Source organism: Bubalus kerabau, chromosome 7, assembly GCF_029407905.1.
Source record: "Bubalus kerabau isolate K-KA32 ecotype Philippines breed swamp buffalo chromosome 7, PCC_UOA_SB_1v2, whole genome shotgun sequence".
Taxonomy (NCBI): domain Eukaryota; kingdom Metazoa; phylum Chordata; class Mammalia; order Artiodactyla; family Bovidae; genus Bubalus; species Bubalus kerabau.
In genome coordinates, this window is record NC_073630.1 from 66,459,210 (window position 1) to 66,603,388 (window position 144,179).

General features: G+C 37.7%; 1 pseudogene; it reads left to right on the plus strand.

Annotated features, from left to right (window-relative positions):
- The first annotated feature begins 41,056 nt into the window (after positions 1 to 41,056).
- On the plus strand, positions 41,057 to 109,982 carry LOC129657071 (heterogeneous nuclear ribonucleoprotein U-like protein 1; annotated as a pseudogene).
- Positions 109,983 to 144,179: the final 34,197 nt, after the last annotated feature.

The window sequence follows — 144,179 nt, forward strand, 5'->3', positions numbered from 1 at the left end:
CTCCTTCCTCATGACCTTTGTCATGGGCGGAGTGCCTCACGCTGGCTCCCGGCAGTGATAGAATTCCAGTTGAGCTATTACAGATCCTCACTCAATATGCAATATGCCGGCTCCCGGCAATAAAGGAATAGGAGCAGAAAAATTAAAATAACATTTGGCATATACTGCTGCTGCTGCTAAGTCGCTTCAGTAATGTTTGACTCTGTACAACCCCATAGATATCAGCCCACCAGGCTCCCCCATCCCTGGGATTCTCCAGGCAAGAACACTGGAGTGGGTTGCCATTTCCTTCTCCAATGCATGAAAGTGAAAAGTGAAAGTGAAGTTGCTCAGTCATGTCTGACTCTTAGCAACCCCACGGACTGCAGCCTACCAGGCTCCTCCATCCATGGGGCTTTCCAGACAAGAGTACTGGAGTGGGTTGCCATTGCCTTATTCATTTGGCATATACACATATACACAAATGCTTTCATTCATACCTACACATAGAAAGACACAGAGAAGAAAGAAATAGCTAGAACTACTAATCCTCCTTGCTGCAAATGATCATGTTGTTGTAGCTTGTATTAATAAATTCCATTTTCTACTACCAATTTCATATTTCCTTTGGTCTCAGAAAGCACCTCAGCTGACTGTGGTCTCTTGACTAGCATGGTAACACCAAACTTTGTTCCTTTAGGATCTGTACCATTAACAATCCTGCCTATTTGAACTGTAGTTTTCCCTTATTTGTCATCACAGTATAGAGTGGTACAAAGAGGTGCCTCCACAAGACTTGTGTGCTTTATATACTCCTCCCTACTTGCTCTGAGTAGGAGCAGCCATTTTTCATTTAATAGTTTGGGATGATGTAGAGAAAGGAGATAGTGATTGATAAAGGGGATAAAAAAAATTAACAAGGAGTCTTATAGTGACCAGTGATGACTAAGTACCATGAACTGAGTCACAGGATTAACTCTACTTAAAAAAAAAAATATATATATATATATATATATATATATATTTTATATATATATATATTTTATATATACATATATATATTTGAAGCTTAAAAAGCTTATAGGATAGAGTTTAACATAAAATAAGTGCTCAGTAAAGGTAAATTTTCTAAAGTAGAGTCTGCATCAAGGAAGGGACTGTATAAGATATTAAACAAGGCAACTGCATAAAACTGTAAAGTGAGAAGCTGACTTGATTTTATATGCTCCCTGATGGTTGCACTGCTATATTTCTTGGCTTAATCAGAATTGGCTCAGGAATTGGGTCAGTGCAAGGCTCTGAGGGGGTTATATCAATGAAGCAAATGTAGAATGCTGAAACAGAAGGACCAGAGATAGTAGAACACACTCAGACTGACAGTGATCTTATTTCTTGGTTTGAGAATTTGGTTCTCACAGATCCTCCTGAAAAATTAAAATGAAAAATCTTTTAGCATAAGTTATAGTTATATTCTTCTGATAGCCTAGCATAAGCTAAACAACTAATTTGCAATTCATTTTATAGTGCCATAGTGTTCTTACCTTGAGGCCCCAGCTATTCAATTTTGCTTATTTTAATAATGAATAAAGCCCCACAGTATTTACTTCATCCTTCTCTGGCTTTTGCAAAACTTATAATAGATCTTTGTCTTTTTCATGAATTATAGCTGCTCTGGTGCCATTAGCTTTGTTAGTTTTGAACACCTGGAACATTGGAGTTGTCTTTTGTTGCATGGTATCTTCGGCACATATGATTATGCATTAACCCCAAATTTTATATCTTCCAAATGCTTTACAACCTAGGTTTTATTAGTTTCTGCTGAAAAACAAACCTGTAAATCATGTTAAGAATACTATTTTTTTTTCCCTTGTTTGTAGAGGGAATAAAGCAACATGGAGGAAAAAAAAAGCAAAAACAGTTTGCAATCATGACAGGAATGTCAGGGCCAGAAATTTGTATTTCACTGAAACAGGGTTGCACCAGTGTTCCATCGACATTCTACCACAAATTTGAGCTATTTTTAGAAGAATGGAAACTTGAACAAGAACCCACTGAAAATAACCAACTCAATATTATAGAAAAATTATCATTCTAGATAATTCAGTCATTTTATGTACTCATTTTTTTTGAAGAAACTCATAGTCTTACTCTATAATACATATAAATCGTTTTCCAGCTCTTCAATTTTCTTTATATTTGTACATATAGTTTCTGATTGGGGAAAATTTATACACTCTGAGCTGCTATTTTTTTTTTTTCCCAGCAAATATACCTGACAAAGGCTACAACTATTTTTAGGTTAGTGTTTCTTTCAAACTCATGCTAATTTATTTCAGCTTGATCTCAACTTCTCTACATTTCTATTGTACAGTTCTACCAAATACAAGTCTAATATTTTCCTTTAATGTATTTTTCTATTCTGTAGCTCTCTTGGGTGTACAGCATAGCATCATATCTTTAAGTAGGGTCTTTATTGAACTATGAACTACAAACCAGGTGGAAAAGCACAGATTTATAAAACTCCAAAACCGAGTATAACGTATTAATTTTTGCTGAACCATCAACTGAACTGTTGTTATTTTCCTATAAAATTTAGAATATCAGTTTTAAGTAGAACTATTAAGTAGAACGACTATTTTGTCGTTCTATTGAAGTAGAGGATCAATTTCTTTTTCTGGTTTTTGAAATATTTTTCTCACCAGTTTTTATTCATTCCTGTTCCTGTGCTCAACACCCTAATGCAGACCTAATCTCCACACTTAATTACTGTTAGGTGTTTTCTAGCTATTACCCTGAAGTTCTATAAGCAAAACAGTGTTCAAATAAATGTGCTCACAGTACAGTCATGTCAGCCTCCAGTGAGGTCGTTCCCTTGAGCCAGCATTTTTAAGGCCGTTGTAAAAAACTATCAAATCTGAGTTCCTCAAGTATACATTCATTCTTACCAGCATCTAATTCCACTCTGTCAAATTTGCCTGTGCTAAATGATCTATAATTTAGTTATTTATCTTTTCCAATGAGTCAACTGAAGCTCAGAGAGAAGTTAAATATCTTGAAAATATTACTCATTTAGAGAATGGGGGAATCATGCATAGTGTTTGTTTTACATTTATGCTTTTTCTGTTACTTGCTTCACATGTTACTATCTGTTTTCATCAGTATGCTTTCAATTATAATGAAAACCTATAATTAAACTAAATTAAAAAAAATAAAGAAATGTAATTTTTGTACGGAACGCATAGTCTCTAAGCTGTACCTGTAAGAGACTCAGGATGTCCAGGCTCTCATTTCTTATTCTCTGTTACACAGCTTCCATTCTTCATTGTTGCCTCCATTCTTAGAAGGATACTCTACTTGGGGACCTATAATGGCTTCCGGGTTTATTTTACACACATATATATGAATGACTATGTTTAAAAAGATTATTATGGACCAAAAGAGTTCAGATGAACTCATATTAGATGCTTCTAATATAGCAATGCAGACAATACTGACTTAGGGTGAGTCACAATGGGTTTCCCTGGTCGTTCAGAAGGTAAAGAATCTGCCTTCAATGCAGGAGACATGGGTTTGATCCCTTGGTTGGGAAGATCCCCTTGGAGAAGGGAATGGCAGCTCACTACAGTATTCTTGCCTAGAGACTTCCATGGACAGAGGAGCCTGGTAGGCTATAAGCCCTTGGGTTTGCAAAGAGTCGGACACGATGGAGTGACTAACTCCGCTAGTGGAATCAAATTATGAAATGTATGAACTGATCAAGTGTGGATACTTGGATGAAAATTGAAATGTTTTATCTGTAGAAGAGGAAATTGGGTGCCGGACAAGTAAATCCAACAAATGGCTACTCTCTGACAGTACTTAAAATTTACCTTTCCAGGACAATCCTCATAAGTTGCAAAAGTCCTTTATTATTATTCCCATTTCCATGCATAAACCTCTCTACTAGAAAATCCTCATCTTTTCCTAAAACCTGCTAAATCAACTTATGTCTCCTGGCCTAAATTTAAAACATTTATAAAAATACCCTTAATCACCCCAGTCATACTGACTTTGTGCCCACTGAACTGTTATAGGATTTATAGTTTTCATAGGTATTTAAAATATAGTCTTTTAACAAATATTTCACATTTATAATTCCTGTGATCTTTATCTAGACCATAAGAGCCTACTGAATATAGTTCCATTTTCACATCATTAGTTTAGGCAAGTTACTTAACTTTCTGAGTCTTAATTTTCTCATGTCTAAAATATGCATAATAATAATATTTACCCTTTAGTGGTGGTGTCAAGAGGTATAATTTATATACTACAGATAAAATCCTGAGAACTATTCCAGGCATGAATTAAATACACATAATACATTGACTGGAGAAGGCAATGGTACCCCACTCCAGTACTCTTGCCTGGAAACTCCCATGGACGGAGGAGCCTGGTGGGCTGCCATCTATGGGGTCTCATAGAGTCGGACACGACTGAAGCGACTTAGCAGCAATACATTGACTATTTTATTTTTTAGTTTCTTATAACCATTATGATGTCTAAGAAGTGCTAGTTACATGCATAGTAGATGCTCTATGAATATATCTTGGGTTTCCTTAAGCTAAACTGCTGCTGCTGCTGCTGCTGCTAAGTCGCTTCAGTCGTGTCTGACTCTGTGCGACCCCAGAGACGGCAGCCCATCAGGCTCCCCCATCCCTGGGATTCTCTAGGCAAGAACACTGGAGTGGGTTGCCATTTCCTTCTCCAATGCAGGAAAGTGAAAAGTGAAAGTGAAGTCGCTCAGTGGTGTCCGACTCTTCGTGACCCCATGGGCTGCAGCCCACCAGGCTCCTCCATCCATGGGAGTTTCCAGGCAAGAGTACTGGAGTGGGGCGCCATTGCCTTCTCCGTAAGCTAAACTACTTCTCAATATAGTAAAATTATTAGGTAGTTCAATTCTTAAATATAGTTCTTCTTTCTCAATACAGTGTTGGATACTCTGGATCTTCTTCAGATACATTTTAGAATCAGTTTTGTCAAGACCACAAAGTAACTTTCTGGGATTTCAACTGTGATTCCTTCAAATCTTCAAATCTATCAATATAGTTGGACAGAATTGACATCTTGACAATATAATCCTATCCATGAACATACACTGTCCCTCCATTCATTTACTTTTATTTCATTCATCAGAGGTTTTTTCTTTCTTTCTTCATTTAGATCTTGTAAAGGTTTTGTTAGATTTTTATCTATGTATATTGGTTTTGGGTGTTGTATAATTGGTGTTGTGGTTTCAATTTAAAATTTTACCTATTGGCTATTGGTATATAAAAAAGTTATTGGCTTTTGTATATTGATTTTGTATGATACCACTTTAATGACAGAAAGTGAAGAGGAACTAAAGAGTCTCTTGATGAAGGTGAAAGAGGAGAGTGAAAAAGCTGGCTTAAAATTCAACATTCAAAAAACAAAGATCATGGCATCTGGCCCCATCACTTCATGGCAAGCAGACAGGGAAAAAGTGGAAACTGACAGATTTGCACTTCACGGCAAATAAATGGGGGAAAAGTGGAAATAGTGACAGATGGGGAAAAAGTAGAAACAGTAATTAATTTATTTTCTTGGGCTTCAAAATCACTGTGGATGGTGACTGCAGCCACAAAAGTAAAAGACACTTGCTCCTTGGAAGAGAGGTTATGACAAGCCTAGACAGCATATTAAAAAGCAGAGACATCACTATGCCAACAAAGGCCCGTCAAGTTAAAGCTATGGTTTTTCCGGTAGTCATGTATGAATGTGCAAGTTGGACCATAAAGAAGGCTAAAGAATTGATGCTTTTGAACTACTGTCCCGGAAAAAACTCTTGAGAGTCCCTTGGATGGCATGGAGATCAAGCCAGTCAATCCTCAAGGAAATCAACCCTGAATACTCTTTGGAAGAACTGATGCTGAAGTTGAAGCTCCAATACTTTGGCCACCTGATACCAAGAGCTGATTCATTGGAAAAGACCCTGATGTTGGAAAGATTTAGGGCTAGAGGAGAAAGGAGCAACAGAGGATGAGATGGTTGGCTGACATCACTGACTCAATGGACATGTGTAAACTCTGGGAGATAGTGAAGAACAGGGAAGCCTGATGTGCTGCCATTCATGGGGTCACAAAGAGTTGGACATGACTTAGTGACTGAACAACAACAAAAATCTTGCGAATTTGCTATATGATTTGCTAGTTTCAGGAGTTTATTTGTCAGTTCTTTGGGATTTTCTACATAGATAATCATATCATCTACAAACAAAGACATTTTTAATTCTTCCTTTCTAATCTCTATACTGTGTCTTGCCTTTTTTTTTTAATTTTATTTTATTTTTAAATTTTACATAATTGTATTAGTTTTGCCAAATATCAAAATGAATCCGCCAGTATGGAAGTAGTACTTCCAGTATGAAATGAAAAGGGGTGGTGAGAGGTAATTATTCTCTTCTAAAATTTAGTTGCAATGAATGTAAAAGTTGGGGTTTCCATGGTGGCTCAGTGGTAAAGAATTTGCCTGCCAATGCAGGAGATATAGGTTTGCACCATGGGTCAGAAGATCCCTTAGTGAAGGAAATGGCAATCCACTTCAGTATTTTTGCCTAGGAAATCCCATGAACAGAGGAACCTGGTGGGCTACAGTCCATGGTGTTGAAGAGAGTTGGGCATGACTTAGCGACTAAACAACAACAAATGTAAAGTTATATTCGATCAGGCAGGTCAAATTCTTTGTAGCTTAGGCAACCTAACAAAATAACTTCAATATTTAGAAAGCATAAACAATTAGAATTGTTTCTAAATTTCTGTTTAAACATGACAGTGTGAAAACATTACATGTTTTCTATCCTTTAAAATTTGCTAATAATACCAGAATTCACTTCTAAAATGTTTTTAAAGTAGATATATTACTAGAGGCCGAAGACAAAACATGTCATGAGAATCTCTGAAAAAATCATAGAGAAATTTAATAAGTGTATAGAAGAATCTTCATCCTAAATAATGACATAAACTTTATAACAATAGCAAATATATATGTCTTATAGGTACTAATAAATAAGCTACTAAAATATTCTGCAAGAGAATGTAAAGGTATACACTCCCACTAACTTTTTAGTGAAAATATAAATTTGTGTAGATTTTTGGAGTGCAAAAGCAGTGTCTACCATGATTCTTTTGAAATGTACATAGCTTTTGCCCTTGTAAATTTCCTCTTCTGGATTTCTGCCTTATCAAAATTTCAATGTGAAAAATATGTAAGTTGAAAATATAGTTAACAGCAGAGTATGTGATAGTAAAAAATAGTTTGTCTAAAAGGAAATAGTTAATAGATTATAATTGAGATGGAATTTTAGGCAGCTATGAAAAGATCACGGCATAAAAAGATCAGCAAAATATGCAATGTCTACTTTAGGCATGATACCAGAGGATGATCTTTCTTATTATTTAAATAGAGAAAAACATAGTAACCCATTTTTTTTTAATATGGAAAAACCATCCAACACAAGTAAATTTTTTTTTGTACTTTTAAATGTAAAACAGCAACTCTCATTTAAATTAGCAAAAACTTACACAGCACTTTAGCTATTACTATAACTTTTGAGGGTCAGAAATTCATTTTATTGTTAATTTGATCTTTTCATACTTTCAGAGACAGGCATGGTAATTGCCAACCAGGGGCAATTTCAGTCAACTGTAAATATAGGCATGTCAACATTAGATACTAAAAACAGGAAGGAGATCAAGATCTTTCTGTTTTCCCTGTAAGTAGATTTCACTCTATGTCTTAACACATTTTGTCCATAAAAAGCTCTAATATATCTTGGCTTACAAGCACAATGCATTAAAAATGTTGCCAACTTTTTTTTCAATAACTTAACAGTTTCCCACTGTCACTTAAAATGACTCCTTATAAACTTTCAGACCAGCAAAAGCAGAGAGATTCTTGCTTAGGAAAAAAGCAACCTAGACAAATACACATTTTTTAAGTTATCTAAAATATTTTAAGCTAGAAAATAGGAGGAGATAACTGTTAACAGTGACTATTAAAAAAATAAAAATAACTGTATAGAAAGTATAGTAGGTGAAAATGTTTTTTGTCACGCACATCTCGGTTGCTAGCTTTGAAAAAAATCAGAATATGTTTTAGGTTTTGGCTTCAAGCTTCAATTAGGTAAAACAGAACATCTTCCAATATATCGTTTACAGGTGCTATGAACTAACTCAAAAACTTGTGTATAAACAAAAACTAAATCTTGACCATGGAAGAGAGTATTATTCTTTGTTTTGTTCAGTTTTATTGATATATTGAGGGCTTCCTTGGTAGCTCAGATGGTTAAGTGTCTGCCTGCAGTGCGGGAGACCCAGGTTTGATCCCTGGGTTGGGAAGATCCCCTGGAGAAGGAAATGGCAACCTACTCCAGTACTCTTGCCTGGAAAATCCCATGGATGGAGTAACCTGGTAGGCTACAGTCCATGGGGTCGGAAAAAGTCAGACACGACTGAGCAACTCAATTAGGTAAAGCAGAACATCTTCCAATATATCATTTACAGGTGCTATGAACTAACTCAAAAGCTTATGTATAAACAAAGACTAAATCTTGATTATGGGAGAGAGTATTATTCTTTATTTTTTTCAGTTTTATTGATATATTATTTACATATAATATTATATATGTTTAAAGTACACAACATAGTGATTTGATATACAGTTGCGTCTTGAACAACATGGATTTAAACTGCATGGATCCACTTATATGCAAATTTTTTTCAATAAATTTGGTTACCTGTATTTTCATTTTGCAGATCTTTAAATGAATTAACTGGGAGGGGAACAGTTTATGTTTGACTTGAGATCACGCTATGTGAAATTAAAATGACTAGGGTTTGAGTCCCAATTCTAACCAAACTGCTTCAGCTTCCTGCTCTTGGGTGAGTCATTAATTAATTCTTTTGTTTTTGAGGCGGAGCAGTCAGCAGATTTTTGACTTCATGGTGGGTTGGTGCCCCGACTCCCCTCATTATTTGTATATGTATTGTGAACTGATTACCACAAATAAGTTTAGTTAACATCCATGATTTCACATAGTCACATTATTTTCTTGTGATGAAAACTTTTAAGATCTTCCCTTCAGTTCAGTTCAGCTCAGTTCAGTCTCTCGGTCATGTCTGAATCTTTGTGACCCCATGAATTGCAGCACACCAGGCCTCCATGTCCATCACCAACTCCCAGAGTTTACTCAAACTCGTGTCCATCGAGATCTTCCCTTAGCAACTTTCATACACAAATACATATTGTTAACTCGTGCGCCAGTGTTTTCCGGCCCTCTGTCAGACTGGGGAGGTGGGCACTCTGCTCCTTTCCCTCAGGGAACCCTGCAGGCCCCCAGGAGTGTTCTTGATCATTGCTTACAGTGAACTTACTGTGTGTGGAAAACTTCCTCGGTACCAAGCCTTGTGTTGAGAACTTTAGAGGCTTTGTCTCTCTTGAGCCCTTTCATGGCCCAGTGAGGTTGATGCCATTAAGCCCTGTTTAGTAGAGAAGGAAATGGAAACCCATTCCAGTATTCTGGCCTGGAGAATCCCATGGTCAGAGGAGCCTGGCCGGGCTAAAGTCCATGGGGTTGCAGGAGTTGGACATGACTTAGCCACTAAACCGCCACCACCAACATAGTCACCGTGTGCATATGATGTCTGCAGAATTTACTTACAGCTGAAAATTGTACCTTTTGACCACCTTCATTCATTTTCCCCATCCTCCATCTCCAGTCTCTGATAACCACTGACTTATTCCCTCTTTGTTTTTTTAATTCCACATATAACTACAATATAATTTTCCTTTCTCTGTTTATTTCACTTAGCATAATGCTCTTAAGCCTCATTCACGTTGTCACAAATGGCAAGATTTCCTTCTCTATTATCATTGTATAATAGCCCTTTGTATATAATACAACATTTTCTTTATCCATTCATCCATCATGGACACTTAAATTGTTTCTATGTCTTGGTCTTGGCTACTGTGAATAATACTGCAATCAACACAGAGGAGGAGGTTGGGCAGATATCTCTTTGAGACTGTGATTTAATTTCCTTAGGATGGATATGCAGAAATGAAATTATTGGTTTTATGCCACAATTGATTTAAATATTTCATATGTACCCTTCTAATTTATTATTTAAAAAATAATACTTTATCATGACCACTAAAATGATGCTGTGAAAGTGCTGCATTCAATATGCCAGCAAATTTGGAAAACTCAGCAGTGGCCACAGGACTGGAAAAGGTCAAATTTCATTCCAATCCCAAAGAAAGGCAATGCCAAAGAATGCTCAAACTACCACACAATTGCACTCATCTCACACGCTAGTAAAGTAATGCTCAAAATTCTCCAAGCCAGGCTTCAGCAATATGTGAACCGTGAACTTCCTGATGTTCAAGCTGGTTTTAGAAAAGGCAGAGGAACCAGAGATCAAATTGCCAACATCCACTGGATCATGGAAAAAGCAAGAGAGTTCCAGAAAAACATCTATTTCTGCTTTATTGACTATGCCAAAGCCTTTGACTGTGTGGATCACAATAAACTGTGGAAAATTCTGCAAGAGATGGGAATACCAGACCACCTGACCTGCCTCTTGAGAAATCTGTATGCAGGTCAGGAAGCAACAGTTAGAACTGGACATGGAACAACAGACTGGTTCCAAATAGGAAAAGGAGTACGTCAAGGCTGTATATTGTCACCCTGCTTATTGAACTTATATACAGAGTACATCATGAGAAATGCTGGGCTGGAAGAAACACAAGCTGGAATCAAGATTGCTGGGAGAAATATCAATAACCTCAGATATGCAGATGACACCACCCTTATGGCAGAAAGTGAAGAGGAACTAAAAAGCCTCTTGATGAAAGTGAAAGTGGAGAGTGAAAAAGTTGTCTTAAAGCTCAACATTCAGAAAATGAAGATCATGGCATCCGGTCCCATCAATTCATGGGAAATAGATGGGGAAACAGTGGAAACAGTGTCAGACTTTATTTTTTGGGGCTCCAAAATCACTGTAGATGGTGATTGCAGCCATGAAATTAAAAGACGCTTACTCCATGGAAGGAAAGTTATGACCAACCTAGATAGCATATTGAAAAGCAGAGACATTACTTTGCCAACAAAGGTCTGTCTAGTCAAGGCTGTGGTTTTTCCTGTGGTCATGTATGGAAGTGAGAGTTGGACTGTGAAGAAGACTGAGTGCCGAAAAATTGATGCTTTTGAACTGTGGTGTTGGAGAAGACTCTTGAGAGTCCCTTGGACTACAAGGAGATCCAACCAGTCCATTCTGAAGGAGATCAGCCCTGGGATTTCTTTGGAAGGACTGATCTAAAGCTGGAACTCCAGTACTTTGGCCACCTCATGTGAAGAGTTGACTCATTGGAAAAGTCTCTGATGCTGGGAGGGATTGGGGGCAGGAGGAGAAGGGGACGACAGAGGATGAGATGGCTGGATGGCATCACTGACTCGATGGACGTGAGTCTGGGTGAATTCTGGGAGTTGGTGATGGACAGGGAGGCCTGGTGTGCTGCAATTCATGGGGTCGCAAAGAGTCAGACACGGCTGAGCGACTGAACTGAGCTGAGCAGCTATATATGGTGTATAAATTGCACATCATTTCATATATTTTAAGAATATTTATTTAAAATTAATATGCTTTGAAGGATAATTTTAACTTCTCCATCAGAATTTTTTCATAGAAAGCAATTCTAATTATTTGTTGATTGTTATCATTTGTGCAAGATTTGCTGAATGAGGTAAACTTTCGCTAAATTATATGTTAAAGGCCAAGACAGCTAATTTATAGTCAAGAAGACGAGGTTGTCATTAACCAAACTTTTCTTTTTCATCCTTCTATTTCTTCCTGGCCTGAACACTATCCTAATCTGTAGCTGTGCATCTGGTGACTTTGTCCATTTATTTCCAGGTTTATTGCTAGTGTATTAACAATTGAATTTGTATTCTTAGATGCCAACTGTTGTCTTTTTCTCATTGTGTATCAAAACACAGTAAAATTTTTAAATTTTGTATATCTCTCTGTACTTATTCCCTGATTCAGACACCTTTAAAAGTTAGCTCAGTTTATTATCTATCTAATATATTCTTACAATATTTTATGTAAGTTTATGTCATTTAGTCTTTTAAGAATAACTTTGATTTTTACAACCATTTCTTCAGAATTTATGACATTCTTCTTTGCTAATATTTTTTTTAGTCACTTCAATTTTATAAATTTTTTTGGCAAGAAGAAGATATAAATAAAAAAGATATTAAATCAACTTTAGTATCAACTAAAACAAGATACTAAAATGACTTAAGTACATTCCTGTTCAAATATTTTTCTAATACTTTAAGTACAAATTTGTTATTTATTTAGTGTTTATTTTTTATTACAGGATAATTTCTTTACAGTGTTGCAGTAGACATAGTGGGGAAAGGAGAGTGAGGGACAAATTGAGAAAGTAGCATTGACATACATAAGTCAGTCAGTCAGTCAGGCAGTTCAGTCGCTCTGTCATGTACAATTCTTTGCAAACCTATAGACTGCAGCATGTCAGGCCTCCCTGTCCATCACCAACTCCCAGAGCTTGCTCAAACTCATGTTCATTGAGTCAGGGATGCGATCCAACCATCTCATCCTCTGTTGTCCCCTTCTCCTCCCACCTTCAGTCTTTCCTAGCATCAGGGTCTTTTCCAGTGAGTCAGTTCTTTGCATCAGGTGGTCAAAGTATTGGAGTTTTAGCTTCAGCATCAGTCCTTCCAATGAACATTCAGGACTGATTTCCTTTAGGGTTGACTGGTTTGATCTCCTTGCAGTCCAAGGGACTCTCAATAGTCTTCTCCAACATCACAGTTCAAACGCATCAATTCTTCAGCACTCAGCTTTCCTTATGGTCCAACTCTCACATCCATATATGACTACTAGAAAAACCATAGCTTTGACTGAATGGACCTTTGTTGGCAAAGTAATGTCTCTGCTTTTTAATATGCTGTCTAGGTTAGTCATAGCTTTTCTTCTAAGGAGCAAGCGTCTTTTAATTTCATAGCTGCTGTCACAATCTGCAGTGATTTTGGAGCCCCCCAAAATAAAGTCTGTCACTATTTCCACCATTTCCCAATCTATTTGCCAAGAAGTGATGCGACCGGATGCCATGATCTTAGTGTTCTGAATGTTGAGTTGTAGCAAGCATTTTCACTCTCCTTTTTCATTTTCATCAAGAGGTTCTTCAGTTCCTCTTCACTTTCTACCATAAGGGTGGTGTCATCTGCATATCTGAGGTTATTGATATTTCTCCTGGCTGTTTTGATTTCAGCTTGTGCTTCATCTAGCCCAGCATTTCGCATGATGTACTCTGCATATAAGTTAAATAAGCAGGGTGACAATGTGTACTCTTGACATATTCCTTTCCCAATTTGGAACCAGTCCATTGTTCCATGTCTGGTTCTAACTGTTGCTTTTTGACCTGCATACAGATTCCTCAGGAGGCAGGTAAGGTGGTCTGGTATTCCTATCTTTTTAAGAATACACTGTATTAAACTGCTTCAGTTGTGTCTAACTCTTTGCAACTCCATAGATTGTAGCCCTCCAGGCTCCTCTGTCCATGGGATTCTCCAAACAAGAATACATGGAGTAGGTTTCCATGCTCTCCTCCCATATATACACTATCATGTGTGAAATAGATAACTTATGGAAAGCTACTGTAAATTTTTAAGTAATTTTTGTTGTTTGATACTTTTGAAGCATTCAAGGATTCAGGCATATTTCATTTTTTAAATAAAAAAACAATATACATATTACTAATATGCTAAGTGCCTGCTTGATAAGTCACTTTAGTAGTGTCTGACTCATTGTGACCCACAGACTGTAGCCCACCAGGCTCCTCTGTCCATAGGGATTCTCCAGGTAAGAATAGTGGAGTGGGTTGCCTTGCCTTTCTCCAGGGGATCTTCTTGACCCAGGGATCTAACCTGCATCTCCTGCTGCTCCTGCACTGCAGCTGAAATCTTAACTACTGAGCCACTGGGGAAGTCCAAATATGCTAAGTATAGTTCTATAAAAATTCTCACTATGAAACTGTAAAGGAACTTTGAAAAGACTTGTTATGCAAAATAGATAGAGATAAGGATGTAGGTTTAAAATTAGCTTTAAAGATTATTATTTTATTTCTTTTAGTTTTCCCTTAGCCTGTTAATATTTTCATGTTTGCAGATCAGACTGAAATTGAAGAAAGTGGAGAAAACCACTAGATCATTCAGGTATGACCTAAATCAAATCCCTTATGACTATACAGTGAAAGTGAGAAATAGATTTAAGGGACTAGATCTGATACACAGAGTGCCTGATGAACTATGGATGGAGGTTCATGACATTGTACAGGAGACAGGGATCAAGACCATCTCCATGGAAAAGAAATGCGAAAAAGCAATATGGCTGTCTGAGGAGGCCTTACAAATAGCTGTGAAAAGACAGGAAGCTAAAAGAAAGGAGAAAAGGAAAGATACCCATTTGAATGCAGAATTCCAAAGAATAGCAAGGAGAGACAAGAAAGCCTTCCTTAGTGATCATTGAAAAAAAAAATAGAGGAAAACAGTAGAATGGGAAAGACGAGAGATCTCTTCAAGAAAATTAGAGATACCAAGGGAACATTTCATGCAAAGATGGGCTCAATAAAGGACAGAAATGGTAAGGACCTAACAGAAGCAGAAGATATTAAGAAGAGGTGGCAAGAATACACAGAAGAACTGTACAAAAAAGATCTTCACGACCCAGATAATCACGATGGTGTGATCACTCACCTAGAGCCAGACATCCTGGAATGTGAAGTCAAGTGGGCCTTAGGAAGCACCACTACGAACAAAGCTAGTGGAGGTGATGGAATTCCAGCTGAGCTATTTCAAATCCTGAAAAATGATGCTGTGAAAGTGCTGCACTCAATATGTGAGCAAATTTGGAAAACTCAGCAGTGGCCACAGGACTGGAAAAGGTCAGTTTTCATTCCAGTCCCAAAGAAAGCCAATGCCAAAGAATGCTCAAACTACCGCACAATTGTACTCATCTCACACGCTCGTAAAGTAATGCTCAAAATTCTCCAAGCCAGGCTTCAGCAATATATGAACCATGAGCTTCCAGATGTTCAAGCTGGATTTACAAAAGGCAGAGGAACCAGAGGTCAAATTGCCAACATCTGCTGGACCATCAAAAATGCAAGAGAGTTCCAGAAAAACATCTATTTCTGCTTTATTGACGATGCCAAAGCCTTTGACTGTGTGGATCACAATAAACTGTGGAAAATTCTGAAAGACATGGGAATGCCAGACCACCTGACCTGCCTCTTAAGAAACCTGTATGCAGGTCAGGAAGCAACAGTTAGGACTGGACATGGAACAACAGACTGGTTCCAAATAGGAAAAGGAGTCCATTGAGGCTGTATATTGTCACCCTGCTTATTTAACTTATATGCAGAGTACATCATGAGAAATGCTCGTCTGGTGGACGCACAAGCTGGAATCAAGATTGCTGGGAGAAATATCAATAACCTCAGATATGCAGAGGACACCACCCTTATGGCAGAAAATGAAGAAGAACTAAAGAGTCTCTTGATGAAATTGAAAGAGGAGAGTGAAAAAATTGGCTTAAAGCTCAACATTCAGAAAACAAAGATCATGGCATCCAGTCCCATCACTTCATGTCAGATAGATGGGGAAATAGTGGAAACAATGGCTGACTTTATTTTTTTGGGCTCCAAAATCACTGCAGATGGTGACTGCAGCAATGAAATTAAAAGACGCTTACTCCTTGGAAGGAAAGTTATGACCAACCTAGACAGCATATTAAAAAGCAGAGATATTACTTTGCCAACAAAGGTCTGTCTAGTCAAGGTTATAGTTTTTCCAGTGGTCATGTAAGAATGTGAGAGTTGGACTATAAAGAAAGCTGAGTGCTGAAGAATTGATGCTTTTGAACTGTGGTGTTGGAGAAGACTCTTGAGAGTCCCTTGGACTGCAAGGAGATCCAACCAGTCCATCCTAAAGGAGATCAGTCCTGGGTGTTCATTGGGAGGCCTGATGCTGAAGGTGAAACTCCAATACTTTGGCCACCTCATGCGAAGAGCTGACTCATTGGAAAAGACCCTGATGCTGGGAAAGATTGAGGGCAGGAGGAGAAGGGGATGACAGAGGATGAAATGGTTGGATGGCATCATTGAATCAATAGACATGGGTTTGGGTGGACTCCAGGCGTTGGTGATGGACAGGGAGGCATGACATTCTGCAGTTCATGGGGTCGCAAAGAGTCAGACATGACTGAGCGACTGAACTGAACTGAACTGAGATATATTTACAGTGAAATATCATGGAGTGTCTTAGAAATAGTCCAGTCACTTCACTTTCATAGTAGAAAAGTTGATATCATCAATAATAATTAAAGATATAATATCTATGATGGTAACAGCAATATGACATAGATAATCTAGCTTATTTAATAGTCTCCATTATTTAAAAAATAGCATCTATAGAACCATACAAGGTCTTCCATGAACTTGACTTTTTACCTTCTCTGCCCACTCAAGACAGAAGTGTGGATCTGGAAACTTGAGGAAAAGAGATAGGAAGATACTGAAAGAGTCAATATGATAGTTTATAAAGCTCAAACTACAGTTATAGTGATGCAAACATATAGTTGGATTCAAGGGTCCCTATTGAGAAAGAATTGAGAAACTTTGATTTTCAGTTGAAAGTAAGGAGAATGATTGTAAAAAGGTTCATAGAGCAAAGAGAAAGTGTATATTTCTCTCTTGAGATGAAGATCTACTTTAGTATTGAGATCCTATAGCAAATGAGAAAGATGGTAGATGTCGTTGGAGTTGCATTTGTGATAAGGTTTATGGTCAAGCCAAGCTTACACACTGTCAGGGCTTTCTGTGCAGGAATGAGAAAATTAATTGCCGCAGAAGGAAAAAACAAACAAACAAGCAGTAAACCAGACAGTATTTTAAACATTTAGCAAATATTTCTCATTAAATGAAATGCAACTTGAAAAGTAGAATCTAGAACTCAGAGACATTTCAGAAATTTCAAAATATTTCGGTGTAGGAGAACTTTGTGATAAATCCAAGTTGTTATATAATCATACCATTGGATCTTAAGTATCTCTGAAACATTGAGTAGCACACTTATGCAAAAGTCAAACAATATCAAGTTTTCCCAGTTCAACAGTACATAAAACATGAAAACAAATAGTAATAAAATTTTTCAATATTTAGTCTTCAGGCTCTATATTTTTCATACTTTCACACATAACAGTGTAAAATAAATAACAAAAGCCAAAAAAAATTAATAGAAATATCATAAATTTGATTATAAGAAAATCTTATATTAATATGTGTTAGTTTTGGCTGCAGAAACTTGCTTAAATCTACTCAAATGCTTTGTTAGCATACATTGCTATTTCACAAAAATGATTATATACATCAGTTCTCTTGAAATTGTTTAAACTGCATCATGATTTATGCACTCATTTCCTCCTCCTTAACAAGTATTAATTACATCTGAAAAGAGGAGGTAGGAATGGAAATGAGCAAGAGACAAAGACAAGCAAGAAAGTCAGGCGAAGGGTGGTACAAAAGGAAAATAACTTTATTTCTTACCCTTTTACTCTGTTCCAGTTTCTGTGTTAGGGCTGATTCTTTCATTATTGTATCTATTATGTTCAGCTCCACAATTTGGCCACCTGATGTGAAGAGCCAACTCACTGGAAAAGACCCTGATGCTGGGAAATATAGAAAGCAAAAGGAGAAGGGGACGGCAGGGGATGAGATGGTTAGATAGCATCACAGACTCAATGTACATGAATCTGAGCAAACTCCAGAAGATAATGGAGGACAGAGGAGTCTGGCATGCTACAGTGCATGGGATTTCAAAGAGTTGGACATTACTTAGCAACTAAACAAAAACAACAAATCTTCAACTCGACTTGCTGCTGCGGCTATGTCGCTTCAGTCGTGTCCATCTCTGTGCGACCCCATAGATGGCAGCCCACTAGGCTCCTCTCTCTCTGGGATTCTCCAGGCAAGAATATTGGAGTGGGTTGCCATTTCCTTCTCCAATGCATGAAAGTGAAAAGTGAGGGTGAAGTTGCTCAGTCGTGCCCAACTTTTATCGACCCCATGGACTGCAGCCCACCAGGCTCCTCCGTCCATGGGATTTTCCAGGCAAGAGTACTGGAGTGGATTTCCACTGCCTTCTCTTAAGGTGGCATAAATAATTTCAATTAATAAGTAAAACCTTCAGGTCCAGAGAGGTTCAGGTTCTTTCCTCAAGTCTCACAAAAGCATTTGACACAGCACATAGTTTTCATAGAAGAAAAAAATTTTCAGAAATTGGGATTAGTTAAAAAGAAGTATCTGTATCAGTCAGGGTTCTTAGAACTAAGCAAATGAAACTGTCTCTGGCTTATCCACACTGCAAAGAAATAGATTGAAAGATTTGTTAAAGATGTGAAGACATGAGACTTATAAGTTAGTAGGAGCTAAGGAAACTAGGTAGAAGTGAGGCCCATAGAATTGCTTCAAAGAATGAGTTTGGTGAAAATAACTCAATCACTGTTCCAAACCGCAGATACCAGAGTTTGCACCAACATCATGACCCATGTTGGACACCTTACTTTGCCTCTGGCTTTGCTGTCAGCATTGTCCCTAGAAGCTGGATGTGGTTGCTCTCATTTGGCCACCTTCAGGACTAGGCGCTTGTCTGATCATTTCTCAGCTGTTCTGTTCAATTTGAATATTGTATTCAATATAAAAAAAATAACATATAGATGCCAGGGTGGATAAAGGAGGACTGGTTGGAATATTAAGCTTAAAAAGATGGATGAATGCTGTTTTAAATATTTAAAAGATATACATATGGGTGACTTTCATGATCTCAGAGGATGGGGTAAAGACTAATGAGTAAAAATTGTGAGAAAACAAGATTTCTTTTTAATACAGAAGTCCAAACTTGGAATGGACATGATGCTGCTAGTAGGAGTAATTATGCATGAATAAGATGTTCACTCCCTAGGGATATCATAGAACAAATTATTGTTTGAATATGAGGATAGAGTACATAACTGGTAAGATTAGAACAATTCTAATTTTCAGTTGCCACAGTTCTTTGATCTTTACTTTTGAATTCCATGCAAAATATTTTATATAGTTTACATTGCCAATTGGTCCTCAAGTAGAGAGAAATTTTCCATTTGTACAAAAGAACAAAACTTGCTTCCAGCCTCTTGAGCATGATTATGTGTAATTCCATACTATAACCTATTTCTTAGTGCTTTTCTTAGCAATTTTATGGTGTGGGATACAAATCACTTGGTGTGACTATTGGATTATTTGAGATATGGCTATTAAAATATGTACCCTAAGTGTGCTTTTGGAATTGAGTATTTAGATTTTTATTTAAATAGTTTATTAGATATTATAGAACATGTCATGTACATTTTTCCTGATTATTTAACATTTTATTTTGAAGTAACCTCAAAAGTATAGAGAAATTGCAAAATATTAATAGTACAAAGAATTCTTGTTTACCCTTTGCTCAATTTCCCCCCAAATTAATGTAATTATATTTGCTTAATCATCCTTTTCATTTTGTGTAGGAATTTGTGTGTCTGTGTTGTCGAAAAATTGCACTGATGAACTTAAAAGGGAAAGACTTTATTTAAGACCTCTGGAGAAGGAAATGGCAACCTGCTCAGACATGACAGCATGCACTCATGCACAGATATTAAAGGTGGCCTGTGGCCTGGAGGGTAAAGAATCCACCTGCCATACAGGACACTCAGGAGAGGTGGGTTTGATCCCTGGATCAGGAAGATACCCTGGAGCAGGAAGTGGCAACAGGATCCAGTATTCTTACCTGGGAATGCCCATGAAGAAAGGAGTCTGGTGGGCTACCGTCCAAGTAGTCACAAAGAGTCAGACATGACTGAGCACGTACACATGCATTATTAAAATTGTGAAGTTAATCACACATGTTTTTCACAATAACCCCAGATAGGACCTGTTTCACAATAAACCCAGACAGTTACTGTTAGGCTATTAAAAATACAAGAACCATATACATTGACACATGGCCCCAATATTGGGGACTGGAGATATTCTACAGATTCTATCAACTTTAGTAAAGAAAGATTACTTAAGATTTACTGCACAGTTTTTTAGTTTAGTTTTTTTTTTTTTTTAACAAGTCTTGGGAAGCTGAACAGTAATTGATTTTTTAGGCCTGTTTGTAATAAATATGAATATTTCTGCTTTAGTAATCTTAAGAAGATATGTTTTCCATCAGTATCTCTACAATATTGGAATTCCCTACTACTTCTGGCTATGTCAAAAAACTGAGTAGGTTGAAGTTAAATACCTGTGGTGAAACCCATATGTTTCATTATGCTTTTGCCAAGTTGACGTAGGAACAACAAAAGCGAAGGAGTGTCTTTTATTATTAATGATTCTCTAGGCCCTTAGCCACATTCTGTGAGCCATAAAAATAAATAAATGAAATATTCATTAAAGCATTTAAACTATCAATATTGTATAAACAAAAATAAAAGAAATGACATAGTATAAATAGATTCTCTGAGTTATCATGTTAAAATTTTCCAAGAAAAACTAATAGTTATGAAATCCTTCAATCACTTAGAAGATGTATTATTTTCTTTAAGTGCCCATACATATTCAGTTTGGCTAGATACAAGCAATGAATAGATGTCAGGATGAGCATTTTTATATACTGAAAGTATAAGTAAGGCAGACAAGGGAATTGTTATCTATTTTGCTATTTCTAATAAATTTGCATTTATAAACTTCTAAATGCAGACTAAAATTTTTAATTTAGATTTTGACAGCATCCTATTAGCATTTGGATACACAAGATACCCAAGTTGTTAAGACTCTCGATTCAAAGTCTTCATCCGGAGTCAGCACACTTTTTCTCTAAAGGATCGGATAGTAAATATTTTAAGCTTTATAGACCGGGTATGGTCACCATCGCATATCCTTTTTTGAATTATTTTATAACCTTATAAAAATATAGAAATGATTTTCAGCTCATGGGCTATGCTAAAGCACACCAATGGTAATATTTGACCTATGGATTTGACCTGTCTGCTACTGATTCTTGGTACAGGAATCTATCCTATCTTACCAGCTGCAGAAGATTTATAATAGATATAATTTCTTTACATGGGATAGTAGAGATTTTTAAATTTTTGCTTAAGTAATTTATTTTCTTAATGTAACCAAATACATTCAGTAGCAAATATCTAATATGCATTCCATTGCTAACCCCATTGCCAATTGACTACCAAACTAATGATTCTGTTACTGTATAAGGTCTGAATAAAATGGAAGGCTGAATTCAAAGGTTACTGAGGTTACTGTAAGTCAATATCTAACTGAAAATGGAAATAGTTGTGAAAGGATTTTCTAATTATTGCATATGTGCTTGCTGTACATGTGTGCATGTGTGTGTGTCTGTGTGTGTGTGTGGTTATATTATGGAACTGCTATTATAATTGCTAGTTAACTCCCAGTAATAATTGTTGATATAGCCAATCTTGGTTGCAAAGGGAATGTGCCTTACCTGAGATAGGTAAACATATTCTGGTTTATATTACTCACCACTGTATAATTAATGTTTGGTGGAGTGTCTGCTGCTGCAGATACTAACTCAGGGTTGAACAAATGGATAAAAATGAAATAAATGGGTAGAAAGAAATTTGATAATAAAACTATTGATAGCAGTGAAGCTTTAGTGGTGGAGAGAAAATCAGGCCTGAGGTACCACACAGAAAATCAAGACAAGATTCAGACTTGAGAAGATGGACTACTTTTGGAATGGAGATGCATGATAGGGGTTGAATCAGGGTAGGAAAAGTCCTAGTGCAATTCAAACATGAGAACAGAGAATTATGATGAATCCCTGATCTACTGGCTTATAAACCCTTGTTTCTACTGACTGAGCAGAATTGACTTCAGAATCTATCTTAAATTGAACCTACAAGTGAGAACGTCTCTAAATAAGAGGGAAGATAAGGTATAATATCTGAATGTGGATTAGAGATATTCATAAATATTCAACTTTTTCTCAGCCTTAAAAAATCAGACATTTTTTTAAAATTTTGACCCTACACCGACCACCATATTAGCAATTAGGTAATATGTTATCTATGACCTGATCGAACTTCTAGAATACCAAGTTACAGTCACGCATTGATTACATTCAGTAGAAGCCAAAGTTGGAGATTTTTGCTCTGTCTGATTAGTCTCTTTGCTAACTTTACTTCATATAAAAAGAAACAGTTTTGGAAGAGTGACTGGTACTAATCAAGAGGAAATTAAAACCTTGAGGGAAAATAGATTCAAGATTAGTTTCCAGATTAGCTTCTAAATTTTTCTCTTTTAGCCAGTGGGCTTATATGAATTTAACAAAAAATGAAAGAGAAATTAAATAAAATCTTCTTTCACAAAATCCAGAAATACAGATGTTTGTATGAATGTGTCTATATGACTATTTCTGCATACATGCACAACAAAGATGCTGGAGACATTATTGCCACCAAATAGTGACAGTAGCTGTCTCTGGTGGAGACATGCTTGGTGATCTTAGTCTTTTCCTTTTTATTAAAAATTTACCATTTAAAGTTCTTACATAGAACAGTCTTTTGGACTCTGTGGGAGAGGGCAAGGGTGGGATGATTTGGGAGAATGGCATTGAAACATGTATAATATCATATGTGAAACAAATCGCCAGTCCAGGTTCGATGCATGATACAGGATGCTTGGGGCTGGTGCACTGGGATGACCCAGAGGGATGGTATGGGGAGGGAGGTGGGAAGGGGGCTCAGGATGGGGAACACGTGTACACCCATGGTGGATTCATGTTGATGTATGGCAAAACCAATACAATATTGTAAAGTAATTAGCCTCCAATCAAAATAAATAAATTTATATTAAAAATAAAGTTCTTACAGAGTACATCATTTTATTAATATTTTAAATGAAAAAAATTAAGAATAAATAGAAATTCTAAAGACATTTAGACATTAGACATAAATGTCTAAAGACATTTCTAAATTCTAAAACATTTAAGCTTATAGTTTCTTCAACTTTGATATGAAGTTGGTTCATAATTTCATGAAAAATATATAATTTAGAAAACAAGATGGCAAGTTTTGTCTTTTTTAAATGCAGTAACATTTCTTTCTGTCTTAAAAAACAGAAAAGAAATGAAGTAGGAAATCCGAGTTCTGCACAGTATGGATATTGTGCAGAAATATGCGATACTGTTCTTTTTACAAGGCAGGGGAGAGGACTGTCCAAGATGGCAGAATAAGAAGACTGTGAGCTCACCTCCTCCAATGGGTTCCAGGCTCAGATGGTAAAACATCTGTTTACAATGTGGGAGACCCGAGTTGAATCCCTGGGTTGGGAAGATCCGCTGGAGAAGGAAATGGCAATCCACTCCAGTATTATTGCCTGGAAAATCCCATGGACAGAGGAACCTGGTAGGCTACAGTCCATGGGGTCACAAAGAGTCAGACATGACTGAGCGACTTCACTTACTTACTTAAGACAGACTAAAATAATGATTAAAAGCCTGTGTTTTGAATTCTGGGAGATGCAGCTTCTCATCTCTACTATACCATTTCTTATGTGGTTTCGAGGCAACTTATGTAACTTTTCTCCTTCTTTTCTCAATCATAAAATACATATAATAAAAACTACATTGTAGAAATTCCATGAAGATACCTGTGAAAGTATATTGAGTGTATAATTAGCAATCAATAAATAATAGCTTAAAATATTATTCAAAGAGAGAAAGGTCTTAGAAATATGTCTGAGAACTGATGTGAAACTAAGATACTCCATCTTGAAATTCTGTTCTAACATTAGAGCAAATTACTTTCACATTAGAAAATTAAGTGTTTAGGCTGCTGATACTTAGAATGATAGCCATGATGCAAGTGCTCATTATAAACTCAAGTGAATTATACTGCTAAAATATTTGTATAATCTTTTTTGCTCTTATTTCTGTTTCTGTATTGTTTCACTTCTGAACTGGTAGGGAGCAAATTCACATATGTTGTTCCCGCTGCGGTTGCTTCTGGCTCTACACACTGGTGTTAACTTACGAGACTCTGAACTATGGAGCCAAAAACTTGTCCAATGTTTCTCACAGTGGGATTGCATGACCAGCTTTTACTTTGTGGTATATGAATCTGGATATTAACTAGATTTAACTTAATGCTTTGTTAATGTGTGGATGAATTCCAGTTCAATGTGATATATATATTCATCAAATATTTATTGAGCAACTACTAATTATTTCTGAAGCTATAAGTCAGTGAACCAGACAAAGATGTACATTTTATAAATCATTTAATTGTGGGAGAGGTTGTCTTAACATGTATAATATCATGTATGAAACAAGTCGCCAGTCCAGGTTCGATGCATGATACTGGATGATTGGGGCTGGTGCACTGGGACGACCCAGAGGGATGGTATGGGGAGGGAGGAGGGAGGAGGGTTCAGGATGGGGAGCACGGGTATACCTGTGGCGGATTCATTTCAATGTTTGGCAAAACTAATACAATATTGTAAAGTTTAAAAATAAAATAAAATTTAAAAAAAAACACAAAACAAATAACTCATATATACATGTGTGCATCTGTAAGAGTGTGAGAAATACTATGGAAAAACAGTGTAAGAGCAATTGTGCAAGTTGAAATGTACATGTATTTCAAGTCCTTGCACAGATATCACCTCAGTGACATTTCCCTAACAGCATTATATAAAATTGTAATCTTTTCCAAAATCCAACTGCAATTCCCCTAAACTTGATGTACATTCTCCATAACAATTATTATTTTCATTTATATTGTTATTATTATTAATCTTTCTTTTCCCCCCATTTGAATGTAAAGTCCATAAATGCAGAGATTTGTCCTCATTTTGTTCTTTGTTTTATTCTCATTTTAGGCAAACCACTAGTAATAGACTCCATGATAGGGCAGAAAATCTTGAAATTTGATCAAGGAGCAGATGATGAAGGAACAGGTTAAGGAATTTCACATCTATTGTATGGAGAAAAATGGGCTCTGAGCACATGGCCTGGTGTGCTTTGTGCTTTAGAAGAATCATTTCACTCCATGAAAGTAGGAGGGATAAATGAAGGGAGGTGGGATGGGAGGCTCTGGGAAAGAATGATTGTCTCCTCTAGGCTGTGGCAAGGAAACTATAGATGATGTGATGGAAATAAGAGATGGATAGGACTTAACTGGAAATTGAGAAAGAAAAAAGGAGATTTGGAAAGACTTCCTAGCTTTGAGTTTGAATGACTAAATGGATAATCGTGTCTCTTAATGAACAGTGAGAGAAGAAAATAGAAGGAGGAACACATACAATAATATATATTCAGTTGAGACATTCTGAGTTTGAGGTAATACAGGGGATACTTAGGTAGAAAAAACAAACATTCTTAAATTTAGGACTGGGATTACAGCTTTGAGATTCATGAGCATACTAATAGGAGTTAAAGTAAAAAGTGTTGCTGAAAAAAAATTATGATGTTCCATATGGTAGGGGAGAAGCAAATAAAAAAGTGGGACTTTTTTTCAAAACTGTGTGTGTGTGTGTGTGTGTGTTTTAAGGCAGGATGATATCCCATTAACAGAACAATGCACAGGACAAGTAAAAGAACAACTACCTCTGAAGTAGACCAGGATGATACAGGGATGCTTCCTTCTATTCCTGCTAGAGCAGCTGTAGTATAGGGAACTTCCTTTTCCTCATCTCCACCTAACCAAGGTGCGTGTCTTAATAATTGTTCTAAATAAGCTAAGCTTCCTTCTTTCATTCCCTTTCATGTTTATTGTACTAATGGATGGTGCTGCATTCTGCTACATATCAACTAAGGGCCTGAACTAAAGGCACTTCTTGGTCAACCCCAGGGCATGCTACCTTTCACCGTGTATCAAATAACATGAAATTCTGTCTCTTAAGGGCCTGGGATCACTGCTGCGCTTTTCCAAAGACTCCTAATCTGATGCCTTCTAGGTAGAAATTACTCCACACCAGGCTGTAAATAAAGCATTTGAATTATTTCTCTTATATTGTAAATTCCTTGGGACTAAAACATGTATGACAAGAGAGTTTTCCATTGCTTCTCTACTTTCTTTTGTGTTTATCTGGAAAGCCCAACTGTGCAATCCATCCTCTTAGTTTGTATACCTGAGCTACTGAGCACATCTTGAGGAAATTACATAAATATGATCCTAAGGGTCATCAGTTCATATATATATTGTTAGAAATTTTTACTGGAAACTTGTTACTGATGGGCAGTTAGTCCATTCCATTCTGTGACTTTAATATCTCTTTGTCTTCTCCTGAACAAAAATTCTAAAACTTTATATTATACCATCATTAATAATTCTCCCAGTTATAGCACTAGCCATCTAAGTGGATCCCTGTTTTCAATTTTACCCATTAAAGTTCTACATGCTGCTTTCAGAGCAACTTCTTTAAAATGATAACCATACCATGATAGCTTGCTATGAAATATACATATTAATATTTGTATTCTTCAGCATTAAAGCCTATTTTTAATATATTATTGAAATTTTACAGAAGATTATTTATAACCTGGCTTCTGATCTCCAATTTGGCCTGATACTATCTGCTATCTTGTTTTCTCTTCTCAACCACACTATAATCTTTGCTTGCATTCAAGTTTTTCATGATTTTGTTTGTTTGAACATATTTCTTCACATATTTGGAAAAATCTTTTCTTCTTTATGCCTTTGAGAAATTGTATCTCTTCTTCTTAATGTAACTCACATCTTATTCCTTCATGAAGAGTCCCAAATCTTAATGATAAGTATAAACATACTCATGATATTGTATTTTGTGAATGATTTTTTTTGTTATATTTATAAGCATTTTATTATGACAGATTTATTCTTTAATCTTCATCTGTTATTGAACTGTGAGCTCTGACTGTGGGACCTGCATTTTCTTTCTCTTTTTCTGAGTTCCTTTAGTAAAGAAGGAAACATATTAAAAGTTCGATAGTTGCTTATTCAACTGAATTACATAAAAACCTAATGTTAGGTACTAAAGAACTATCATATCATTATATTTAGATATAACCTTTTCATTCTTTATAATTTCACCCTTCAGAAAACTGAGAATAAATCATCTTCTTCATCTCATTATAATTGTATACTAAAAACTTGGAAAAATAAGAAGTCTGCCTTCTTAGTACTTTCAATAATTTTGAAATTGATACATTTCTAGTTTTCATATTCTTGCCAATTAAATTTTTATGAATTTTTCTCAATTCTTTTCCTCATTTTGCATCTCCTGAAAATTTTAGCTGGTTAAATGGGGATATAGTATAATAACAACGTAGCTGGATATGTATTTCAGTTTTAGTTTATAAACTTAAAATAATCAATTTTGCTATCTGTTTAGAATACAAATAATCATTAGTATTGTGAAAAATTTCTTATGCTATTTGTTTTTAAAATTATATTCAGTAACCTTTATTTTACCTTGCTATTAGCATGCTAGCTTATTGTATAAATCTTCTAGTATGTTACTTTTTTGTTCACCAGTCTGTCTCTTTAAAGAAATTGTTAGATGATTTTTGCTTCTTTTTATCTTAGTCATGCATTATCCTTTATTATCATATTTTCTATTTGACCTTATAATTTTAATTTATTATGGAGTGAGAGAAAGAAAGGAGTAGAAAAAAAAATCAAAGAAATAATGACTGAAACCTTCCCAAGTTTGATCAAAAAAAAAATTTTATGCATTCTAGTTGTTTAGTAAGCTACAAATAGTACAAAAGCAAAGAAATCTATACACAGATATATCATGGTGAAAATGTTGAAATTAAAAAGAGAATATCTTAAAACTAACAAGGGAAAAATGACATAATGTACAAAGCAACCCCAATAAATTTGCAGTTAAATTATCTTCAATTGAAATCTAGTGAACTTACATAGTAATTAAAAAACAAATCACCAGAAACCAAAATACACTGGTAAAGATAATTATGCAATTATAGAAACCATTACAAATACACATGACATCTTTCTATTTTTAATTTAAAAAACAATTGCATGTATATCTATGTCTATATTTATATACCTATAAATTGTGTTGTTGGAATTATTAAAGAAATAAAGGCAATATATTTGACAAAAATATCATCACTGAGATAGGTGGAAACGAAAACGAGCTCAGTGCATACCTATTCTCCTTTCTTCTCTCTCTTTCTTTAAGAGACAAAAAATTATCTAAGTTAATAATTATAACAATGCATTGTTTGGTGAATAACATGTATAACTGTAGTAGCACACAAAGGACAAGGAAAGAGAGCTATTTAGGAACTACTTGCTATATAGGAGCACAATTTCTGTATTGTATTGAAGTTAATAGAAATCGGAAATAGATTCTGATGAGTTGAGATATATACAGTAAACTCTTGAACAATTACTAAGGAAATAACTAAAATAATATAGAGTGAAAAAGCATTAAGAGTTAAAACATAACACTATAAAATATTCAGTAAGTGCAAGTGGGAAGATTTGGGAGAATGGCATTGAAACATGTAAAATATCATGTATGAAACGAGTCGCCAGTCCAGGTTCGATGCACGATACTGGATGCTTGGGGCTAGTGCACTGGGACGACCCAGAGGGATGGAATGGGGAGGGAGGAGGGAGGAGGGTTCAGGGTGGGGAACACATGTATACCTGTGGCGGATTCATTTTGCTATTTGGCAAAACTAATACAATTATGTAAAGTTTTAAAAATAAAATAAAATTAAAAAAAAAAGAAATATAGGAACAAAAGTCACATGAGATATATAGCAAACAAAAAATAAAACAGAAGATGCAAATACAACTACTTGAATAACATTAAGTGAGAGTGAATTAAACAATGTGATCAAAATGCAAAGTTTGTGAAACTGGATAAAAAAATCTAGCTACATACAACTTAAAGATTATGCACTTTAGAATCAAACATCGAAATAAATTAAAAATAAGAGGCTGCGAAACAGCAATCATAAGAAAACTGATGTGGTTTTACCAATCTCAGGTAAACAGACTTTAAAACAACAATAAAAATAGTAATATACAGGCACATTTCGCAGTAATAAGTCTCAATCTATCAGGAAAAGATAAAAGTTATAAACACATATGGACATAACAATAGGTGCCCAAAATATACAAAGCTAAAACTGAGAAAATTGAAGGGGAAATAGATAATTTAACAATAGTAGATAGATATTTTAATTTTATATCTGCCAATTACCAACATGATATATGGCAGAAAACAACAAAATTCTATAAAGCAATTATACTTTAATTTAAAAAAACATAAATTAAAAAAAAATCTCTAAAATTGGTTGAACAACTCTGTGAATATAAACATTGAATTCAACAGCAAGAACATAAAAACAGCCTTTTGAAAATGACATCTGTTGACATTTTGTTCCAAATAATTATTTGTTGTGAGGGTTGTCTTCTACAATGTAGAAGGTTAGCAAAATCCTTGACCCCTACCCACTAGATGCCCGTTACAACCCTTTGCAGTCATCACAAAACAAAAACTGTTCCCAGATAGTGTTAAAAGTCCATTGGGAGGCAGAATCACCCTAGTTAAATTAAGAACCACAGATATTATTGTATGAGAAAAAGGAAAAGTCTTAAAGAATATACATTAAAAATTTAATCATGTTTCCTCTGGAGTGGTAAAGAGATATGCAGGGTGAGAGATGACTTCCACATTTTCTCAATATACTTTTGTGCTGCTTGAATAACCTAAAAATTATAATGGGCTCATGTATTATGTGTTTAAGAGAATCAAAATCAATTTCTTGCCTTGCAAAATGTATAAAACAGAACAGGCCAATTCTGACTAACATAAAATGCAGCTGTTGTAGACCATTCAAAAGATGATTATGGCTTATGGAGATGGAAATGGTGACAAGTAATTTGAATTTTAATATATTTTTAATATATTGCCTGCAAGATTTACTGGCAGATTGGATGTGAAGCCTGAAGGAAACAGATAAAGCATTTTGTTTTGCCTAAGCAACTGGCTGAATGACAGTGCTATTAATGAGTGTTGGGAATAAAGAAATTGGGGGCTTTTGTGGAGAAAAGTAGAACCAATAGTTTCATTTTGACAATTAATATTGAGATTCATATTAGACTTCCACATACTGATTTGAGTAGACAGTCCATAGTTCAGAGTCAAGCAGAATAACAATTCTCCTAACAGTCTGTGACAAACAATGAGTAGACTCTCCTTAGTGGAAAATTAATAAATACATTTTAAATAGCTTATTATTCATGTGTTTAATTGCTTTATGAAAAAAATCATACCTGAATTTAGAAACAAACAGAAACAATGAATTTATCATGCATTTTCCAATTCCCATACCAAAGAAGCACTCACTTAAAAATAAGCCAAAAAGTATATGCACTACAAAATAATTAAAAAAAGTTTAAAAATAAAAATTTCCACTAAATCAGAAACAGAAAAAATAATACAGTGCACTAGAAAATATCAATATAAACATTAATTTTAGTCTCTGGTGGACAAAATTAGCTTGTTGCAATAATGAATTTAGAAGAAAACACTGTAATTCTAAAACTATCAATATGAGTATAAGATTTTATTATTTTCACATCCCTAAACCAAAAACAAACTGATTAAATTCAAAAGAAGAATAAAAGAAGGTCTCTTTTCTCGAAAATGAGAATCACAGTAATCCAGAGAAAAGAACATCTCATTATTTCTGCAATATTTATATTCAGTTCAGTTCAGTCACTCACTCGTGTCTGAACATTTGCAACCCCATGAACCACAGCATGCCAGGCCTCCCTGTCCATAACCAACTCCCAGGGTTTACCCAAACTCATGTCCATTGAGTCAGTGATGCCATCCAACCATCTCATCCTCTGTCATCTCCTTCTACTCCTGCCTTCAATCTTTCCCAGAATCAGGGTCTTTTCAAATGAGTCAACTCTTTGCATCAGGTGGCCAAAGTATTGGAATCTCAGCTTCAACATGAGTCTTTCCAATGAACACCCAGGACTGATCTTTAGGATGGATTGGTTGGATCTCCTTACAGTTCAAGGGACTCCCAGAGTCCTCTCCAACACCACAGTTTAAAAGCACCAAATCTTCTGCACTCAGCTTTCTTTATAGTCCAACTCTCACACCCTTACATGACCACTGGAAAAATGATAGCCTTGACTAGATGGATCTTTGTTGGCAAAGTAATGTGTCTGCTTTTTAATATGCTGTCTAGATTGGTCATAACTTTCCTTCCAAGGAGTAAACATCTTTTAATTTCATGGCTGCGATCACCATCTGCAGTGATTTTGGAGCCCCCAAAAATAGTTAGCCACTGTTTCCACTGTTTCCCCATCTATTTCCCAGTAAGTGATGGGACCAGATGCCATGATCTTCGTTTTCTGAATGTTGAGCTTTAAGCCAACTTTTTCACTCTCCTCTTTCACTTTCATCAAGAGGCTTTTTAGTTCTTCATTTTCTGTCATAAGGGTGGTGTCATCTGCATATCTGAGATTATTGATATTTTTCCCAGCAATCTTGATTCCAGCTTGTACTTCATCTAGCCCAGTGTTTCTCATGATGTACTCTGCATAGAAGTTAAATAAGCACGGTGACAATATACAACCTTGACGTACTCCTTTTCCTATTTGGAACCAGTCTGTTGTTCCATGTCCAGTTCTAACTGTTGCTTCCTGACCTGCATACAGATTTCTCAAGAGGCAGGTCAGGTGGTCTGGTATTCCCATCTCTTTCAGAATTTTCCACAGTTTATTGTGATCCACACAGTCAAAGGCTTTGGTATAGTCAAGAAAGCAGAAATAGATGTTTTTCTGGAACTCTCTTGCTTTTTCCATGATCCAGTGGATGTTGGCAATTTGATCTCTGGTTCCTCTGCCTTTTCTCAAACAAGTTTGAACATCTTGAAGTTCATGGTTCATGATTTGCTGAAGCCTTGCTTGGGGAATTTTGAGCATTACTTTACTAGCATGTAAGATGAGTCCAATTGTGTGGTAGTTTGAGCATTCTTTGGCATTGCCTTTCTTTGGGATTGGAATGAAAATGGACCTTTTCCTTTCCTGTGGCCACTGCTGAGTTTTCCATATTTGCTGGCATATTGAGTGCAGCACTTTCATAGCATCATCTTTCAGGATTTGAAATAGCTCAACTGGAATTCCATCACCTCCACTAGCTTTGTTCATAATGATGCTTTCTAACGCCCACTTGACTTCACATTCCAGTATGTCTGGCTCCAGGTGAGTGATCACACCATCGTGATTATCTGGGTCTTGAAGATCTTTTTTGTACAGTACAGATCTTTGTACAGTACAGATTTTGTACAGATCTTTTTTGTACAGCAATATTTATGCCACCTTGCATTGAATCCTTACAGTGGGATGTGAAAGTGAAAGTGAAATTTGCTCAGATGTGTCCGACTCTTTTTGATGCCATGGACTATACATGTGGACTATACATGGACATACAGGAATTATTCAGGCCAGAATACTAGAGTGGGTAGACTTTCCCTCTCCAGGGGATCTTCCCAACCCAGGTCTCTTGCATTGCAGGCAGATTCTTTACCAGCTGAGCCACAAGGGAAGCCCAGGAACACTAGAGTGGGTAGCCTATCCCTTCTACAGTGGATCTTCCCGACCCAGGAATTGAACTGGGGTCTCCTGCATTGCAGGTGGAGTCTTTACCAACTGAATTAGGAGGGAAACCCTAGGAACAGTTAATCTTTATAGCAACTCTATGAGTTAGGTATGCCATATTTTTAGATGAAGAAACTGAGACTTAAAAACAGTGAATAATTAGCCCAAGGTCACATATAAATGGTGATCATGCTTCAGGGTTTGACAGTTTGACTCTAGAGCCTTCATTTTCATCAATCATGGGAGGAGAGTCACAATTAAAAAAAAAAAAAAAAGAAGAAGAAAAGAAAAGTAAAAAGTCTTATTGTCTTCATGGCTGGTGATTCAAACCAAAGGTGAAGGTATGAAGAAGCAACAAAGGCCTGTGTGGTTGCTTCCACACTCATTGATGCCCACTGCTTTTTCCCAAACAAGAGTCATGGAACATAGAGACATAGAATCTGCAAATCCTTGCTGTTCTCTGCTGCTGCTGCTGCTGCTGCTAAGTTACTTCAGTTGTGTCTGACTCTGTGCGACCCCATCGACGGCAGCCCACCAGGCTCCCCTGTCCCTGGGATTCTCCAGGCAAGAACACTGGAGTTCTTGGGTTGCCATTTCCTTCTCCAATGCAAGAAGTGAAAACTGAAAGTGAAGTCGCTCAGTCGTGTCCGACTCTTAGTGACCCCCTGGACCGCAGCCCACCAGGCTCCTCCATCCTTGGGATTTTCCAGGCAAGAGTACTGGAGTGGGGTGCCATTGCCTTCTCCATTGCTGTTCTCTAGTGAACATCAAATACTGGTCCCAAGTTTAAATTCAAACTCAGAAATACAATCAGTATATTTTATTTTCCAACATATTTACATATTATCCTTGCTCTCTTTTGATAGCACAAGCATCCTAGTTTTCAATACTACCTTTAAAATATTTCTATCTGACCAACAAGTTGTGAAGACCTCAATGTTCAGCTCATTTTTAAAAGAAAACTACCCTCAGAATGCAAAATCTGCCTCCCCTAACTGAAGGGATTTCAATTACATTGTGGATAAGACGTTGTAAGCAGACCAGTAAAGCAGTGTTTTATTTCCGAAGTAAGTGGACTGAACAGGTGGAAGGGGAAGGAGAGCTTTCCTAAAGGCACGGGGTCTGTGTGTCACCAGCTGTTGCTGGGAGATAATGTGCAACAGCAAGTGATGGACAGGAGGAAACCCTACTGCCTGACTTTTCTGCTTCAGACTCTTAGGTGTAAAGAGTCTCTTCTTGGCTTCTTTTAATTGAAGCTTGGCATTCGCAATGCCCACTTAAAATCGCAGTGTCTTATTTGATTACAACATCAGACAGGACTCAAAAATCTCCTATTTTATTTCACAGTGGGATTCAGCTAAAGTTGAATTCATGGAGAAAGCCATGGGGGGAATGAAGATTGGGGGGTGGGGCAAGGCCATGGGTAAAAGGTTAAAAGAAAATATATTCTTAATCATGCTATATAGCCTGTAAATGTTTTTGCTATTTCACATTTAAATTACATTTTATTTTATTATTATTTTTGCCTTGATTTTAAAATACTGAAATGTAGTTGATTTAGAATATTATATTTATTTCAGGTGTACAACATAGTGATTAAAAATTTTTATAGATTATACTCCATTTCACGATACTGGATGCTTGGGGCTAGTGCACTGGGACGACCCAGAGGGATGGTATGGGGAGGGAGGAGGGAGGAGGGTTCAGGGTGGGGAACACATGTATGCCTGTGGCAGATTCATTTTGATATTTGGCAAAACTAATACAATTATGTAAAGTTTAAAACTAAAATAAAATTAAAAAAAATAAATAAAATAAAGTTATTACAAAATGATAGCTATGTTTCTTTGTGTTTGCTTGTGTTATACCTGCACTCTATTCTTGTTGCTGCTTTATTTATATAGTGGTTTGTGTTTCTTAATCCCATACTCCTATCTTGCCTTTTCCCAACCCCCTCTTCCCACTGGTAACCACTAGTTTGTTCTCAATATCCATGAATCTGTTTTTGTTTTGCTGTATATATTTGTTTGTTTTATATTTTAGATTATATGTATAAGTGATAACATAGTCTTTCTTTGACTTATTTCACTAAGCATAATACTCTCTAGATCCATCCATGCTATTGCAAATGGCAGAATTCAATCACTGAAATTGGAAGAGAAGTAAAACCCTCACTATTTGCAGATGGCATGAATATACATTTAAAAACTAAATATACATAATATACATCAATATACCTAAAATAAACATGAGTTTATACATAATAAATATGTATAAAACATGTGTATGTGTTTATGTGTAAAAGTACACATAAACATGAGTCCTGCCCATTTATCTTGAGGTAGTAGAGGTAAAACTTGGTTTCCCAACTTACATTGAAATAAAGGCTCAAGATAGATATATTTAAAGTGGCTCTGGTAGCTCAGATGGTAAAGAATCTGCCCACAATGTGGGAGACCCAGGTTCAATCCCTGAGTTGGAAAGATTCCCTGGAGAAGGAAATGGCAACCCTCTCCAGTATTCTTTCCTGGAGAATCCCATGGACAGAGTAGCCTAGCAGGCTACAGTTCATGGGGTCGCAAAAAGTTGAACACGACTGAGTGACTAACACACATGCATAGACATATTTAATTATTAAGCAAGGATACTACTGTGTAACTGGAGCATTTTGAGATACCATGTCAACTAACATGTTTCTCCTAATAATAGTACAATAAAATGAAAATCCAAGTGGTATATATTTTATGCTAAACACTTCTCCTTGGCTCAACAATACTTTCAGATTTATTAATAAGTATTCTGGAAGTTGTCTGTTGATTTCCAGCACCATCTTCTAAGCTCTTTATTGCACTGCAGGCCATTTTAATGAGATATAGAAGACAGGATAGGGGAGTCGGTCATTCTCCTCTGGCAAAGGTAGGTAGATATTTGGGAAGATATTTTAAGGACTAGTTTTTCAGCAGTTTCATATCATGTGCTTTGGTGCTAGTAGCAGACGAGTTCATTGGTGATAGATTCCTTTGATTTTGACCTTTCCTAATTTCTCTTCAATCAATAGTCATCCTTTTGTAAATTTTATAAGCATGTGATTTCCTATATTAAATCCCTGGTTTGTTAAGATACCAGCAGTCATTTCTGCTTCCTTGATGATTATTAAGTCAGTTCAGTTCAGTCACTCAGTCATGTCCAACTCTGCAACCCCATGAATTGCCACACGCCAGGCTTCCCTGTCCATCACCAACTCCCAGAGCTTACCCAAACTCATGTCCATTGAGTCAGTGATGCCATCCAGCCATCTCATCCTCTGTCGTCCCCTTCTCCTCCTGCCTTCAATTGTTCCCAGCATCAGGGTTTTTTCCAATGAGTCCATTCTTAGCATCAGGTGACAAAAATATTGGAGTTTCAACTTCAGCATCAGTCCTACCAGTGAATATTCAGGACTGATTTCCTTTATTAAGTCAGTCAGTGATTATTAGGAACATTCTAAATCTTGTGTTTATAAATTACACATCTGACTTCTCAGCATTTTATTGAACCAAACTTCTATTTATATTTGAGTTTTTGTGACCCATGACACTTTCAGTGAAATCTCATTTGTTAATTTTAACTTATGTAAATATTCTATTGAAATTCTGTCCAAATTATAGAGTTTTAAATTTAAATTCAAAACTTTATGATTAACATATATCAAACTTGAATTTAATTCAATAATAAATTTATTCAAATATCGGTGATTTTATTCTAAGTATGGAAGAACAAACAGAACATTTGAAAAATATTGAAGAATGGTGTTTAAATGATATTCTTAATTGCTAAGAATATTTTTTAAATAATATATATATTGAATATTTCTTGTGTGTTTTTTTATTACATTATCTTCTTAGAGGAAAGAGGAAAAAATAAAGTACAAAAAGTACAGATGTATTTTCAAGTGGTAAATACAAAACTGAGGTGCCTTGCTTCATTATCATTTTATTTGGATCACTTATTTATCCAAAAAATATTTTTAAGGACATTTTTCATGTATGTAAATTTTCAAATAATTTCTAATACTGTCTTTTCTCCTCTGGACTGTTTTTCAATAGGGTTCTGACTTTTCTGAAATATTTATTCTTCACTCTTTAGACCCAGATATAAAAATGACCCTCTAAGTTACTGTGGAGTAGGACCTGAATTTGTTAAAATCCTAGGATCCCATTAAGATCCTTTAACTTCTCACTTTATTAGATCTGCAATGGTCCATTATACTGTGCATCACTACTTTCTTTTAATGGGTGATTGGCTCAACAGATTTTCCATCAATTAATTCCAGTAGATCCATTTAAAATACAGAGACTTTTTTCTCTTCTTTCCCATTTGTTTTAGCTTGCCAGGTCTGCCATAGCAATGAAACACAGACTGGTGGTTTAAACAACAGAAATTCATTTTCTGACAGTTTCAGAGGCTAGAAGTCGAAATCAAGGGTTTGCTGGAGTTGTTTTTTGAAGTCTTTCCCTTGGCTTGGATGGATGGTATCTTCATATGCTGCCTCTGTATATTCTTGTCTGTGTCCTAATCTCTTCTTCTTACAAAGATACCATATTGATTAAGGGCCTACCCTAACAACTGAGGGAGGAGGGTTCAGGATGGGGAACACATGTATACCTGTGGTGGATTCATTTTGATATTTGGCAAAACTAATACAATTATGTAAAGTTTAAAAATAAAATAAAATTTTAAAAAAATAAAAAAATAAAGGCTCTGTCTCCAAACTGTCACATTCTGAAGAACAAGGGGTGAGGGCTCCAACATAATTCATGTCATAGCACTTGTTTACTTACTGCCCACAAAATCAGAGAGAGAAAGGTCAATGAATAACTTCATAATCCTTCTAAAGCTTGAAAATAATAAACGTGGTGGAATAATACCCTCTACCAAACCATAACTAACAATATAAAATCCCCTCTCATCTCTATTTACATAAAAAATTTATAATTGATAGGGAAAAAAGGTTTGCCTTACCTAACATATATAAACTTTATCATGCAAAATAAAAATAATAAGAAAAATTCTAGAAAATGTAAAAAGCTTAGCACAATATTTCAAACACACTTGAAGATGTAAAAAATCTTTAATGTACAAATGTGATTCCCTAATGTTGTACTATGAATGAAAGTGAAAGTCGCTCAGTCCTGTCTGACTCTGCAACTCCATGGATTATAGAGTCCATGAAATTCTCCAGGACAGAATATTGGAGTGGGTAGCCTTTCCCTTCTCCAGGGGATCTTCCCATCCCAGGGATCGAACCCAGGTCTCCCACAGTGCAGGTGGATTCTTTATTACCTGAGCCACAAGGGAAGCTCTGTACTATGAATAATCAATTATATTTTACTGTGTATAGGGAGGAAAGGAATGTTGGAAATGACTCTTAACACTACAGTTTATCGTAAGATAAGACAGCTTATTTTAAAATTTTAATCTTACAGCTTCAGGTTTTGAAAACTATAATTTAGAAAGTGGATCAGATCAGATCAGTTCAGGTCAGTTGCTCAGTCATTTCCAACTCCCTGTGACCCCATGAATCGCAGCACGCCAGGCCTCCCTGTCCATCACCAACTCCCGGAGTTCACTCAGACTCACGTCCATCGAGTCAGTGATGCCATCCAGCCATCTCATCCTTTGTCGTCCCCTTCTCCTCTTGCCCCCAATCCCTCCCAGCATCAGAGTCTCTTCAATGAGTCAACTCTTCACATGAGGTGGCCAAAGTATGGGAGTTTCAGCTTTAGCATCATTCCTTCCAAAGAAATCCCAGGGCTGATCTCCTTCAGAATGGACTGGTTGGATCTCCTTGCAGTCCAAGGGACTCTCAAGAGTCTTCTCCAACACCACAGTTCAAAAGCATCAATTCTTCAGAACTCAACCTTCTTCACAGTCCAACTCTCAAGGCAAAATGATAGGATACTGAAAGAGGAACTCCCCAGGTCAGTAGGTGCCCAATATGCTACTGGAGATCAGTGGAGAAATAACTCCAGAAAGAATGAAGGGATGGAGCCAAAGCAAAAATAATACCCAGCTGTGGATGTGACTGGTGATAGAAGCAAGGTCCAATGCTGTAAAGAGCAATATTGCATAGGAACCTGGAATGTCAGGTCCATGAATCAAGGCAAATTGGAAGTGGTCAAACAAGAGATGGCAAGAGTGAATGTTGACATTCTAGGAATCAGCGAACTGAAATGGACTAGAATGGGTGAATTTAACTCAGATGACCATTATATCTACTACTGCAGGCAGGAATCCCTCAGAAGAAATGGAGTAGCCATCATGGTCAACAAAAGAGTCCGAAATGCAGTACTTGGATGCAATCTCAAAAACGAGAGAATGATCTCTGTTCATTTCCAAGGCAAACCATTCAATATCACAGTAATCCAAGTCTATGGCCCAACCAGTAACGCTGAAGAAGCTGAAGTTGAATGGTTCTATGAAGACCTACAAGACCTTTTAGAACTAACACCCAAAAAAGATGTCCTTTTCATCATAAGGGACTGGAATGCAAAAGTAGGAAGTCAAGAAACACCTGGAGTAACAGGCAAATTTGGCCTTGGAATACGGAATGAAGCAGGGCAAAGTCTAATAGAGTTTTGCCAAGAAAATGCACTGCTCATAACAAACACCCTCTTCCAGCAACACAAGAGAAGACTCTATACATGGACATCACCAGATGGTCAACACTGAAATCAGATTGATTATATTCTTTGCAGCCAAAGATGGAGAAGCTCTATGCAGTCAGCAAAAACAAGACCAGGAGCTGACTTTGGCTCAGATCATGAACTCCTTATTGTCAAATTCAGACTTAAATTGAAGAAAGTAGGGAAAACCACTAGACCATTCAGGTATGACCTAAATCCAATCCCTTATGATTATACAGTGAAAGTGAGAAATAGATTTAAGGGCCTAGATCTGATAGATAGAGTGCCTGATGAACTATGGAATGAGGTTTGTGACACTGTACAGGAGACAGGGATCAAGACCATCCCCATGGAAAAGAAATGCAAAAAAGCAAAATGGCTGTCTGGGGAGGACTTACAAATAGCTGTGAAAAGAAAAGAAGTGAAAAGCAAAGGAGAAAAGGAAATATATAAACATCTGAATGCAGAGTTCCAAAGAATAGCAAGAAGAGGTAAGAAAGCCTTCCTCAGCGATCAATGCAAAGAAATAGAGGAAAACAACAGAATGGGAAGGACTAGAGATCTCTTCAAGAAAATTAGAGATACCAAAGGTACATTTCATGCAAAGATGGGCTCGATAAAGGAGAGAAATGGTATGGACCTAACAGAAGCAGAAGATATTAAGAAGAGATGGCAAGAATACACAGAAGAACTGTACAAAAAGATCTTCATGACCCAGATGATCACGATGGTGTGATCACTGACCTAGAGCCAGACATCCTGGAATGTGAAGTCAAGTGGGCCTTAGAAAGCATCACTATGAACAAAGCTAGTGGAGGTGATAGAATTCCAGTTGAGCTATTCCAAATCCTGAAAGATGATGCTGTGAAAGTGCTGCACTCAATATGCCAGCAAATTTGGAAAACTCAGCAGTGGCCACAGGACTGGAAAAGGTCAGTTTTCATTCCAATCCCAAAGAAAGTGGATATGTAGTTACTAAGTGTAGCAGCTTGACCTTTTTTCTAGAAAGGTACTTCTCAATTTCAAAGAACATACAATTCTGAAAATGATTCAATATAATAAAGCTCTTTCAGAGTTTAATGGTTATTAGAGAACTTTGACATTGCTGGAAAAGCAAATGAGGGCTTAAGCAATGATGTCCTTTAATATCAAGTGGGTGTAAATAATTTTTTTTAAGTGTGGAAGAAATTGACAGACAAGATGGCATACTTCTCTTAATTAATTCTCACTAGCAACTTTGTGAAATCATACACTTACCAAAGTCAAATTTTAACTCTAAAATGTTTTTAAAATTTCTTATTTTGTTATTATTACCCATCTACATTTTACTTTTCTCTTTGTTCTCTTGTACTTCTTAACTCACATCCTGAAAGGATAAGAGAAAATGAACTGGCAAAGTCTGTCAGAATATTATCTTAGTTTTTTGATATAAAGTCATTGTCAGTTATTGTCATTGTCATGGTGAGGAGTCATTGTGTAGTGCGGAGAGCCCAGTCTGGTGTTCTATAATGACCTGGAAGGATGGGATGGAGAGAGGAGGAAGGCTCTACAGGGATATATGTATATTTATGACTGATTTGTATTGTTGGCCACGAACCAGGGAGACCCGGGCACAACAACAAGGAGGTCGAGACCGAAGGGGGCTAGGAGCTGGAGGGGACCTCGTAGCCACCGCCACCCAGGCAGCCGCTGCACCCGGAGCCCGGCGGCTACTCGGGGCCTGCCGGACATTATGTCATGGACAATATTACCATGCAGAACCAATTCTATGAGACGCAGGTCATCAAGCAAGAGAACGAGTCAGGCTACAAGAGGAAACTACTGGAAATGGACCAACAGCAGCAGGCCTATTGCCCAGAAGTGAAGACAGAGATGAAGCAAGAAGCACCCACCAGCTTCCTCCCACCCAAAGCATCTCAACACAAACCAGACACACAGCAAATCCAGAGTCGCAAGAGGCCTTATGAAGAAAACCGGGGACGGGGGTACTTTGAGCACCAAGAGGATATGAGGGGGCGATCTCCTCAGCCTCCGGCTGAAGAGGATGAAGATGCCTTTGATGACACCCTTGTGGCCATTGACACATATAACTGCGACCTCCACTTCAAGGTGGCCCGAGATGGGAGTAGTGGCTACTGGCTCATGATTGAAGGCTTTGCACACCTGTGGTCAGGAGCCCGTGCCGGCTACGGGGTCAGAAGGGGGCGTGTGTGCTTTGAGATGACGATCAATAAATAAATCTCTGTGAAGCACCTTCCGTCTACAGAGCCCGACCCACACGTGGTCCGCATTGGTTGGTCCCTGGACTCTAGCAGCACTCAGCTAGGCGAAGAGCCTTTCTCCTATGGCTACGGAGGCTCTGGGAAAAAGTCAACCAATAGCCGCTTTGAAAACTATGGAGACAAGTTTGCAGAGAATGGTGTAATTGGCTGCTTTGCGAGGATAAAGCGTCTGCATGCAATGCACGAGACCCGGGTTCGATCCCTGAGTTGGGAAGATCCCTTGGAGAAGGAAATGGCAACCCACTCCAGTATTCGTGCCTGGAGAATCCCATGGACAGAGGAGCCTGGCGGGCTACAGTCCACAGGGTTGCAGAGTCGGACACGACTGAGCAACTTCACACACATGGAAGAAACCAATACAACATTGTAAAATTTTAAAAATAAATGAAGAAATAAAGAAGAAATAAAAGCTGTATTCTATTCCATAAATTCCATCACATCATGGCATATACATGGGGAAAAAGTTGAAACAGTGACAAATTTTATTTTCTTGGGCTCCAAAATTACTGTGGACAGTGATGCCGTCATGAAATTAAAAGACGCTTGCTTCTTGGAAGGAAAGCTATGGCAAATCTAGACAGCATTAAAGAAAAAACAGAGACATCACTTTGCTGAAAAGGTCTGTATAATCAAAGCTATGGTTTTTCCAGTAGTGATGTATGGATGTGAGAGCCGGACCATAAAAAAACTGAGTGTTAAAGAACTGATGCTTTCGAACTGTGGTGCTGGAGAAGATTCTTGAGAGTCCCTTGGTCAGCAAGGAAATCAAACCAGTTAATCCGAAATGAAATCAACCCTGAATATTCATCCGACGGACTGATGTTGAAGCTGAAACGCCAATATTCTGGCCACCTGATGTGATGAGCTGACTCACTGGAAAAGACTCTGATGCTGGGAAAGATCAAGGGCAGACGAAGGGAGTGACAGGGGATGAAATTGTTGGATGGAATCACTGACTCAATGGACATGAGTTTGAACAAACTCCAGAAGATAGTGAAGGGCAGGGAAGCCTGGCATGCTGCAGTCCATGGGGTTGCAAAGAGTCGGACACAGCTTAGCAACTGAACCAACAAATGACAGCAATTCCATAAATATTTACAGAGCCAATTACTCCTTTTTAAAGATAATGATATATCTGGAAAGACATTATATACTGATACATTCACCAGGATACCTTCAGTTCCTGATATTTACTATGCAGCTTAACAGTATTCAGTGGGTAGATAATAAAATGCATTTATATTATGTGTGGCAAACATATATATGAAAACTTATTAATTTTCAGGGTGGAATTTAGTATGTATTACTTGTTTTAGTTCCAGTTCATCATGATCATATTCTATTCTCTTAGAAAAAAATATTGATACATGCCACATAGCTTCGGTAAAATAGGGTTTTACAAGGGCAAGAAGGTAGAACTTTTCTTTCATATTGTTTCCTCTTCTTGATTTATTATAATGAAGTATTTTCAGAAAAACTTTCCATAAAATTATTCAGTAGAATTTTATAAATTTATGATAATGAAGCATAATTCCCATTAAGCTAAATTATTATGTCAATAATATTACTTCAATATTCTGTAAATACAGGTTTGAATGACACTGGGAGCAAGAAAATTCATGCCTGATGTTGAGGTATAAGGTAAAAATGAGATGAGGTTAAAATTATTGTTAATTATATTATCATTATTTTGCCTAACTTCTTTATTAACAGCTATTCATTTTAAAGCACAGAGTGGGAATAGCTCATATCGATAAATAAAAAGGGCATGCTGACTTTTCTAACATTTTTACATGACAAATAGCACATGAAAAGGAGATGTTCCTTAGAAATGTGTTATATATCTTATTATTATATTTACATGATGTTACTAAGAGTTATTACTTCTTAAGAAGTAAATATGATTATTTTTGTCTACATATTTGATCATTTTAATAAAGAAAATATTGCTGTAATGAAAGCAAGGAAGTTAAGAATTATGTAACAAAACACTTTGTGAATTTGCAAGAATTCTTTTTACATGAAATCTTTAGGTAAAAGATTTCAAAGAATGGGTAAAAGTAATTTATGTACCTTGATGCCTTTGCAGATAATGCCAGTAGCTTTAAACTGTTTGAAAAAAATTGTTACATTGCTGGATACATATTATAATGTCCATTCAGTTCAGTTCAGTTCAGTCTCTCAGTCCTGACTCTGCGACCCCATGAATTGCAGCATGCCAGGCCTCCTTGTCCATCACCAACTCCCAGAGTTCACCCAAACTCATGTCCATTGAGTCAGTGATGCCATCCAGCCATCTCATCCTCTGTCGTCCCCTTCTCCTCCTGCCCCCAATCCCTCCCAGCATCAGAGTCTTTTCCAATGAGTCAACTCTTCGCATGAGGTGGCCAAAGTACTGGAGTTTCAGCTTCAGCATCAGTCCTTCCAATGAACACCCAGGACTGAACTCCTTTAGGATGGACTGGTTGGATCTCCTTGCAGTCCAAGGGACTCTCAAGAGTCTTCTCCAACACCACAGTTCAAAAGCATCAATTCTTTGACACTCAGCTTTCTTCACAGTCCAACTCTCACATCCATACATGACCACTGGAAAAACCATAGCCTTGACTAGACAGACCTTTGTTGGCAAAGTAATGTCTCTGCCTTTCAATATGCTATCTAGGTTGGTCATAATTTTCCTTCCAAGAAGTAAGTGTCTTTTAATTTCATGGCTGCAATCACCATCTGCACTGATTTTGGAGTCTCAAAAAATAAAGTCTGACACTCTTTCCACTGTTTCCCCATCTATTTCCCATGAAGTGATGGGACGGGATGCCATGATCTTCGTTTTCTGAATGTTGAGCTTTAAGCCAACTTTTTAACTCTCCTCTTTCACTTTTATCAAGAGGCTTTTGAGTTCCTCTTCACTTTCTGCCATAAGGGTGGTATCATCTGCATATCTGAGGTTATTGATATTTCTCCCGGCAATCTTGATTCCAGCTTGTGCTTCTTCCAGCCCAGCGTTGCTCATGATGTACCTAGCAGTCAGAATATTAAGTATGAGATAATTAAGTGGTACAGCAAATGGTGAAAAAGCAAGTGTTGTGCAGAATAACTACTACTCTTAAATTGTTATAACTGAAAACTCTTAAATTTACAGAGTAAATTTAAGGCAATATGCTCCATTCCATTTCCTAAATATTTATTGAACCATATGTAACCTCTCTTTTGTGAGTTCATAAATAAGTATAGTCAGAAAAATAAACTCTTCTTCTCAGTGTAGGAGAAGGCAATGGCATCCCACTCCAGTACTCTTGCCTGGAAACTCCCATGGACGGAGGAGTCTGGTAGGCTGCAGTCCATGGGGTCGTGAAGAGTCAGACACGACTGAGCGACTTCACTTTCACTTTCACTTTCATACATTGTAGAAGGAAATGGCAACCCACTCCGGTGTTCTTGCCTAGAGAATCTCAGGGACAGGCGAGCCTGGTGGGCTGCCATCTGTGGGGTCGCACAGAGTTGGACACGACTGAAGCGACTTAGCAGCAGCAGCAGCTCAGTGTTAAAGTGGTCAAGAACGACCATGTAGAGAATGCAGTGAAACAGAATCCAATTGAATTTCTAGTTGACCTACAAGGAAGTATGCTTTCTAAGTATATGCCTCTTTACAGAAAGCCCCACAGCCTCTTCAACTGACTGTTATTAGTGTATACTATCTGTAGCTTTCCTTATTTTATATCTAGCACTCCAAACTGGATTTAAAATCTGCCAAGGAAGTTGTACATCGTCTGTTTATCTGGTGTACCATACACTGAGGAAATGTTCTCTATATATCTGTTGATTTTGTATGGAATAGGAACCTGTATTCTACTCTCTGAATTGATTATTGTCCTATGATAAAGAAACAAGTATACCATCTTTGAAAAAAGAATGATAAATTATAAGTAAATGCTAAGTGAACTGTTTTTTCAAGGTTCAATTATATTCTCTATGCCTTATTTAATTCTGTAAGTCTATTATGTAATTTGGCTAAGAACTAACTATCCAAGGTTGTCTATATTTTACTCCCACTGTATTGTTTGATTCAGAAGTTGATTTTCTTAAATTATCAGATACTCAATACATGCTCCATCTCGTGCAAATGATGACTAGATTTTTTTGGCAAGCTTGTAGTTTTAAAAATGAATCCAGCCATTGACTGGTATGCTTTAATTGCTGTAATTTAAATAATTAATTCTATATTTAGAAAATGAGTTCAAGGTGATGTGTGATTAACCATGTTTAATGAAGTCATTACCTGATTAAAAAGCATTTCATGCCCATGACTGATTATATCCAAATGCTAGTCAATTTGATTTAAATTGTCTATATATATTTGAATTTGTTACAGTTTTTTGTTGTACCTACTATGATGAAAACTTGCACTGATATTCTATTATGGGTTATTGCTTACGCTTTATATTTATCTTTACTAGAAGTACAGTATACGAAATAGTGTTCAACTCCACTAGAAACATCTTCAGGGAATGTTTTTGACTTAGGAAATGGTTTCATTTTGGAAGGTTTAACTTTTAAAAATAAAAGGGATTAGTTCAATTAAGAACATGACTCTTTAGTGATCAAGCAGATGGTTGAATATCTGAAGCACTTTCTTATACATCAACTCTAGCTCAAATCTTCAGATATATAATGTATCAAACTTCAGTGTGCCTTGAGAAAGTACAGGATTTTAAAGAAAAGAAGTTTTTGAAGTGTTTTTAATAATAAAACTCAAGAGTAAGAGAATATTTTTTCCAGAAGACAAGTACCAGCTACTTTTCTTCTACACTGAACACAGAACAAGAGAAAACATAATTAAACTAAGAAATGAGTTATTTTAGGTCTTAGGGTTGCTTTGAAATTATAAACTCATTCTGCTATATGCTACAATGCATTACTGAGGTTAGAGTATGATACTTTTTGGGTAGAGAATTTTTAGAGGCTTCCTGATGTCTCATGTGGTTTAGTGATATTACCTGAGTTACTACTTGAAGTAGTCAATAACTTTTTAAGGTTGCTTCTTCAATAGGCAATCTTATAGTGCTACAGTATGAAATTTTCATATTTTTTAGTGCAAAAGCATACTTCAAAGTAGAACAGGCCATTGTTTATACTCAGCCCTGATGACTGTGATATTTGACATCTACAAAAAATAAATATCTACATATGCACACATACATATATATATAAATCAGTTATCTTCACCTGTACTTTAAAAAAATATTCTGAAAATTTTAACATCTGAGGATAACAGGTTTTTCAATGGTTCCTATTAAATTGCTGTCATTGGTTGACAAACAAAACCATAAGCACATATCCTAGAAAAATATGCTTTAGATTTGTTGTATAATGCATACATTTTGAAAATGTACAGGCTGATCAGGGTTTCTCAACCTTGGCACTGTTGATACTTCAGGCTGAATAATTCTTTGTTGTGGGAAGTTGTACTGTGCATTCTAGGATGTTTAGAAAAATCTTTGGCCTTTACCCTCTAGATTCCAGTAGAATCCTCCCCAACCAAAATCAGGACAAAAATCACTCCATATATTGTCAAATCATCTTTGGAAGGAAGAGAGTGGTGGTTGAAAAATTGCCTTAGTTGAAAACCACTGAGCTAGATAATAGCTAATATATATCAGCATTGGTTTTTGTTAATATTTATAAGCATAAATGTATTATCCATGATTATTATATTATAATATAAAGGAATAAAACTAACATAGTCTCTGGCATACAGGATCACCTGAGATATACTTTTATAAAAGTGAATAAATAAATGAATGAATTAGCATTAAAAACAGTAAATACATAGAAGAAAAATAGAAGTTACAGTGAACCACTGATTTGTCTCAATTTGTTAGAGCAGTGTTAAAAAACTTATATACCCTGTGTGTGTTCAGTCATGTCTGACTCTTTGTGACCTCATGGACTGTAGCCAGTCAGACTCCTTTGTCCTTGGAATTTTCCAGGCAAGAATACTGGAGTGGGTTGCTATTTCCTACTCCAGGGTATCTTCCCAACCCAGGGATTGACCTTGCATCTTTTGTGTCTCCTTCATTGGCAGGCAGATTTTTACCACTGTGCCACCTGGGAAGTCCACACTTTATTTAACTTGTAGGTTCATAGGGGATGGCAGAGAATGAGATGGTTAGATAGCATCACTGACTCAATGGACATGAATTTGAACAAAATCCAGAAGATGGTGGAGGACAGAGGTGCCTGACATCCTACAGTCCATGGAATTGCAAAAAGTCGGACACAGTTTAGCAACTGAACAACGACAACATCTATAGATGGTGTTTATTACTTCCTTCTTCTGAGCACTGTTTTTATGTTTCCTGTCCTTACCAGACAGGGATTTCAGCTTAGAGATGTGATAAAACTTCATTCCCAAGTGATCTGAGCCCTTGGTAAAGCTTTTTCTATAGTGCCGTAGTGGCTTTTATTCAATTTTAACACTTGTTATGATCATAGACTATGACAATAAAAGAGAATCCTAGAATCCTCTTTTTATCATTCATATTCTTCTTTGTTCCTCTTTATTTTCCACCTTTATCATACATTTCCCAACATTCAGGGTAACTGTGTTGGGCATCCATCATACTGTCTTCCATATCACAATCTTAAATGAAACACCCCCACCAGACCAAGTTTGATACTAATCCTCTCATTGTATTTCTTACAGCCTCCTTGCTATGTGGCCAGACTTTCTCATCTGCCAACACACTGATGCAGAGGTTCGCCATAAGCCACTTTTAGGAGAAACAGAGGATTAGACATACAACTCAAAATTCTGCCTTTTGAAAGAAATGTCTGAATCGATTACTCAGTCTTCTAGTGTAACTTCTTTGTAGATGTTTTAAATCAGAGTATACCATCTTATTAAATTTTTCATTTTATTTCTGTCATACATAATACTCAGGTTTCTTTCTTCTCAGTCATATGATACTAGAGAACTCTCCAGAAGTGTATATTATGTGAGAAAGCTTAGATGTTAGTATGGCCAGAGAGGGCATGCCAGGAGTGAATGCAGTTTGTTTACTAAATGTGTGTGGTCTCAGAACCAGCTTATGTCTGGTCTCAGATACTTCTTTTTTTTAAATTATGAATTATTGCTAGGCAAGTTCAGTATTCGGGCTAGATAGATATCATCATGTATATTATGGCCAGCTTACTTTGTATAGTTACTTGGTGTCCCTGGTCCAGAGATCTGCCTCTGTCTATGCTTAATTTATAGCCAAGAGCCATTTCTCAAAAGAAAATAGTTGCTTATGAAACATTACTTTGCTCCAAGAGCCCAGTGTCCTCTGATGTCATTCCTATGGTCTCTTACAATGCAAGATCAGTTATAGATTCTTGGATCATGATTTTATGAGTTGAATCATAATGATGTAAAAAGATAAAGCTGCTTTTACTGCAGTCTAAATGTGGAAATTCTTCCCTTTTTCCAAGCCCTAATATAAACTGGAGGTATATCACATGATCACCAAAGTTTAGAAAAACCAAGAGTATGGGGGTTTTTGTTCTTTATTAGTGATGAGTATGGAGAAGGCAATGGCAACCCAGTCCAGTACTCTTGCCTGGAAAATCCCATGGATGGAGGAGCCTGATGGGCTGCCATCTCTGGGGTCGCACAGAGTCGGACACTACTAAAGCGACTTAGCAGCAGCAGCAGCAGTGTTGAGTATGCAGTTTGCTGGGTATTCTGACAAGTTCCAGACCCCTGGGCCCCCTGAGGCTAAACTGAATAATAGTCTCCTTTATATTCATAAGACTTACCTACCACCTTTTGATATGCAGATATCTCAGGTAACAGGCTATTTTCTTTACTCTCAATTCTGTTAGGATGATGTCAATAGTTTAAAGGTATGAGTAGCAGTCATTGTTTCTCTGGACTAACTGTAGCACAGATCAAGACGATGTAACCTTGGTACTGAAGGATGAAGTCTAGTTTTCTTTCATTAAAAAAAGATGAAACAAAGACTTTTTCTCAGAAGCCAAAGAAGAGAATTCATTCCCAGCAGCTGAACTATAAGAAATAATAAAGTATATCAAATAGAAGAAATATACCTGAAAGGAACTTGTATAGGCACACAAAACAAAGATGACAGACTATAAACATGCTTAAAATGAAGGTAAATGTCAAAGACTTCAAAATGATTTTTAATCAATTTGAAAAATAATTGTCTAAAGCAAAAATAATAGCAAGTCATTATGAGTATATATACTATATAATGATAAAACTCAGGACAGCAATGGCACAGGAGAGAGGAAGAAGCAATAATTTGGTAAGTGCAGCATATTCAGAGACTTCAATATAAAACTACATTTTTTTTCTTCTTGTTCATGTACTTTCAGAATTTTTTTCCTGATGGAATGCACAAATTATATCTTTTTATAACAAATCTGTGAAATTGTTTTACTGTAAATACCTCTTTCTGGATTTACTTTGTTGTGCTGGCATCTGGCTTAAATTTTTATTCTAGGGAGTTTTCACAGTAACTCTTTCAGGTGAGGAAGCCTCTGCCTGCCCTGAAAAGTGAGGATAGGTTGCTTTGGCAACCAAAGGAGACTCAATGATTTTTGTGCTTCTTGTACTTGGAGTCTCCAAATCTTCCTTTAAATATCTATTCTAGTTCTCAAAATTCTCTTGCCTGACAGGGTACTAAATTTTGCATAAAAAGCTTGGTAACTCTGAAATCAATTAAAAGTGTAAATCCATAGAATAAAAAATGTACATGAATCCTTGAGGCTGTAACTGGTAGTTTTTTTTTAGCACAATTTAAGGAGCCTTGGTTTTCCACTAACATTCTATTCCACTTATTCATTATTTCCTAAGAACAACTTCTAAGTTTAGTGGCATGCTGCTGCTGCTAAGTCACTTCAGTCGTGTCCGACTCGGTGTGACCCCATAGACGGCAGCCCACCAGGCTCCCCCCGTCCCTGGGATTCTCCAGGCAAGAACACTGGAGTGGGTTGCCATTTCCTTCTCCAATGCATGAAAGTTTAGTGACATAACTATTCATTATTTCTCAATGTTCGACTCTTTGCGACCCCAGGGACCCCTTCAGGCTCCTCCATCCATGGGATTTTCTAGGCAAGAATATTTGAATGGGTTGCCATTTCCTCTTGCAAGGGATCTTCCTGACCCAAGGATCAAGCCGATGTCTCTTGTGTCTCCTGCATTGAACAGGTAGAGTCTTTACCAGCTGCACCACCTGGGAAGCCCCATGATTTAGGGAGGGCTCAACAGGGATGTTGTATTAGTTGCCTTTCATTGCTGTAACAAGTTACCAAACCTACTTATCTTAAAGCAATGAAAATTTTCTTACAGTTTAATTTCCCTGAGCTAAAGTGCCAACTCAGCATGGCTGATTTCTTCGGGAGATTTTGCTGGGAGAATTTGTCTGCCTTTTTAAACTTTCAGTAGCCCCCTGCTTTCATTGATTGGCTCATGACCCATTTCTCTTATCACTCCAGCCTCCTGTTTCCACTGTGACATCTCTTAATACTATGTCTTTAACCTTTTTTTCTCCCTCTTTAAGATCCTTGGATTGCATTTTGGGTCCAGCAGATAATTCAGGATAATCTTTTACTCCCAAGGGCTTCCCTGATAACTCAGTTGGTAAAAAATCTGCCTGCAATGCAGGAGACCATGGTTGGATTCCTGGGTCACGAAGATCCACTGGCGAAAGGATAGGTAACTCAGTACAGTATTCTTGGGCTTTCCTTGTGGCTCAGCTGGTAAAGAATCCACCTGCAATGAGGGAGACCTGGGTTAGATCCCTGGGTTGGGAGGATCCCCTGGAGAAGAGAAAGGCTACCCACTCCAGTATTCTAGCTTGGAGAATTCCATGAACTGTACAGTCTATGGGGTCTCAAAGAGTTGGACATGACAAAGTGATTTTCACTTTCACTCCCAAGAAATGATTTGATTTAATCATACTTATAAAGTCTTTTTTGCCACGTAAAGTGTTGTTCATAGGTTCCAGGGATTAGATTGTAGATATCTTTAGAGCATTGCTATTCAGCCTACCACTGATGATATGTCTCTTTCTTGCATGGTGTTGGCTGGAGCTATAACTAGAGCTGAAGGATCCAAGATGGCTTCACTCATGTTTTTGGAGCCTCAACTGGAGTGGTTAGCATTGCTGTGGATTGGCTGAGCCTCTCTGTCTCTGTGAATTCTGTCTTCATTCAAAGGTCTGACTCATCCTATTTTTCCATAGAGCTGAATCTCAAAAGAGGAAGCTACTGTGCCCTTCTAAACCCAAACCTTATAGTGCACACTTATATATATATCACTTTCAGTTCATTCTGTTGGTCAAAGCTAGTTACAAAATCAGCCTAGAATAAAGGAGAAAAAAATAAAAGAAATGGCCTCACCTCTTCATGAGTGAAGTGGCATGAGCATACAAACATGAGAGGAATCATTGGTATCCATCATTGCAATCTACCACATTTTTAACTAAGAAATTAGGAATTTGATCATAATATTTTTTTCATTTAATTTACTTTAATTTTTCAGTCCCATTACAAGAAGTCATCACACTATAGACTTGAATTCATGATACCTGTTGTTCTGTCTTAAAAAATCTATGTCCCATTAGACTCAAAGCCTTCCTTGGCTTGGGTCAATGGCTACTTGATTCTCAGGGATTACAGGGTCTTTAATTAGCTAAATTATCATTGTATACCATGTGGTATCAAGTTCCTATCCTGGAATACTAATGGAGTTTTCATGGTCTTCAGACCCATCTAGGCTCAAATGAATCATGTATTTCTTCCATTTCCCTAAGGATTTGTTCTCTGTCATATATTTCTGGGCCAAATTTCAATATTAGTTAAAGTTCTTTTGTCATAAACAACAGAAGTTGATTCACATAAGCAGAGAAGCAATTTATTAGAATCATGACAAGCATTTTGAAGATTTAGAAGGAAGCCTGGAAACAAAGAAACTTAGTTACAGAAAGCAAAATCAATGATTCCTTCAGGACTTCAGCTGGTGATGTTGATACCCCTGGCATCACAGCCACTGCATTCCTGCCACTGTCATTGATGGACTCTAGATTCTGCTACCATTTTCCACGAAAAACCTTTAGCTGTACCTATATTTTTGCATCTCTCCCTTCAGATATAAGAAAGAATATGATGAAGCCCAGGTTATGTTCTAAGATGCTGGTTTCCAAAAAGAGACAATGTCTCATCTTCTGTATATGTAGTGGAAAGTGTGGGTTGCCTTGTTCTAAGAATCATACTTTGTGTGTTAACCCACGTATAAGATTGAGCTTCCATCGCTGGATATTTAAAGAACTAAATCTTGGCAATGCTTATTATAAAATTAAATTAAAAAAAATCCAACATCAGGTAATTCCCAGCAGTCCAGTGGTTAGGACTCCATGCTTCCACTGCAGGGGCATGGTTTCGATCCTGGTCAGGAAATTGAGATTCCCACATGCTACATGGGAAAGCCAAAAACAAACAAACAAACAAACATAAAAGTTCATTTGCTTTTTACTGCCTCACTCGAATAGGGAAACAACTGTTTTGACTTGTTATAATTATCACCATCTTTCTCTTCTAAATTATTCATCATCCTCTAACTTTGAAGCACACACACCCACACACCCACACACATGCATACACTTTACTCAAGGGTTCCTCAGTATATGGGTTTTAAAATTTATTTCTTCTTGGTGCAATTCTGTCTCTTTATTATGAGTCCCAACTACCAACTACTTACTCTCTTATAAAAATTCAAATCATGAATCAAAATGCAGAGGGTGGAAAGGAATCTCCCTTATTATTCTATATGATATTGCAAAAACATCACAACATTATAAACCTGTTTCTCTATTTAATTGTAAGCTGCCAGTCCACCATAAATAACCTTAGAGTTCTAAAGGTAGGTTTCTTGGGAAATATCAGTGATTTATATATTTCTGTAAATCAAAGAAAAAAGATGTTACTAAGTATAAGCCACAATCAAATGAATATCATCAGATCAGATCAGGTCAGTCGCTCAGTCGTGTCCGACTCTTTTCGACCCCATGAATCACAGCATGCCAAGGCCTCCCCATCTATCACCAACTCCCGGAGTTCACTGAGACTCACGTCCATCGAGTCAGTGATGCCATCCAGCCATCTCATCCTCTGTCGTCCCCTTCTCCTCCTGCCCCCAATCCCTCCCAGCATCAGAGTCTTTTCCAATGAGTCAACTCTTAGCATGAGGTGGCCAAAGTACTTCATATTTGATGCATTATTATAAACATTTTTAATTTATGAGACATTTCATGATTGACTCTTGATAAAAACCTGTTATTAGAAATTGGTAGGATATTTGTTTTTTCCAAATTTCCTTTAGATGTCCCTTAAGTGTTGTTCCAAAGAAGTCTATTTTATGAATTCTTGGAATAGGTTGAAAGTAAAATTCTATTAATATCTAAATGATTTTAGAATATAAAACTAAGTAATGCACACTACAAATCTTTAAATAAATACAATTTGCTTCAGAAAAGAGCAGTGTAAATAATATGTAGTTCTAAACATGGAAAATAGTCATCAGAGTCTTTTAAGATAAAATTACAGGAGCATATGAAACATGTATTTCAAGAACCTCAGAATTTATCCAAAGCTGCAGAAGTATTTTTAGCAGATTTTCTAAAATGTATTAAATTACATTTGCATATGGATACAATTTAAACATATACTTCAGTCAATCTCTTTATCCTTAGTGAATTACAAAATAACAGGAAATGCTAAAAGATGTTTTACCTTTCTCTAAAGCAGATTTTGATTATAGAAGTGTACTTTATTGAACCGATTTTTGTTTATAGCACACAATTCTGTAAAATGTGTGCATATATTTTTTAATTTAGATACATGTTCAGCTGGCCTAATGCTTATATTTTAAAAGACATTATAGAAAATTTCAATTTACAATCTATTGATTTAAAAATCATGATTATCATAAATTCTTAGATTTAAAAGGGACTTTGAACTCTTTCAGTACCTACTAAGTCAATGAGTCATTGGAAAGCTCAAAGATTGTGTTTTTAACTCATGCTTTGCTGCTAAGTCACTTCAGTCGTGTCCGACTCTGTGCGACCCCATAGACGGCAGCCCACCAGGCTCCCCCGTCCCTGGGATTCTTCAGGCAAGAACACTGGAGTGGGTTGCCATTTCCTTCTCTAATGCATGAAAGTGAAAGTGAAGTCGCTCAGTCGTGTCCGACTCTTCACGACCCCGTGGACTGCAGCCTACCAGGCTCCTCTGTCCATGGGATTTTCCAGGCAAGAGTACTGGAGTGGGCTGCCATTGCCTTCATGCTTTGGTAAGTATTTAATTGGAATGGCGTCTAATTCTCTTGTGTTTCAAGCTACTCACTTTAGTTCTCTCAAATATAATTATTATAAGGTATAATTAAAGTCATATCTTTTTCATTTTCTGGAGGCTGCTTGCATTTCTTGGCTAGCAGTCCCTTCCTTATATCATTTCAGTTTCTTGGTTCAGCATCACATCTCCTCCACTTTAATCCTCCTGCCTCCCTTTTACAATAACCTTTGTGATTACTCTGGATTTACCCAGATAATATAGGATACACTTCCATCCCCAAATCCTTAACATTTGCACATTTCTTTTTACAATATAATGTAACACTCACAGGTTAAGGAGATTAGAATGTAGACATTTTTCCAAGGGGATGGGGGGAGAGTGGCGTTATTCAGTCTACCACAGGTGCCTAATATGAACCTGCAAGAGGCAGGAAGCTGATGATACAGTATTAGAGAAACACTTGAATATATGTTATGAGTCTTACATTCTAGACAATAAATAATATTGGGTACTGCAAGGAGATCCAACCAGTCCATCCTAAAGGAGATCAGTCCTTGGTGTTCATTGGAAGGACTGATGCTAAAGCTGAAACTCCAGTACTTTGGCCACCTCATGCAAAGAGTTGACTTGTTGGAACTGACCCTGATGCTGGGAGGGATTGGGGGCAGGAGGAGGAGGGGACGACAGAGGATGAGATGGCTGGATGGCATCACCAACTTGAGACACATGAGTTTGAGTGAACTCTGGGAGTTGGTGATGGACAGGGAGGCCTGGCGTGCTGTGATTCATGGGGTCGCAAAGAGTTGGACACAACTGAGCAACTGAATTGAACTGAACTGAACTGAACTGAAAGTCACAACATAACGACTAAATTTAGAACTCTGAAGTCTTGTTTGATGTAGGAAGTTTCTAAAATGGCTCTAAAAGATCCCCGCCTCCTGGTATTCAAGCCTTTGTGTAATCCCCTCCAATTGTATGTGAGTCAGACCTGGAGACTTACTTGCTAAAAACAAAGGGTATGGCAACAGCGATAGAATAGTATTTTCTGATAATGTAACAAAAGGACTGTGCCTTCCAACTTCTTGCCATTTTCACTTCCTCACTAGTTAGTGGTAAGGAATGCAAGCTGACGTGTTGTGCACTTCCCCACGAGGAGGCTGGTGTGTCAAGAAACTGAGGGAAACTACTGGCCAACAGTTAGGGAGGAACAAAGACCTTAGTCCAACAGCATAGGAAGAATTAAACCTTGTCAATAACCATGTGAGTGAGTTTTTAAGGCTTCTCCCTCAGTTTCAGCTTTGCCAGCAACCCAAAACAAGAGCCACCCAGCTAAGTTGCACCCAGATACCCAAGTCACAGAAATTGTGAGATAGTAAAATTTCAGTGTTTTAAGTCACCAAGTCCTGGGTCATTTGTTACATAACAGTTGTTGCTGTTTAGTAACTAAGTCATAGGTCTGACTCTTTTGTGACTTGCCAGGCTCCTCTGTCCATGGGATTTCCCAGGCAAGAATGCTAGACTGGGTTGCTATTTCCTTCTCCAAGGATCTTCCCTACATAACAGTAGATATGCAATTTTTATTTAAACTTGAATTTGAATGTTGTTGAGAATGGCAGGTACTCTATATCACACATAGTTTATACCCATCCTAGTACCTGACAATAAAACACATATAACAAAAACATATTAAATAACAATTATCCAATTTCTTTTAGTATATTTTATTTTTTGTTTCAATTTTTACTTGTTTAAATTATTGAAATATAGTGGATTTAAAATGTGTTGGTTTCACATATCGGAGAAGGCAATGGCATCCCACTCCAGTACTCTTGCCTGGAAAATCCCATGGATGGAGGAGCCTGGTAGGCTGCAGTCCATGGGGTCCCTAAGAGTCGGCCACGACTGAGCGACTTCACTTTCACTTTTCACTTTCATGCATTGGAGAAGGAAATGGCAACCCCCTCCAATGTTCTTGCCTGGAGAATCCCAGGGACGGGAAGCCTGGTGGGATGCCATCTATGGGGTCGCACAGAGTTGGACACGACTGAAGCGACTTAGCAGTAGCAGCAGTTTCACATATACATCAAAGTGATTCAATTATACATATAAGTATATATATATATATATTTTTACATTCTTTACTATAGGTTATTACAAGATACTTAGTTCCCTGTGCTATAGCATAGATTACTTAAAAGTATTTTAACAGCATTTAATTAAATTATTTAAATACAGTGTCACAGTAAATATAATGAAGTAAAAGAAAAATGTCCTGTGATAGCAAATAACTGGGAAACCTCAATTAAGTACAAACATCAGAGAAAATCTCTCTGTGGATACCCTTGTTAAGGACCTGCAAAAACAGAAAGAACAATGCCAGTAAAGAGCAGAAAGAGTGTTCCAGGTAAAATAAATAATCGTGTGTAAAAGCATATAAATGGTCTCAGATATTAAAACAAAGTCAAAATAAAGAAAAGCAAAAATGTTTTCCATTTGGTTCTGGATATCAGTGGGTAATAATGAACAAGTCATAGAAAATGAAAGTGAAGAAGGAACATTAAATATATGGCTTGGAATATCATGATAGAAAATAAATTTTAAATTCAAAGCAATGGAACTTTCCATAGAATAATCACAGATAAATATTGGCTTCAAAATGATGGAATGGATGACCAATTTTCTGTATCAACTTGAATGAGTCACTGGGTACCCAGATATTTGGGCTAAACATTATTCTCAGTGTGTCTGTGAGGATATGTGTGGATGAGATTAATGTTTGAATCAATAGACTGAGTAAAGGTGATTGGCCCTCCCCAATGTGGATGGAGACCACATTCAATTCACTGATGACCTGAGCAGAAAAAACAGGCTGAGGAAGGGAGAACTTGCTTTGTCTGTCTACCTTTGAGCTAGAACATTGTTCTCCTACCTTCAGACTTGGACTTGAACTGGAACATATGCCATCAGCTCTTTCATTTCTCAGGCCTTCAGACTTAGATTGGAACCACACCGCTAGTTCTCCTGAGTCCCCAGCTTTCTTAGTGCTGAACTTCAGACTTCTCATTCTCCACAATCTCGGAGGCGAAGTCTTTGTAATCTCTTTATATATATCCTATTGATTTTGTTTCTCTGGAGAACCTACCACAGTGGATGTTGTCGAACTTATCTAAAGATTATGTGGGAGGAAATAAGTCCTAAAGCAGGGGGCATAGAATTCAGAGGCCAGATTTGACTATACTATACTGGATTTGAAACATCCAGTTGTAGATTCAAGGAGAGATTTTGTTAACAGATATCACATTTTATAAAAATTTTATTGATTATCTAATAAATAATCATCTTGTACCAAAGATATGCAAGCTCACACAGGTCTTAGAAATGTAGATCAGAAAGCCAACAGAATACAGATGGTGTATCAGTTAGATATGTTATCTCAGTAAATAACAAAATGCCTAACAGATAGTGACTTAAATATTGGGAATTAATTTACTCATATAGCAGGAATTCTGAAGGTAAAGTCTTATTATGGCAAAGTAAAGGTAAAGGCATTAGTTCATGGCAAGGTAAAGGTAAAAAACAATGTTGGGAATGTGTGTGTGTATGTGTATGTTTAATATCCCCCTTGTGATTGCGAGTTCAGTGTGGCAACTCTAACCATCATGTCAAACATGTTCAAACATAGGAAAACAGGGAGCAGCGTGGGTGAAGTCCTTTTGGCACACACCACCCTTTTATGAGAGATCCAAAATCATTCCCAAAGCCCCTCAAAAAATTCCTTTTCTTTTCATTGGTGTAAAATTAACCATAACTTCACCTCTAGACAAAGTGCTGGATCTACTTTCTTACAGAACTAGGGACTTTTTTTTAAAGTCTTTATTGCATTTGTTATAATATTGCTTCTATGTTTTTTGGCAACAAGGCATATGGGATCTTGGATTAAACATCCCCTGCACTGTGACAAACCTCAGTGCCTCCAGAAAAGTCCCCTAGAGCTAGGATCTTGGTACATAAAAAGAAAAAAGAAAAGTTCTATTTCTAAAAATCAAGAGGGAAATGACTTCAGGGTAGGCATCTAATAGAACTCCAAATGTATTCAGAAACTGTTTTAAGGCCAGGAAGTTGAAATAGTTTGATTTTAATAAAATGAAGGCAGCTATTTTCATATTAACAATTGGTTTATGAATGAACATGTGACCCAATTCTGTTCAATAAAACATAAGAAGCATTTCTGAAGTCTTCTACTGTATTAATGTTATTTTTCCTGTTATACAGAGACATCAGGGAAAAAAATTTTCCAGGCTTCTTTCTTGCTTTCAGCTCAGGATGCTATTGTATAAGAATAGAGTATTTCAAAATGTGGCAGCTACTTTGCAACCATGAGATAAAGATCGAAACACTATCAGTTACAAGGTAGCTTCTTGACTTGATTAATTCACTCAACTAATCCTCTATTATTTAAACTAATACAACTTGGGGACTCTGTTATTTGTAGCTGAAAGGACCATATATAATAAAGATTTTACTTAAATCCATAGAAATTAAGGTATTTAATGCAAAGGGAGACACTGCTAAGAAAGAGAGAAAAAGACTCATTACTGAGGGTTGGAGACGTTTAGGAGTGAATAGATGAAAAAACGTGCTAAGGAGACAGAGAAGTGGTAAAAGAAAAACCAAAGGAGTAGTGTGTTCTGAAAACAGGATATTTCACAAAGGAAGATATTGTGACTTTCGTGGAATGCTACTGAAAGTCTAAACATATTGAAAACAGTACTTTCAAAATAATTTTTTTCAATATGAAGGTCTTTGTAAACTTTGAAGAAGTTATCTTTGATTACTGGGAGAAAGAAGCTTTATTAGGGCACTTAAAGCTTGAGGAAGTGTGACTGTAATGTTTAGAAGAAAATCCATCAGAATGCTTGGCCATAAAGTGATACTGATGAAAGGGAGCTTCCCAGGTGGCACAAGTGGTAAAGAACCCGCCTCCCAATGCAGGAGACATAAGAAACATGGGTTCAATCCTTGAGTCAGGTAGATCCCTTGGAGAAAGTCATGGCAACCCACTCCAGTATTCTTGTCTGGAAAATCTCATGCACAGAGGATCCTGGAGGGCTACAGTCCATAGGGTCACAAAGTGTCAAACTTGACTTGAGCAACTTAGCACACAATATTGAGGAAAGAAGTAAATGAAGTGCCTTTAGTCATTATCTAGCGGAATGTACTGAAGGAAAATTGCATAGTGATGAGGTTATAAGCACCAGGAGAAACTGATGATACTGGAGAAAGTAGAAAACACAGGAAAAGTACTCTTAAGGAGATAGTCTATGGAGTGCAGAAGAATAAATTAGCCTCTGAGGGAGGAAGAGTCGTTTTATTCATTGAAACAAGGAGAAGATGTGATGAGGAGGCAACAAAATTTCTTAGTTTGTGACAAGGTGAGGCACCAATTAACAACTGGTCCATTATTCTCAGAGAAGGATCATATGTCTTCCACCAATTCAGATGTTAGTCTAATTGGAAAACACCCTTGCAAACATACCCAATGATAATGATAATGATTAACCAAATATTCTGGGCACCTCATGGTCCATTTAAGTTGACACATAAAATTAAGGATCACAGTCATCATGGAAGAGGGATGAAAGACTGTTGAGAAGGTGTGAGGAATCATACTTGGCTTCAGTTCAGTTCAGTTGCTCAGTTGTATCCGACTGTTTGCGACCCCATGAATCGCATCACGCCAGGCCTCCTTGTCCATCACCAACTCCCGGAGTTCACCCAAACTCATGTGCATCGAGTCCCTGATGCCATCTAGCCATCTCATCCTCTGTCGTCCCCTTCTCCTCCTGCCCCCAATCCCTCCCAGCATCAGGGTCTTTTCCAATGAGTCAACCCTTTGCATGAGGTGGCCAAAGTCTTGGAGTTTCAGCTTCAGCATCAGTCCTTCCAATGAACACCCAGGACTGATCTCCTTTAGGATGGACTGGTTGGATCTCCTTACAGTCCAAGGGACTCTCAAGCGTCTTCTCCAACACCACAGTTCAAAATCATCAATTCTTCTGTGCTCAGCTTTCTTCACAGTCCACTCTCACATCCATACATGAGACAGAATTTTGTTGGCAAAGTAATATCTCTGCTTTTTAATATGCTATCTAGGTTGGTCATAACTTTCCTTCCAAGGAGTAAGCGTCTTTTAATTTCATGGCTGCAGTCACCATCTGCAGTGATTTTGGAGCCCAGGAAAATAAAGTCTGACACTGTTTCCACTGTTTTCCCATCTATTTTCCGTGAAGTGATGGGACCAGATGCCATGATCTTCGTTTTCTGAATGTTGAGCTTTAAGCCAACTTTTTCACTCTCCTCTTTAAAAGGCTCTTTAGTTCTTCTCACTTTCTGCCATAAGGGTGGTGTCATCTGCCTATCTGAGGTTATTGATATTTCTCCCGGCAATCTTGATTCCAGCTTGTGCTTCCTCCAGCCCAGCATTTCTCATGATGTACTCTGCATAGAAGTTAAATAAGTAGGGTGACAATATACAGCCTTGATGTACTCTTTTTCCTATTTGGAACCAGTCTGTCATTCTATGTCCAGTTCTTACTGTTGCTTCCTGAACTGCATATAGGTTTCTCAAGAGGCAGGTCAGGTGGTCTGGTATTCTCTTTCAGTATTTTCCACAGTTGTTGGTGATCCACATAGTCAAAGGCTTTGGCATAGTCAATAAAGCAGAAATAGATGTTTTTCTGGAACTCTCTTGCTTTTTCCATGATCTAGCGGATGTTGGCAACTTGATCTCTGGTTCCTCTGCCTTTTCTAAAACCAGCGTATACATCTGGAAGTTCATGGTTCATGTATTGCTGAAGCCTGGCTTGGAGAATTTTGAGCATTACTTTACTAGCGTGTGAGATGAGCACAATTGTGCGGTAGTATGAGCTTTCTTTGGCATTGCCTTTCTTTGGGATTGGAATGAAAACTGACCTTTTCCAGTCCTGTGGCCACTGCTGAGTTTTCCAAATGTGCTGACATATTGAGTGCAGCACTTTCACAGCATCATCTTTCAGGATTTGAAATAGCTCAACTGGAATTCCATCACCTCCACTAGCTTTGTTTGTAGTGATGCTTTCTAAGGCTCACTTGACTTCACATTCCAGGATGTCTGGTCTAGGTGAGTGATCACACCATGATGATTATCTGGGTTGTGAAGATCTTTTTTGTACAGTTCTTCTGTGTATTCTTGCCACCTCTTCTTATTATCTTCTGTTTCTGTTATGTCCATACTATTTCTGTCCTTTATTGATCCCCTCTTTGCATGAAATGTTCCCTGGCTTAGGCTCAGCTAAAAAGTCAGAACATTTTCTTGTGAACAAATGTCAGACCAGCAATTCCTAATCTTACACTGTACAATTAATTCTTTGAATTCAAGGCAACATTTACTATCTATTCTCATTACATTATCTGCTGGGAGCCGGCATATTGCATATTGAGTGAGGATCTGGAATAGCTCAACTGGAATTCTATCACTGCTGAGAGCCAGCGTGAGGCACTCCACCCATGACAAAGGTCATGAGGAAGGAGGCTCGGCATACGCAAAGGCGGGATCGAGCCTCAGGAGTCCCCCTGGAAATTCTCGAGCATCTACCCCCAAAACCAGAGTCTGCCTACTTTCTGCTTTGTGCTTTCACCTACACCTCTGACTTTACGGGGGGCTGTCTCCCACTACCTCTCTCTGAAAAAAGAGTTAGCTTACAGCTCCAGTTAATAATTCTTGGATGTGACAGTGTTTAACCTACAAACTCCTTTGGAAATCCTCTAGCCTGCCTGAATGGGTTTTTCCGGCCACATGTGATTGTTCAGAGCCTCCCAACTGTGAGAGGCAGGAGATGTTCTAAACTGCCTAAACACAGATTCCTTTGAGTAGTTAAAAGATTGATTAGAAATTGTTTTGGTGAAGGGTTTTTCACTTGTTGGGCCAATGTTTGCTGCTAAGTCTCCATACTCCTTACCTACTGTGTCCTTGGCAGTGTATTGATTGATATAATGGGTGTATAGAAATGTAAAATGCAGCTTTGTTCAATGCTTTTTGGAAGGCTGGCGCCTGACTTTGGAATAATCACCTTTAGAGAAAGATAAGTTTCTTAAAATGTTAACAGGCCTCCGGGCCAGAAGATGATGTCTATCACCTGAACTTTTGCATATGATAAGTTTACAGGAAAAAAGCCTGGCTTGCTGCATGACTCTACCCCTTCCCCCATTATCCTCTATGCATAACTTAAGGTATAAAAACTACTTTGGAAAATAAAGTGCGGGCCTTGTTCACTGAAACTTGGTCTCCCCATGTCACTCTCTCTCCCAAATTCCAGCTGAGTGTCCATCTGGAGCGCGGATGTCCTCTGCGACCATTTATTTGCCTGGGCTTCTAAGACCCACTCGAGAAGGTGTCTAAGGTGGGGCACCTTCCGCTATTCGAGAGGGCGCCTGCGGCCTCCGTGGTCAGAGCTAACCTGGTGTCACGGGTTATATTGATTTTCCGCGTAAACCAAGCCACTCAGCTTCTTTTCTCCACTGAATTTTCCTACTGAGCTATCCTTATTTCAGCCGCTTTTCTCCACTGAATTTCCTCACTGAGCTATCCTCATTCTATTACTCTTTGAATCTTTGATGAATAAATAAATATAAATAGGTCGCCGACGCCGTCCCCGCTTCGAATACCCTGGATCAGCCGGGGCTGGACCCCGGCAATTATCTCAGTTTTACACAAGAATACCTTTCTTCAAATTATGTTAATTGTGTTTTTAAAGTGCTTATATTCTCCCTTCTGACACCTCTGATCTGTAATTCTGGTGAACCTGTCTTTTCCATGGGCTTGGCATTCAACATGGGTCAGCACTGGGCCCATAGCAGAGGTCAGAGGTATTATATGAAACATCACTGATCCTTAGCAGTAGCAATAATTGGCAGATATTTTAAGAATTGTTTTGAATAATTCTCATTGTAGATCTCAAAATTAAATCAGGTTCATGATTTCAGGACAATCTAAATTTTCATAAATTTTTCCCAAGACTAATTGTAAAGGTGGAAATTCCCTCACGTTTTCATTAAATATAATTTAAATGTATATTATATTTATAGCAATGTAAATATTATGTATATTATTTATAGCAATGTAAATCTGGTTTCTATTTTTAAATGACAATCTGGTCACATTCAGTGTTTGTTCAGTTTGTTCTATTTCATAGCAGTGAAGTATGCTTTAGTCTATTTTCAGGGGAAAATACAAACATATTTTAAAATCAATTCATATTTCCTGGTGCCTGTCTAAGAACTGACCAGGAAACCAAGAATGTGAACTCTGGAGTGAATCTATTTGGGTTTTCATTCTGGCTCTAGTATTTGTTAACTATATGATCTTTGAAAAACATGTTGTGTCCTCTCTATATGAAAGGGTTGTGTCTTAGTTCAGCCTGGTTTAATAAAGTATAATAGAATGGACACCTTACAAACAGCAGACATTTTCTTCTCACAGTTCCAAAGGTTGGGAGTTAGAGTGCAATCATGGTGCCAGGTGGTCGGGCTCTGGCAGGAACACTCATCTCAGTTGCAGATTGCTGTCTTCTTGTGACCCTGATGCTGGGAGGGATTGGGGGCAGGAGGAGAAGGGGACGACAGAGGATGAGATGGTTGGATGGCATCACTGACTCAATGGACATGAGTTTGAGTAAACTCTGGGAGTTGGTGATGGACAGGGAGGTCTGGCATGCTGCAGTCCGTGGGGTCACAAAGAGTCGGACACAACTGAGTGACTGAACTGAACTGAACTGGACTGTGTCCTATAATGGTGGAAAGAGAGTGAGGTGGCTCTGTGGCCTCTTCTTATGAGGGTGCGTGCGTGCTCAGTCGCTTCAGTCGTGTCCAACTCTTTGCGACCCTATGGACCATCGCCCACCAGACTGCTCTGTCCAGGGGATCCTCCAGGCAAGAAAACTAAAGTGGATAGTCATGCCCTCTTCCAGGGGATCTTCCTGATCCAGGGATTGAACCTGCATTTCTTATGTCTCCTGCATTGGCAGGGGGGGTTCTTTACCACTAGCACCACCTGGGAAGCCCCTCTTACAAAAGTATTGATCCCATATGAGGGCTTCACTTTCATGACCTAATACTGTCCAAAGGCCCCATCTCCCAGTACCATCACTAGGATTAGAATTCAGCATATTTATTTTGAGGGGACATAAACATTAATTCCCTAACAGAGAAACATTACTCTGAATTTAGATAACAAAAACACCTATCACAAAGTGTTGTTAATAATTGATTAATTTTATTTAAGGATTATTCCCTACAAAATCTTGTCCTCAACATTTTAGGTATATCATCTCATGTTATCATCATAGCAACCCATGAAACAATACATTAGTATCCACATTTCATAGATGAGAAAAGTCTAAATAACTTTCCCGTGGTCACACAATTTATAAGTTGTATAATTGGGATTGAATCCAAAACAAAATTCATAAAGTTTAGACAATTTCATTATACCCAGAAATCCAGTAGCCAACCAATCCATTTATCTGTGATCTTTGTGAACTGAAACAGGTTTTGAATAGCTACTAATAAAAACAGTAATCAAACAACCAAATATAAACAAGTATGCTGAAAGGTTTATTTTATAATTAATATCATATTACATTTAGTATATGACATTATAATATTATAAGATACATATAAATAATTAAATTGCCAGTTTATGAATCTTGAGGTTCATTTTGATCCTCATATGTTTTAATCAATACAGGAAAATGTTATTGAACAGATCTGAACCTTGTATATCTATGACATAATTTTATGTGTCTGCAATCATCTCTCTCTGACCTTGCTTTTATGTCACTTGGTCACATTTTAAGCAAGCCCATGGCTTTCTAGTCAGTTTCAGTCCAATAAACTGATTATTATAAAATAATCAATAATCACACATATGGGTCTGCAAGCTATCCCAGTCCTATTTCCTCTCATCACATCAGAATCTCTCTTCAAAACCTGCTCAAATTGACAAGAAAGGAAAGTCAGGAAATAGATTTCCAAACAGAAGATAAGATTCCTTCATTCATTTATTGAACAAATACTGATCACCAGTGCCATTAGCATGGGGCTTCCCCAGATATCATTAGTAGAGAATCTGCCTACAACAAAGGAAACTGAACAGGCTCAGGTTTGATCCCTAGGTCGAGAAGATCCCTGGAGTAGGAAATGACAACCCACTCTAGTATTCTTGCCTGGAGAATCCCATGGACAGAGGAGCCTGGTGGCTATGGTCCATGGGGTCGCAACAAGTCAGACACAACTGAAGCAACTTAGCACAGCATGATTAGCATATAGTACTGGGGATTCAACACTCAAGAAAACTAATTGACTCCTATCCCACCTTATTAGATCTTGTATTCTAATAGAAGGAGAGAGTGTCAGTTGCTGATAAATGCTTAGGAGAGAAACTACAGCTAGGTAAAAGGATAGAAGTTAGTGGAAGTTATTTTTTACAGCTTGTCAGAAAAAATCTCCATTAATAAATGACAACTGAGAGGAAGTTAGTGAAGTAAAGGAGCATTGGTCCAGGCAGAGACCAGTGATTTTATTGCCAGAAAGGCCCAGCAATAAAAGATGTTTGGTGTACTGGGGAATATGACCATCAAAGAGAAGGAAGGTATGGGATGAAGTTCAAAAGATAGTCAAGGATCAACTCATATGGCTCTTTACAGGTTATGGTAGTGTGAAATGTGAAAGTCTCTGTCATGTCCGAGTCTTTGCGACCCCATGGACTATATAATCCATGGAATTCTCCAGGCCAGAATACTGGAGTGGGTAGCCTTTCCCTCTCCAGGGGATCTTCTCAACCCAGCGATTGAACCCAGGTCTCTTACACTGCAGGCAGATTCTTTACCAACTGAGCCACAAGGGAAGCCCAAGAATATTGGAGTGGGTAGCCTCTCTCTTCTCCAGCGGATCTTCCCAACCCAGGAATCAAACCGGGGTCTCCTGCATTGCAGGCAGATTCTTTACCAACTGAGCTATCAGGGAAGCCCACAGGTTATGGTAGGGGCTTTGTAATCTGTCTATCTTATGAGAATCCTTTGGAAGGTTTCAAGAAAGAAGGAATATGATATAACGGGTTTTCAAAAGAATTATCAGTTGAAATGTAAATTATTATGTCAATTGGAGTCAAGACTGGAAGGATGAGAATAAATAAGAGACTTATTGCAGTAGTCTAGATAAGAAAAATAGCTTGACTTTTATGCATCCTGTTGGAGATGTAAGAAGCTATCAGGTGTAATATGTGCTGGTGGAATTATGTAAATGTGGGAGAAAGAGAGGAGTTAAGAATTATTGTGAGGATTATTTTGCTTGTTTTGTGGCTTAAGCAACAAGGTCAGTGGTAGTGCTATTTTCTGAGATAAATAGAAGATAGATGGAATAGCAATAGTTTTGTTTAAGATATTTAAGCTTGAGATGTGTTTTAGTTATCCTGGTGGAGTTATAAAGATTCACACCATCCTAATGAATATAAATGACATTTAAAAATAAAAAAGACACTATATTAAAATATAGCAGGAAAGTTATCTTACTGCTAAAACTTGTTTGATTTTTTTAAAAAACAAGTATGAAGTCATTTAACAGAAAGGATGTGGGCAATAATTTAAGAGCAGATTTGCAATTATGCTAGTGTATTAAATGCAGTCACCCTTATAGTCATGTGCAATTGACCAATATAATGTTCCGCTTGCTAGGTCATTCAATTTAAAAGGGTTATAGCAGCTAATCTTTTTTAGCAATCAAAAGCATCAAATAAACATTAAGGAAAGAGGTAGATTTTATCTTGAGAAAGCAAGTGGGGATATTTTCTCAACTTGAGAACACTGTCTACCTTCTGTATAGATACCTTAAAATGTGGAATTTAAACTTAGTATTAATGATAACTCTGTCTAGTCTATCATCTATCTATCTATTTGTCTGTCCTTCTATCCATTACCTATCTCTCTTTATCTCTCTCTGTATTGTTATTCTATTTCAAGCAGTCCGGGAAAAAGTAGTTTCTTTTCTCAAGTTCAAAGCAAATCCCTCAAGTTGTATTTTTGAAAAAAAGATTTCTTGCTTTTACTCTTTTACTCATAAAATAGGTCACTATTCATCAGTTCTTACCTTATCATATTTTTGATTCTTCTTGCTCTGTCCCTCCTCACTGCTTTTTCACATGCAATAAAAAATGTCTTTGCAAACTTAAAAATAAAATTCCTTTGTCTGTGCAACATTTTTTTCATTATTCCATTGCAAACTTGTTGCTAAGAGCATGCTTGCTGCCTTTATTACAAAATGGGAGACCTCACATTCCATTCACTTCTTTCCCTTCTGCCTGCCATCAAGCTTCTGCCTCTATTATTTTACTGAAATTACTCTCCAAAAGGTTATTTGCAAGCCAGTTAAATTCTAATAGAATATCTTTGTTTTTCATATTACTTGACTATTTAACATCTAACATTTTTTTAAAAATTGAAGTATAGTTGATCCACAACATTTAACATTTTTTGATCAATGTTCTTGGTTTTTCTTATTCTTTGGATTCTAGGATCTCAATTTCTAGCTTAAAATTCTAGTTCTCTTTTTTATGTTTTAAACATTTTTATTCAGTTTGGCATTTTTCTTCTTGTGATGCCCTTTAAAGATTAATATTGGCCAAGATTCCATTTGTGATTTTCCTCTGCTCATCCATTTTACCTTTCTGTTTATTTACCTGTTCCTATAGCTTTCTTTTTTATTTTTACAAAAATGATCATCCATCTCTATTAGGATGACTTCTGGTATTGATTATCATATTTCGTCTGATGCAACAGACCAAAAGTTCCTTGAGTGAAAGATCATTCAACAATGCATCCTCATAACACTATCTACTACATAATGGTGCTCAATAAATATTTATCACACTGATCCATATTTACTGCACAAATTCGTCCTCTAAATTCTGGACCTGTATATACAAGAGTATTCAGTTCAGGTCAATTGCTCAGTCTTGTCTGACTCTTTGTGATCCCATGGACTGCAGCATGCCAGGCTTCCCTGTCCTTCACTATCTCCCGGAGCTTGCTCAAACTCATGTCCATTGAGTCAGTGATGCCATCCAGCCATCTCGTTCTCTGTTGTCCTCTTCTCCTCCTGCCTTCTATCTTTCCCGGCATCAAGGTCTTTTCTAATGAGTTGGATCTTCACATCAAATAGCCAAAGTATTGGAGCTTCAGCTTCAGTATCAGTCTTTCCAATGAATATTCAGGACTGATTTCCTTTGGGACTGACTGGTTTGATCTTTTTGCAGTCCAAGGGACTCTCAAGGGTCTTCTCCAACACCACAGTTTAAAAGCATAAATTATTCAGTGCTCAGCCTTCTTTATGGTCTAACTCTCACATCCATACATGACTACTGGAAAAACCACAGCTTTGACTAGACAGAACTTTGTTGGCAAAGTAATGTCTCTGCTTTTTAATGTGCTGTCTAGATTGGTCATAGCTTTTCTTCCAAGGAGTAAGTGTCTTTTAATTTCATGGCTGCAATCACCAGCTGCAGTGATTTTGGAGCCCACGGAAATAAAGTCTGTCACTGTTTCCATTGTTTCCCCATCTATTAGCCATGAAGTGATGGGACTGGATGTCATGATCTTAATGTTTTGAATGTTGAGTTTTAAGCCAGCTTTTTCACTCTCCTCTTTAACTTTCATCAAGAGGCTCTTTAATTCCTCTTCACTTTCTGCCATAAGGATAGTGTCATCTGCATATCTGAAGTTATTGATATTTCTCCTGGCAATCGTGATTCCAGCTTGTGCTTCATCCAGCCTGGCACTTCGCATGATGTACACTGCATATAAGTTAAATAAGCAGGGTGATAATATACAACCTTGATATACTCCTTTTCCAATTGGGATCTGTAAATAGATGGCCTCAAAATACCTCCCACACAATATAAACAAAAAGATAACTTTATCTTTCCCTAAATATTTGTTATTATTCACCCAAATTCTACTTCAGAATATAGTTTATGTAGCCACCTGTCTCTTGAATCCTCAGGCAATCAGTCACCAAGTCCTATAAATTTTACTTCCCTGACATCTCATGTCTAACTCCTCCTCTCTGCTTTAATGACAATTTTTGTAGATTATACACTCAATACCTCTCACTAGGACTGTGGGTGCAACTTGTCTCTCCATCAATAGGTTCCCCTCTTCCAATATGTCCTCTTCGCTGCAGACAAAAGCTCTATCTGAAATAGGAACATAACAAATTCCTCTCTTGAACTAAAAAAATTGCTGACATCTGTTGCTCAGGACAAAATCCAAGCTCTTTGGTAGAATAGATAGAATCTTCCAGGATCTGTCAACTCCTTAGAGCTAACTTCTTTAGCTTTTACAATCTTTCACTGTTCTGTTGCTCCTATAACATTGGCTTAAGCCAAAGCAAATGAATTTCCTAGATCAACATATATATATATGTGTGTATATATATATATATATATATATATATATATATACATATATATATATATATACATTTTAAACTCAAGGTATATACTCTAGCTGTTTTGTTCTTCCTCTTTCTATCAGTATTGTCAATGTAGGTAATTCCCTCTTCTTTCAAGACACAACTAAAGTGCCATCTTCTTCGGTAAGAATTTCTGAGGCCTTGTTTCATGGATAGAACTAAATGCTTTTACCTTCCTATGTCAGTTTTATTTTCTTCTGTTGCATATGCAGTTGCTTATCACCTGATCATTGATTCCTTGAGAGTGCTCTTACTTCATTAGCAACTTTCACAGTGTCCAGCACAAAGACAGAGTCTTAATATAGATCATGAGTTAGAGAAATTTCCAAATGGAACTTGGCTTTTAATATTCATCTAAGCTTTTTCTGTCCACACAAACAACTCAGAGGGGAAAAAACTTTATGATCACACATATATCATATATAGAATTGTTTTCTTAGTTTAAACATAGACTCAAGTTGCAGTTTAATTGAAGAAGGCATTGTTTTCTCATTTATTTTATATTTAATCATTTAGAAGGCAATGGCAACCCACTCCAGCACTCTTGCCTGGAAAATCCCATGGATGGAGGAGCCTGGTAGGCTGCAGTCCATGGTGTCGCAAAGAGTCGGACATGACTGAACGACTTCACTTTCACTTTTCACTTTCATGCATTGGAGAATGAAATGGCAGCCCACTCCAGTGTTCTTGCCTGGAGAATCCCAGGGACGGGGGAGCCTGGTGGGTTGCCATCTATGCAGTCGCACAGAGTCGGACACAACTGAAGCGACTTAGCAGTAGCAGTAGGATATTTTAGAGATTACGCCTGCCTTTTCAAAGTTTATGTCCTAGCAATGCCTTTGTGATATGTTGGAAAAGAGAGATTCATTTTGTGAAAGAGGAAGAATCAAGAATGTTTTGAGACTAAAGGTTTATCTCATATACAGAAATAAGAAAAGGTAGACTGATTTTGAGGAAAAAAATGTTACTGTAAGGGCAGCATCCAGAGTGATTTGTGAAGGAAAAATTAAAGCATTCATACACACACCGGACACACACACACACATAACACCTCACCCAGTTCATAATCCACTGAAAATTTGGTCAAATAGAAACTAAGAATATAAATTAAAATTACATTTTTTGAGAAACTCTAGGGAACACTTTTATAAGAAGTCAGATTAATTTTGTTATTCCTCTGGTGAGCCAAAATAAAATGAGATTATTTTTGAAGATTACTCTTAGTAGATACTGCTATTTCATTTTGTTCTTGGGGTTCTTGAGGCAAGAATACTGGAGTGGTTTGTGAAAGCTTACCAATAAATGCTATTTTAATTCAGATAATTAAAATTAGACACTATTAAAGAATTTTTTATTAGGACAGTTTTTGCAATTATCATCAGGGGATTGCCTAGAGATTCGTAGGGCTCAAAAAGTCACAGATGTTGGTGCAGATAATTTCAAAACATAATCTGCCTGTCATAAATATGCTTGTACTACAACTTATAAAGTTAGGATTGGTGGCAAAGGTAATTATCTCCTTTTTTCTGCAATATAGCTCAGTGTTTATATTAGGGTATAGTTTTAGAATCCTTTTAGATAAATGAATAGGTAGGAAAATAGATAACTACTATGAAATGATCATTTGTTAATATTAAATAACATATCTACCTAGTTAAAGTAATGTGTAATAGGATTATAAGCCGCTAGAAATTAAGTATTATTAAAATTATAAACATCAACTAACCATTGGTACTTCAGCAGAAACAGTATATCTTATGGGAAAATTAATTTCCATTTCAAGTTAGAAAATACTGTTTCACTTTGTGTCTAATGCTTGGTTTTCTATCCTTCAGAGTATATTAATACAATTCAAAGACCAAAGTAATTTTATAAAATTCAGAATATTTATGGGTTTCTTAGGGACATAAAATAGAAGAGTTTTTTTGTTTGTTTGTTTATTTTTCTGAACACATAAGCTTTCAGATAGAAATCTTTAATTCAGAGGAATTTTTTTATTAGCATATTTGTGTTAGGTTTCTGATACTTCTAATTTTTCAAATTATTATTTTTTTCATTTCCAAAGGGACTATTAATCTCTCAATGCCTGTTTAACTCTATTACTGAAATCAGTGAAGAAAAAGTCATTCTCAAGAACTACACATTTTCGTCGTCATACTTGAGTGCAACTCTCTCTCAGAGCTGATTTAACCATACTCATGCTGGCTCACTTGCCTTGCTCTGTCAGATCTCTTTCTTTGTCTCCAGAATTCAAGTGTGCATTTTCCCCATCACTGATAAGTCTAAAGATGACCCTGAGGGAGATGTTTCCTCAAATTTGCAAATTTGTGGAGCCATTTCTCTACTGTCATTTTCTTCCTCCGAATGATCAATTCTTTCTGTTACTTTTCCCTAAATGGTCCATAAATTTCTGTTTCTCACTAAATTAACCCAATTTAGCATAAGTGGGCTTCACAGTTGGCACAGAGGTAAACAACCCTCCAAGCAATGCAGGTGACACCAGAGACATGGGTTCGATCCCTGAGTCAGAAAGACCCCCTGGAGGTGAAAACAGCAACACACTCCAGTACTCTTGTCTGGGAAATCCCGTGGACAGAGGGGCCTGGTGGGCTACAGTCCACAGGGTTGCAAAGAGTCAGACACGACTGAGCACTGCATTGCACTGTGAACTCTCACATCTGATGTAGTTCTTTCTGAGAAGGGTGAGCCAGCAAGTGTTATCACTGAGCAATCAACAGTTTTCTTTGCAGCTTTTATTGTGACACTAAGAGTCTCTCTCCTCTCTCTGAGTGACTATCACACATTCTTAAGTTCTTGGTTACTCACTGAAGTTTCTAGAGCCTTAGTATTCCTGTTCCAGACTTTTGTACTGGCCAGGCATTCAACATTCACATTCCCCATGTGATTATTTTTATGCTGTTTCTTCTTGTCCCCTACTAAATTAAACCAACAGCAACAATATTCTGAATATAAACCTCTAATGTACATATTTAGGTCTCAGTTATCCAAGTAAAAGTTTATTTGAAGAAATATAAATAGGTATAATTTACAATTCTTAGCTAATTCTTAGCTCTTTGATTTTAAATTTCAGTTTTTATCATTAATTAGATTTTAATTTCAGCAAGAGATGTGCAATAAAAATTATCTTAATAATTAAATTCATCTGAATGATATGTATTCCATTTCAGGCTCCAGAAATGGTACATTTCTTTTTTATTTTGGATACACTTCAAAACACCACTGTGTTAGCATCTATCACTTAATGTGGACTCAGTATTATAAATACAGGCTTGAATCCACCATATAAAAATATAGAAAAAGAAATCCATAGGCAAGAGACTAATGCTCATAAATAAGTCGGGGAGTAAGAACAGGAGGTGTCACCTGTTAGTGGCTGCAGCAGTCCTGAATGGGAGACAGCCCTGTGATTCTGTGGTGCATTGTCCCACCAGTGTGGAGAGAGAGAGGAATCAGATTTTAAACCAGAGCCTAGATAACCCTCTTTCTCTCTTTTGAGACAGGTCATTCCATTGATTTTGAGATTGCCCCCAGGTACTGCATTTTGGACTCTTTTGTTGACTATGAGGGATGCTCTATTTCTTCTATGGGATTCTTCCCCACTGTAGTAGATAAAATGGCCATTTGAATTAAATTCGCCCATGCCCATCCATTTTAGTTCACTGATTCCTAAGATCTCAATATTTAATCTTGCCATCTCCTGCTTGACCATGTTCAATTTACCTTGATTCATGGATCTAACATTCCAGATTCCTATGCAATATTGCTCTTTACAGCATCAGACTTTACTTTCACCACCAGACACATCCACAACTGAGCATCATTTTGGCTTTTGCCTAGCCAATTCATTCTTCCTGGAGCTATTAGTAATTGCCCACCATTCATCCCCGGTAGCATATTGGACACCTTCCAACCTGGGGGGCTCATCTTCCGGCATCATACCTTTTTGCCTTTTCATACTGTTCATGGGGTTTTCATGGCAAGAATACTGGAGTGTGTTGCTATTTCTTCCTCCAGTGAACCGTGTTTTATCAGAACGCTTCACTATGACACATCTGTCTTGTATGGCCCTACTCTGCAAGGTGCTAGAAAGTAATTTTAGGTCTGTGTACTAGACAGGATGTTAGAGGTACTGATGCAATATGTGGGAAGTCCTTGTTATGTGTTTTCATTGGTATGTCTATTGTAGGCCATTTAAAAAGCTATATGTTAAAAAAAAAATAGAGGTTAAAATAACAAAACCTTTGTGACTCCATGGGCTGTAGCCTATCAGGCGCCTTTGTCCATGGATTTTCCAGGCAAGAGTGCTGGAGTGGATTGCCATTTCCTTCTCCAGGGGATCTTCCTGAGCCAGGAATCAAACCCTGGTCTCCCACATTGCAGGCAGACGCTTTACCATCTGAGCCACAGGGAAGCCAAAATATCAAAACATTTTATTAAGATCCCTTCATCAGGTCAAAGGGTCTAAGCAAAACTAATATTAAGTTATAGAAAAGACCTATTAAAATATAAATTAAAAAAAAAAGATTGTAAGATAGACTGAGTTCACTTCTTGTCTCCACCACTTAAATTAACCACTTAAACTCTCCATGCCTAACTTTCCTCATCTGTTTAATGTAGTTATTCTTGCATAGGTTTGAAAATTAAATGAATTGATATATTAAAATAACCTTCTTTTTCATGTATCCTGCATTTACTCTTATGATTTAACACAAATGTTTTAGTCACTTAAGACGATTCCAAACTTGCAGATGCACCACAAAGAAAATCCACTTAAATATCACTGATTGCAATGAAAACTGGGCTCAGGGCTTGTTGGGAAAAGAGAAGCTGAAAAGAAGAGATGGTACGGCTTGGAGTGTGTGACTGTGGTAAAAGAGAAGGGTTTGATGGAGGAAAATACAGTGAAGTATTTAGACATGAAGCTGAGTGAAAACCCTTTTTATGACTTCATGTCATGCTGATATTCATGTTATGAGCTTCAGGCACTTTGCCAATAGGACCCAACCTCTAAATCATTCTATTACAATGGCTATAGTCACACAGCTTCTTCTGCTGAACCTACAAGTTTATGACAGCTTATCTCTGCCCTTTACAGCACATTGTTAATGGGGTCAATTCTTCATGCCAGTGAATACTTTTAGGTCTTTTTAAAAGGATGTCAATCTACCCAAGTTTTATGCCCATGGAAGTCTACAAAATTTATAACACTCTTTTCCTCTCACAAACTACAACTTCATAGCAACTCTACAAAGAAATTAAATGAGAGAGGACTGAATTATAAAAAAAATAAGTGGCTAAGGTACAGTCTTTGTAAAAATCACTGCCAGTGTTTATGTTACCAAACTGCTTGACATAACAAAATCTTTCCAGCATTACTTCAAAGAAATAATATTAGTTTTTAAAACTATTTTTTTGTTGAATTTAGTCCCATTGCCTAAAAAATGCTACATAATGTTGCTACGACAAATACATACAAGAAATACAAAATGACATAGAAAAGATGCCCATCATTTTTTGTCTTCTACTTGTTGATGATTTCAGAAATTGTAATTTTGTTAAATGAGGGCAAAGTTAATTAAGTTCTCAATACATACTTATTTAATAAATGACTAATGAGCAAATGCAAGGATAGATGGAATGAGTATCTGGAAGAACCATAGAGAATTCAAAACAATGGTTAATTTTGGTGGGAAGGTTCAGTTCACTTCAGTTCAGTCGCGCATTCATGTTTGACTCTTTGCAACCCCATGGACTTCAGCATGCCAGGCCTCTCTGTTCATCACCACCTCCTGGAGTTTACCCAAACTCATGTCCATTGAGTCGGTGATGCTATCCACCATCTCATCCTCTGTTGTCCCCTTCTCCTCCTGCTCTCAATCTTTCCCAGCATCAGGGTCTTTACAAATGAATCAGTTCTTCACATCAGGTGGCCAAAGTATTGGCGTTTCAGCTTCAACATCAGTCCTTCCAATGAATATTCAGGACTGATCTCATTTAGGATGGACTGGATGGATCTCCTTGCAGTCCAAGGGACTCTCAAGAGTCTTCTCCAACACCACAGTTCAAAAACATCAATTCTTCAGTGCTCAGCTTTCTTCACAGTCCAACTCTCACATCCATACATGACCACTGGAAAAACCATAGCCTTGACTAGACGGACCTTTGTTGGCAAAGTAATGTCTCTGCTTTTCAATATGCTATCTAGGTTGGTCATAACTTTCCTTCCAAGGAGTAAGAGCCTTTTAATTTCATGGCTGCAACCACCATCTGCAGTGATTTTGGAGCCCCCCAAAATAAAGTCTGACACTGTTTCCACTGTTTCCCCATCTATTTCCCATTAAGAGATGGGACCAGATGCCATAATCTTCCTTTTCTGAATGTTGAGCTTTAAGCCAACTTTTTCATTCACCTCTTTCCCTTTCATCGAGAGGCTCTTTAGTTTTTCTTCACTTTCTTCCGTAAGGTAGTGTCATCTGCATATCTAAGGTTACTGATATTTCTCCTGGCAATCTTGATTCCAGCTTGTGCTTCCTCCAGCCCAGTGTTTCTTATGATGTACTCTGCATATAAGTTTAATAAGCAGGGTGACAATATACAGCCTTGATGTACTCCTTTTCCTATTTGGAACCAGTCTGTTGTTCCATTTTCAGTTCTAACTGTTGATTCCTGACCTGCATACAGGTTTCTCAAGAGGCAGGTCAGGTGGTCTGGTATTCCCATCTCTTTCAGAATTTTCCACAGTTTGTTGTGATCCACACAGTCAAAGGTTTTGGCATAGTCAATAAAGCAGAAATAGATGTTTTTCTGGACCTCTCTTGCTTTTTCGATGATCCGGCGGATGTTGGCAATTTGATCTCTGGTTCTTCTGCCCTTTCTAAAACCAGCTTGAACATCGGGAAGTTCACAGTTCACGTATTGCTGAAGCCGGGCTTGGAGAATTTTGAGCATTACTTTACTAGAGTGTGAGATTAGGGCAATTGTGTGGTAGTTTGCGCATTCTTTGGCATTGCCTTTCTTTGGAATTGGAAGAAAACTGACCTTTCCAGTCTGTTGGGTAGATTAAAAATAGAGTGAAAGGAAACTTCACTGTTCCTCTATAAAATTTTGTGCAAGTGCCTATAGACATCTTTATTTTCAGTTAGCCAGCATTACCATTTATAACTGCTTTCTGTTTCAATTTTGTAAGTTCTATGCAAATAAAAATTTATATTTCTGCTATTGTATATTAAAAATTGTATATATTAAACTAAATTGTTGAACCTTGAACCCATTTGCAAAGTTAAATAAACTGTCCACTATTCACCTGTCTTTCATTGATTCTGATTTTAGCATATTATTTCCCTAAGACATCTCTTAGAGAAAATAAAAGATTAAAAAAAAAAACTAACCTGAAAAATTTCCAGTTATAATCTCTTGGAAGCAAGGTATAAAACAAGACAATATGGCTACTTCTAATGATAGTAATAGCTAACATTTATAGAGAACCTGCTATGTACCTATATAATCCTAAATGCTTTAAGTATGAAAGTGAAAGTCACTCAGTCGTGTCTGACTCTTTGTGACCCCAAGGACTATAAGTCGATGGACTATAAGTCCATGGAATTGTCCAGGCAAGAATACTGGAATGGGTAGCTTTTCCCTTCTCCAGGGCATCTTCCCAACCCAGGGACTGAACCCAAGTCTCCCTCATTGCAGAAATATTCTTTACCAGCTGAGCCACAAGGGAAGCCCAACAATACTGGAGTGGGTAGCCTATCCCTTCTCCAGCGGATCTTCCCAATGCAGGAATCGAACTGAGAGGTCTCCTGCATTACAGGCAGATTCTTTACCAACTAAGCTATGAGAGAAGCCTGCTTTAAGTATAGTGGTTTATTTAACCACTATAACAATCTACTTAGTTAAGTATTGATATTAATGTCATTTTTCAGATAAGGGAACCAAAGCACCAAGAGGTTAAATAACTTACCTGAGGAAACCTAGATAATTAGTAGCAGAGCCAGAATTCAAACCTTCTCTTGAGCCCTAAAATCCTTTCTTTCAGCCACCACATTTTGCCTCAAGAAAATATTCCCTCATTCAGTGAGCCTACCATACGCACCTAGTAGATGTTCTGCTGGGGCAGTGCTCAAGTGACATTTTTAAGTGTCTTCCTAGTGAGTTGATCAAGGACTGGATCCAGCTGTTCTATCTATGCTTCCATTATCTCTCACAAACCTGACATAAAATAAGGCATCGACTCAAGCTTGTAGGATATATAAACTGATTGATGTTCCTTCCGTGTAGGATAGCCTTCCCTTAAATTTCACAGCACTCATTATATTCAGGTATCTGCTAACATGTTGCCTCCTCATAAGTTTCTGAAGTTTTACCTTCATAAAACTTGCTGTGGTTTCTTGGCCACTCAGTCATGTCTGACTTCACAACCCCGTGAACTACAGCACATCAGGCATCCCTGTTCCTTCTCCATCTCCTGGAGTTTGCTCAAACTCGTGTCCATTGAATCGGTGATGCCATCAAACCCTCTCATCAACTGTTTCCCCCTTCCCTTCCTGCCTTCTATCTTTCCCAGCATCAGTGTCTTTTCCAATTAATCATTTCTTTGCATCAGATGGCCAAAGAATTGGAGCTTCAGCTTCAGCATCAGTCCTTTCAATAAATATTCAGGGTTGATTTCCTGTAGGATTGACTGGTTTGATCTTGTTGTCCAAGGGACTCTCAAGTTTTATTCAACAGAAAACTTTAGAACTATTTTGATTCTCTTATATACTTTTTCCTACAGTATTTTTCAGTGATGTTCATTTTTTATTTTTTTAATTTGTTAGCTATCTGTCTCATCATCTATACTGTAAACTTATGACATATTTGGTTTTGTTCACTCCTGTAGCCCAGTAGCTGGAAAAGCATCTAGTGCATAGTAAGTGTTCAATGCATATTTATTTAATGAATGAGTAATAGATGAGTGCAAGGATGGATTGAATGAATATCTGGAAGAGTCATTTGGAAACTCATAACAATGGCTAATTCTAAAAGGGCAGGTAAGTTTTTACCTTGCTACTTTGTCTGCAAACATTTCTCCTATTTCACTACCTTCTATCCCCTGGTAACCATCATCTTACTCTCTGTTTTTAAAGTGTAGGAACCTGGAATGTCAGGTCCATGAATCAAGGCAAATTGGAAGTGGTCAAACAAGAGATGGCAAGAGTGAATGTTGACATTCTAGGAATCAGCGAACTCAAATGGACTGGAATGGGTGAATTTAACTCAGATGACAATTATATCTACTACTGTGGACAGGAATCCCTCAGAAGAAATGGAGTGGCCATCATGGTCAACAAGAGAGTCCAAAATGCAGTACTTGGATGCAATCTCAAAAACGACAGAATGATCTCTGTTCGTTTCCAAGGCAAACCATTCAATATCACAGTTATCCAAGTCTATGCCCCAACCAGTAACGCTGAAGAAGCTGAACTCGAATGGTTCTATGAAGACCTGCAAGACCTTTTAGAACTAACACCCAAAAAAGATGGCCTTTTCATCATAAGGGACTGGAATGCAAAAGTAGGAAGTCAAGAAACACCTGGAATGACAGGCAAATTTGGCCTTGGAATACGGAATGAAGCAGGGCAAAGACTAATAGAGTTTTGCCAAGAAAATGCACTGCTCATAACAAACACCCTCTTCCAACAACACAAGAGAAGACTCTATACATGGACATCACCAGATGGTCAACACCAAAATCAGATTGATTATATTCTTTGCAGCCAAAGATGGAGAAGCTCTATACAGTCAGCAAAAACAAGACTAGGAGCTGACTGTGGCTCAGACCATGAATTCCTTATTGCCAAATTCAGACTTAAATTGAAGAAAGTAGGGAAAACCACTAGACCATTCAGGTATGACCTAAATCAAATCACTTATGATTATACAGTGGAAGTGAGAAACAGATTTAAGGGCCTATATCTGATAGATAGAATGCCTGATGAACTATGGAATAAGGTTTGTGACATTGTACAGGAGACAGGGATCAAGACCATCCCCATGGAAAAGAAATGCAAAAAAAAAAAAAAAAAAAAAAACAAAACCCAAAATGGCTGTCTGGGGAGGCCTTACAAATAGCTGTGAAAAGAAGAGAAGCAAAAAGCAAAGGAGAAAAGGAAAGATATAAACATCTGAATGCAGAGTTCCAAAGAATAGCAAAAAGAGATAAGAAAGCCTTCCTCAGCGATCAATGCAAAGAAATAGAGGAAAACAACAGAATGGGAAAGACTAGGGATCTCTTCAAGAAAATCAGAGATACCAAAGGAACATTTCATGCAAAGATGGGCTCGATAAAGGAAAGAAATGGTAAGGACCTAACAGAAGCAGAAGATATTAAGAAGAGATGGCAAGAATACACAGAAGATCTGTACAAAAAAGATCTTCATGACCCAGATAATCACGATGATGTGATCACTGACCTAGAGCCAGACATCCTGGAATGTGAAGTCAAGTGGGCCTTAGAAAGCATCACTATGAACAAAGCTAGTGGAGGTGATGGAATTCCAGTTGAGCTATTTCAAATCCTGAAAGATGATGCCGTGAAAGTGCTGCACTCAATATGCCAGCAAATTTGGAAAACTCAGCAGTGGCCACGGGACTGGAAAAGGTCAGTTTTCACTCCAATCCCAAAGAAAGGCAAAGCCAAAGAATGCTCAAACTACCACACAATTGCACTCATCTCACACGCTAGTAAAGTAATGCTCAAAATTCTCCAAGCCAGGCTTCAGCAATATGTGAACCGTGAACTTCCTGATGTTCAAGCTGGTTTTAGAAAAGGCAAAGGAACCAGAGGCCAAATTTCCCACATCCGCTGGATCATGGAAAAAGCAAGAGAGGTCCAGAAAAACATCTATTTCTGCTTTATTGACTATGCCAAAGCCTTTGACTGTGTGGATCACAATCAACTGTGGAAAATTCTGAAAGAGATGTGAATACCAGACCATCTGATCTGCCTCTTGAGAAACCTCTATGCAGGTCAGGAAGCAACAGTTCGAACTGGACATGGAACAACAGACTGGTTCCAAATAGGAAAAGGAGTCCATTGAGGCTGTATATTGTCACCCTGCTTATTTAACTTATATGTAGAGTACATCATGAGAAACACTGGACTGGAAGAAACACAAGCTGGAATCAAGATTGCCAGGAGAAATATCAGTAACCTCAGATATGCAGATGACACCACCCTTATGGCAGAAATTGAAGAGGAACTAAAAAGCCTCTTGATGAAAGTGAAAGTGGAGAGTGAAAAAGTGGGCTTAAAGCTCAACATTCAGAAAACGAAGATCATGGCATCCCGTCCCATCACTTCATGGGAAATAGATGGGGAAACAGCGGAAACAGTGTCAGACTTTATTTTTCTGGGCTCCAAAATCACTGCAGATGGTGACTGCAGCCATGAAATTAAAAGACGCTTACTCCTTGGAAGGAAAGATATGACCAACCTAGATAGCATATTCAAAAGCAGAGACATCACTTTGCCAACAAAGGTTTGTCTAGTCAAGGCTTTGGTTTTTCCTATGGTCATGTATGGATGTGAGAGTTGGACTGTGAAGAAGGCTGAGCGCTGAAGAATTGATGCTTTTGAACTGTGGTGTTGGAGAAGACTCTTGAGAGTCCCTTGGACTGCAAGGAGAGCCAACTAGTCCATTCTGAAGGATATAAGCCCTGGGATTTCTTTGGAAGGAATGATGCTAAAGCTGAAATTCCAGTACTTTGGCCACCTCATGCGAAGAGTTGACTCACTGGAAAAGACTCTGATGCTGGGAGGGATTGTGGTCAGGAGGAGAAGGGGACGACAGAGGATGAGATGGCTGGATGTCATCACTGACTCGATGGACGTGAGTCTGGGTGAACTCCGGGAGTTGGTGATGGACAGGGAGGCCTGGCGTACTGCAATTCATGGGGTCGCAAAGAGTCGGACATGACCTAGCGACTGATCTGATCTGATCTGATTTTAGATTTAATGTGTAAATGATGTCATATAGCATTTGTCTTTTTCTCTCAGATTTATTGCACTTAGCTTAATGTCCTCATGGTCTATCCATGTTGTCACAACTGGCAGAATGTTCTTTAATTTAGTAGTAAAGTAATAACAAGATTGCCGGGAGAAATATCAATAACCTCAGATATGGAGATTACACCACGCTTATGGCAGAAAGTGAAGAGGAACTTAAAAGCCTCTTGATGAAAGTGAAAGAGGAATGTGAAAAACTTGGCTTAAAGCTCAACATTCAGGAAACTAAGATCATGGCATCTGGTCCTTTCACTTCATGGGGAAATATATGGGAAACAGTAGAAAGAGTGTCAGACTTTATTTTTTGGGGCTCCAAAATCACTGCAGATGGTGATTGCAGCCATGAAATTAAAAGATGCTTGCTCCTTGGAAGGAAAGTTATGACCAACCTAGATAGCATATTAAAAAGCAAAGACAGAATACAAATACTAACACAATTTTGTAAAGTTTAAAAATAAAATAAAATTAAAAAAAAATAAAAAGCAAAGACATTGCTTTGCCAACAAAGGTCCATCTAGTCAAGGCTATGGTTTTTCCAGTAGTCATGTATGGATGTGAGAGTTGGACTGTGAAAAAAGCTGAGCACCGAAGAATTGATGCTTTTGAACTGTGGTGTTGGAGAAGACTCTTGAGAGTCCCTTGGACTGCAAGGAGATGCTACCACTCCATCCTAAAGGAGATCAGTCCTGGGTGTTCATTGGAAGGACTGATGCTGAGGCTGAAACTCTAATACTTTGGCCACCTGATGCGAAGAACTGACTCATTTGAAAATAAGACCCTGATGCTGAGAACGATTGAGGACAGGAGGAGAAGGGTACAACAGAGGATTAAATGGTTGGATGGCATCACCGGCTCAATGGACTTTAGTTTAAGTAAACTCCAGGAGTTGGTGATGGACAGGGAGGCCTGGTGTGTTACAGTCCATGGGATTGCAAAGAGTTGGACACAACTGAGTGATTGAACTGAACTGAATTCTAATTAGGTCATCTTAAGGAACTTCAAAAATCAAATATGTGTCAGATCATTAAAATCATCATTAAAGATTTTAAGCTTTGGTTGTTGTTCAGTTGCTCAGTGCTGTCTGACTCTTTGAGACCCCATGGAGTACAACATGCCAGGCCTCCCTGTTCTTCACTATCTCCTGGACTTTGCTCAAACTCATGTCCCTCAACTAAGAGATGCCATCCAACCATCTCATCCTCTGTCATTCCGTTCTCCTCCTGCCTTCTATCATTCCCTGCATTAGGGTCTTTTCCAATGAGTCACCTCTTCACATCAGGTGGCCAAAGTATTGGAGCTTCAGCATCAATCCTTTCAATGAATAGTTAGGTTTGATTTCCTTTAGGATTGACTGGCTTTTCTCCTTGCTGTCTAAGGGACTCTCAAGAGTCTTCTCCAGCACCAAAAATCGAAAGCATCAGTTCTTTGGTGCTCAGCCTTCTTTATGGTCAAACTCTCACATCCATACATGACTACTGGAAAAAAAAAATGGCTTTGACTTGAAAGACCTTTTTTGGCAAAGTGATGCCTCTGCTTTTTTAATACACTCTCTAGGTTTTTCATAGCTTTTCTTCTAGGGAACAAGCGTCTTTTAATTTTTTGGGTGCAGTCACCATCTCCAGTGATTTTGGAGCCTAAGAAAATAAAGTCTGTCACTGTTTTCATTGTTTCCCCATCTATTTGCCCGAGGTGATGGGACTGGATGCTATGATATTAGTTTTTTGAATATTGAGTTTTAAGCCAGCTTTTTCACTCTCTTATTTCACCTTCCTCAAGAGGCTATTTAGTTCCTCTTTACTTTCTGCCATTAGGGTGGTGTCATCTGCATGTCTGAGGTTACTGATATTTTTGGCAATTTTGATACCAGCTTGAGCTTCATCCATCCCAGCATTTCACATGATGTACACAGCATAGAAGTTAAATAAGCAGGAAGACAACATGTAGCCTTGACATACTCTTTTCCCAGTGTTGAACAAGTCCATTGTTCTACGACCGAATCTAACTTTTACTTCTTGATCTGCGTGCACCTTTCTCAGGAGGCAGATAACGTAGTCCGGTATTCCCATCTCTTTCAGAACTTTTCATAGTTTGTTATGATTCACAAAGTCAAAGGCTCAAGCATAGTCAATGAAGCAGAAGTAGATGGTTTTCTTGAATTCCTTTGCCTTCTCTATGATCTAACAGATGTTGGCAATTTGACCTCTAGTTGGCTTTCCTTTACTGAATCCAGCTTGTACACCTGAAATTTCTCGGTTTACATACTTGTGAAGCCTAACTTGAAGGGTTTTGAGCATTACCTTACTATCATGTGAAATTAGTGCAACTATGTGGTAGTTTGAGCATTCTTTGGCCTGGCCTTTCTTTGGTATTGGAATAAAAACTGACCTTTTGAGTCCTGTGGCTGCTGATAAGCTTCCCAAATTTGCTGGCATATGGAGTGTAGCACTTTAACAGCATCATCTTGTAGGAGTTGAAATGACTCAGCTGGAATTCCACCACCTCCACTAGCTTTGTTCGTTGTAATGCTCCCTAAGGTCCACTTGACTTCGCATTCCAGGATCTCTGGCTCTAGGTGAGTGATCACACAATCGTGGTTGTCTGAAACATTAAGAACTTTTTTGTACTGTTCTTCTGTGTATTCTTGCCATCTCATCTTAATATCTTCTGCTTCTATTAGGTCCATACATTTTCTGTCCTTTATTGTGCCTATATCTTTGCATGAAATATTCCCTCGGTATCTCTAATTTTCCTGAAGAGAACTCTGGTCTTTCCTAGCCTATTGTTTTCTTCCATTTCTTTGCATTGATCAATTAGGAAGGCTTTCTTATTTCTCATTGCTATTCTTTAGAACTCTGCATTCAGAAGGGTATCTTTCCTTATCTCCTTTGCTTTTTCTCTGTATGCCTTATTCTGTTTTATATTTTGAAGATTTTCAAAAAGCAGTTTATGATATAATGTTCATTAAGATAACTTAAAACACCAATTTCCAACCAAAATATATGTATATGTGTACATAGTTATTTACTCTATGCTATTGCACTTAGAACTAATGCGACCTAGGAGCTATTATTTTAATCATAAATTTCAACTAAAATCCTTCATATCCCTTATAAAGTCAAAGTTTCATTCCTATGCTTTAATTTTCTTCACTGATTGTTTTCTTACTTCAATGACAAATCCATCCTCCAGTTGCCTCAGGCTGTGCTATTCATTCAGTTTTACTTTCACATAAAAAAGCTGGCATTATACATCTACACAGATTTAATAATGTCAGTGTATTAATACCAACGAGCTTTATTTGCATAAGCTAACTTCATCACCAGGACTGAAATGCCTTCTTTCATTCACTCATGTATCCACTCAATCATTCTTTATCTTTTTCATACACACATTTGTTCATTCATCCATTCATTCAACACATACTTAGTGAGCTTTCTCTGAGTAGGTGACTTATTAGTAGACATTAAAATAATAATAAAGAAGAGGATCATTAAAACATCCTGGGATAATTGCATTCCAGATAGAAGGTTTTGCAGGTGTGCAAGCATTGATTGAGGCATTGAGGAGATGCATTTGAGGAAGAGTAAGAAGTTCAGCTCGCCAGAGTGAAGCATGCAAATGGGGACATGATAGGTGATGGAGACTGACAGAGACCTAGAACCACATTGCCTAGGTTCTTACAGGCCTTGGAGTAGGGTATGGATACAGTACAGAGTTAAATGGAAGACTATTAAGACATTTTTCTCAGAAGAGAATTATGATCTGACCTATATTTTTAAAGGATAATTCTGAGGCTGTGTGGAGAATAAAGAATGCAGGAATAATAGTGAGAACAGGTAGAGACCAGATTAACCATATCAAGACATTTAAGTTCAGGAGGTCAAGGCATCACAGAAAACAGGAAGAAAGGAAATGGTTTTAACACAGAATCAAATTCAAGTGCAAATCATTTTTATTTTTATTTTTTGCTAAGCAAAAGAGGATATGAATTTGAAAATACTAATAATACAGGCAACAATAAAATAAGCTAATGGTGGAGCTTTCTAGGTGGCTCAGTTGTAAAGAATCTACCTGCCAATGCAGGAGCTGTGGATTTCATCCCTGAGTTGGGAAGATCCCCTGGAAAAGGAAATAGCAATCTACACCAATATTTTTGCTTGGGGAAATCCGATGGACAAAGGAGCCTGGTGGGCTACAGTCCATGGGGCTGCAAAATTCAGATATGACTGAGCGACTAAGCAACAACAAATACCTAATAGTAACAGCAACAACATGTATTTCTACAGAGTTAGTCAAATTCAAAGTTAAGGGCACCACCTTTTATGCTAAATCTACCTAAAACTTTAGACAGCAGTCACAAGTTAGAGGTCCCATGGACCATCTTCACTTCTGATCAGCTGACTACAAAGTTAGGAGTTCCCAAAATCACCTTTAATTTCCATAATTCTCAGAACAAGTCACAGAACTCTGGAAAACACTAATCTTATAATTCCACTTAATTGTAGCCAAAGGATACAAATCAAAACCAAAAAAAGGAAGAGATCCTTGGGGGAAAACTGAAACTAGAAGATTTACAAACTTAAAAGTTTCCATGTCCTGGGGGCTGTGTTACCCATCTGGCATTAAAGTTGGCAACACACAAATAGAGTGTTTCCAACCCTGGAAGCTCACTCAAGCTTCATTTTTCAGAGATTTTATTGAGGCTTCATTACATAGACTCATGATCTTCATAGTTGAATTTAATCTCCAGTCCCCTTCCAACCCCAGATGTCAGGCTGATATCATATGCCTCAGCATCTCATCTTCATAATCACGTGGTTGATCTCTCTGAGTGATCGGCCCTTAGTGTAAGATTCTCAGATGTGTTTGGTCTCATCTTGTGTCATGTAGTTAGCATAAACTATCAGATGTGGTTTGATAGGCCCGTTATGAACAACAAGTATACATCTATAATTAGAGAAAGTCCAAGGGTGTAGAGGATACTTACCAGAGGAACAAAGGCCAGATCTCTATTTGAGTAATATCAATTCTCCTCTGTCCGTGGGATTCTCCAGATAAGAATACTGGAGTGGGTTGCCATTCCCTTCTTCAGGGGATCTTCCTAACCCAGAGATTGAACCCAGTTTTCCCACATTGCAGGCAGATTCTTCACCATCTGAGCCACTAGGGAAGCCCTAAAAATAATACAGGCAACAAAGAAATCAAGAGTGATAGAAAATTATTAAAAAGTGCTTATAACATACTAAGAAGATTTTAAGCAATAAGCTGTTTATTTCTCATAATAATCCATGAGGCTATTATCTTCACATTAAAGATGAAGAGACTAAGGCACAGATCAATTAACTTGCCTAAAATAAAAGATCAAGAAAGATACGGACACGAGTGTGGAACCCTGGGAAATGGTCTCAGAATCTGTGCTTTTCACAACAGTACTGTGCTGCAGGCTCAATGGGTATGAATTTGAGCAATCTCCAGGAGAGAGCGAAGGACAGAGGAGCCTGGTGTGCTGCTGTTTACGGGGTCATAAAGAGTCAGACATGACTGAGTGACTGAGCGCGCGCACGCACGCGCGCGCTCACACACACACACACACACATAGAGAATGAGGGCTCACAGTGCTAACCTTCTAAGATCCTGCACTTCTGAGCCCTAAGTATCAATCACACAATCATTAAGAATACTTAAAATACTGAATGTGTTGAGGACACTCAGATTTAAAAACTATTCATCTATCTCTATGTTTGTGACTTGTCACTCTTGGGCATGTATGGTTACTTCAAGAAACATTTGAAAAAGAAAAAAAATAAGATTAGAATGTGATAAGTATAATAGAATATTTTCCAGTTTCATTGCTGCAAGAAGAGAATGGTAATACCTCATATTATTAGCATCGTTTACTTCACAAAACACTTTGCACTTGGAGACTCTCAATAGTTTGGTGAAGAAGATCATGGCAAGTTGTGGCCCAGTTTTAAAGAAACAGAGGCCCAAGGAAGAGAAACCTACATGTAGGGCACCAAGTGATGGAGCCAAGATAAAAACAAAATGCTTTATCATTGCTAGTTCACTGCATCTTTTCTGAAAGATCCTACTAATTAACTAGCAGTGTTTTGAATACATGTTATTTTCCACAATGTAAAAACACAGCTAGCTAATCAACCAAAAAATCAGTGCCAATATTCTAATCTACTATCTTTTTCTGCTTTAAGGAAATGAATAGATTGTTTTTCATCTTTTCTCACAAGGTGCCGCAAATTAAACCTCAGAGACTAAGAATAGACATGTTTCTTATTCTTAAGCTCCTAGGGGTGTTTGGACCAAGTCTTAATAACTGGGTCAGCAGTTCCAAAAATTTGCTGCTTTTCAAAGTAACATGCAGAGTTTTAAAAAAAAAACCAATGCCCTGGTGGCATTCTATGCCAATTAAATCAAAATATCTGGGATGAGAGGAACCGGTATTTTTTTTAAAGATTCACAATGATGCCAAATTTGGGAACTACTGATCTGTCTCAAGGAAGTGGTTAGTCAAATTTGGAGACCAGATCACACTCTTGCCCCTCAGTATCTTTCAAGTTTTCTTGACAATAAAAATTGCCTGGAACTTTATTGAATAACTCTCCTACTCCTCTGTTGGAGATTCTGATTTAGGGTCTGGTGGAATGCTTAAGAATGTGTATTTTTAGCAAGTACCTTGCAGTGATTCTTAAAGGCTCAGTGAAGTTTGGGAAGCATTAAGATGTGATAAATCATAGAGAATTTATTGGAAACCAATGCCCTTTCTAATCAGAAATCCCAAGTCATTTTGAAAATTCTTCTACCAGGAAGGAGACTGATATGAAAAGAAAATCTTGACATCACCTGATTTTCAAACTAGGAATGTATTAGTTCTAAAAGAATACACAAATTAATAGTATCTAATCCCTTTGCTCTTACACGGATAAAGAATACTCTTTATCATGAAAATACTAATGACTTCAAAATTATGAAAAGGAAACAAAGAAGTCAAAATACTACTGTTAATTTGCACATTCTGTATTTTTGTATATTTAAAATAAGTCATTGCTCTTATTTTTCAACATTTCAATATAAAATTCTTGGGGAGATTTGACTCTAATTCACTATGTAGAAAAGTGATTGGGAAATGACATACAATATTATGTAACATTCCTTGTATAATAGTCATATGACTTCCCAGATCTTTTATGAAGAGTGTTGTGATGTGATGGATGATATGAAGAACATTTTGAAGGACTATTAGAAAGCTGGAGAATAAACGGTACATTTAGGACAGTAATTCTCCAAACCTAATTCTAGTATCAGCACCATCATTATCACTTGGGAGCTTGTTATAAATATAAGTTCTCGGATTTCACCCTAACTCACTGAATCAGAAATTCTGGAGCCCAGCAATCTGTGTTTTAACAAGTTATCCAGATGATTATAATGGAGTGATAAAATTGAGAACCAGCTATTTAGAATAAATCTTTGTGATTTTAGACCATAATGGATATTGAGTATAATTTTCTAAGAGGTAAAATCATGGAAATATATATATATATATATATATATATATAAATGCAAAATGAAATTGTCTCAAAGCTTTTATTAAAAACATTATTTAATAAAGGAAATAATAAGAGGTAAAAACTCACCTAAAGAACATTTGTGAAACTAGCTATTATATAAGCTAGGTAGCATAAAATTGCTGGGTTACATAAAAAATTAATGTCTAACAGAAATAAACTGAATTCTGCCAAGAGAATGCATTGGTCATAGCGAATAACCATTTTCAACAACAGAAGAAACAACTTTACAGATGGACATCACCAAGTGGCCAATACCAAAATCAAATTGATCACATGCTTTGCAGCCAAAGATGGAGAAGCCATATACAGTCAGCAAAAGCAAGACCTGGTGCTGACTATGGCTCAGATCATCAGCTTCGTGTAGCAAACTTCAGGCTTAAACTAAAGAAAGTGGGAAAAACCACTAGTTTAGCAAGGTATAACTTAAATCAAATCCCCTATGAATATGCAGTGGAGGTAACAAATAGATTCAGGGGATTAGATCTGGTAGACAAAGTGCCTGAACAACTATGGGTTCAGTTCAGTTCAGTTCAGTCACTCAGTCGTGTCCGACTCTTTGCAACCCCATGAATCACAGCACACCAGGCCTCCCTGTCCATCACCAACTCCCGGAGTTCACTCAGACTCACGTCCATCGAGTCAGCGATGCCTTCCAGCCATCTCATCCTCTGTCGTCCCCTTCTCCTCCTGCCCACAATCCCTCCCAGCATCAGAGTCTTTTCCAATGAGTCAACTCTTCACATGAGGTGGCCAAAGTACTGGAGTTTCAGCTTTAGCATCATTCCTTCCAAAGAAATCCCAGGGCTGATCTCCTTCAGAATGGACTGGTTGGATCTCCTTGCAGTCCAAGGGACTCTCAAGAGTCTTCTCCAACACCACAGTTCAAAAAGGGGTAGAGGTCCATAATATTGTACAGGAGGCAACGAACAAAACCATCGCATAAATGGTAGAGACCTAGAGAGTTAAATGGGTGAAATAAATATTATATAGAAGTCAGTAGAAGAAAGCTTCTTAGATTAAGTCACTTTTTTTAGAGAAGGCTCAATTGGGTAAAAATGGGAGCGTTAGGAAAACATGGCAGGGGAGAGTTAGGTCCTAAGCCATGATTCATCTCTCAGAGTTAAACATGCATTTAAGTGTCTGTATTTCCCAACTCGTATCCCCAGGATAGAAAACTGAAAATGTAGGAATATGGGACCTTGTCAGAAATGAGTAGTGTGTACGGTGTCTTCAGGATTGTATTTCCTCAGCAACTTGAGACATAGAATATATTTCCAAATAATAATTTAGGATTCAATAATTTGAGATCTGTTTTCATCACAACTAACACAAAGTATTTGGATATTTAATTTTTCACCAGCCAGCATTATATCAAACTTTTCAACCTATATTTTTCTCTTTTGAACTTTTGAACATAATTGATCATGTTGGGTTTTAATTCCAACTAATCTGCCATTTCAGTTTTTTTCCCTCAATAATTCACATTTGGAGCTTTGAGAACACTATATTTCCTTTTCCACAAAAGAAAGATACTATCTTGTATTCTACTTATTTTCACTGAATTTGAGGTGGCAGATACTTATAGTAGATGTTTTTGTATAAAACTTTTAAAATATCAGTGTGATTATAAACAAGAAATAGCTAAAATGGCTTTCAACTAAAAAAAAAAGAAACTACTAATTCAAATGCTTTTGTTTTTCTTTCAAAAGAGCTTTTATAAGAATCACAAGATTCATGTTGGAAGAAATATGGAGCTTAGCTACATCAGAAATTAGATATATATCAATAAGGATATCTATTTTCACAAATGTGGTATTAAAAAAAAAGTTTTTGGCACAGAAAGCTTGCTGTCTTCATGAAAAATGATATTTCTACAATCTGCATTTTAGGGGCCAATCTCACCTATAAATTGCTGCTTTATCTATAATAAGTAAACTTACATATTCTTCTATTGCCTTCATGAATATTATAACTTCTGAAGTATTCATCTCATTATACTTAGATTTCTGATTCAGTATCCATTTCTAATTAAGATTAGTAGGAAATATTAGATATATTGAATACCTATAGTTATAGAAAATGTTTTATACAAAGTGACTATGAATATAACATTTCTTTGGACACAAGAAAGTAAAATCTGTCAATGTTTCTGCTTTTTTCCCCATCTATTTGCCATGAAGTGATGGGACCGGATGCCATGATCTTCAGTTTTTGAACATTAAGTTTTAAGCCAGTTTTTTCACTCTCTTCTTTCATCATCATCAAGAGGCTCTTGAGTTTCTCTTCACTTAATGCCATTAGAGTGGTTTCATCTGCATGCCTGAGGTTGTTGATATTTCTCTGGGAAATCTTGATCCAGTTTATGATTTACCCAGCCCAGCATTTCGCATGGTGAACTCTGCATATAAGTTAAATAAGCAGGGTGACAATATACAGTCCTGATGTACTCCTTCTCCAATTTTGAATCAGTCGGTTGTTCCATGTCTGCTTCTAACTGCTGCTTCTTGACCTGCATACAGATTTCTCAGGAGTTAGGTAAAGTGGTCTGATATTCCCATTTCTTTAAGAATTTTCCATAATTTGTTGTGATCCACAGAGTCAAAGCTTTAGTGTAGTCGATGAAGCAGTGGTAGATGTTTTTCTGGAGTTCCCTTGCTTTTTCTATGATGCAATGTGTATGCTAAGTCACTTCAGTCATGTCCAACTCTGTGCGACCCTATGGACTAGAGCCTTCCAGGATCCTCTGTTCACCGGCTTCTCCAGGCAAGAATACTGGACTGAGATGCCATGACCTCCTCCATGGTATCTTCCCAACCCCAGGATCAAATTCACGTCTCGTATGTCTCCCGCATTAGCAGGCTAGTTGTATGATTCAGTGGATATTGGCAATTTGATCTCTGGTTCCTCTGCCTTTTCTAAATCCAGCTTGTACATCTGGAAGTTCTTGTTTCACTTATTGCTGAAGCCTACCTTGAAGAATTTTGAGCCTAACCTTGCTAGCAAGGGACATGAGCACAATTGTGTGGTAGTTTGAACATTCTTTGGCTTTTCCTTTCTTTGGGATTGGAATGAAACCTGATCTTTTCCATTCCTGTGGCCACTTTTGAGTTTTCCAAATTTGTTGGCATATTGAGTGTAGCACTTTAACAGCATCATTTTTTATTTGAAATAGCTCAGCTGAATTATCCACTAACTTTGTTCATAGTAATTTTTCTTAAGGAACACTTGATTTCTCATCCAGGATGTCTGACTCTATATGAATGACCACACCACCGTGGTTATCCAGGTCATCATTTTTTGTATAGTTCTGTGTGTTCTTGCCACCTCTTCTTAATCTCTTCTGCTTCTGTTAGGTCCTTGCTATTTCAGGCCTCTACTGTCCCCATCTTTGCATGAAGTATCCCTTGGTACCTTCAATTTTCTTGAAGAGATCTCTAGTCTTTCCCATTCTATTGTTTTCCTCAGTTTCTTTGTGTTGTTCACGTTAGAAGGCTTTCTTATCTTTCCTTGCTAGTCTCTGGAACACTGCATTCAGACTGGTATACCTTTCCCGTTCTCCTTTGCCTTTCCCTTCTTTTCTCAGCTATTTTGCTTTCTTGTATTTCTTTTTCTTTGGGATGGTTTTGATTATCACCTCCTGTATGATGCTAGGAACCTCTGTCCATATATTCCTCGGCTCCAAAATCTGCAAACAGTGACTGCAGCCATGAAATTAAAAAATGCTTCCTCCTTGGAAGAAAAGCTACGAAAAACCTAGACAGTGTATTAGAAAACAGACATCACTTTGCCAACAAAGGTCCCTATAGTCAAACCTATGGTTTTTCCAGTTGTCATGTATGGAAGTTAGAGTTGGACAATAAGGAAGGCTGAGCACCAAAGGATTGATGCCTCTATTTTTTAAATTTTTATTTGTTTATTTTAATTGGAGGCTAATTCCAGCAGTGGCCACAGGACTGGAAAAGGTGAGTTTTCATTCCAATCCCAAAGAAAGGCAATGCCAAAGAATGCTCAAACTACCACACAATTGCACTCCTCTCATGTGCTACTAAAGCGATGCTTAAAAATTCTCCAAGCCAGGCTTCAGCAATATGTGAACTGTGAACTTCCAGGTGTTCAAGCTGGTTTTAGAAAAGGCAGAGGAACCAGAGATCAAATTGCCAACATCCACTGGATCAAGGAAAAAGCAAGAGAGTTCCAGAAAAACATCTATTTCTGCTTTATTGACTATGCCAAAGCCTTTGACTGTGTGGATCACAATAAACTGTGTAAAATTCTGAAAGAGATGGGAATACCAGACCACCTGACCTGCCTCTTGAGAAATCTGTATGCAGGTCAGGAAGCAACAGTTAGAACTGGACATGGAACAACAGACTAGTTTCAAATAGGAAAAGGAGTATGTCAAGGCTGTATGTTGTCACCCTGCTTATTTAACTTATATTCTGCAAGTACATCATGAGAAGCACAAGCTGGAATCAAGATTGCCAGGAAAAATATCAATAATCTCAGATATGCAGATGACACCACCCTTATGGCAGAAAGTGAAAAGGAACTAAAGAGCCTCTTGATTAAAGTGAAAGAGGTGAGTGAAAAAGTTGTCTTAAAGCTCAACATTCAGAAAACTAAGATCATGGCATCTGGTCCCATCATTTCATGGCAAATAGGTGGGGAAACAGTGGAAACAGTGGCTGACTTTATTTTTCTGGGCTCCAAACTCACTGCAGATAGTGATTGCAGCCATGAAATTAAAAGACGCTTGCACCTTGGAAGAAAAGTTATGACCAAGCTAGACAGCATTTTCAAAAGCAGAGACATTATTTTGTCAACAAAGGTCCATCTAGTCAAGGCTATGGTTTTTCCAGTGGTCATGTATGGATGTGAGAGTTGGACTGTGAAGAAAGCTGAACACTGAAGAATTGATGCTTTTGAACTGTGGTGTTGAAGAAGACTGTTGAGAGTCCCTTGGACTGCAAGGAGATGCAACCAGTCCATCCTAAAGGAGATCAGCCCTGGGTGTTCATTGGAAGGACTGATGTTGAAGCTAAACTCCAATACTTTGGCCACCTGATGCAAAGAGCTGACTCATTTGAAAAGACCCTGATGCTGGGAGGGATTGAGGGCAGGAGGAGAAGGGGACGACAGAGGATGAGATGGTTGGGTGGTATCACCGACTCAATGGACATGGGTTTGGGTGGACTCCAGAAGTTGGTGATGAACAGGGAGGCCTGGTGTGCTGCGGTTCATGGGGTCACAGAGTCAGACATGACTGAGTGACTGAATTGAACTGAATTACTTTACAATATTGTGGTGGTTTTTGCCATACATTCACATGAGTCAGCCATGGGTGTACATGTTTTCCCCATCCTGATCCTACCTCTCACCTCCCTCCCCATCCCATCCCTCAGGGTCATCCCAGTGCACCAGCCCTGAGCACGCTGCCTCATGCATTGAACCTGGACTGGCGATCTATTTCACATATGAAAATATACATGTTTCAGTGCTATTCTCTCAAATCATCCCACTCTTACCTTCTCCCATAGAGTCTAAAAGTCTGTTCTTTACATCTGTGTCTCTATTGCTGTCTCGCATACAGGGTCGTTGCTACCATCGTTCTACATTCCATATATATGCATTGATACACTGTATTGGTTTTTTTTATTTCTGACTTCACTCCGTATAACAGGCTCCAGTTTCATCCACCTCATTAGAACTGACTCAAATGCATTCTTTTTAATAGCTGAGTAATATTCCATTGTGTATATGTACCACAGCTTTCTTATCCATTCATCTGCCAATGGACATCTAGGTTGCTTCCATGTCCTGGCTACTGTAAACAGTGCTATGATGAACACTGGGGTACACGTGTCTCTTTCAATTCTGGTTTCCTCAGTGTGTATGCCCAGCAGTGGGATTTCTGGGTCCTCTGGCAGTTTTATTTCCAATTTTTTAAGGAATCTCCACACTGTTCTCCATAGTGGCTGTACTAGTTTGCATTCCCACCAACAGTGTAAGAGGGTTCCCTTTTCTCCACACCCTCTCCAGCATTTATTGTTTATAGACTTTTTGATAGCAGCCATTCTGACTGGCATGAGATGGTACCTCACTGTGGTTTTGATTTGCATTTCTCTGATAATGAGTGATGTTGAGCATCTTTTCATGTGTTTGTTAGCCATCTGTATGTCTCCTTTGGAGAAATGTCTGCTTAGTTCTTTGGCCCATTTTTTGATTTGGTTGCTTATTTTTCTGGAATTGAGCTGCAGGAGTTGCTTGTATATTTTTGAGATTAATTCTTTGTCAGTTGCCTCATTTACTATTATTTTCTCCCATTCTGAAGGCTGTCTTTTCACCTTGCTTATAGTTTCCTTCATTGTACAAAAGCTTTTAAGTTTAATTAGGTCCCATTTGTTTATTTTTGCTTTTATTTCCATTTCTTTGGGAGGTGGATCATAGAGAATCCTGCTATGATTTATGTCAGAGAGTGTTTTGCCTATGTTTTCCTCTAGTAGATTTGTAGTTTCTGGTCTTACATTTAGATCTTTAATCCATTTTGAGTTTATTTTTGTGTATGGTGTTAGAAAGTGTTCTACTTTCATTCTTGATGCTTTTAAATTGTAATGCTGGAGAAGATTCTAGAGAGTCCCTTGGACATCAAGGAAAACAAGGAGATCAAATCAGTCAGTCCTCAGTTCAGTTCAGTTCAGTTGCTCAGTTGTGTCCAACTCTTTGCGACCCCACGAATTGCAGCATGCCAGGCCTCCCTGTCCGTCACCAACTCCCGGAGTTCACTCAGACTCACGTCCATCGAGTTGGTGATGCCATCCAGCCATCTCATCCTCTGTCGTCTCCTTCTCCTCCTGCCCCCAATCCCTCGCAGCATCAGGGTCTTTTCCAATGAGTCAGCTCTTGGCATGAGGTGGCCCAAGTACTGGAGTTTCAGCTTTAACATCATTCCTTCCAAAGAAATCCCAGGGCTGATCTCCTTCAGAATGGACTGGTTGGATCTCCTTGCAGTCCAAGGGACTCTCAAGAGTCTTCTCCAACGCCACAGTTCAAAAGCATCAATTCTTCAGCGCTCAGCCTTCTTCACAGTCCAACTCTCACATCCATACATGACCACTGGAAAAACCATAGCCTTGACTAGATGGACCTTTGTTGGCAAAGTAATGTCTCTGCTTTTCAATATGCTATTTAGGTTGGTCATAACTTTTCTTCCAAGGAGTAAGTGTCTTTTAATTTCATGGCTGCAGTCGCCATCTCCAGTGATTTTGGAGCCCAGAAAAATAAAGTCTGACACTGTTTCCACTGTTTCCCTATCTATTTCCCATGAATTGATGGGACCAGATGCCATGATCTTCATTTTCTGAATGTTGAGCTTTAAGCCAACTTTTTCACTCTCCTGTTTCACTTTCACCAAGAGGCTTTTTAGGCTTTTTAGTTTCTCTTCACTTTCTGCCATAAGGGTGATGTCATCTGCCTATCTGAGGTATGTACTCTGTATATGTATATATGTACTCTGCATATAAGTTAAATAAGCAAGGTGACAATATACAGCCTTGATGTCCTCCTTTTCCTTTTGGAACCAGTCTGTTGTTCCATGTCCAGTTCTAACTGTTGCTTCCTCACCTGCATATAGGTTTCTCAAGAGGCAGGTCAGGTGGTCTGGTAGTCCCATCTCTTTCAGAATTTCCCACAGTTTATTGTGATCCACACAGTCAAAGGCTTTGGCATAGTCAATAAAGCAGAAATAGATGTTTTTCTGGAACTCTCTTGCTTTTTCCTTGATCCAGCGGATGTTGGCAGTTTGATCTCTGGTTCCTCTGCCTTTTCTAAAACCAGCTTGAACACCTGGAAGTTCACAGTTCACATATTGCTGAAGCCTGGCTTGGAGAATTTTGAGCATGAATTTACTAGCGTGTGAGATGAGTGCAACTGTATGGTAGTTTGAGCATTCTTTGGCATTGTCTTTCTTTGGGATTGGAATGAAAACTGACAATTTCCAGTCCTGTGGCTACCTGAGTTTTCCAAATTTGCTGGCATATTGAGTGCAGCACTTTCACAGCATCATCTTTCAAGATTTGAAATAGCAGTCAATCCTAAAGGAAATCAAACCTGAATATTCATTGGAAGGACTGTGCTGAAGCTAAGCTCCAATACTTTGGCCACCTGATGCAAAGAGCTGACTCATTGGAAAAGACCCTGATGATGGGAAAGATTGATGACAAAAGGAGAAGGAGGTAGCAGAACATAGATAGCATCATCAACTCAATGGACATAGATTTGAGCAAACTCCAGGGGATAGTGAAGGACCGAGAAGCCTGGCATGCTGCAGTTCATGAGGTGCAAGGAGTCAGACATGACTTAGTGTCTGAAGAGCAGTGACAAATAGATATAACATATATTGGAGGCGAATAGAAATTCTTTTGAGTGAGGAGCTTAAAAGGATGGCTTTAAAAGAAACTGAGAAATCAGAGTACATCACTCATTATCAGAGAAATGCAAATCAAAACCACTATGAGGTACCATTTCACGCCAGTCAGAATGGCTGCGATCCAAAAGTCTACAAGCAATAAATGCTGGAGAGGGTGTGGAGAAAAGGGAACCCTCTTACACTGTTGGTGGGAATGCAAACTAGTACAGCCACTATGGAGAACAGTGTGGAGATTCCTTAAAAAACTGGAAATAGAACTGCCTTATGATCCAGCAATCCCACTGCTGGGCATACACACTGAGGAAACCAGAATTGAAAGAGACACGTGTACCCCAATGTTCATCGCAACACTGTTTACAATAGCCAGGACATGGAAGCAACCTAGATGCCCATCAGCAGATGAATGGCTAAGAAAGCTGTGGTACATACACACAATGGAGTATTACTCAGCCATTAAAAAGAATACATTTGAATCAGTTCTAATGAGGTGGATGAAACTGGAACCTATTATACAGAGTGAAGTAAGCCAGAAAGAAAAACACTGATACAGTATACTAACGCATATATATGGAATTTAGAAAGATGGTAACAATAACCCTGTGTACGAGACAGCAAAAGAGACACTGATGTATAGATCAGTCTTATGGACTCTGTGGGAGAGGGAGAGGGTGGGGAGATTTGGGAGAATGGCATTGAAACATGTGTAATATCATGTATGAAACGAGTTGCCAGTCCAGGTTCGATGCACGATACTGGATGCTTGGGGCTGGTGCACTGGGACGACCCAGAGGGAGGGTATGGGGAGGGAGGAGGGAGGAGGGTTCAGGATGGGGAACACAGGTATACCTGTGGCAGATTCATTTCGATATTTGGCAAAACTAATACAATATTGTAAAGTTTAAAAATAAAATAAAATTAAAAAATTACTGAGGCAATTAACAAATATCTGGCTGACGACAATAAAGGAGGGTGGCAAAGAAAAGAGGGGAGCAATTAAGGGTAGAGGAAAAGAAAATGAATAAAATGCCCTGTTCAATATTCCTTCCCATAATCCCTAAATAGGTATTGTACTTTACTTCCAAAATATTCCATAGCTATTCAAGATATTCTATACATGACTTCACTTTCAACCAGAGCTTGAGAATTTGAGATGGAATTCATAAAAATGGAATGAGAACCTATATTTCGTGACATTCCCAATAGAGTCTCCCACCACATCACTATGCAATAGAAGCATCTGTACAACTATCAATAGCACATGGGTTAAGAAGATAGAACTAGCTGTCAGCTGGATCAAGGACCAGTAGAAAGGATTTCTAGCATACCTTGAGCTTTCACACATTTTGCAAGCCTTGAGCTCTTGTCCTGGAATCCTATTATATGCAGATATTTTCTACAGATGATATTATTTCCTATGTGGACTCTAAGAGGGCTAAGTTTTCCACCACACCCTGGAGCAGTAGGAGGCATGCCTGATATATGGGGCAGTCTGATTTCCAATCCACTGTGGCAAAGCTGTGCAGAAGAACCTAATTATTTGGGAAAGATGGTTATTACAGAGTTAATATTAAGTGCTAATATTCATGATTTTAAAAAGTTAATACCTTAGGTGTTTCAGTTAGTAAGGTTATAGTCTTTAAAAAAATTACCATGTATAAATGATTTAATTTTAACAATATTTTGAGTCATACACTAAGAGTTTCCTCTGCCATGGGGACTGAGAAGCTAAGTAAATTTGTTCTGAAGTCCCCAAGCTAGGAAGAGGCAGAGTCTAGATCTTAACCAAGGGAGTCTGGATAGAATTTATACTCTTACAACAATACTCCACTGCTTGTCACTGGATGTTTTATAAACAATGTTGAACAGTGAACACAATTAAGGTCTTCAAACACCAGGAATTGTAGCAAGAAAATTTCAAATAGAATATGCTGTAATAGTACAAAATTATGTCCGTTCAGAATAAAAGTGATGTATAAATGAGACCAAACACCTCATCAGTAGCAAAGAGACCTCTGTAATCATTAATGTCAGGAAATGGTAGCAATGAACTCTCCAGATTAAAAATATATATTTATAACATTCATGCTGTTATAAATTTATGGAGATGAAGGATGTAGAGCATAGGATTCAAAAATAATAATAATATGCAATCATTTGTATTATAAATTCTCTGTGGCCAATTGATTCTCACAAAATGTTTTATTGATTTTGCTCAATTCATAGGCAAACCTCTATCTGCAGTTCAATTATGATTTGAGAAATAAAATTGCATTTCAATCCAGTAACCCCTTTTGATAATTTTTATTTTCTTTAATTATGATATTCTATAAGGTAAGGTCTTGAATTAAATCCTGTACCAGAAAATTGGTGAAATTAAAATAAGATCTGTAGATTACTCAATACACTAAATACCCTACATACGAATGAGTTCCATTCCAAGGGCACATTTTCAAGTTCAATTTGTTCAGGTTCAACAAAGTTAGTCTATATACCCAACTAACACAACTAGCTCTGTAATACTGTACTGTAATAGGTCTATAATGCTTTTCACACAAATAATACATAAAAAACAACACAAAACTTTAAAAAAAATTTAATCTTACAATATAGTACCTTGAAAAGCACAGTAGTACTGCACAACAGCTGGCATACAGGGGCTATCACTGAGTGAACAGGGAAAAAGAGTTACTGATTGGAGGAGCGAGAGGAGGTGGGAAATGATAGAGCTGAAGGATTGTCAGCAATAGGAGCAGGGGAAGGGGATGCACCTGTTGAAAAACTGGTTTCACCCATGCCTGACCTTGATGGAACACACATTCCTATCTTTGAAAGTTCACAAATTGAAGGTTGGCATGTAAGGGACTTGCTATAGTCTTATATCAATGTTCATTTTCTGGTATTGATAATTATACTGTGATTATGTCGATTGTTATCATTAAGAGAAGCTGAGTGAAGAGCAAATCAAAACTATAATTCCTTGTAACTTGTCTTTAAGTCTAAAATTACTTTAAAGTGAAAAGTTAATGAACGTATATCTCAGGAATAAATATGTAAATATGATATGTAATCTACTGCTAAGCTATTCCTGACCTCCCTACAAGTTATATTCATTGAAACTACTTTCATTCTTAAGGCTATTTACCAAATTCACTTATTTTTCAATGTGAACAATCACATGGTACTTTTAAAATATTGCAATATTTTTTCTGAAATTTTTGTGTTTTTACAATGGAATAGCTAGACAAACAACAAACTTTTAAATAAAATATGTATTATTAATATTTTTCCATCACTTAGGTAAAAAATCCACAAGAAAAACAATCAAACCCTAATTGGTAGCTTTGATTGGTTTCCACTAGGCAACTATTCTTCCACAATGGCCAATTTTAAGCTGCTGTTGCTGCTGCTGCTGCTGCTAAGTCGCTTCAGTCATGTCCGACTCTGCGCGACCCCATAGACGGTAGCCCATCAGGCTCCCCCGTCCCTGGGATTCTCCAGGCAAGAACACTGAAGTGGGTTGCCATTTCCTTCTCCAATGCATCAAAGTGAAAAGTGAAAGTGAAGTCGCTCAGTCCTGTCCGACTCTTAGCGACCCCATGTACTGCAGCCTACCGGGCTCCTGCGCCCTAAGCTGCTAACGTTATATCACTGAACTCAGTTGGAAAGAGATAGGCAGTTGCCAGTCAGGTTCGATGCACGATACTGGATGCTTGGGGCTGGTGCACTGGGACGACCCAGAGGGATGGAATGGGGAGGGAGGAGGGAGGAGGGTTCAGGATGGGGAACACATGTATACCTGTGGCGGATTCATATTGATATTTGGCAAAACTAATACAGTTATGTAAAGTTTAAAAATAAAATAAAATTTAAAAAAATATTAAAAAAAAAAAAAAAAAAAAAAAGAAAGAGATAGGCAGTAGTTCCCTATTACCGGGTAATCTCACACAGACAAAATAGATGTAAATCATCTCAAGAGTATAAACAATAGTAAAATATAGTGAAATAATTAGGAAATGAGTGTTGGACAATTATTGCCTTTGTTTTCAATATCATTTATTTAATTGTAAGTTCATAAAATTCATTTCTTAATCATGACAGTATTTAAAAACTGGCTCACAATTTCTATAAATTTAACAATTGCATCTTGAAAGTCATCTTGAAAGTTGAATTGGCCATGGCACCTCACTATCGAGGATAGCAAGGCTTGGAATATCCAAAGGATAAGGAAAAAAGATAAGATGAAAATAAGAAACATCAATCAAATATGAGGAAGGGGAGAAACCAAGGTTAAATATTACAGTTATACTTAAGCTAGTTTCAGTTGCCCCTAGAAGAGTGTGGTGAGGATGACTGAAGTTCAGAGACTGGATCTTCAGTATTTGAATGGCTAACTCATCCCCAGGCATTCTGTTCTGAATTATTTTACTACCAGGGCAATGTTTTGGATCCCTGTGTTGCTAAGAACCAAAAGCACAGTTCTCATGCATTTGACCTGCGTTAGAATGTTGAAAATTTGTCACAGATGTGCTGTCCTAAGGGGCCAGCAGTAGTGGAAATTATGTAACAGAATGGTTAACATGATACAGGGGAGGAGAGAATTGTCACTGGGTTGATAAGCTCAATTTCTGGCAGTGGAACCAAATCTTTTAGCATAAAACAAAAATAGATGGCATATGGTTTATGTTTAACAAAATTAACATATTTTCCCACCTCTAAATGAGCATTATTAGGGCAAGTATTTGACTTTATTGTTCCCAGAGCCTAAAAAGTAAAAAGATACTGAAATAAATGCGTGCAAAGATAGGAAAACTCCACCTAGGCGGCTCCACCTGGATTTTCTCACCATCTGTGACATTTCTCAGTGAAGGCCTTCATCCTTTTATAATATCACATGGTGACCTTTACACATCTGCATGGTTGGCTTCTCTCTTGTAAAGCAGTAAAGCGGAAAAGGCTGTAGGCCTGAGTTAGACCTGATTTTGATTTCTAATTCTGTCACTTACCCATATGACATTAAACATGGCATTTCACCACTTTAAGCCTCATACTCTTCATCTTCCATTTGGAGGATAAATATGATTCTGATGTCTGTAGTTTCAAAATTATATATATGGATAGATAGGTACATATAGATATCTTAGTAAGTTGCCTAGTAGACAACAACTGAATAAATGACAACAGCCAACAGAATGTGTCATTTTGTGTGTGTGCATGTTGGTATTGGTATGTATGGTGTTGTTGATATTTTGCTTTTTTTGTGTGTGGCTACTGTTTTAATGATAAAGTTCCTGTAATTAAGGAGTGGGTTGCCATTTCCTTCTCCAAGAGATCTTCCCAACCCAGGGTCACCTGAATTTCAGGCAGATTCTTTACGGAATTGCCAGATTTTAAATAGGAGAGTTTTATTGGAGGAATCAATACATTCTTGTTTGACAGTTAGCATCAGTGTTTGCAGTTGACCAGTGATGGATCTCTCCTTAACCTTGAAGCTTAATCTAAGGTGCTCTTCTCTTCTTATTCTACATCCTGTCTCTGTCTCTCAGTGTGTTATCATTCACTCCCATGACTTTAGTAACCATCTGTTGACCCTGAAAACCCAAGTATATCTTATAATCTATCAATCTAACCCACATAGGTAACAAATAGCTGTCATTTACTGAGTTTTCCCTGCTAAGCATCATGCCAAACACTTCATATACCATATTTAATTTTATAATTACAAATACTTTTCACTACTTCCAAGCTTATAATGATTTTTGCAGTCTTGGCCATTTCCAGTGTATCACACCATATCCATGTTGTCCCAACCATGGTAGAAATTAAACAAATATTCAAATGATGAATAAATAAGAATTGCACCATAGACAATGACAATATTGTTTTTTTTTTCTCTCCATGAAGTGTTATCCAAAATTATAGCATATTGTTCAAATCTGCTCTAAACTCTTCAATAGACCAAAATACTAATAATTCCCATTATGGTCTTATTTCCTACAAGAAAAAATCTCAAGAAAGCAAGTAAAATCTCAAGAATAGGAAATTCTTTTTCAAGGGAAGAAAGCTAAAGCATATTTCAAGTGTTAGATTAACTCTGTTATTTGTTTTATATTCAATGAAAAATTTTGCTACACTTTTTGTTATCTTTTAAGCATGTGATTTCACATTTGAAAAGTTGAAGTCATGCTTCTATCAAAGCTGTAGCAGCAGCAACCCACTGTGCCCAGTAATTCTGAAATAAGTACAATTTGCATGTCATGATTTCTCTGAGTACAAAAACCTTAATTCTCTGTTATTTTTGAGTTTGACTTCATTAAATTCAAAATTGAATTTTAGTATACTCTATGAATGTGCTAAAAATTCCCAACCACTTAGCAAACTTGAAGTATAATATTTGAAATAAGATGTTACAGAATTGAAAATACCTTTATCTCCTTTCCTGTAATCTCCAGCCTTATAGCTCACCAGGAAATATATTTTTAAAATGTATTCATTCTGAATTGCTCTTTTTCTTTCTAGTTATATCATGTAATGCATTACCTATAAGAGCCAAAATGTTTAATAAAATATTTCTGGAGACACTTATTCTGTTGACTTTTGATGAAGGACATAGAGAATTCTTGTTGTTGTTGTTCAGTCCCTAAATCGTATCCAACTCTTAATGACCCCATGGGCTGCAGCACGCCAGGCTTCCCTGTCCTTCACTATCTCCTGGAGTTTGCTCAAACTCATGTCCATTGATTCAGTGATGCCATCCAACCATCTCATTCTCTGTTGCCCCTTCTTCTCCTGCCCTCAGTCTTTCCCACTATCAGGGTCTTTCCAATTAGCCAGCTCTCTGCATCAGATGGCCAAAGGATTAGAGCTTCAGCTTCAGCATCAGTCCTTCCAATGTATATTCAGGGTTGATTTCCTTTAGGATTGAGTGATTTGATCACCTTGCTGTTCAAGGGACTCTCAAAAGTCACCTCTAGCACCACAGTTTTAAGGCATCAGTTCTTCAGCACTCAGCCTTCTTTGTGGTCTAACTCTCAACATCATACATGACTACTGGAAAAAAATCATAGCTTTGACTATATGGACCTAAAGTGATGTCTCTGCTTTTTAATGCACTGTTTAGATTTGTCATAACTTTTCTTCCAAGGAGAAAAGACCCTGATGCTGGAAAAATGGCAAAGAACAGGAAAGCCTGGTGTGCTGCAGACCATGGGGTCACAAAGAGTCAGACATGACTGAGCAACTGAACAACAGCCTCAGAGAACATGATGCCAACTTCCTATCATTCCAGTCAAGCCAGGAGAGCTTTCTGCTGCTCCATCATATGGTCATATTTTATTATCCTCATTTGTTATATGCTTCAGATTCAGTTCCATATTTTGTAATTTTTTTGTTTAACAAAATAAGTGTCCTTTCCTGATTTGAGCCACTCTTATTTCCTTAAATAGCTGATTCAAAGGCAAAATAGGAAGGAAATCAAATAATCACTGCCTAAGAAGTTCTTTTATTTCAGTTAATGACATCATTTTGTAGTAATAAAATCTCTTCTTCATGATTAAACTTGAGTACAAATGGTGATTACCTGAAAGAGTGTGATTCCCTAGCAAACAGCACTTGACACTCAGTTTTGGTTCATTATCAAAAAACCAGAAAGCTCAAGGCATAAACTAAACATTTGGGAAAATATTTTAGTAGGGCTAAGGTCAAATCTTTCTACAGATTATTGCTTGGAATAGTTATGAAAGAAATTATAGAAGTAAGGAACAAAAGAACCATGAATACAAGAGTAGAATAATTGCTACTTTATTTTCAATCATATAAAATTTCAGGCGCCTTCGCTCCATCTTTCTCTTACCATTATCAGGTACCATACATAGAGTAATATATAAGGAAGCTATAGTGGGACTGGCTGGTCCTTACTTACTATCTGTGTGATACTGAGCAGGTTACTTAACCTTTTTCTCCTAACTGTCTTCATCTTTAAAATAGTAAAACTAAAATCTACCCCTTGAGGTTATATGAGAATTAAATTAGGTAAATATATATTTGGTAGTTATCAGAAATGTTTACTGTTGAGTCCGGCTTGACAAGCAGGGTTTCCAAAAGCACGATATGGCAAAAGAAGGAGAAACAAGACATGAGAATTCAGAGAAAAGTGAAGATCAGAGGACCAACACCGCTCCAAGGTGAAGGTGCCGAAACTGAATCCAAGCTGGCTTTATTATACTTTCAGCTGTGAATGAAAGAATATGTGGGGAGTTAAACTATAACTCCTGTGGCCTTCAGGGCCAAAGAACAAAATTATCATTAGCCATTGAGTAATTAGGAAACAGTAATCAATAACAAATCAGTAACTAAGACTAATATTTTTACCTATAGATTTTGCACCAGATACGTAGAACATGTGACCCTGAGACGCCAGTTGAGAAACAGTTTGGGGTCGCTTTTCCAACCCCAGGATCATATCTTGTTTTCAAGATTATGAACTTTCTCTCTGGATTTGTTCCAAGAGTCTCATGCTTTATAGTATCTAGTTTTTCAATAATTATAAATTTCTTTTGTGGCCTTTGCCGGGGCCCATTTTTCTTTTATTCTTCCTGTCTCCTACAGTTTACCAAATATTTCTGGTTCTCTCTCATTTAGCAATATGATAGCACTGACTGTCATAGTCTCCTTGTAATGGTTCGTGCATGCTGTGTGTGCTAAGCCACTTCAACTGTGTCCAACTATTTGCAACCCTATGGGCCATAGCTCGCCAGGTTCCTCTGTCCATGGGATTCTCCAGGCAAGAACAATACTGCAGTGATCACCATGCCCTCCTCCAGGGGATCTTCCCAATTTGGGAGTCAAAATTTCTTCTCTTACATCTCCTGCATTGGCAGGCTTTATTTAGCTTTTGAAGTGGTGCATATTACCTCTAGGTAACAAAGCATGTAATTGATTATACAAGACCAAACAGAGCTCTCGTTCCCTCTGCTGTAGCAACTGACAACATTTTAAATGGTTGCTGTTCTATTTTTCTGTGTCTTTGACTGACAATAACAATTGGGACCCCCTGAGAACTCATAATATACTTGTAGAATAGATGAATAACAAACTTTTGTTGAGTTAAGCACATGAAATTTCTTTCTTTTTTTTTTTATCACTCTGTGATGCTCTCTATCATGAATGGTACAAATGTTGATAGCTAGAAGTGGATGATTTCAGCATATTGAAAAGCAGAGACATTACTTTGCCAACAAAGGTTCGTCTAGTCACGGCTATGGTTTTCCCAGTGGTCGTGTATGGATGTGAGAGTTGGACTGGGAAGAAAGCTGAGTGCCGAAGAATTGATGCTTTTGAACTGTGGTGTTGGAGAAGACTCTTGAGAGTCCCTTGGATTGCAAGGAGATCCAACCAGTCCATCCTAAAGGAGATCAGTCCTGGATGTTCTTTGGAAGGAATGATGCTAAAGCTGAAACTCCAGAACTTTGGCCACCTCATGCCAAGAGTTGATTCATTGGAAAAGACTGATGCTGGGAGGGATTGAGGGCAGGAGGAAAAGGGGACAACAGAAGATGAGATGGCTGGATGGCATCACCGACTCGATGGACGTGAGTTTGAGTGAACTCTGGGAGATGGTGATGGACAGGGAGGCCTGGCATGCTGCAATTCATGGTGTTGCAAAGAGTTGGACATGACTGAGAGACTGAACTGAACTGAAACATATGGCATTGACTTAGGGGCTTGTTAGTGGATAGTGACGATGCTATAAGGATAGGGATCCCTCTGATGCAATGCAAAATTTCTTAAAAATTGGCTGCAGCAATAACATGAAAAGTAGACAGTGTCCCTAATGAAAACATAGTTTTAGGAGAGGAAATTGAAAAATAGAAAGTTACTAGCATATTTTAGTTGCTGTTGGGTATATGTGACAAGGCCTTACAAGAAAGAAATAAGCACAATTTGAAACAGAGATTAAAGAGAATAGAGAGAGAACAGAAATGTGGAGACTTGCCATGGTCACAGAGCAAGATAGGAAACTCTTCTTATCTTCCATTTGTAACCATATGCTAAGAATTCCTTTGAACAGCAGAGACCAATTACATATCACCCATTCCGCAAGTATCAAATCAAGGTGTGACTAGTTTGCTCATTTTTAAAACTTCTAAATAGATTAAAGCCCTCCACCAGTATCTTTTTCAGTAGACAAAATGGCTGGGGGAAAGGATGATGGCAAACTCAAAGTATCTGCAATTAAGTTGGAAATACTTCAAGTGCGGTTTCTGTAATGAGAACTAAAATAAGATATATATCTCCTATTATGTTTTCAAGAAAATTGTGCTGTAAAAAAATCATGAACCTCTGCTAAAAAATCATTTGTTCAAGACATAAAACAGCCCTTGGATTCTAGAAAGAGGTTCCAGAAAGTTACCTAGTGCCTAAGAATACTGTCTTCTCCAACAGTTCAGATTTAGTAATAGAGAAGAAAACCTCATAAGGGAAACAGAATTTTTCCTAGGTTCATCATAAACAAAATATTGTGGGGCAGATCCCCCAAATAATATCTAGTTAAGGAACAAGCCACATCCCAAGGGTAGAAAGTCTTTGAAATAGCTGTCCAGCTAGTTTTTTTAAATGTTCATGAACCATAACCTTCTCTATCTCCATTTTTATCCTTCCATATAATGTCACTTTAAGTTGTCATTTCCTTCTGCAACTGTGGTGAGTGATTTTGAACTAGTTCTCAATGATCTGTGCCCTACTGGACGTTCATGACCTTGTGAATTCCTCTCCCCTTGAATGTGAGCTGGGCCTGATTACTTGCTTCTAATAAATAGGAGACAGCAAAATATTTGGTATCACTTGCAACATTAGATTTTAAAAGAGCTAGACTTCCATATTCTTGCCTGGAGAATCCCAGGGACAGAGGAGCCTGGTGGGCTGCCATCTATGGGGTCGCACAGAGTCGAAATGACTGAAGCGATTTAGCAGCAGCAGCAGCAGCAGCAGACTTCCATAACGCTTGCATTCTCTTTTGCTCTCTCACTTCCTAGCTTTTCTGAAATCAGATGCTATGTTTACAACTACCTGTGGAGAGGTCTACACAGTAAGAAACGAATGGAGATCACCAGCCAACAGCTTGGAAAAAACCGGTGACCCCAAATCCTTCCAACATTGCTGGGTAAATGTGGAAGTTGATCCTGCACCCAGTGAAATCTTGAGAACTGACAGCTTGGTTACCAGTTTTTAGCAGTATAACTTAAGGTTTTGGTAGATAATTTCTGCTTGGGTTTCACAACCCTCAGATGCCTGGTAACGCCAAACCAAGAGTCATGGCAAAGTTATGATAGCTTCTTAAAAGAAAGGGTTCTTTTTCTCTCAGTACATTCTGAGAGATGTGGTCATTATTAAAACAAACAAACAAACAAACAAAATATTTGCAGAATTGCCATTTCTCCCACCATCAGATGAGGCAGGCCCTTTTCTTAGAGAATTTTAACCTTCCACACAATGCCACTTTTCCTGCCCCCATTCTCTTCTCAATCTGGAGCTGAACCTTCTGAAGTGGATGAAATGAACCTGGAATCCTTTGCTTGTCTGGGATGGGAATGCGGTAGACAGCCTCTCACATAATGATTCTTTTCTTCAACGTATCATAGCTTTATATAATTCCCTCCCCTTGAATGTGGACTTGACTTACTGACTGCAGTCTACCAAATAAAATATAGAAGTTATGGGATGCCATTTCTGTGCTTAGGATACAAAAGGATCATGGCTTCCTCAATGTGGACATCTAGTCAAACCCAAAAAAAACAGGTCATAGAATAGGTGAGATCCCCTCATGAGAGGTAGGAAAAAGAAAATCTCTGAAGAAGGAAGAAAAGATACAGGTGTAGCACCATTACTGAAGGGATGGGTTTAATTCTGAACATCTGAATGTGGAAAATGAACAAATAAATGTATTGAGTTTACATTTTATAGTCTTGCCTGTCCTTTAAAGTTTTTTGCCATTAAAAAGTCATTATATTAATTTTTGTAAATGTTAGTTCACTCATCTGTAAAACGGGGGTTGTGTTGGTTAAATCCATTTTAAGATTTTTGTAAAGATCAAGTCAAGTAATGTGTAAGGATGGGCATAGCATACCAAGATTGATAAAGAAATTCAGTTGCAAATCAATAATGAAAAAGGCACTGTGGTAGGTAATGCTTATTGGATTATTTCCAATCTGCTTACTTAAATTTCCATATAAGACAATTTCAAATACCCTATTCCAGCTTTGTCCATTATCATGATGTCTTGGTTAGTAAAGTTGAATTTAATGTCATTTGCTTTTGTGTTAGAAGTGCAATTTTATCTTTATTCCTGTTTGGTACTTCAGATTAATATGTAATGCCTGGTAGCGCAAACCTCACAGCTATGTGAAAGTCTGGGAAACTTTAATTTTGTTCTAGACCTTGCTGCTACAGTAACGTCAGGCTGTATGCCAGCCAAGTGTGACAATTATTTCTGTTTAATTTTCTAATCTCAGTCAGGACTACTTAGCTTGCCAATGAAGTCCATCAGTGTCAGAAGCCAAGGCAGCTACTTATAAACAGTAATAGCTTGTAATAGTAGGTTTAATATCCTAGGGAAAGTAGAAGACTCTATGGGCTCTTCAATAATTAATACAGGTTTACTTAAAAATTTATTCCAATGGAACACAGGTGGGACCTAGAACAGTGCTTGGCACATTATGAATACTATAATATTTGTTGACAGTATCTAGAAATAAATAACTGAAAGTGAGAGCATCTATGTACATTATTTTGCAAACTGGGTTACTTTTGACAATCAAAGGGAGAGCTATCAGTGAAACTGACAGAAGCAGGGTCTGTCTCAGATTAGACAGGATATAAATACATGCTAATATATATATTTGCTTTTTGTGGTCCTTGTCTTTTGGTTATCAGACAATTATACTTCATAGACTCCAAATAATTAAATAACATGGAATATTTCTTTTAGAACTAGTGGTTACTTTGAGAACTCAAAAATTGACATGTACGATTTTCAGGTTTTCAAAGGTAGCACTTAAGTTATTTATTTAGAATAACATGATGATCATTGTGACTGACCATCACTGAAAATGTGTAAAATACAGCTTAAAAATCAACTTATAAAAGTCTTGACTTCAAATCTTTGGACAATGCATATTCTTGAGATGAGTTAAACATAAATTTGAGAGCCAACAAAAGTTTTATACATTTCTATGATTAGTTAAATCAATTTGATTATAGGTTTTCAGGGACTTTGAATCAAATTATTCAGAAAAACAGTTGTTCCAGATGAAAAGAAATTTTAATCTTGGATAACAGATGTTAATTTTGGGGTCTTTATTGGTCAGTAAATTTTCTTCTAAGAAAAATAAATGCTAGTCAATGTTGATCATTATTTTCTCTTTAAATTATTGTTTTTGTTACATACCTTATATACTTGATGGATAGGTTTGCAAGTGAAACTTATAAGACTGTGTTGCTTTGGGATTGAGTGATTTGAGAAATGGACAGTTATTTCATGACCATTTTGGTAAACTGCAGCCTGAATATTATCAAATTAAGGAGCAGTCCATAACTCTACTTCCTGGAGGGAACATATGCCAGCCTAGTCCTTTAAATCTTGAGGCTTTACAATAAAAATATTACTAGTGCCGTTGAAATACGCATTTGAAATTTCATCACCTGCCACTTCATGGTTACAATTTCAAGTGGTTTCCATATTTTGATTATGAAAGGCAGTACAAGTAGAGTTACCAGTAACATTAAAAGCTTATTTTGTGTAATCAACTGTGATCACAGTTTGATGACATTTTTCTCTCACAGCAAATACTGCTTTAAAAAAATAATAATCTTAATTAAATTTCAGTTCAGCTGATATTTCCACCATTGTCCACCTTACTCTTGCTCTTTAAAAGTTTTTTCCTTTCATGCAAAGGTCCATTAAAAATCTTTACAAAGCAAATTATCCTACTCATACCATTTAATTATGCATTTCTTCTGCTTTATAATCAGATTGTGCTGTATAGTCTTAGCTAATTTAAAGTATATCCATAGTAATGTATTCCCTATTGGAGTTATCTTGCACCGAAAGATTCAAAACTGAGTCATTTGCATGCCTTAAGACTTTCTGAATTATGAGTCAGTTGAATTACTAATATTGAAGATACACTGATGATTTTAAAGCGCTCTGTTCATTTTAAACTCACATCAACAACAAAAAACTACAGTGTAATCCATATAGTTAACACTTACTTTTTCTGAATTAAGCACTATTTTCAGCATTTTATGTATCAATTCAGGAGTTGGAAAACTATATATCATGCAATAAATCAAGCCTTTCTGCATATTTTTATAAATACAGTTTTATTGGCTCACAGCATTACACATTAACCTTCATATTACTTATTGTGGGTCTCACAGGACAGTGACAAAGTTGATTGGGAGTTGCCATAGACATCTTATTGCCTATGAACTCATGAAAATTTGAAAAATTGTGGTTTTCATCCCCAAGAAAAAGAAATGGAAAAAAAAAAAGGCTGTCTGAGTAGGCCTTACAAATAGCTGTGCAAAGAAGGGAAGCGAAAAGCAAAGGAGAAAAGGAAAGATATACCATTTGAGTGCAGAGTTCCAAAGAATAGCAAGGAGAGATAAGAAAGCCTTCCTCAGTGACCAGTGCAAAGAAATAAGGAAAACAATAGAATGAGAAAGACTAGAGATCTCTTCAAGAAGATTAGAGATACCAAGGGAACATTTTATGCAAACATGGGCTCAATAAAGGACAGAAATGGTATGGACCTAACAGAAGCCGAAGATAATAAGAAGAGGTGGCAACAACACACAGAACTATACAAAAAAAAATCTTCATGACCCAGATATGTGTGATCACTCACCTAGAGCCAGACATCCTGGAATGTGAAGTCAAGTGGGCCTTAGAAAGCGTCACTACGAAAAAAGCTAGTGGAGGTGATGGAATCACAGTTGACTATTTCAAATCTCCTGAAAGATGATGCTGTGAAAGTGCTGCACTCAATATGCCAGCAAATGTGGAAAACTCAGCAGTGGCCACAGGACTGGAAAAGGTCAGTTTTCATTCCAATCCCAAAGAAAGGTAATATCAAAGAATGTTCAAACTACCACACAATTGCACTCCTCTCACACGTAGTAAGTTCAGTTCAGTTCAATTCAGTCTCTCAGTCGTGTCTGACTTTTGCGATCCCAGGAATCACAGCACTCCAGGCCTCCCTGTCCATTACCAACTCCTGGAGTTAACTCAAACTCGTGTCCATTGAGTCGGTGATGTCATCCAGCCATCTTATCTTCTGTCTTCCCCTTCTCCTCCTGCCCCCATTTGTTCCCAGCATCAGGGTCTTTTCCAGTGAGTCAACCCTTTGCATGATGTGGCCAAAGTATTGGAGTTTCAGCTTCAACATCAGTCCTTCCAATGAACACCCAGGACTGACCTCCTTTAGGATGGACAGGTTGGATCTCCTTGCAGTGCAAAGGACTCTCAAGAGTCTTCTCCAAACCACAGTTCAAAAGAATCAGTTTTTCAGGGCTCAGCTTTGTTCACCGTCCAACTCTCACACCCATACATGACCACTGGAAAAACCACAGCCTTGACTAGATGTGCCTTTGTTGGCAAAGTAATGTCTCTGCTTTTGAACATGCTATCTAGGTTGTCATAACTTTCCTTCCAAGGAGCAAGTGTCTTTTAATTTCATGGCTGCAGTCACCATCTGCAGTGATTTTGGAGCCCAGAAAAATAAAGTCAGCCACTGCTTCCACTGTTTCCCCATCTATTTCCCATGAAGTGATGGGACCAGATGCCATAATCTTTGTTTTCTGAATGTTGAGCTTTAAGCCCACTTTTTCACTGTGCTCTTTCACTTTCATCAAGAGGCTCTTTAGTTCTTCATCACTTTCTGCCATATGGGTGATGTCATCTGCATATCTGAGATTATTGATATTTCTCCCGGCAATCTTGATTCCAGTTTGTGCTTCCTCCAGCCCAGCGTTTCTCATGATGTACACTGCGTATAAGTTAAATAAGCAGGGTGACAATATACAGCCTTGATGTCCTCCTTTTCCTACTTGGAACCAGTCTGTTTTCCCATGTCCAGTTCTAACTGTTGCTTCCTGAACCCACATATAGGTTTCTGAAGAGGCAGCTTAGGTGGTCTGCTACTCCCATTTCTTTCAGAATTTTCCACAGCTTATTGTGATCCACACAGTCAAAGGCTTTGGCATAGTCAATAAAGCAGAAATAGATGTTTTTCTGGAACTCTCTTGCTTTTTCCATGGTCCAGCGGATGTTGGCAATTTGATCTCTGGTTCCTTTGCCTTTTCTAAAACCAGCTTGAACATCTGGAAGTTCACGGTTCACGTATTGCTGAAGCCTGGCTTGGAGAAGTTTGAGCATTACTTTACTAGCGTGTGAGATGAGTGCAATTGTGTGGTAGTTTTAGCATTTTTTGGCATTGCCTTTCTTTGGGATTGGAATGAAAATTGACCTTTTCCAGTCCTATGGCCACTGCTGAGTTTTCCACATTTGCTGGCATATTGAGTGCAGCACTTTCACAGCATCATCTTTTAGGATTTGAAATACCTCAACTGGAATTCCATCACCTCCACTAGCTTTGTTTGTAGTGACACTTTCTAAGGCCCACTTGACTTCACATTCCAGGATGTCTGGCTCTAGGTCAGTGATCACATTATCGTGATTATCTGGGTCATGAAGATCTTTTTTGTACAGTTCTTCTGTGTATTCTTGCCACCTCTTCTTAATATCTTCTGCTTCTGTTAGGTCCATACCATTTCTGTCCTTTATTCAGCCCATCTTTGGATGATATGTTCCCTTGGTATCTCTAATTTTCTTGAAGAGATCTCTAGTCTTTCCCATTCTGTTGTTTTCCTCTAATTCTTTGCATTGATCACTGAGGAAGGCTTTCTTATCTCTCCTTGCTATTCTTTGGAACTCTGCATTCAAATGGGTATATCTTTCCTTTTCTCCTTTGCTTTTCACTTCTCTTCTTTTCACAGCTATTTGTAAGGCCTCCTTAGACAGCCATTTTGCTTTTTTGCATTTCTTTCCATGGGGATGGTCTTGATCCCTGTCTCCTGTACAATGTCACGAACCTCTGTCCATAGTTCATCAGGCACTCTATCTATCAGATCTCGTCCCTTAAATCTATTTCTCACTTCCACTTTATAATCATAAGGGATTTGATTTAGATCATACACTGAATGGTCTAGTGGTTTTCCCTACTTTCGTCATTGTAAGTATGAATTTGGCAATAAGGCGTTTTTGATCCAAGCCACAGTCAGCTCCCGGTCTTATTTTTGCTGACTGTATAGAGCTTCTCCATCTTTGCAAAAAATATAATCAATCTGATTTCGGTGTTGACCATCTGGTGATGTCCATGTGTAGAGTATTCTCTTGTGTTGTTGGAAGAGGGTGGTTGCTATGACCAGTGCCTTCTCTTGGCAAAACTCTATTAGCCTTTGCCCTGCTTCATTCCATACTCCAAGGCCAAATTTGCCTGTTACTCCATGTGTTCTTGATTTCCTACTTTTGCATTCCAGTCCCCTATAATGAAAAGGACATCTTTTTTGGGTGTTAGTGCTAAAAGGTCTTGTAGGTCTTCATAGAACCATTCAACTTCAGCTTCTTCAGCGTTACTGTTTGGGGCATAGGCTTGGATTATCGTGATAATAAATGGTTTGCCTTGAAAATGAACAGAGATTATTCCATCATTTTTGAGATTGCATCCAAGTACTGCATTATGGACTCTTTTGTTGACCATGATGGCTACTCCATTTCTTCTGAGAGAGTCCTGCCCACAGTAGTAGATATATGGTCATCTGAGTTAAATTCACCCATTCCAGTCCATTTTAGTTCACTGATTCCTAGAATGTTGATGTTCACGTTTGCCATCTCCTGTTTGACCACTTCCAATTTGCCTTGATTCATGGACCTAACATTCCAGGTTCCTATGCAATATTTCTCTTTACAGCATCGGACCTTTCTTCTATCACCAGTCACATTCACACTGGGTATTGTTTTTGCTTTGGCTCCATCCCTTCATTCTTTCTGTGGTTATTTCTCCACTGATCTCCAGTAGCATATTGGGCACTTACCGACCTGAGCAGTTGCTCTTTCAGTATCCTATCATATTGCCTTTTCATACTGTTCATGGGGTTCTCAAGGCAAGAATACTGAAGTGGTTTGCCATTCCCTTCTCCAGTGGACCACATTCTGTCAGATCTCTTCACCATGACCCACCCATCTTGGGTGGCTCCACACAGCATGACTTAGTTTCATTGAGTTAGACAAGGCTGTGGTCTGTGTGATCAGATTGGCTAGTTTTCTCTGATTATGGTTTCAGTGTGTCTGCCCTCTGATGCCCTCTCTCAACACCTACCTTCTTACTTGGGTTTCTCTTACCTTGGACGTGGGGTATCTCTTCACAGTTGCTCCAGCAAAATGCAGCCACTACTCCTTACCTTGGACGAGGGCTATCTCCTCATGGCCGCCCCTCCTGACCTTGAACATGGAAGTAGTGCTCAAAATTCTCCAAGCCAGGTTTCAGTAATACGTGAACCGTGAACTTCTAGATGTTCAGGCTGATTTGAGAAAATGTAGAGGAACCAGAGATCAAATTGCCAACATCTGCTGGATCATGGAAAAAGCAAGAGAGTTCCAGAAAAACATCTATTTCTGCTTTATTGACTATGACAAAGCCTTTGACTGTGTTGATCACCACTAACTGTGGAAAATTCTTATGAGGCAGACCACCTGACCTACCTCTTAAGAAATCTGTATGCAGGTCAGGAAGCAACAGTTAGAACTGGACATGGAACAACAGACTAGTTTCAAACAGGAAAGGGAGTATGTCAAGGCTGTATATTGTCACCATGCTTATTTAACTTATATGCAGAGTACATCATGAGAAATGCTGGGCTGGATGAAGCACAAGCTGGAATCAAGATTTCCAGGAGACATCAATAATCTGAGATATGCTGATGACACCACCCTTAAAGTGAAGAATTAAAGAGCCTCTTGATGAAAGAGAAAGAGGAGAGTGTAAAAGCTGGTTTAAAGCTCAACATTCAGAAAACTAAGATCATGGTATCTGGTTCCATCACTTCATGGCTAATAGATGGGGAAACAATGGAAAGAGTGACAGACTTTATTTTCTTGGGCTCCATAATCACTGCAGATGGTGACTGCAGACATGAAATTAAAAGACCCTTGTTCCTTGGAAAAAAAGTTATGACCCACCTAGTCAGCATATTAAAAAGCAGAGACATCATTTTGCCAACAATGGTCTGTCTGGTCAAAGCTGTGGTTTTTCCAGTAGTCAAGTATGGATGTGAGAGTTGGACTACAAAGAAAGCTGAGTGCTGAAGAATTGATGCTTTTGACCTGTGGTGTTGGAGAAGACTCTTGAGAGTCCCTTGGACTGCAAGGAGATCCAACCAGTGCATCCTGTAGGAAATCAGTCCTGAATATTCATTGGAAGGACTGATGTTGAAGCTGAAACTCCAATACTTTGGCCACCTGGTGGGAAGAACTGACTCATTTAAAAGACCCTAATGCTGGGAAAAATTGAAGGCTGGAGGAGAAGGGGATGACAGAGGATGAGATGGTTGGATGGCATCACTCCCTCAATGGACATGAGTTTAAGTAAACTCTGGGATTTGGTGATGGACAGGGAGGCCTGTAGTGCTGTAGTCCGTGGGGTCACAAAGAGTCGGACATGACTGAGTGACTGAACTGAACTGATGAAGACTCAAATACCTGCTATCAGAAAATATTTGCCAATTCCTGCATTAAAATGTTTTTAGCCTTTTATTTTGCATTGGGGTATAGCTGATGAACAATATTATGACAGCTTCAGGTGAACAGCGAAGGAATTCAGTCAGACATATACCTGGATTCATTCTCCCCCAATCTCTCCTGCCATCCAGGTGTCCACATAACATTGAGAAGTGTTCCATGTTAAAACTTTTGATCTCCTTGATAGCCATATAATAGTATCACTCTGATTTTAATGTCTACTTCAAAGAAAAAGGATATGGGACAGTGAGAGGTTAGGTGATTTGCCCAAGGTCATATGCTGCTTATAAATGCAAGAGCAAGGCTTAAACCCAGAAAACTGTCTCCACAGTTTTTATTGCAACTGTGCTAAACTGCATTCAAATGGAGAATTATGTTTACTGCCTATGATTAAGCAATTATTTAAACATATTTCTATTAACAAAAATTGATTAGGTACTAATAGCTTTTCCCCAAAGCATAAAATACTTCACAATTGTTGACTAATGTGAATTTTAAGACTAAATCTCTGTCTGCTTTCTGTTATTCATGGTGGATTTCAGACAGTGAAATTCATTCTGTCATGTAAAGCAGAACTTTCAACCAGTCTCTATAAATTCTACTAGAGAGAGGAATTTTATATGAATGAAATATATGAATTTTAGTTAGCCTAAGATAAATAGCAGTGGATAAAAGGATTTTAAAATCTCTGTGTCCTCAAACATGTTCCCGTCCTTACAGCTGTTATAGGAAGTGTTTAGAAAATTATACTAATTAGAGAAGATAATGGGTAATGGTATCATCAAGACTAAAATTTTAGATTATGACTATAGCTTTTGAGGGAAGGCCTTAACAGTATTTAAACCATTCATCCATACCCAATCCCTTTGGGAAATTAAAGTTTTGCACTAATCAGAGCAGGTTTTCTGCCACTACCAGCACATGATGGACTTTGCAATAATAGGTGGGACAAATGTTCTTTTTCACACTTATAACAGGGTTCCCATGGCAACACTCCTTGTATGCATTCAAATGAAACTTTTCTTTTTCCTTCAAGAATCTTTCCTTTTTCTTCATTCTATCTAAACTTTTTCATTAAAAATAAATACCTTGAAATTTAAGAGGCTAAAACCTACCAATGAACCCTAGTTCCCCATTTTCCCTAGAAAATGTTTAGAAGAAAAATACACACACTGGACATTGTCTTTCTTTCTCATTATGTCACAAGTAATAGTCAGAACTAGCTTTGTACAAGGAAGATGATTATGAGTGTTCAGACAATTCTGAATTACAGACCTGAGTTAGAAGCTTAGGGTATGTGATTTCTGCAACCATGCAGCAATATACTAGGAATTCTTATTCTAATGCCCAAAGATAAGGTAGTATAATATGGGGATTGTGCTGAGACCAGACTCTGTTGTGCTTATTGGAAGCCATCTTTATTTATCATCAGGTGATCTCTATATTGATAAGGCACAGATTCTGCTGTTAGTAGCTGGCATTTGGTAAGTGAAAGTAAAAGTCGTTCAGTCATGTCCCATTCTTTGTGACCCCATGGACTATACAGTCCATGGAATTCTCTAGGCCAGAATACTGGAGTGGGTAGCCTTTCCCTTCTCCAGGGGATCTTCCCAACCCAAGCATTGAATCCAGGTCTCCCACACTGCAAAAGGATTCTTTATCAGCTGAGCCACAAGGGAAGCCGAAGAATACTGGAGTGGTAGCCTATCCCTTCTCAAGTGAATCTTCCTGACCCAGGAACTGACCCAGGGTCTCCTGCATTGCAGGCAGATTCTTTACCATCTGAGCTATCAAGGAAGCCCAGCATTTGGTAAAGACATAAACTATTTCTAGTAAATAACTCCATAGGAGAAATCTGGGCTTGGGAGAATTTGCTGGCAGATTTTTACTATAAAATAATTAATCTAGAGCAAAAATAGAATAAATAAAGACAGTAAGACACAGAAAGGGAGAAAGTTAGCTGATGTGCACAGAAATTGATCCTTATAGATACACTCAGTGAAATACTCCATGCAGAATAAAATGCTGCAGTACAGTGCTATCTGATGTGTGAGTGATGGGGTAGTGCTGGTTTGCCAGCTGTTTGTTAGTGGTACTCAACAGGAGAAGTTCAGTCCATACACATTGCCAGTGCACACACTTTGTATGATTGTGTGTGTGTGTGTGTGTGTGTGTGTGTGTGTTTAATATTTTCTTCTCTGTTGTGTTTGTTATATTTATTGAAATGTAATGGTCTATGTAGGGGCTTTTGTGGCTCAGTGGTAAAGAATCTGCTTGCCAATGCAGGAGATATGGGTTTGATCCTTGGGTTGAGAAGATCCCCTGAGGAAGGCATGGCAACCGATTCCAGTATTGCCTGGGAAATTCCATAGACAGAGGAGCCTGGCATGCTACAGTCTATTGAGTCATGAAGGGTCAGACATAAAGTAGCAACTATTCAACAGCAATGGTATATGTATTGAATCTAATAATAAAAAAAATGGGGCTTCTACTTTTCATGATTTTGGTTTAATTTGTAATAATACCATCATAATTCAGTTCAGTCACTTATTATATCCAATTCTTTGCATCCCCATGGACTGTGGCATGCCAGGCTTCCCTGTTCACCACCAAACTCCTGGGGCTTGCTCAAACTCATGTAAATTGAGTCATTGATTCCATCCAACCATCTAATCCTCTGTTGTACTCTTCTCCTGCCTTCAACCTTTCCCAGCATCAGAGTCTTTTCTAAGGAGTCAGTTCTTTGCATCAGGTGGTCCAAGTATTGGAGCCTCAGCTTCAGCATTGGTCCAGCCAATGAATTTTCAGGATTGATTTTCTTTGGGATTGACTGATTTCATCTCCCTGCAGTTCAAGGGGCTCTCAAGAGTCTTCTCCAACACCACAGTTCAAAAGAATTAATTTTTTGGTGCTCAGCTTTTTTTGTGGTCCAACTCTCACATCCATACATGACTACTGGAAAAACCATAGCTTTGACTAGACAGAACTTTGTTGGCAAAGGATGTCTCTGCTTTTTAATATGCTGTCTAGGTTGGTCATAGCTTCTCTTCCAAGGAGCACATGTCTATTTTCATGGCTGCAGTCACCATCTGCAGTGGTTTTGGAGCAGGAGAAATAAAGTCTGTCACTGTTTCCATTGTTTCCCCATCTATTAGCCATGAAGTGATGGGACTGGATGCCATAATCCTCTTTTTTTGAATGTTGTTTTAAGGCAGCTTTTAACTCTCCTCTTTCACATTCATCGAGAGGCTCTTTAGTTCCTCTTCACTTTCTGCCATAAGAGTGATGTCATCTATATATCGGAGCTTATTGACATTTCTCCTGGCAATCTTGTTTTCAGCATAATAGTATATTCTTTAAAATAGTACAGGAAATATTATATAGTTGACATTAGGTCATACTGGATGATTGAGGTTCTCTGTCTCTGTGTGCTTGAATAAGTTAATTTCATTTTTTTTCCTGAAAAAGTTCTTTGTGTGTATTGTTTTACATCATTATCATAATATATCTATGAAACAGATCTTATTTTCTCCATTTTACTAATAAAGCAACTAATGCTTAAGAAGATTGCAATCCTTGTCTGTGTCTGTCTTGGTCAAGATGACTTTGGAAGTAGAACATAACTCAGATGATATCAGGCATCTTAACAAGGGGACTCCTTACAGACAGGTGAGCAGAATCAAAAGAATCAAGAATGGATGTTGAAGTATCCAGACGCTGGAAAAGGTGGAAAGTCATCATCACATGTAGATCGAAATAGGCAATGGAAGCAAGCTGTTACTGGAGTGACAGCTATACCAACAAGCTGCGCTACTGGACCTGGGTTCTGAGGTGGAGAACCACAGCCACTGCCAACCTGTAGCCTGAACAATAAGTACCCAGCCTCTCTCTCCAGAGAAAACTGGAGGTGTAAAAAGAGGGGCCATCCAACAAGAGTGATATGAGTGAGGGACACAGGCAGCCCTGGAAGCCATCCCTCAGAGCAGAGAGGAATCAGTAAAGAAACGCGCCAAACCTTTTCCTCTCCCACATACACATCTCTTGCCTGGAGACACAGGTGTTCAAACTATTATCAAGCTCTGTCTCAGATCTCTCTCTGGCATAAGTCTCTTCCATGGCTTTGGGAGGGAGTCTACCAATGTATTTAGAAATCATTTTTGATAAAATCTGAAAAAGTAATTTTTAAAAAAATCACTACTCATAAAGAATTCTTTTTCTTCTCTAATTTCCCTTCACCTACTGATTGGTGTTTTGGAGAGGTCACTGATATTTTGGGGACTTGGTTAAGTGGAAACAGAGTTAGAGATAATTTCAGTTTTTTCATGGAGTATGTTTTTATAGCTCATAATCCCTTTTGAACATAGTTAAGTCATTTAGTGTTGCAACTGTAGGAATGGCTTCCAGAAATCCCCCCTGCTACCTCTGTGTCAGTTCAGCAGTCTTCAAAACCAGGAGGTGCAGGATCAGAGGCTGTGTTACATAGGAATCAGTCTAAGGCATCTGGGGCAGGAAGTATGGAGGTAAAGAAGAACCAACATTTAAAAGGAGCATCAAACTTAAAATATTGAAATCTAGTTTTAGAAAAATGTTCCAAATCTTATACTTAATACATGAAGCAAAAACCTTATTTTTTTGTTCATATCTGACAACAATTCTAAATATTTACACAATATCAGTGAAAAGAATGTGTCAGGTTAAATAACCTTTTTTAAACTTTGTATGTAGTAAAAGGCAAAATCAAATTTTATTTACTGTATAAGACTAAATACCTAATTATCTTTCTAGTCTCTCTACAGAAAATGTTTTTATTAAAATCACTATCATATGAAAAGCATGCAGGAAATAATAAGGCAAAAACACTGAGGAGATAGTTAACTAAATTAGGCTTTTCTCCTGGATTTTGTGATATCTATGATATTGGAACATTTCTAATGTAAACTATGCATTCTTAAAATATATAATTTGTTATGATTCCCTTCCTCAGTCTAAATACATATTCACTTTCCTACCTAATTTTGTGTTTGTATTCACTGTCAGGTACTCAATGTTTCAGGCCCCAGAGAGCATGACCTGATTCTTCTGAAGCTTCCTACCACTGACCGAACTCAAACGGAAATCAGCCTCCAGGGTGAGTTTGTCTGAAGGAATCAGCGGGGATGTAGACGGTGGTCAAGGCTAAGAAGAGGACACAGAGAGACAAGCCCATGGTCCAAGTTTACGTAGCTACGAACAGTAGGCTCAAGAGTCAAACTCCAGACCTCTGATTCTAAAGTACCTGATTTTTTTGCTTGTTTTTTATCTGTTCAAACTTTGTTCATGACATACAAAAGGGCTGGGAATGGGTGGTGCATTCTGATTTAGGTCATCCTCTATATTCAATTTAGCTCCAGTCTCAAAATGGGTATTAGATCACTATCCTTACAGTTTATGAAAATTAGTAAGAAATTCTGTAGAATTGCAAATAAAAATAGTTATCTTTTTTAATGTAAAAACAGTTATTTTTTATTCATTATATAATCCACATGGCTAACAGCTTGCTTCTGAAATAATTGGTTACTTGTAAACAGGCCCCTACATTTAAGAATATTACTTATTAATAATAGAAGTTAGTTATTCTTAAAAAGATTCCTTGACAGAGCTTAGGTAAAAAACAAGTTTAAGAAACTTAAAGGATAAAGCAAAATAAAGGAGAAATAAATCATCAGTTAAGATTTAGTTTTCTTCTTCTCTTCTTTCAAAGCAGTCTTCAAATTATGACACTGATTCTGGGGCAAGCTGCTTGTGTGTTAAACATCTTATATTTGGGTACTATGAAATCTTTCCCCTTGACCAATTATTCTGAAACCTGAAAAATGTTCCTCTCATATCATAACTGAAAAATATATGTATTTTACTCATGCATTTCTGTGAATCTTGTTTCCCTATTTGTGATGTCTCCTCTGAGATAGTGATCTATAGGCATTGCTAAAAGAAAATTAAAAAACATAAACAAAAAAACAAGATGAAGAGAGTCAAGAAGAGTTGTCAATCTTTCAGCTGAAAGGGACATCTGCTAATAGCTAACATGCCTGAACCAGCTAGATTATGCCTATGATAAAGTTCATTACTTTCTAAGGATTGAGAGCGCCCACTTCAACTGAACAGAATTAGCTACATTATCAACCCAGGATGTATAAATTGCATTTAAAGTTAGAATAGCAACAAAAGCAAAATGATTACATTATCTACAATAGTATAATTAGGGATCACCATCATTCTGAAGGTCATGTGGAAAGAAAAACAAAAAATATTAGGCTATTCCTGCCCATCTGGATCATCTTGTAAAGGATCAAACACTCTCATATGTCATGGACCTGACCCATTTTTGCACAAGCAAAAGGAAGGCATCACTGATGATTAGCACACATGACAAAGATGTCTACTGCTCATATCTTCTTCTTTTCTTAGTAATAGAAGTTTTGCATTGTAGCTGAATATGTGTCCTAGATTAACACCCATTTGTCTAGACTATTTTATGTCCTTGTTGTTGTTCAGTCACTCAGTCATGTCTGACTCTTTGCAACCCCATGAACTGCAGCATGCCAGCCTTCCCTGTCCTTCACTATCTCCCAGAGTTTGCTCAAACTCATGTCCATTGAGTCGGTGATACTATCCAACCATATCATCTTCTGTTGCCACCTTCTCCTCCTGACCTCATACTTTCCCAGCAACAGGGTCTTTTCCAATGAGTCACCCTAGAAGTGTCCATATAAATATATTCTCACCAATGAGATGTGAGTGGAGCTAATTTATGCACCTTCTTTATCTTGCCCAGTTTTTGCTTTTTACTTGCCTTCTTGAAGCTTCTCTATCTTGATCTTGGTAACGCGCCATCTTAGACCATGTAGACAAGGACAATATTTTTTGAAATTATTTTTAGAACTTTGAAAATAAGGATTTTATTTAATTGATAGATCCTTGTGTATTGAACATCTATTCAAGAATATTTTTTTATCAAGTCTGAAAGGTTGTTGCTGAACCATGAAAGACGCCAGGTTTCTTGGCCTCCAGAGGAGAAGAATTCAATCAGGGGCCAGAAATGAGGCTTGATTGCTCAAAACTTTTGTGTAATAAAGTTTATTAAAGTATAAAAGAGATAGAGAAAGCTTCTGACATAGACATCAGAAGAGGGCAGAAAGAGTGCCCCCACAAGGACAATATTTTAAGAATGGCAGAAAATAGAATGTACTTGGGACCCCATTATATCAGTCCTGGATTGCATAAACTCAGGCTACTAGATATGAAAGAGAGAAACTCTTCTTCTTGTAAATATTTCCATTACTTGTTATCTTTAAAAGTAAAATCTACATTCTACTTTAAATAAAGCTTTTCATAATTCAGGGCTTCCCTGGTGGCTCAGACAGTAAAGAATCCATCTGCAGGACACAGGTTTGATCCCTGCTTGGAAGATCTCCTGGAGTAGGAAATGGCAACCCACTCCAGTATTCTTGCCTGGAGAATTCCATGGACAGAGGAGCCTGGTGGGCTACCATCCTTGGGGGTTACAAAGAATCAGACATGACTGAATGACTAACACTTTGACTTTCTCATGATTCTCATTAAATACTTTTCTAAAATATGTATTTCCCAACCACTTAGAAAGGAATTGCCCTTAAAATACTCATTCCTGCTTAACCAGTGATTCCAACTTTCTAATAATTAGATCAGGGAATTTCTACTATGATTCCTAGATGTCCCTCCAATTATATTAAAGTAAAATAAACTAGTTAACAAATATGGATCACCTACAACATGTTAGGTACTATGCTAGGTAGTTCAAATGTATAAACACATTTAGCCTACACAGAGAAGCTGTAATTATCCTCATTACAAATCCTTTGACCAAGATCATATAGCTCTTAAATATTTGAACTAATATTCAAATTCAGGTAGTTGAAGTCTAGATATTTTGTATGTAACCACAATACTCTACTGACTCTGATTCTTTTCTTCAAATTTTGCTTACTCTGATTTTTTTTTCTGAAGTGCATTTTTTCTTGGGATTTAAATTTATTATTAAACTGAATCATGCTGAGAATATATGCAGCATGGATACTTATTGAACAAGTTATATGTGCAAGGCATTATATTTAACACATGATCCTTGGAAGGAAAGTTATGACCAACCTAGGTAGCATATTCAAAAGCAGAGACATTACTTTGACAACAAAGGTCCATCTAGTCAAGGCTATGGTTTTTCCAGTGGTCATGTATGGATGGATGTGAGAGTTGGACTGTGAAGAAGGCTGAGCTCCGAAGAATTGATGCTTTTGAACTGTGGTGTTGGAGAAGACTCTTGAGAGTCCCTTGGACTGCAAGGAGATCCAACTAGTCCATTCTGAAGGAGATCAGCCCTGGGATTTCTTTGGAAGGAATAATGCTAAAGCTGAAACTCCAATACTTTGGCCACCTCATGCGAAGAGTTGACTCATCGGAAAAGACTCTGATGCTGGGAGGGATTGGGGGCAGGAGGAGAAGGGGACGACAGAGGATGAGATGGCTGGATGGCATCACTGACTCGATGGACGTGAGTCTGAGTGAACTCCGGGAGTTGGTGATGTACAGGGAGGCCTGGCGTGCTGCGATTCATGGGGTCGCAAAGAGTTGGACACGACTGAGTGACTGAACTGAACTGAACTGAATTGAGGGACTCAATATGTTTTATTTCAATAAAAAGTGAGTGCTGGAGCCAGATATCTGGGCTCTCCAAAACCAACCTGCCCAATGCTATGTTCAGCTGAAGCTAGGGTAGTCACTCAAAATGTGAAGTGATGGGAATATTTATACTGCAGAAATGGGCAAACCCCGTATATCAGTTTTTGTTTCCTTTGGAGAACCCAATATTAGCAAACCACTTATTAAGAAAGAAGAGAAAAATTGTAAAGTTTTATACTGAAGAAGATAATTTTCTGTCCAAGATTACTAGCTAAACATGTAATCTTAAAACAGGATAATATAAGAATATTATTAAAATTTATGAGTACAAAATTGAGGAAACCTCTTAGGTGAAATATGACAGATGTCAGAAAGCCAACGGAGACATGGTATTTTTGCTAGATTCTAGTTTAAATCAGAATGAAGATCTGGTATTAAATTTTCTGTGTGCTTGTTATTTAAAGGCTGAATATAAGGGAAAGTTCCAATTCTGTTTGTTTTTATTCATATATTAAGATACATGAGGAACTTAACTTTACAGTTAGGAGAATAAAATGGTTATATATGTTTATGTATATTGAGTTTCTGCCTATAAATATCTTTATCATTTCCTGATCTAAATTTAAAGATTAATTTCCTAGAGTACTGAATATTTCTCTTATTAAAATGCAAATATATTGGAAAGTCATTTTCCTGTAACATCTTATCACTTATTGCTTTTGAAGCTCTGACTGATTGGCAGCCCACATAACTGGCCTCCTTGACCCCTAATTGTAAATTCAAGATAATCAGCACTTTGGAAATAAGCATGCCCTTGGTTAAGTATGGAAACGGAAACTTCAATCAATACTTCAAGAGTCTTACCATACACTTAATCTCATACTTTAGTCCTTCTTTTGACTCATTCATAATTACTAATACCAAGTACTTAAGCGGATTTAGTGGCATTTGTCTGTCATTTTTGTACCGTGAGTTTATACATTCAGTGATAAAATATATTCCGTAGCAAGAGTATATAGTCTAGACCTTTTACATTTTATGATTACCTGATTAAAAAGTTGGCTTTCAGTGATGGTATTCAGTTCTGAGATTTCTGAATTTTTGTCTGAAATATATGCCCAATAAAATGTCATCCTGTCTTGAGGGGTCCAGTCATATTCTAAGATTGCTGTTTCCTTGACTCCTCAGTTTCATTGGGCTAGAATGGTTCACTTATCTTTCACCCTATGGTGAAAGACTCTGTTTCTCAGACCTTTTGAAAGTTGAGTACTAGCTTGTTGACCTGGGCCTCTGTACACGGCCTACAGTTCAGTTCAGTTGCTCAGTCATGTCCGACTCTTTGTGACCCCATGGACTGCAGCACACCAGGCCTCCCTGTCCATCACCAACTCCTGGAGCTTATTCAAACTCATGTCCATCAAGTCTGTGGTGCCACCCAACCATCTCATCCTCTGTTATTCTCTTCTCCTCCTGCCTTCAATTTTTGCCAGCATCAGGGCCTCTTCCAATAAGTCAGCTCTTCACATCAGGTGGCCAAAGTATTGGAATTTCAACTTCAGCATCAGTTCTTCCAATGAATATTCAGAACTGATTTTCTTTAGGATTGACTGATTTGATCTCCTTGCAGTGCAAGGAACTCTCAAGAGTCTTCTCCAACACCACAGTTCGAAAGCAGCAATTCTTTGGCATGGGCCAACTCTCTCATCCTTACATGACTTCTGGAAAATACCATAACTTTGACTATAAGCAATTCATGGGGTCGCAAAGAGTCGGCCACGACTGAGCGACTGAACTCAACTGAACTGAACCTTTGCTGGCAAAGTAATGTCTCTGCTTTTTAGTATGCTGTCTAGGTTGGTCATAGCTTTTCTTCCAAGGATCAAGCATCTTTTCATCTCATGGCTGCAGTCACCATCTGCAGTGATTTTAGAGCCCAAGGAAATGAAGTCTGTCATGATTTCCATTGTTTCCCATCTACTTGCCATGAAGTAATGGGACCAGATGCCATGAGCTTAGCTTTCTGTATGTTGAGTTTTAAGCCAGCTCTTTCACTTTCATCAAGATGTTCTTTAGTTCCTCTTCACTTTCTGCCATAAGGTTGGCCTACTCCCAGATTAACAATTCATAGATTTGTTAATCCAAGGTCCTTCATCTCATGGGACATACCATTCTTTGCTGGACTTTCCAGAGGGCAGTCATCTACTCAGTGACTATTTGTTGCTATTATCAAACTAACCAGACCCATCCACTGCCATATCGTGAATTCCTCACATAACCTACATCTAGTCCTATGCCTTAGGAAATGTACCTAAATCAGTAGAAATAAACTGCTGTATGAGTTTTAAGTCTTTCCACACTACCTTTTCCCATGTCCTACTCATACTTAAAATTAGCTGTCTTTTTTTAAGTGGGATGTGTCAAAGTTGCCAAGTAAAGAGAATAGACAAGGCAAGTGAATCTAATGGTGTTAGAGGCATCAGAATGTGAGAAAGGAAGACAAATCTTGAAAGAAGAGATCTATTATTTTCTACTTCACAATTTTGCCATACCAGAGCTACTTTGAGTTAATCTATGATATATTGCTTTCTGTATATTGAATAACTTCCTCTGAATAATGTGACTGAAGCATGAACTGCTAAACAAATTCTTTAACTGTGGGCAAATTCTTCTTTACAATGGAGCTGTGCAAATGTGAAATTGGCCACTTTGTAGATATATGCATTTCACAGCTATATACAGCCTCATGATTATCAAGCCTAAAATGCATCTGAGAAAAGCCACTTACAATATTTTGTATTTCAGGTAAATCATTGCAGTACCACAATCCACCTTTTTTCTTAGAAAAATAGGACTGAAATGGATCAATATGTACTCTTTCTAAGTGTGTATTTGATACAGCAGATTAGTCATCAAAATGAGTTGTTTTTCACTCACTTAATCATGTCCAACTCTTTGCACCCCATAGACTGCAACATGTCAGGCTTCCCTGTCCTTCACCATCTCCCTGAACCTGCTCAAACTCATGTCCATTGAGTCAGTGATGCCATTCAGCTATCTCAACATCTGTTGTCCTCTTCTCTTCTGTCTTCAATTTTCCCCAGCATCAGGGTCTTTTCCAATGAGTTAGGTCTTCACATCAGGTGGCCAAAATACTGGAGCTTCAACATCAGTCCTTCCAATGAATATTCAGGATTGATTTCCTTTAGGACTGACTGATTTGATCTTGCAGTCCAAGGGACTCTCAAGAGTCTTCTCCAACACCACAGTTCAAAAGCATCAATTCTTTGGCATTCAGCCTTCTTTATGATGTAACTCTCACATCCATACATGACTACTGGAAAAACCATAGCCTTGACTAGATGGATCTTTGTTGGCAAAGTGATGTCTCTGCATTTTAATATGCTGTCTAGGTTGGTCATAGCTTCTCTTTCAAGGAATAAGTGTCTTTTAATTTCATGGCTGCAGTCACCATCTGCAGTGATTTTGAAACCCAAGAAAATAACTGATTTTATTTATTTTATTTTCACTCTTTTCATTGTTTCCCCACCTGTTTGCCATGAAGTGATGGGACCAGTTGCCATGATCTTAGTTTTTTGAAGGTTGAGTTTTAAGCCAGAATTTTCACTCTCCTCTTTCACTTTCATCAAGAGGTTTTTAGTTCCTCTTTGCTTTCTGCATTAAGAGTGATGTCATCTGTGTATTTGAGATTATTGATATTTATCCTGGCAATCTTGATTTCAGCTTTTGCTTCACCAAGCCTGGCATTTCATATGAAGTACTCTGCATATAATTTAAATAAGCAGGGAGACAATATACAGCCTTGATGACTTGAAAATGAGTTGAATGCTTATGAAATAATTTTTATACTAGACAAAAGTAAGTCCATAGCAATGGCACATGTTGCACATTTGTGCTTTTAATGGATTTGAAGTTCAGAATATTAGGGAGCATTTGCACCATTGAAATAGAATTTAAAAAATTGTTTAAAAATTTTTATATCAATATGCTTGTACTTTATGAAAGTAAATAATAATTTTAAAGGCCAAGGAATGTGTTAAGCTCCAATTGGGGAGATATAATGAAGAGAAATTTTTTAATCAGTTTTGTTATATATTTGAATGTTTTGAATAGTTCTCCCTACATCTACTCAAAATTATGCATCTTCCAAATTTTATTCATCCACTTGCCTATGGATAGATACCTAGATGGCTTTAAATCTCAACTACTGAAATGTCACAGTGATAGGTAGCCCCATATGAACTCCTTGTAGACCTGGTTAAAATTTCCTCTGGTATCCATAGCCAGGAGTAGACTTGGTGAAGGATGGAATTCACATACAGTCAATTTCTTTAAATACTGTGAGGTTTCATTATATAATGCCTTCACTCTATTATTGTATACTTGCCAGCAGTGCATGGGAATTGATATTATCAAGTTTGTTTTTTTGCTGTTGTTTTGCTTTTTTTTTAAGATAGTTTTTTGTCAATCTAATGAGTGAAGAGTCCCATCTGGTTGCTTTACTTTTACTTTCTCTTATTGCTAGTGAAAGTGTTAGTAACTCAGTTGTGTCCAACTCTGTGATCTCACGGGCTACAGCGCACAGGATCCTCTGTCCATGGAATTTTCCAGGCGAGAATACTTGAGTGGGTTGCCACTCCCTTCTCTAAGGGATCTTCCTGACCCACACTGTAGGCAGATTCTTAACTGTCTGAGCCACCAGGGAAGCCTCTAATTACTAGTAAAGCTAGTCATTTACATTTCTTCTTCTAAAAATTCTGGCTTTTATATCCTATTTCTCTTTCTATAATGGCTTTTCTGTCATTTTTGCTATTGTTGATTTACAGGAGCACCTCTGTTTTAAATATTATTCAGTAATATTTTTTGTTTATTGAAAATATTTCTCTCCCAATCTGTCAGTCACCTACAAGTGCTATGTACTGGGAATAATTGTTGATATGATTTAAATGTTTATATTCCCCCAAAATTCATATGTTGAAATCCTAACCCCCAAAATGATGATGTTGGAAGGTGTAATGTTTGGGAGATGCTTAGATCATGAGAGTGGAGCCCTTATAAATGGCATGAGTGCCCTATAGAAGAGACCCAGGAAAACTCACTAGCCCCCTCCCACATGTGAGGACACAGGAAGAAGGCACCAGCTGTGAAACAGGAAGAAGGCTCTCACCAGATACGACTATGCTAATGCCTTGATCTTGGACTTCCCAGCCTCCAGAAATGTGAGAAATTAGTTTCTGTTTATGAGCCACTTCATAGTCTGTGATATTTTTATAGCAGCCCAAATAGATTAGTGTTGTTGCTAGTGGTGAAGAACCTGCCTGCCAATGCACAAGATGTAAGAGACACAGGTTCGATCCCTGGGTTGGGAAGATCTCCTGGAGAGGAAATGGAAGCCCATTCCCATATTCTTGCCTGGAGAATCCCATGGACAGAGGAACCTGGTGGGCTACAGTGCATGGGGTTGCAAAGAGTTGGACAAGACTGAAGCAACTTAGCACAAGCAGACTAAGGATACTTTTCTTTGTGAAGTTTTGCTGATGTCTTCTGTAAAAGTGTCCTGTGACCTCCTAGGTCATAGAGAAATACATTTTGGTAGTAGAGAAGCTGAAGCTACTGAAAGGGCCAGAGAAGGAAAGGCAGAGAAAGAAGAGTCAGCGACAAGGGGATTTACAAAGTTATGCCAGTAGAGTGAGAATAGTACATGCATGGATGCATGATAGGCTTGTAGGTATTGCCACTGAGTCACTAGAATTCCCAGTTAATATGAATATCTGTGAGAGATGTTATACTTCTTGGGCTGCTAAGTCTCTTCTCTTTTTTAACTTCTCTATGTTTTACAGTAAAATCTCATAACAGAGGTAACCAAAACCTATTTCTCTGTAATTTGAAAGTAGTTAAGTACAAAGCTCTACATTCCAGAACTGTGTCTCCACGAGCACACATCAGGATATTTCTGTGTCACACAATGCACTGCTTTGTAATTAATAGAACTTTCAATAGAATTCAGGACCAAAAGAACTTGACTTTGATTGGCTCAAGAAAATGCATTATCCAATAAGACTACATTGCTGTTTTGTCTCAAAATTTAATTAGCTTTCAATCAGCTATTCAATATGAGACCCATTTAAAACAGCATATTTAGTTCTTCTCTACAAATTTGCATAGAATTTCTGACAACCAACACTGAGGTTCTATTCTCATATTCAGGGACTACGACAATCATAATGATAGTAAATATTAAATTGCAGCTATCACTGAATCTGTTATCTGTTACAGCCTCTCTTTGAATAATTGTTTATTAAAACATTTGACAAACTAGAAGTGATGCAATAGCATGCAACACAAGTTTTTAATCCAGAGTCATCTACCTGTGTTCAAATCTAACGAACTCTCTGAAAAGAATTGGTTTGTATCTCTGAAATCATTTTATAAGGTCAGTCTCACTAGAATAGACTATACACAGAACATTGTTTCAGACTTCCCAAGGTGTCTTTTGAGATATCAGGAGTCACAGACTCACTTTAAATAGAATTTAGTCATTGAACCAAATAGTTACAGGCAAGAAATAAACCTTGTTGTAGATCACATTGAAGAAAAGTTTATGAATCGAAATAAACTTGTTTTTTTTTAATTAATCTTGAAAAGTCAATTGGACACACCCATGCTTTTGACATAAAAATAGAATATGTAAATTGCCAAAGCACCATAAATATAAAGTAGCACCAAGATTTAAGGCCTACATTTACTTATCCTTGTAATGTCTCAGTGAAGGGGAAGTTCTTTATGTAACTCTCTTAGTCATTTGGGGCTGTTATACCAGCATATCAAAGACTGAATGGCTTAAACAACACAAAATTATTTCTCACAGTTCTGGAGACTAACAAGTCCAAGATCAAATAGGGAGCAGATCTAATATCTGGTGAGGGAGCTCTATGAGTTTCAGAGGGCTGTCTTCTCATTGTATTCTTACATGAAAAAGAGAAAGCCATAATTTTCCTTTCTCATCAGAGCACCAATCCCAATCATGAAAGCTCCATCCTATTACCTCCCAAAGGCCTCCCCTTACCTCCTAACACCATTACACTGTGTGTTGGGATTTTAATATATGAATTATGTATACTTAGTTGCTTAGTCATTTCCTACTCTTTGAGACCCATGGACTGTAGCCCACCAGATTCCTCGCTCCATGAGTTTCTCCAGGCAAAAATACTGGAGCGGGTAGCCATTCTCTTCTCCAGAGGATCTTCCCAACCCAGGGACTGAACCCAGGTCTTCTGCACTGCAGGTGGATTCTTTACCATCTGGGCCACCAGGGAAGCCCATGTAAACTTTAGGAGGAAACAAATATTTAGTTTATAACAACAACTTAGCATATTTCAAGTGGGTTTTCAGATAACCATCAATGATGAAATGGCTGATATCCTATTATATTAGTTTATTTAAAAATAATTGGAGCTCACTAGGTACAGTTTCTTATGTTATCTCTCTAGAGATCCCGATAATTCCAGATGTTTAATATCCCATAGGTTAGTAAGATAACTGAGTGATATAAGAAAAAAATTATGTAAATTATAAACTACCCCTTTTTTACACTTATTATTTCTCTTGTCCTCCCCACCAAGTTAAGACACTATCAGTTTTTTGTAAAAATAAGAAATAAATTAAAAAATTTTATAGAGACATTTCAATATTATGAGTAATTTTAAGAAATACCAGTTTCTTTCTTTTTTATTTTATTTTATTTTTTTAATTTTATTTTATTTTTAAACCTCAAACACTGTATTAGTTTTGCCAAACATCAAAACGAATCTGCCACAGGTATACATGTGCTCCCCATCCTGAACCCTCCTCCCTCCTCCCTCCCCATACCATCCCTCTAGGTCGTCCCAGTGCACCAGCCCCAAGCATCCAGTATCATGCATCGAACCTGGACTGGCAACTTGTTTCATACATGATATTACACATGTTTCAATGCCATTCTCCCAGATCTTCCCACCCTCTCCCTCTCCCACAGAGTCCATAAGACTGTTCTATACATCAGTGTCTCTTTTGCTGTCTCGTACACAGGGTTATTGTTACCATCTTTCTAAATTCCATATATATGTGTTAGTATACTGTATTGGTGTTTTTCTTTCTGGCTTACTTCATTCTGTATAATAGGCTCCAGTTTCATCCACCTCATTAGAACTGATTCAAATGTATTCTTTTTAATGGCTGAGTAATACTCCATTGTGTATATGTACCACTGCTTTCTTATCCATTCATCTGCTGATGGACATCTAGGTTGCTTCCATGTCCTGGCTATTATAAACAGTGCTGCGATGAACATTGGGGTACACGTGTCTCTTTCCCTTCTGGTTTCCTCAGTGTGTATGCCCAGCAGTGGGATTGCTAGATCATAAGGCAGTTCTATTTCCAGTTTTTTAAGGAATCTCCACACTGTTCTCCATAGTGGCTGTACTAGTTTGCATTCCCACCAACAGTGTAAGAGGGTTCCCTTTTCTCCACACCCTCTCCAGCATTTATTGCTTGTAGACTTTTGGATCACAGCCATTCTGACTGGTGTGAAATGGTACCTCATAGTGGTTTTGATTTGCATTTCTCTGGTAATGAGTGATGTTGAGCATCTTTTCATGTGTTTGTTAGCCATTTGTATGTCTTCTTTGGAGAGATGTCTATTTAGTTCTTTGTCCCATTGTTTGATTGGGTCATTTATTTTTCTGGAGTTGAGCTGTAGGTGTTGCTTGTATATTTTTGAGATTAGTTGTTTGTCAGTTGCTTCATTTGCTATTATTTTCTCCCATTCTGAAGGCTGTCTTTTCACCTTGCTAATAGTTTCCTTTGATGTGCAGAAGCTTTTAAGGTTAATTAGGTCCCATTTGTTTATTTTTGCTTTTATTTCCAATATTCTGGGGGGTGGGTCATAGAGGATCCTGCTGTGATGTATGTCCGAGAGTGTTTTGCCTATAAAAGATTTTTCAGACTAAGGCCATAAATTACCATCCAAAGATCATTTTTTTTTTTTTTAGTATTAGACTTTCATCATAAGAAGGCTGTCCAAAAATTAGGTAGTTATTGGAGTCCAGATGTATGTTTTTACCGATGGTGTATTGCACAGATGGTGCTCATCACTTTAGTGTGTTGGCACTATACTTACTCAGCAAATGGCAGGTGTTATTGAAAGACTGACTGCTTACTTTCATCAAGAACAGCCATAACTATAGAGCAAGCATAAATTATCTGACCAGCTCTAGTGCTATTATACAAGTCAAGTTCAGAGATTAAACAAATTAATATGCCCTTGACTCGTCAACAAAATAGAAGAACAAAGCACTTAAATAATTGGCTTATTAATGTATAATTTATGAAATAAAATTTACTAGTTTTAAATGTACAATTTGATAAGCCTTTAAAAAATATATTCAGGTGTGTAATCTCTCCACAGTCAAAATCCAAATGTTTTGATCACTCCAGAAAGGCTCCAGGTCTCTGCCCCCCCAATAATTCATAATTGATATGTTATGAATTAACATATTCATAATATGTTATGAATTCTATAACGTAGTTCCACTACATTCTATGGAATGTAGATATACAGAAATTATTCCTACGAATGCCTTGGCTAAAGATTTTTTTTGCATGTGTGATCTGAAGATGAATCTGATATTAAAAAGCTCACAAAAGATTTTCACTCATATCAAAATACTTGGTTTAACTCATTCACATTTAAGAAGCTTTTTCATGAAATGAGGCAGAGAAGGTAGATTTCATATTTCCTTGTTTATCCTAAAAAATAATTTTATGATTATGGTGTATCACAAGATATAGAATTTACTGGCCCCTTGAATTTGATCTTCCCAGTGTTCAGAACAGTGAGAAGTAAATGTTGTTTAATGAACTCTGTTTAATGTTAAAACACCCAGTTTCTGTTAAAACAGTCCAAACTGATTAAGATAGATATTGGTATGAGGATAGGGTGCTGTGTATCAAATATCTAAAAATGTGGAAGCAGCTTTGAAACTGAGTAATGTGTAGAGGATGTGAGAGTTTTAAGGTACATGCTAACCGTTGCTGAGCTTGCTGTGAAGGTAACTTTAAAGGTGATCTAACGGAAATTCAAAAAGAAAAGAGCTGGAGAGAATGCCTTGATCTTCTCTGAGAATATAAAAATAATCATGAATAGAGAAATACTGTATAGAAATACTGTCAATAATGATCATTGTGACAAGATCTGAGGCAGAAATTAACATTGAACCAAATAGGGTAGAATGTCCCCAGAGAAAGAGAGCCCGGCATGGCTTTTTTGACCTAAGTCATTTTGTGTTCTAAGCCTGGCCACAGTTCTTGCCCTTGAACAGGTCTCAGTAACTAATGATCTTAGGGGAACAACAACAACAAAAATGCAGAAAAAAATAAGTGTTATAATATAGCAAAGAAAATATTGACCAAAAAAAGATGCACAACTTGAGAATTGCAAGTTGTTTTATTTGGGAAAAAATTGAGGACTCCAGCCCAGGAGACAGCACCTCAGATAGGTCTGAGAGACCACTCCAGAGAGATACTGGGGGAAGGTCAGTATATAAAATTTTGGTAAAGGGAGAATTCAATGAAACCCAGTGCTTACTTTACAAGAGGAGGAGCTGATGTCATCATGAAAGGATTTAGTGGTTTTCTAGATATGAAGAGATGCAAAGATTGAGATCATGAAATCAGTCCTTGAAAATACCTAACTACCTGAAGAGTTGTTCCACCAGATTAGTAAAGATTAGCCTGAAACGCTCAGTCATCAGATCAACTGGAACCCAAGGGGTGATGGTGACATTTTCTGACCCTCTTGACATCAACAAGCTAAAGCTTGGGCTATGCAAGCCCCTTTGTGAATATGCATGTACCCTTAGTTTACAACTTTTCCAGTTTTGCTGTTGAAGAGACACTGCCCTGGGAAAAATTCCTGATGTTTTCCTTACTTTCCCCAAGTAATACTCTCTTTTCCAGTTCTTTGGGTTGGTTGTGTCTTTGGGGGTCCACATCCAACAAAGGGCAAGCCCAGTTTGGGGGTAGCAACGTGTTATTTGGAAACTGGAAGTAAAGTATTTCATGTTATCAAGTGGCAAAGAACTTGACTGAATTGTTTGTGTTCTACTTTTTTTGGAAGGTAGAACTTGAAGTGTAAATGTGGTTACTTACCTGAGGAAATTTCTAAGCAAAACATTGAAGGAGTGGCTTGGTTCCTTCTGACTGCATATAGTAAAAACGCAAAAAGAGACAAATGAATGGGAGAAAAAAAAAATATTAAGCAGAAAGGAACTAGAACTTAAAACTTTGGAGAATTCTCAGTCTGTATATATTGCAAAAAATGAGAAATAATGCTCTAAGGAGAATACAAAACAATATTTGAAAAGAAGCAAATATCTAATAAGGAGATTAGCATGACTGTGATCTATAGACTTAATGAGGCATTCCAGCAAGAAAACTGCTAGTTGCCCAGAAGAGGAAGGAGATGGGATAACATAATGGAAGACTGTCAGATTTAGATTCCACGTGAATGGTCAGTGAAGGTATTCAGCTGGAAATCTGTGGCATTCATCAAGAAAAGAGTAATATGTCCCTGAAAGTGTTTCAGAAGTCTTCAAAGCCACTGCCTAGATTTCAACAGGGAAGATGCCCTGCAAAAGAAGCTGTGGTGGGGTGTGACCACACCCTGGCAGCTGCAGCATAAGTGTGGCCTGGCAGAGAGCAGCAGAATGGTCAGTGGCCAGTGAAGCAGTAGGGGTGACATTACCACCCCAGTGGGCCTGGAGGGCAGAGAATCAGGCCAAAGAGCCTTGGCTTCTTGAGACTTAAAATCTAATGTGGTTTAACATACTGGGTTTTAGGCTTGCTTGGATCTCTTTACTCTCTCCTTCTCTCTGAATTATTCCTATTGGAAAGTGAATGTCTATCCTATGATTGTACCACCATTGTGTTTTGGAAACACACAAATTGTTTGGTTTCACAAGTTAACAGCTGGTGAGAAATTTTGTCTTACAATGAATCACATCTCAAGTCTTACCCATATATGATTTAGATAATATTTAGATAAAAATTTGGGCTTCAGTTCAGTTCAGTTCAGTCACTCAGTCGTGTCTGACTCTTTGTGACCCCATGAAACGCAGCACGCCAGGCCTCCCTGTCCATCACCAACTCCTGGAATTCACTCAGACTCACGTCCATCGAGTTGATGATGCCATCCAGCCATCTCATTCTCTGTCGTCCCCTTCACCTCCTGCCCCCAATCCCTCCCAGCATCAGAGTCTTTTCCAATGACTCAACTCTTCGCATGAGGTGGCCAAAGTACTGGAGTTTCAGCCTCAGCATCATTCCTTCCAAAGAAATCTCAGGGCTGATCTCCTTCAGAATGGACTGGTTGGATCTTGCAGTCCAAGGGACTCTCAGGAGTCTTCTCCAACATCACAGTTCAAAAGCATCAATTCTTCGGCGCTCAGCTTTCTTCACAGTCCAACTCTCACATCCATACATGACCATAGGAAAAACCATAACCTTGACTAGACGGACCCTTGTTAGCAAAGTAATGTCTCTGCTTTTGAATATGCTATCTAGATTGGTCATAACTTTCCTTCCAGACTTTAGAGTTAATGCTGGAATGAGTTAAGACTCTTGGTGCTATTGAGATGAAATGAATCCATTTTGCATCTGAGAAGGATATAAATTTGGGGGGTCAGGGTAAAATGTTATAATCCTCAGTGAGATAGTATTAGAAGAGGTAACTGGATGAGCTCAACAAAGTATGACCCAAATGATGGGATTAGTGTCTTTATGAGAAGAAAAAGAGACCAGAGATCTCTGCCATATGAGGATGCAATGAGAAAGAAGTCATCTGCAAACCAGGAAGAGGGTGCTCATCAGAAATGGATTTGCTGGTATTTGGGGCTTCCCAGCTTACAGAATTGTGATAAAGAAATGTTTGTTTTTTAATCCATTCAGACCATGGTATTGTTGTAGCATGCTGAACTAATTAAGAAAGATTCTCCTATAGAATTCCCCTACTGACCTCTAGATTTTTGGACTTCAGCCTCCTGAACTATGAGAATAAATTTGGGTTTTTTGAAGCTGGTATCAACAGCTTAGCTTCTGTGAACCAGTGCTGAATGGAATCTCAGAGACAGAGTTTTGGGTGAAGTGGCATCACCAACTCGATGGACATGAGTTTGAGCTAGCTCCAGGAGTCTGTGATGGACAGGGAAGGATGGCATGCTGCAGTCCATGGGGTCACAAAGATTTGGATACAACTGAGCAACTGAACTGACTGACTGAGAAAAGAATAGCTTTATTGCTTTACCAGGCTAAGGGAAACATAGCAGGCTCTTGTCCTTGAAACTGTGTTTTCTACCCAGTGGAGTATGGTAAGAAGTTTTACAGCAATGGTTCAAGGGCAGGTTGCTGACAGGATTTGTGCAAGGCATGCACTCTTTTAATCTAGCCTCAGGTAGTCTGCTTCATCTCTGAAGAATGCTTCATAAAGTAGTCCCATCTTCCACTTGTTGGGGTTTTAGTTTTGCAGAAGATCTTAAAGATATTGTATGTATATCCCTTGAAGCTGAAACAGGACCAGCCCAAGACTGCAGTACTTTCTGGCTACTCTCTTGTCCCTGTGTTCCCTCCCTTCCTTAATTAGCAACTATTCCAAAAGCTTCCATGTGCAGGTGCCCCACAGGGTCCTGCTTGGTTTCAAAGCCATTGGCAGCCCTAGGTAACTAATACAAAAAACATATATTAATACATATTTATAAAAATATTAAATTGCAATTGTGAACAAATGTTATTGGTGAGAGTTTCAGCATGCATGGATAGTCAGAATGAGTTGTCCTAGTCAGGAAGCTCAGAAATGGCATCCTTAAGAAAGTGCTGTGTTAAAAGGTAAAAACCAAAGAGTGAGAAGTTTAAGTCAAGAGAAGAAATGCCAAGGGAAGTCCAAATATAGGTGACAGTTCAGTTCAATTCAGTCTCAGTAGTGTCCGACTCTTTGCGACCCCATGAATTGCAGCACACCAGGCCTCCCTGTCCATCACCAACTCCCGGAGTTCACTCAGACTCACGTCCATCAAGTCAGTGATGCCATCTAGCCATCCCATCCTCTGTCGTCCCCTTCTCCTCTTGCTCCCAATCCCTCCCAGCATCACAGTCTTTTCCAATGAGTCAATTCTTCGCATGAGGTGGCCAAAGTACTGGAGTTTCAGCTTTAGCATCATTCCTTCCAAAGAAATCTCAGGGCTGATCTCCTTCAGAATGGACTGGTTGGATCTCCTCAAAGTCCAAGGGACTCTCAGGAGTCTTCTCCAACACCACAGTTCAAAAGCATCAATTCTTTGGTGCTCAGCCTTCTTCACAGTCCAACTCTCACATCCATACATGACCACTGGAAAAACCATAGCCTTGACTAGACGGACCTTTGTTGGCAAAGGAATGTCTCTGCTTTTGAATATGCTATCTAGGTTGGTCATAACTTTCCTTCCAAGGAGTAAGCGTCTTTTAATTTCATGGCTGCAGTCACCATCTCCAGTGATTTTGAAGCCCCCAAAAATAAAATCTGACACTGTTTCTACTGTTTCCCCATCTATTTCCCATGAAGTGATGGGACCGGATGCCATGATCTTCGTTTTCTGATTGTTGAGCTCTAAGCCAACTTTTTCACTCTCCACTTTCACTCTCATCAAGAGGCTTTTGAGTTCCTCTTCACTTTCTGCCATAAGGGTGGTGTCATCTGCATATCTGAGGTTATTGGTATGCCTTCCGGCAATCTTGATTCCAGCTTGTGTTTCTTCCAGTCCAGCGTTTCTCATGATGTACTTTGCATAGAAGTTAAATAAGCAGGGTAACAATATACAGCCTTGACGTACTCCTTTTCCTATTTGGAACCAGTCTGTTGTTCCATGTCCTGTTCTAACTGTTGCTTCTTGACCTGCATACAGGTTTCTCAAGAGGCAGGTCTTCCCTTCCACAGTTTATTGTGATCCACACAGTCAAAGGCTTTGGCATAGTCAATAAAGCAGAAATAGATGTTTTTCTGGAACTCTCTTGCTTTTTCCATGATCCAGCAGATGTTGGCAATTTGATCTCTGGTTCCTCTGCCTTTTCTAAATCCAGCTTGAACATCAGGAAGTTCATGGTTCATGCATTGCTGAAGCCTGGTTTGGAGAATTTTGAGCATTACTTTACTAGCATGTGAGATGAGTGCAATTTTGTGGTAGTTTGAGCATTCTTTGGCATTGTCTTTCTTTGGGATTGGAATGAAAACTGACCTTTTCCAGTCCTGTGGCCACTGCTGAGCTTTCCAGATTTGCTGGCATATTGAGTGCAGCACTTGCACAGCATCATCTTTCAGGATTTGAAATAGCTCAACTGGAATTCCATCACCTCCACTAGCTTTGTTCGTAGTGATGCTTTCTAAGGCCCACTTGACTTCACATTCCGGGATGTCTGGCTCTAGATGAGAATATAGGTGACACATGGCTTTAAAACTGAATATGCAACATTCCATATTTCAATATATACATTTTAAGTTCATATTCTATTTCATGTGCTCTTATTAGACCTGGAGAGTTAGAAGTAAATGATCAGTTTTACTTTATGAAGGAAGGTTTATCAGGATATTAAAATGCTACAAATTATATTACTAAATATTAATGGCAAAACTGTGTAGATTATTTTTTACAATCTATAGACTCATATTCTGGAGAATTGCAGTATTTTTAAATATCTTCAATTAAGTTAAAGTGTTAGTTGCTCAGTTGTGTCTGACTCTTTGTGACCCTATGAACTGTAGCCCATCAGGCTCCTCTGTCCATGGAATTCTCTAAGCATTAATATTGGAATGGGTTACCATTTCCTTTTCCAGGGAATCTTCCCAACCCAGGGATTGGACTTGCATTTCTTTTATCTCCTGCATTGGCAGGGAGGTCCTTTAGTTTCTGAACCATTAGGGGAAGAGTATTTCCTTTTGTTGCTTTTTATCACAAGGACATAATCTCAATGACACAAATCAATAAAAGTAGAAGGTGATGAAACTACAAACAAAAATTCTCAAGTTAGCTCTAAAAATTGTTACATATTAAGTGGTATGTTTTGAATATTAAATGTGAAAATAGTATGATTTATTTAAAATTTGGTATCTAATTTCATTTGAACAAAATAGTGCCAGATTAACTGAATTTGTTATAATCATCTGATTTATTTACAGTTGAATATGGGCAATTTAGATAAGAGACTTAAAATAGTTTACTCAATAATTACTCAATAAATTAGCAAGATATATAGCTCTTCTACAACATGGCAAAGTTTTAACACTTTTCAGATAAAGGAATTCTAATGAAAAGATTTTCTTTTCTGTAGATTGTCTTTTCCAGGAAGTGGGTTCCAAAAAATTATTTGCAGTGGAGAAAACTTTGGGTGTTTTTCTATGTATAAAACCAGACATGTGCACTTCATTTTAAATTGCCAGATTCTCAAGTTTTCCTTATAGATATCTTTCAATTTATAGAAGCAGTAGAGACAAAGTCTAAAGAAAGTTAATTATTCTTGTATTCTTGGTTGGAAAATTACCGAGACTTGTTATTTTCTCTATGACCTAATGATACTCAGTCCCTTGGATTTGAGGTCTTATTTACTGAAATTGGTTCTCATGGATAAAGAAATTAAATAAGGAATAAATCTAAACTGTTCATGTATACACCAAAAAGAAAAAAAAAAAAAACACAAAAGATAAGCAAGAAGAAAAAATAAATTGACCTAAAGTACAGGTATACACAAAATTAGCAGACAGAAAAGATTCTGAATATCTTAATATCACAAATAGATAGGGAA